The sequence below is a fragment of the Cyprinus carpio genome, chromosome A3 (assembly GCF_018340385.1).
Source record: "Cyprinus carpio isolate SPL01 chromosome A3, ASM1834038v1, whole genome shotgun sequence".
NCBI classification, from domain to species: Eukaryota; Metazoa; Chordata; class Actinopteri; order Cypriniformes; family Cyprinidae; genus Cyprinus; species Cyprinus carpio.
In genome coordinates, this window is record NC_056574.1 from 29664267 (window position 1) to 29786162 (window position 121896).

Sequence of the window (121896 nt, forward strand, 5' to 3'; positions counted from 1 at the left end):
CTTCACGAGAGAGAGCGGGAGGTTGCCGCTCGGTTTAGCCCAAGAAAAAATTGTGTGTGTGTGTTGGGGGGATGGGGGGGGGGGGCATTTGTATTGTAAATGGTAATTTTGTAACAAAAAATAAATAAAACTCATGCTATTAATGTGTATATTCATTAAAATCCATAGAAATAAGAAGCCTAAGCCTACAATGACAATAAGCAACAGTATAACATGAATTAAGTTTAATCGAAGTGATTGTGAAAATCGTTTCATCTTAAACTGACTTAAGAAGTTGTCTGTTGCCATGACTTTTTCTTTTTGATCATATTATTACCTGTAACATGTCTGTGACGTACCCAAATCAAGAATTAATAACCATTTCTACAGCCATTGCAGAGATACAGCAGAGAAAGTTTGAGAGCGTCTATTTACCTCTGCAGTGATTATTTTGATCTTTAACGTCAGATCTTTCCTATTCTTGGAAAAAAAAATAATGCTTAAGGTTGATTCAGTATTACTCCTAATGAAAAAATAAGTTAAGAAATAAATCCCACACACAACATCAGCAATGGGCTACTACAATGACAAAGTTCCCTATCTGTCGGTCACTACGAGTAATGTTGAACAACATACGGGGTCTCACTTGGGAGACCAATCATCTCTGAGTTTAAGAGAAAACACCAATGAAAATTGGCTAGTGGATTTTGCAAACCTTAGCCACTCCCCTTGCATACGGGTATAAATAGGCGACAGGTGCATCCACTCTTCAGATTTTTGCTTCGGAGCTGAGTGGTTGTATGAAAAGCTGTTATACTCCACAAAGCCATACATCTGCTGTGTTGCAGGGAAGCTGTTCTGGTTAACGGTATGGTGCGAACAGTGGTGTTCCTTTCAGCAATTCCCCTGGGCGCTGAAAAGAGCAAACCACGGATTATTAGTGTCTTTTTAAAGAGGCCGTTTCGCTGTGTCCTTCTGGATGCGGTCGTTTCCTGTCCTCTGACAATGGCCATGACCATTGTCTTCCGTGTCTGGGCATTCAGCGCGCTGAAAACTTGTTCATGGATGGTTCATACCTGCCCTGCGTGCGTGACCATGGCAATGCTGTGATCACATCTCTCCTTTCTTAAACGGAAAGGAGCAGACCTCTCTGTCACTACCCGTCTCCGTTTCTCTGCCTTGTGCAGAGGACTGCCGGCTAGTGCTCTGGGAGATTTGAGGGTGACAGTTTCTCTGCCAGGCCACGCCCTACGGACCCCTCACCCATTCCGCAGTGCTTGTCCTGTGTGGCTGCCGGGTGATTCTGTTGGGCTGTCTTACGGCGGTTCCAGCATGTCATTCGGTGTGCCGCCGGGGGATCAGATGTCGATTGCAGCCCTGAGTGCTCACGGCTGGATGATTGGTTTCTCGATGTAGAGCACAGCTCACAACCATGTTTTGCTCTGGTTCCTTTCTTCCCGGAGGTGCATGAGGAAGTGATGTAGTCGTGAACAGCCCCTTTTACAGCCAGAAGCCACACGTCTCCTTCCTCTGTCCTCACTACCCTCGATGGTTGGGTGGCTAGAGGGTGCATTGACATTCCCCAGGAAGAGAGAGTGATTGCAGTGCACCAGTGCCCGCAAAACGCCGCCACTTGGAGGAATACACAGAGCGACACACTGCTTCCTCACTCTCTCCAACGATGCCCTCTATTGTCAGTGGCAGAGAGGTCACGGTTTGGAGACGCAACGCCTCTCCACGTGCCTCTGACCAGTCCCTTAAGGGACACTGGGAGTTTTGCTGTGATGACTCAGAACGCAATGCCTTCTGGGCCACCCAGCAAAACTCCCAATCGCTGCACCACTGCGGGTACGTCGGCTGACCTTTGGTGCTACTCGTACGGAGCTTGGGGGTGTGGCTTGTGCTTCCCAACCCGTCCCATTGGCTCATTCGGACAGTTCGAATCATACGCGATTCAGTTTGCCAGGCGACCTCCCAAGTTCAGTGGTGTTCTCGAGACTTCGGTGGCAGTCCAGGACACCTCTTTCTTTTGCGAGGAGATTGTTGTCCTGTTGGCAAAGGATGTAATCGAGCCGGTCCCTCCAGCCAAGATGAGGAAGGGGATTTACAGCCCTTACTTCATTGTACCCAAGAAAAGTGGTGGCCTTCGGCCTATGTTGGATCTACGAGTCTTGAATCCAGGTCCTTCACAAGCTTCCGTTCAAGATGTTGATGCAGAAATGTATTATCAAATGCGCTCAAGCCCAGGATTGGTTTGGAGCGATAGACCTGAAGGATGCGTACTTTCATGTCTCAATCCTTCCTCGTTACAGACCGTTCCTACAGTTTGCATTCGAGGGTCGGGCATGGCAGTACAAGGTCCTCCCCTTCAGGCTCTCCCTGTCCCCCCGTGTCTTCACAATGCTCATAGATGGAGCGCCCTTCCCCCACTATGGGAAGTGGGCATCAGCATCCTCAACTATCTCCACGACTGGCTCATTATAGACCGGTCACGAGAGGAGTTGTGTGATCACAGGGACTATGTGCTTCGGCACCTCAGTCAGTTGGGGCTTCAGGGTAAACCGAGATAAAGGCAAGCTCTCCCCTGTGCAGAGAATCTAGTATCTCGGTATGGAGTTAGAGTGAGTATGACGGCGCATCTCACCAACAAACGTGCCCAGTCGGTGCTGAACTGCCTGAGTTCCTTCAGTTCAATTTTCAGAGGCTCCTGGGGCATATGGCATCCGCAGCTTCAGTCACGCCACTCAGATTGCTTCATATGAGACCACTTCACCACTGGTTACACTCCCGAGTCCCGAGATGGGCATGGCACCATGATACACATGCCCTTAGAACAAGTGTCCTGGAGGATGCCTCCAACAAGCACATGCACAAGCACATGTTGGTCCGCTCTGACAACACTACGGCTGTTTCGTACATCAACTGACAGGGCGGTCTGTGATCACATCGCATGTCTCAACTCGCCCCGCCATCTCCTCCTTTGGAGTCAGGCGTGGATCAAGTCGCTGCATCCGTCCACATTCTGGGGGAGCTCAATTGTGCAGCCGACATGCTCTCACGACAGCTCACTTTCCCCGGAGAATGGTGACTCCATTCCCAGATGGTCAGGCTGTTCTGGAGGCAATTCGGGGAAGCTCAGGTGGACCTGTTTGCTTCCCATGAGTCCTCCTACTGCCAGATGTACTATCCCCTGACCGACCCCCCTTGGCACTCTGCACGGATGCACTGACACAAAGCAGACCTCGGGCTCTACATAAGTATGCATTTCCCCCAGTGAGCCTGCTCGCACAGACACTGTGCGAGGTCAGGGAGGATGTGGAACAGGTTCTGTTAGTTGCGCCTTACTGGCCCACCTGGACCTAGTTAAGTCTTAATACTGTGTGTCATTTCCTGGATGATCCATGACTGTTTTTATGTTTTGTGTTAGTTGTTCATGCACATTTTTTGGTTTTCCAGCATCTTCTGAACCCTTTCCAGCAGTGACTGTGTGACTTTGAGATCCATGTTTTACAAGTGGGGGCTCGTCCGCTCGTCTTTTAATTGGATATTGGTAAGTACTCTTTTCTCTCAAATTGTTTGACTGTTTTCGACTGTAGGTGGGGAGGACAGTGTTGAAGGCATAGGCATTATGGAGTTTGACTTTACTTAGTTTACTCTTTGTCCTACAACTGAGGCCTTTAATCGTTGTAAGAAAAAATATCTTATTTTGGTGGCAGAGTTATTCCATATCGACCTTCGAAAAGATGTTACAAAACAAGTGCTTAAGGATGACCTGTTTGGGAAATTGGTAGATGCGGGTATTTTACCAGAAGAGTCTGAGGGTGGTGTTGAGGTTCAGTCTGAAGCAGTAGTGGAAACTGCAGCTGAAAATTTGAATCTCAGCTCTGGCTCTGTGGTGTCTCATGATCCTAGGATTGCCTTAAAGTTAAAGGAAATGGAGCTTTTGATTAAAAAACAAGAATGTGAGGCGGAAATGATTAGGCTTCGTGTAGTAGAGACGCAGGCTGACCGAGATATCCAAATTCATAAATTGGATCTCGAAGCAAAGCGACTGGCTCAAAAGCCAGTCCCATCCCAGCGTACTAGACCTCCATCAGTCTCATCGCCCTTAAAATCTTCTGGCAGTACAGACACGCAGGATTTTTCTCATTCGCCCTCCAGTGATACTTTTGATGTTAGTAGGTATATAAGACTTGTGCCTCCGTTCAGAGAGACTGAAGTCGATTCCTACTTTGTTGCATTTTAACGTGTCGCTGGCAAGTTAAGATGGCCAAAAGATATGTGGGCTCTGTTACTCCAGTGTAGCCTATCAGGGAAATACAGGAAGTTTGCTCTGCCCTTTCTATAGAAAGCTCTCTTGACTATGACATTGTTAAGTCTGCAGTTTTGCGAGCATACGAACTTGTCCCTGAGGCCTATAGACAGAAATTCCGCACTCATTTCGAAAACAGTCAACCAAACTTATGTTGAATTTGTAAGAGAGAAAAGGGTTCTTTTTGAAAAGTGTTGCCTGGCTAGCAAGGTTACTTCCCTGGAGGACTTGCAGGAACTAATCTTGTTAGAGGACTTCAAAAATTGTGTTCCTACAAAGATTGTTGTACACTTAATTGAGCAAAAAGTGTCAATGCTAGCTAGTGCTGCAGTTTTGGCAGATGAGTTTGTGCTGAAACGCAGAAATGTCTTCTCAGCGCACACATCTGCCAAACTTCCATTGATGCATGCGGAAAACTTGGTTGCCGGTCAGCTTAGCTGTGCGTCCACAGTTACCTGTTGAGGGGGTAGATCTGATTCTGGGGAATGACCTAGCGGGTGGCACAGTCTTTCCTAGGCCAGTTGTATCCTATAAACCTGGTACCACAAACAATCCTGATTTGGCAGTGAATTTCCCCTCTGCATTTCCCGCTTGTGCCATTACACGTGCCCAGTCAAAGAAATTTGAGGAGGTGGTGGATCTCTCAGATTCCTTTCTAGTTAATGATCCTAACTCTGTGGAGTGTATCCTGTCTATAATTCCTGACCCTGACCTTGCTGTAGCCCCTGAGGAATTAAACTCTGAAGCCCCACTGAAGGCAGATAGAGAACACTTAGCTGCAGCACAGAAACCAGACCCTTCCCTAGCCAAGTGTATTTTGACTGCAGGCAGCACTACCCATACATCTGATTCAGGGGTGGCTTACTTCTGGAAAAGTGTATTGTTAATGCGTAAGTGGAAGCCCCAGCAAGAGGATTTAGGCTGGCAAGAAGTGATTGTCTTACCTGTTGGTTATCGGCAACAAGTCTTGAAACTTGCCCATGAAAACACATTGGCTGGTCATGTGGGTATAACAAAAACCTACCAGCGCATTACTAGGTACTTTTTCTGGCCTGGTCTTAAGTCAGCAGTGTCCATATTTTGTAAGTCATGTCAGGTAAACCCAATCAGAAAATTCCACCAGCACCCCTGTGCCCTATTCCAGTTGTGGGTGATCCATTCGAACGCTTAATTGTTGACTGTGTTGGACTGTTGCCCAAAGCCAAATCAGGACATCAATATATATTGACCATCATGTGTGCTGCAACCCATTTTCCTGAGGCTGTTCCAATACGTACACTGAAATCCAAGGTTGTCGTAAAAGAGTTGCTCAAATTCTGTACCACTTTTGGATTGCCAAAAGTAATTCAGAGTGACCAAGGGTCAAATTTTACTTCTAGGGTTTTTAAATGGGCATAAGTCACCAAATTTCTACTGCATATCATCCTGAGTCCCAAGGGGCACTCGAAAGATTTCATCAAACCCTGAAAAACCTGCTGCATAATTATTGTGTGGAAACTGGGAGAGATTGGGTTGAGGGTCTTCCTTTTCTGATATTTGCAATAAGAGAGTCAGTGCAAGAATCTCTTGGCTTTAGCCCCTCAGAACTTGTGTTTGGTCATACAGTTTGCGGCCCTCTGAAGTTAAGCGAACAATTGTTGGATCAAAGTTCTAAACCCATTCCTGTGGACGATTATGTCACTTCTATCTGTGAGAGGTTGCTCAAATCCCAGAGTTTTGCCAAACTTCATCTTTCCGCTGCCCAAGCTAAGATAAAGGCGCGTTTTGACAAAAGAGCTGTGAAAAGAGACTTTCGCCCTGGTGATTCCGTGTTGGTTCAACTTCCAACCCCTGGTTCCATTTCCCATGCAAAATTCTCTGGTCCATACCTGGTTGAAAGGAAGTTAAATGAGACAAACTTTCTTGTAGCTACTCCTGATAGGAAATGCAAGAGCCATGTGTGTCATGTAAACAGACTTAAAATCTATGTAGACAGAACTCACTCTGAAGTGACTGCAGATCAGACTAAGTGTTCTCCGCTGCCTGACTCTATTGCCACTGTGGGTGTAGTGGCAAATTACTCCTTGGAGGAGGATGGCTTAATGAGCTATGACGTTCCGGTTTCCTCTACTCGTCTGAAGAATTCTTCTATTATGCAAAATCTTTCACATTTCCTTTGCCATCTGTCTGGTGAACAGTCTGAAGATTTAATCAAATTACTGTATGCTTTTCCCACCCTATTTAGTGATGTGCCAGGCAGAACAACCGTGTGTGTGCACGACATTGATGTTGGTGATGTAGCACCTATAAAACAACATCCTTACAGGGTAAATCCACAGAAACGGGCGATCATGCAGACAAAAGTTGAGTATATGCTGCATCATGGAATTACTACGCCCAGCCATAGTCCTTGGAGTTCCCCCTGCTTGCTTGTTCCAAAGCCTGATAATAGCTTTCGGTTTTGCACTGATTATCGGAAGATCAGCAGAGTAACTCCAATCCTATTATTGTGTACACTGACCATAACCCTTTGGTGTTCCTTTCCCGGATGTCAGGTTCCAACCAACGATTACTATGGTGGTCTCTCGCTGTCCAAGGATATAATCTGGACATCTGTCATAAGAAGGGTGCTGAAGATGTTATGGCTGATGCTCTCTCCAAAGTAATAAATTTTTCCCTCACAAACAACTTCATCCCTACAAGTCCAAACTCAATAGACAAAACTATAACTACAAACCAAGGATTGTATTCTTGGTGGTGGGGGTGTTACATCCCTAGGATGTATGTTTTTAAATTGTTAATTGTTGGGGTATGTTTTCCCCACCCTTTGGGGTGTGGTTATGTATCCCGTGTGTATGTGCTCTCTTTTTTTTATTTTTCTCACTCTCTGATTGACTGGCAGCTTCAAATCACCCACAGGTGGTGCTCATCAGAGTGTGTGTGCTGCAGACGGAGCTGCTACAAAAGAGCAGAGTGGACACCGCTTGGAGAGGCTCACTTCTCCCCTGCCCCAGACCTGTGTTGTGTTTCTTGTTGATGGTGCAAGGTTATTTGTCAAGTGATAATACCTGAAAGTGAGTTGCATTCCTGTGCACAAGTGGTGTGTTGAAACCACAGAGTGTATCACACTTATTTCTATTTTATTTTGTTAAGGTATTAAGAGGTATTGTAACTTTTGATTTATGGTTAGTTTTGGAAGCTGTAGGGAGAGGGTGCCATTTTATTCTGTACTCCTGTTTATCCCTGTTTTTGGTTAGTGAGGGAGTTGAGGAGCGCTTGTGTTGTTGATTTTCTTTTATTTTACTTGGATAGATTATTTAGTACTCCTCCTGTTAGTCAGCTGCTGTTTTGTTCGTTGTTTTGGCCAGGCCCTCTCCTGAAGACATTTGCTTCCCTTTCTAAATAAATTCTTTAAATGGTCAAACTAAGTGGTGGTTGCATTTTCTGGAGCAGAGGACTGAGGTGAATCCTCCACGTTTTTTTTATTTATTCCCTTATAAGTTTTAGTTAACCTGTTACTCCCACTCCCAACCCTAGACTTGGAAAAGGGAAACATGTATGTATTTATGTAGCACACATACATACACACACATACATACATATATGACATGTTTATTTAAAGGAAACAAGCTAGAGCAGAAGTAAAATGCAGAAAAGAAAATGGTTCATGTATATATAACCATTTTCTTTTCTGCATTTCACTTCTGCTCTAACTTGTTTCCTTTAAATAAACCTGATACTGCATTCTAAATATTGTTGGTTCTGTTACAAATTGCATGTTATGTTTCAAGATTCTTCTATGCTGATGGCCGTGCAGCAGAGTTGGAGTAAACCTTTTGTTAGACAATATCTCTAAGGTGCTATAAACCATATGACTAGCAAGTAAAACCTTAAACATACACTACTGTTCAAAAGCTTGAGGTTGATCATTTTTTTTTATGTTTTTGAAAGAAGTCTCTTCTGCTTACCGCTACTGCTTTTATTCGATAAAAAATAAATTGAAAACAGTAAAATTGTAAAATATTATTTATATTAATATTATTTACAATTTAAAATACCTGTTTTCTATGTGGATGTTTTAAAATGTAATTTATTCCTGTGATGCAAAGCTGAATTTTTAGCTTCATTACTCCAGTCTTCAGTGTCATATGATCCTTCAGAAATCATTCTAATAGGCTGATTTCCAGCTCAAGAAACATTTCTGATTATTTTCATTGTTGAAAACAGTTTTTGCTGCTTACCATTTTTCGGAAACAGTGATCCAATTCAAACATTTGTGGAAAGACAAAAAAAAAAGAGAGAAATTAATTTTATCATCAAGGGTGTTGTCACAGTGTGACAAGGACTAGGATAGATGCAGGATACGTAAACTTAAAATTAATTAAATAAATACAAACTCATAACAACGGCGGTATCTCCATGAAAGCAACTGAGATGAATGTTGCAGAGTGTGCATTGAAACAGTCTTATCTGAAGCACAGTTTTCAGTCCACAGTCTAATGACCACATGAAGATCTTGGGGGTAGGCAGAGCACAGGCAAGTAACAGAAAAACACTGAAGGACACCAGCCGATGAGCCAGAGTGGTGAGTGTGCTCTAAAAGTGCCTTGATAACTAGGTGCAGGTGCTGAGTACAGTCTGGTGATTGAGGGCGTGGCTGAGTGATTGGATCTGTGGATGGTGTACGAAAGCATGTGTTGAGCTAGAGGAGCACCTCATCCCAGAAAGCAGCCAAGGCTAGTTCTCCTGACACAGGAGAGTACAACCAAGACTCCTGAGCTGACAGCCCCTGAATTCAGCTTCAAGCCCAAGCCATACTGTCCCCATTGTGATAACAGGGAACACTATCTCAACTCTTGCGAGACTTTCAAGAAGTTGACTACCTCCCAGATTGTAGCCTGGATTAAAGATGGCAAACACTGCTGGAGATGCGGATGGTTCCATGCTGTAGGGTCTTGCAACCTCAAGCCACTACTTCTCATTGGTTCTGACATGCCGCCCCTCTTAATGCCAATACAGGTAAGGTACATTAAGGTAAAACCAGAGATCAGTGAGTTGAGGAAAACTGCATTCATTGGCACTGTTACAGTCTCCAGTCATTCACTTTTGGACCCCAATCAATTCCACACATGGCTAGAGCTTGTTCAGGCCACTGTCAGCAGTGTTGGGAGTAACGGCGTTTAAGTATAACGGCGTTACTAACGGAGTTAATTTTTCAGTGACGGAGTAATCTATTTAATTACTTTTCCCATCGTTGCAATGCCATTATCTTTACTGAGAATGTAGAGTGTCGCATTACTACAATTTGGTTGAATAAAGCGCGAGGTGTCACGCTTTGGCTACACATCAGCTGTCTGCCGTGGAGAGAGCAGGGGTGGGGATGATGACACCGTTGCAAATGCGATGATGATTGGCTGGGTGGGCGATGCTCTGCTCACGCTGTCTCACTGCACGCTCTGACTACCACCTGACTAACACAAGACAGCGAGCCGGGGAAATTCAAAGGTAGCGTTCTCGAACTATTTCTCGTTACAGTTTTTCTCAATCGCTTTGGTGCATTTCTCAAATCAGAAATTAAATTCTCAAACCTACTTGTACAACCTCCACATCATCTAGTCATTTATACACGTCATAAAACCAGTTTATCATTCTTTTGTACAAGTTATGATTGCTTTTGTGCAAGCTGACTACTATGTAGAAGCAGAAAAACTTATCTTGGCTCAAGCTCAACTGGATTCATTCCCACTAGAAGTCCAAGCTCTGAAGACTGGACAGCCGATTCCAGCTAACAGCCGTTTGGCATCCCTTGCACCAGAGTATGATAGGGACACAGGTCTCATCAGAGTATGGGGGCGATTACGTCAAGCGAATGACCTTGACCTGAATGCCATCCACCCGATTGTGTTGGATCCTGGTCATTCTACAACTAAAATGTAAATCAAAGAGACAGACTGCAGACTTCTGCAATCTGGTTCTGAAAGGGTGCTAGCAGAATTGCGTCATCAGTTTTGGATACTTCAGGGCAGAGAAGCTATCCATAAGCATCAGCGCAAATGTCAAGATTGTCAGTTCTGGCGAGCTAAGCCTGAAGTCCCCCAAATGGCTGATCTCCCATCCTGCAATCTGTAACTCCACCGTACCGCTTCTCTCCGAAAACAGTCAAGCTCCTGGAGGCGTGCCATGGGTGGAGCTAAAGAGTCACGAGCATATGCAGCATCGACATAAAAAAACAGGAACCAAAATTTTATTGACTTAAATCCTGTACAGCGCTGCTGACGACTTCCATAACCTGAATGAAGCATGTTGATGGGCTGCTCTTGCTCTCGCTCTGGTTGATGAGTGCGCATGCTTTTTTCTGGAGAAGTGCCCATACAAGGAATTCTGCCTTTTATGGCGCCATACAGGGCCATACTCTAAAAAAACTTTCCGAAACTTATATGAACCATGAAGGAGTGTCTTTGGCACAGAAATACTCCTTCATATGTCCAAGTCGTTTCTTTGAGACTTTGGCCATGTTTCCATGACCAAAGGGGAAGTCATGGCCTAGTGGTAAGAGAGTTTGACTCCTAACCCTAACGTTGTGAGTTCGAGTCTCTGGCCGGCAAAACCACGACTGAGGTGCCCTTGAGCAAGGAACCGAACCCCCAACTGCTCCCCAGGAGCCGCAGCATTAATGGCTGCCCACTGCTCCAGGAGTCTGTTCACTGCTGTGTGTGTGCACTTCGGATGGGTTAAATGCAGAGCACGAATTCTGAGTATGGGTCACCATACTTGGCTGTAAGTCACGTCACTTAGAATCCAACTGTGTAAAAAAGTCAGAATGCTTGAAATAGCTTCAGACCTCCTTTTTAAAGCCCTCCTGTAGTCATATACAGCACTTACAAGAAATTCCAGAGCCATATTTTTGAGCAATTAATTCTGAAAGGACGTCTAACAGGGTCTAATGTTGCATTGCAGTGTGTCCTTTCCTGTTCTTCAGAAGCTTAAGCCACAGTCTGTGATTTTGCACTGAGAGCGGTAATGTGTGTGTTCCAGAGGGAATTACACAGACTTTGTCCTTCATGCTAGAGCTGCACAACTGACACTTCAGCAGGCTGGAATGGACTACAATTCCCATTGGATGTCCAAAGGTTACTGCTTTGATGTTCATCCAAGTGAGCTTGTTGAAGACATTGAATTTTAATGCAGTGATTTTATAATGCACAGAAACATGATCACTAGCCCTGAATCTGTTTTGTATAAAATCAAATTAAAAAATAAACAGGCAGTTATAGAACATGTGTGTTTTTTGCAGGTGTAAAACTCACCGCCATGATGCTGTGTGGTTTCTGAGGTGTTATGAATTTGGTTTCCTGTCTGTCTGTTCGTTGCTAGTCTACTTCTTCTTTAGACCTGAACCTCCGGTTGAACCTGGGACTCCAGTTCACTCTACAGTGTGTAAAACTTGCATGCTTCAGGGATGAACTGTTTAATGGGCTGGAGATTAAAAAGAAGACAAGTACCATGGACTTGCCTAAAAACCTGGTTGTTGGCCTTTTTTTAATACTGGTCCAAGTCATAAAAGATGACCCCAGGAGTTAAGCACACTGGCGTTTAATTCTTAAGTTTGGGGCTTTTTTCATTAAATATTGACTTAATATTCTCACACATTAACAGATCAGTGCATTTGTGCCATGCTTTGTAGGTACAAGGTTTTCTGAGGACAGCTAGACTCTATCCATTTAATTATTTATCTTTATATCACTGGGAATATTTCAACTGTGCTTAAAACTTTAAAACTAAAATGAGGCAAGATTGTTGCAGGATTTCTCTACTTTATTACCTGATAATTGTTCCCTGAAAGTCAGTTTTCCTGCAGTTGATTTCAAGCTGCAGTAAATGTGTTGAAGGCTTTGAACTGCCCCTAGTGGTGGTTTGTTGGAGATGCTTGTGAAGTCTGGATAAGAGATGAGCTCATTGTGATTTGCTTTTATTCCATGTCTAAATGGATTTAGGGATCAGCTTAATGCACATTAAATGAACAAATTCCCTTCTGGGTCCCAAAGCAAACTGAGTAAAGGCGAAAGCGAGCTTTACTAGTTTATTCTGGTAAATCTATCAGCTTTTTCCTGCATCATTCGTGAAGAAAGGCCTGCACAAATCTCTCACACCAAATCTCTACATTTGAAACTCTTTACACTACAGGTCCTTCTCAAAAATTAGCATATTGTGAAAAAGTTCATTATTTTCCATAATGTAATGATAAAAATTAAACTTTCATATATTTTAGATTCATTGCACACCAACTGAAATATTTCAGGTCTTTTATTGTTTTAATACTGATGATTTTGGCATACAGCTCATGAAAACCCTAAATTCCTATCTCAAAAAATTAGCATATTTTCATCCGACCAATAAAAGAAAAGTGTTTTTAACACAAAAAAAGTCAACCTTCAAATAATTATGTTCAGTTATGCACCTCAAAACTTGGTCGGGAATCCTTTTGCAGAAATGACTGCTTCAATGCGACGTGGCATGGAGGCAATCAGCCCTGTGGCACTGCTGAGGTGTTATGGAGGCCCAAGATGCTTCGATAGCGGCCTTAAGCTCATCCAGAGTGTTGGGTCTTGCGTCTCTCAACTTTCTCTTCACAATATCCCACAGATTCTCTATGGGGTTCAGGTCAGGAGAGTTGGCAGGCCAATTGAGCACAGTAATACCATGGTCAGTAAACCATTTACCAGTGGTTTTGGCACTGTGAGCAGGTGCCAGGTCGTGCTGAAAAAACGAAATCTTCATCTCCATAAAGCTTTTCAGCAGATGGAAGCATGAAGTGCTCCAAAATCTCCTGATAGCTAGCTGCATTGACCCATGCCCTTGATAAAACACAGTGGACCAACACCAGCAGCTAACATGGCACCCCAGACCATTACTGACTGTGGGTACTTGACACTGGACTTCAGGCATTTTGGCATTTCCTTCTCCACAGTCTTCCTCCAGACTCTGGCACCTTGATTTCCGAATGACATGCAAAATTTGCTTTCATCCGAAAAAAAAGTACTTTGGACCACTGAGCAACAGTCCAGTGCTGCTTCTCTGTAGCCCAGGTCAGGCGCTTCTGCCGCTGTTTCTGGTTCAAAAGCACACGCCTGTGCACGGTGGCTCTGGATGTTTCTACTCCAGACTCAGTCCACTTCTTCCGCAGGTCCCCCAAGGTCTGGAATCGGTCCTTCTCCACAATCTTCCTCAGGGTCCGGTCACCTCTTCTCGTTGTGTAGCGTTTTTTGCCACACTTTTTCCTTCCCACAGACTTCCCACTGAGGTGCCTTGATACAGCACTCTGGGAACAGCCTATTCGTTCAGAAATTTATTTCTGTGTCTTACCCTCTCGCTTGAGGGTGTCAATGATGGCCTTCTGGACAGCAGTCAGGTCGGCAGTCTTACCCCATGATTGCGGTTTTTGAGTAATGAACCAGGCTGGGAGTTTTTAAAAGCCTCAGGAATCTTTTGCAGGTGTTTAGAGTTTATTAGTTGATTCAGATGATTAGGTTAATAGCTCGTTTAGAGAACCTTTTCATGATATGCTAATTTTTTTGAGATAGGAAAATAATGAACTAAAGGAGCTGTATGCCAAAATCATCAGTATTAAAACAATAAAAGACCTGAAATATTTCAGTTGGTGTGCAATGAATCTAAAATATATGAAAGTTTAATTTTTATCATTACATTATGGAAAATAATGAACTTTTTTCACAATATGCTAATTTTTTGAGAAGGACCTGTAGATCAAGTTTTCAGAAGAGTTGGTAACTTGTCATTTACTACCAGCTGAGTAATATCCCTTACCAAAAAGTATACTTCAAGTTTATTTTATTAAGTATACTTAGTAAAGTTCAAGTATATTTTTAAGTATACTTTATGTAGCAAGTATACAAATATCAGTGTTCTAGTAGTATACTTGTAAGTGTACTGTTTCAGTACTCCTTGGGACTAAATTGGCCCAATTTCTAGTATATAAAAGTATACTTTAAGTATAACAGTAGCTAACTTTGAGTACACATCTAGTTTACCTCTATGTCTGTAGTTTGTACTGCAACTATATTTAAAGTGAACTTATAGGTATACTGACAGTTTACTAATTAGATACTTTGTACACTTTGAAGTATAGTCTCAGTAAACTACTAGTTTAGTAGTTTTATACTGCAAGGATACTCATAAGTTTTCTTTAAGTGAACTTTACATCATACGTTAAGTATACCACTATGTCCCTATTTAGGTTTTAATTTGTATATATTTTGTTATATGAATATCTGAACATACAAAACATCCAAAGAAAGAACAGGGTATCTGCTTGTAAACAAAAACATTTTATTCTAGCTTCATGCATTTTTTTTTAAACACTTTAATGTGAGTAAGTTTCATTAAAAAATAAAGAAATAACATTTTGAACCAAAAGCTGAAAAAAGTCTATGAATTGGATTCAGAATGATAATCAAAACGTAGATGGAGTCGATCATCACCCCAAAGCTTGACTGTAATTATTGCCTCTTCATCGGTCGACATTTTATTCCATAACATTACAGTTCTGATGCTGTTTCATGTCAGATGATCGTGTTACATGTGTTATGCTGCATTTCAGGCAGGTTTTTGAGTCCGTAAGTCATGACTTCAAACCACGACTCACAACTTTGTAGCATTCCAGGCAAGTCACACCAAACTTCCTGAGCGCAAGGAATTGTAGCTAGATTATTCATTTTATTGCAACGTTATATTTTCCTAAAATCTATTTTTCAACGTGTACTGCTTGCATAAACACTGCATCCGTAGGCAATATTATCCATAGGGGCTGCCATTGTTGTTTCGTGGGTTACGTCAGAGCTCGGAACTGGGAGTACATCGATCTAGTACGAGTTCATGGGTGGGAAGTCACGGGTTTGACTGCTGTTCCAGTGCACTTTAACGGGTAGAAGGTTGGAAAAACATGGGTTACGGGTTGCCTGGAATGCGGCATAAGTATCTGCTGTTTCTTTTTCTTCTTCACTTGTGTTTTTTTGGAAATTCTGTACAAAAGATGTGTACTAGCGCCCTCTACCGTAAAACAAATAAAAAAAAAAAATCACGGATTCTAGGAGCACAAGTACACTTCATATATTTAGACTTTTTGTAAGTATAAGTCAAATATACTTAAATGAGATTTTAAGTATATTTCTGAGAAGTACATAAAAAGTAAACTAAAAGCATACGTTCCTATTTTTAGTTTAAAAGAAGTATACTAATAGCACACTTGAATAAACTTCTTTTTCTTAAGGGATATTATTGCGTACTATTAGCTAAAGTGGTATGTATAAATTGTGAGAATTGGTCCTTGTATTACCAAACAGCTGAGGTAAACTTTAACTCTGTTTTGTATAATTGTGTGAAGTGGCTCATGGCAAGTGTTTCCCTTGAAGGTTAATTGCAAAACACCATGTTGCTTGATGTGATATTGAACATCATTAGCGTTTAGCTGATCTGGGAGCTGTGTTGGCTGTCAGCCTAAAAGCTTTCACAAACACCAAAGAAACTCAGTAACCCAGCATAAATCATTCCACTCAAGAATGAATGCCCAAAAACACTGAAGAAAAGCAAATGTTGCTTGTGATTGGTTGAGGCTCTTGGCGATCAGAGCTGCTGATTATGTCAGACACTTCATGTACATGTTAAATGTTTCAGGGACCCTTGTACCAGATTGTACCAGAATATATGTTAGTGATGACAAATGGCAAACAGCATTTGTTTGTTGAGTTTTTATAACCTATTGCGACAGACTAAGTTGATGCAGAAGCACAAATTATATTAGTTGCATGGAACTGAAACTGACCATAAGTATTTTCTAAATGCATGTTATTGGTCTTATTGTGAATGATTCATCCATGCATATGTTTAATTTTTTTCTTTTTACAATTTTGTTTTGACCTCATAATTTTTAATAAAAAGATGTCTTGACTTTTCTCTGGTGACATATGCTGAACTTTTCCAATCATTTAGTCTGCTTAAAGAGAGATTTCACCCCAAAAAATGAAAGTTTGCTGAAAATTTACTCCCATACAAGTTGTAGCTGAGTCTGTTTCATCATTGGAACAGATTTGGAAAAATGTAGCATTACATCACTTGCTCACCATGGATCCTCTGCAGTGAATGGGTGCCGTCAGAATGAGAGTCCAAACAGCTAATTAAAAAAATCATAATAATCTACAAATTATCCACATGACTCATGCACAGAGAAATGTGCACAGATGAGCACTGTTTACAAGCAAAAACAGTCCAAAACAGGCAGAGGACAACAGGGGATGGACTTTTTGCACATATGCAAACATTATTATTGATTATGGTATATGGACTGGTATTCCATAATCAGTTTAAAGTTAAAAAGCTGTAATGATAGGTTACAAACACATATGCTAATTGAAGTCATGTGGATTACTTGTGGATTATTGTAATGTTTTTATCAGCTGTTTGAACTCTCATTCAAGTCCAACAGCTCATCATATAAATGTATCTTATGGTTTCAGAAGACAGGGAATATAGTGCACGAGTCATATGGACTATTTTTTTTTTTTTTACTTTTAAGATGCTTTTTGTTGTTGTTGTTGTTGTTGTTGTTTTTGAGCCTGACAAAATGAGGACACTGTATTCTTCATTGTTTGGAAAAGAGCGATCTACAACATTATTCAGAATTTCTTCTATTTTCTTATTTTTTACTTAAAAAAAGAAAGCTGTATAGGTTTGGAATGACATCGTGAATGATGACAGAATTTTCAATTTTGGGGGATAATTATTTCTTGAATGCAGACGCCACTATCACTATTGGAGCACATTTGCTGGACTGTGATGGGCAGCAACAGGCACAATATACATTTTTTTAAGACAAATTACATTTATTTCTGCCTGAAACTCTCTCACACATTTAGCATCTTGCTAATGCTCTATACAATGTAGAAATAATTGTGTATGTGCCTTCGTCCTTTTATGATTTGGGATCATTTGCTGCTCTCTGTACCCCTCCTAGGGATTTGTCCCGCTTTTTGCTAGTCATTCTTCAACACTCAGTGACTTTTTATTCTCTTTTTTTTTGTGCAAGTTCTGGTTTATTAATCCTCGTGTTTCATCATCACCTCAAAAATAATTTTCGTTGGGGTTTGCTCAGAGCCTTCTGGATTGCTCTTTCATATCCCAGGAGATTTAATTTTCAGTTGTTTCTCGTTTAAAAATCAACTCTTCCTCCTAAAATTCCCTGGGAGATATAAGGTTAGACACAAAAATAATGTTATAGGATGAATATGAATAGCATGTTCCTCAGATCATTTAATCTTGAAATAATTAGAGTTGAGTTTGAGTTTATATTGAAATCTTTGACTTTTGATTGCAGAATTTCGTACTTGATGAATGAGAGCAGTTTGATTTTTGAGATCTCTTCTGAAAAAAAGAAACAAATTCAAGCTTACAGTTGCATTTTAATCAGGAGAAAATGCAGGACACTTGATAGTTTATCCAAAAATCATAACTTGGACTTTTAAATAAATGTAAAAAAAAAGAAAAGTAATACAAGCTTTAAATGACATGAGAGTTAGTAAATAAATATTTAAAATTATTTAAATCATTTTTTGTGAACTATCACTTTATGGGAGTTTACATAAATTATGTTGTTTTTAGACGGAACTGATCATATTTTTCGTTAATTTAATTAATTAATTTAATTAATATATTTTATTTGTTCATTTATTTAGTCATTTATTTGTTTGTTCATTGATGTATTAATTAATTCATGTATTAATTAATACAGTTATTTATTAATTAATTCATTTGTTCTTTCTGTTCCTTATTCATTTTGTCAATTGTTCATTATTCATTATTATTGGATGATCAAAATCTCGTTTGGTCATTAATTTTTTTTTATTTTATTTTTTATTTATTCATTTAGTCATGCACTTGGTTGTTTGTTTATTATGTAACTTGATTGTTCATTCATTTGCTCATTAGGTCAATTTTTTATTTAGGTCTTTTATTAGTAGGCTTATTTCAGGGCTTAAAGTTATCCGGCACCGTGCATTCTGTATGTTGCTTTTATAAAATTATTCTAACTTGAAAAAACAAGCTACCGCAGCTCCGATTAGCTATACAACAAGCTATCGCAACAACTTTTGATCAGGCATTTAAAACAGCTGTTTTCCCCAAGAATCAGAGTGGCTTTCGTAAAGAACGAACAACTATGGATCCTATTATTTGCTTGGAGAATGAAATACGGAAAGCGCAAGTAAATGATGAGTTTGTTTTGGCAACATTTTTTGACATAGAAAAGACATACGATATGTTATGGAAGCATATGGGGCATTATGGTGAGGGGTATAAACATTAGTATACTGGGGTCAGGAATGCAGAAAGCAATAGATCAGGTTGGAAAATGGTCATTGGAGTAGAGCTTTCGTTTATCTGTGAAAAAGACGCAATATATATGTTTCACTAAAAAGCAGGTAAACCCTATACTAGATATCAAACTGTATGGACAGTCAATCAAGCAAGAAAGGATCATAAGGTATTTAGGGGTATGGTTCAACACTAAGCTTACTTTTAAAGTCCATATTCAAAAAATTATAGATTAGTGCAAGAGAGGTATAAATATACTAAAATGTATATAGATGGGGTGCATCAGATACATCTATGAAACGAATATATATATAGCCTTAATTCGCTATGTATGGCCGTACCAATATTAGTAGCTTTGGATGGAGGGGAGCAATAGAGGCAAAAGAAATGGGAATAGACACTATTGCTTGCTGAAAGACAATAAATATGACTGCCATCCCACCATGGTTTTTCTGTTTTCCTATAGTAAATATGGAAATAAATGACATTTTTAAAATCTGGCATATATCAAAATATTCAACAGTATATAGAAACCAGGTATGAAGAAACAATGTAGATATACACAGATGCATCTAAAGATCCAGTAACTGGCAAAACAGGTGCAGCTGTATTCATCCCAAAATACAATATTAACATCCAAAACAGAATTTCAGATCACCTATCAGTCTTTTCAGCTGAAATAATGGCCATTATTCTAGCACTATGGGTAGAGGAAGTTAAGCCGCATAAGATAGTCATATGCTCAGATTCCATGTCCTCCTTGACAAGTATCCAGAGTGGAAAATCTGTGTGTAGGCAAGATCTTTTAGATGAAATAAATTAAGTAATTTTTAGACTAACTCAACAAAATAGTTTCACACAGTTTACGTGGATTCCAGCGCATCTGGGTATTGAGGGGAATGAAAAGGTGGATAAATTGGCAAAATAAGCCCTGAAGACAGAAAATATAGATATAAAAATAAAATCAGAAATTAAAGTTATCATTAAATACAATATTAATAAAATGTGTCAGGATACATGGGATCAGGAGGAGAAAGGAAGACTTTTCTATAGCATTCAGAAAGAAGTGATTGTTAAAAAGTACAGTAATCTGAGGCAGCAGGAGGAAACTATTTTAACAAGGCTGAGAATAGGGCACACAAGGTTAAATAGTTAGGAAAACACTAGACAGGATTATGTATACATTGTGGTGAAGTGGAAAGTGTAAAACATGTACTCCTGATATGTAGGAAATATTCTGAAAAAAAGGAAAGAACTACAGAGGGCATTGGATAATGGATTGATCTTAAAAAACGTATTGAGTCTGCCTGGCTCACAATCTATAATTGAGGCTGTCATGACTTTTCTAAAAGAAACTCAACTTGTAAACAGGATGTAATAATGGAAGGAAGGTGGGTAAAAAAAAAAAAAAATTTTATTTTTTTTATTTTTTTATTTTTTGGTTATACACAGAGTAGACTGTAAAATTTTATATCCCAATGAGTTCACACTTCAGTCCTGCAGATGGCGGTAATGTACTTCGTTTGCAAACCGCCAAATAAAAACCACAGAAGAAGAAGAAGAAGCAGCTACTGTTTTGTGAGGGGGGGACTCGATTTCACATGACACCGGATCTCCGGCGTGCGGCGTTTGGATGCGGAAAAAAAAAGTCTTCATTTAAAAGCACTTGTTGATATCATGTTCGAGTTCATGAGTTCGCCTACCAATGTATGACAGGAACACAGCTTTCACTCTCAACCAAACTAACATTACTAGCCAATCAGAAGTTTTTGCTCTTATAAACACGAGAGGCGAATTAGCTGATGAATGGAAAAGAATCCTGATTCTCGAGCGCGACATACTGAAAAAGCTGCGAGGCGCAATGGTCAAAGATTTCCATCTAGCGTCATGTTTACATAGAAAAGCAGTAATCACGTCATCTCCAAAAGAATGATATGATTGGCAGAACGAATTTATCGGGATTTTTGAAAGGGTCAAGTTTACACATGATCTCTTAAACGGTTATTTACCAGTAAAGACTGTATGTGTGAAAGGGGCTAAACTCTTCCTCTGCATATGCGGTGAGTTTTGGTTGCTTAATTAACATTCATCTGGGAAAACTCACTTGATTTGTAACGTAAATCATTTAAACCTATGCCAGCACAGGAGAATACATCAACATATTTCTAAATATGCGATTTATTGTACGTTGCAATTTCATAAAAAAAAGTTTCTGACTTTGCATATGTCCAAATATTAAAATTAAATGGATTTAAACGTCGTTGGATCACATGAAACATCACCAGGCTTGTGGTGCCCTCTGCAGGTATTTGTTATAATATAAGCATATTACATTATCTATTTAACACTGTTGTTCAGTAAAACCATGTACTTGGTTTTGATACTTTATTTGAGGCCAATTATTATTGCTTCATCGTTACTTTATATTTAAATATAGCCATATTAATGCCTGTTTTTCCACTTTCCTTCTATTTGTATTACTAAAAATATCAGATTACTCACTTGTCAAAATAATCAGTAGATTACTTGATTGGCAAAATAATCACTAGTTAAGCACTAGATTAGTTAAAACATTTCAAAATACAACTGCATTGTTTTACTTTTTGTGATTAAAAGACGATTATTTTGTCATTTAAAAATTTCTTATTAAAACATTGTCTCGTTCTAGTGAACCAAGTATATGCATTTTGTCTCAACTTGAGAGCTAAGTGTATTGTCAACCCCTAGTGTCTATGAGCGTGATAAAGCTCATCATTTTCCAAGTGTATGACATAGCTTTCATTCTTCAGGTCAAATCATATATTCATGAAAAAAAATGAATAAGGAAAGCGATATCTTTGCCATAATATCCTTTCAAATGTTAAAGTTGCCCCAGTCATTGTGTTCTTTGCATGTGCTGGACTTAATTTTTACCATTTTGTTTTATTAGTTTATTTATTATAATTTGAAAGATAATCACAATATTGATTGATAAATAGGATCTTAGATTTTCGTCCTTGAAAACCAAAAAGTAGTACAAGTCCTTGAAAGTCCCGGAATTTTATTTTGCAGTATCTGTACAAACCCTGTTTAGTTACCAGTTCTTGGACCATTTTAATGTTTTTGTCTAATTGAACTGAACTGTAGTTTTCAGTAGTAAACTGTCTTTGTATATTTACTATTTTATATTCATTTCCTGGTATTTAATTTACCATTATTTTTTTTGAACAAAACAATTTCATAAATGTCATGTTTTAGATTGTAGATCATCTTGTACCCTGTCAAGGACAAAGCTAACCAGCAAAACTTGATATCAAAAGCATCCTAAATGTTACATGGGTTTGCAGCATATTGTAGTGAGTAACCTTTCTTGTTATTGCTGCTAGTCTGAGCCTGTCAGGGGCTCATGGCAATGGCAGATACGTTACTAGTTAGTTAATTTTTTTTTTTTGCTTTAACCCGTTTACCAAATAACCCTGTGTGTGTGTCCATCCCGGCAACCCCCAACTCCTGGAGAAAAAAAATAAAATAAAAGGATAATTCTCTTTTTCATTCATTCATTAGGTCATTTGTTCATTCATTCATTCATTCATTCATTCATTTGGTCATTTGTTTATTCAAGTCATTTATTAGGTCACTTGTTCATTCATTCATTAGGTAATTTGTTCATTCATTCATTCATTTGGTCATTTGTTTATTCAAGTCATTTATTAGGTCATTTGTTTATTCTCTTGTTCAATCATACATTAGGTAATTTGTTCATTCGTTCATTCATTCATTTAGTCATTTGTTTATTCAAGTCATTTATTAGGTCATTTGTTTATTCTCTTGTTCATTCATTCATTAGGTAATTTGTTCATTCATTCATTCATTTGGTCATTTGTTTATTCAAGTCATTAATTAGGTCATTTTATTTATTCTGTCATTAATTCATCGAGTTGGTCCTTCATTCATTCACTGATTCTTACTGCTTTTCTTATGGCATCATGCTGTCCCTCCTATCCGATTTAAGCCCCTCCTCTTCTCTCTGTCTGTCTTTCCCTCACTTTCTATCTCTCTGTCCGTTTATCTCCTCTCACACTCTCTCTCTCTCTCTCTCTCTCTCTCTCTCTCTCCTTCATCTCACCTCCAACTAGTCAGTGTTCATCTCTGTCCTGCTCCGTCTCTCTCTTTTTCCCTCTCTGTCTCTCTCTCTCTCGCCCTCTCTCTCTCTCTCTCTCTTTGGTGTGCTCAAGCTCCAGTTCGGTTTGCTGTCTGTCTGTGCATTGCCGGTCTTGTTCCTCTGCAGACCTGAACCTTCAGCTGTACTCGGGACTCCAGCTCACTCTACAGCGGGTAAGACTCCAGGCATGCTCTACTACTACACAGGGAAGAGTTATGTGACGATAAAAAAAGGAACTGTGTTGATGGGATGGAGACAGAAAGGAGAACAAGTGCTAAAGGAAGTAAGGAAGTGAGACAGAAAGTACAATGAAATCTGGGAGAAAAATTGGTCAATTATCAAGTATGAGGAAGATTTAGACAGTTAGAGGATGCAGAAAGACAGGGCGAGATGGTCGTCTCATATCGAAGTCAGAGTGGCTGCAAAATCATGTTCATGTAATATCCCATTCACAAACCACAGCTGAGCTCTGCCAGCCCTCCGCACTGTGCGTGTGATAGAGGGAATGAAAGAGCTTGTACAGCATTCCTAAAAATGTAATAGATCACATCTAGTGAAAATGGGACTGTAAAATGATAAAAGACTGGCAGACAGTTTTATGAAGACAGAGATTTTTACTTAATGAATCGCTTATTAAAAAGTGATTTGAACTTCAACAATGATGAAGGCAACGTGGCATAGAGCACTCTGTCTGTCTATCCATCTATCTATCTGTCTGTATACATACTGTATGTATAGTTCTGTCTTTGTTGTTCTGTCTATTTATCTGTCCATTTATTTCTTTGTCTGTGTATCTTTCTGTAATTCTGTCTGTCTGTCTATCTGTAATTCTGTCTGTCTGTCTCTGATGTTGGAGTGTTGTTTCTATTTAGTTTGTGTCTCTGAATGCATATATATTCATCATATTCATAAACTGACACTGATTATGCTATAAATGTACTGAGATGAATGATATTGTGCCAAATACTATTTCCGCAATAATTATGTTGCCTGCATCAGTTGATTTACCTTTATGTCACTTCTCTAATGGTGCATCTCTTTCATCTCTCAACATATGCATCGCCACAAGGACTTTTCATTGACTTCTGTTGTTTATTGAGCTAATTTAAGTAAGTCTAAAAGTAACCCTTATTTTATTTAGATGTTCATTATTATTTAATCCTTTTATTAAGGTGACTGTTGAAAGGTCCCTTAAAGTTTGATTTCAGGTTTTACCATCCTTGAGGGGACATGTGGTTGGACTGTAAGCAAAACCTCAACATTCAGCTTTCCTTATAGTCCAGATGTTGTAATTGCACAATAGATTGAACTAGCACAGAAAGAGAGGTAAAGACTCACATAAATGACGAGTGATGACGAAGGATGAGGAGGAGAGCTTGGCTGCATTAGTGCTGCTCCGGTCCTGGTGCAGGAGCATGTTTTTGGGTTCAAATACTCTCTGATGCATGCTGTCAGGGTGTGCAAGGACTGCTGGAATGAGGTTAGCATGTTCGTTAAAGGGATTCCATAGCAAAAAGATTACAGCCATTCTGCAGAAATGGAACAATGTGTGCATGTGAGTGAGTGAGTGAGTGAGTGAGTGAAAGATGCATTACTCCTGCAGGCTGCCTGCTCTGGTTAATGAACCAAATCAGTCACACATGCTCAGTCTCCTGCACAGTTGGATTTACTGTCCACCAGAGGTTACCAGTTTAAACTGTGTGGTTTCTTGAACTAGTCTTTTTTTCCTGCCTTTTCTCTGGTGTGTTTACTGCATGCTGTTGTCTTGATTTAAAGGAGAAATATTTAATTGCTGCGCTGCTAGAGGCACCAACTGGAACGGTTCTGTCCCAGAGGTGCAGTCCAGTTATGAGTCCACCATTTTTTGGTGGCTTAATGCCACACGGACTGATAAAGAACTGTTCTGGAGCCCACAAAAGTCCTTCTGAGCTCTCTTCCAAAACCTAAAATGACAAATAAAGCCCCTGACGTCTTTGTGGACTTACTGCAGCCATCGCTTGATTGCTGGTGCACATCAGTTGACATAACCAGTGGTTGATTTTAAACTGTTTTTGAAACAATCCCCTTTTCTGCATTAAGGAGACTTTAACATATGCCATTATAAGAGATTAAAAAAAAAAAAAAAAAAAAAAACATTTTCTGTACATTTTTTAGAATTTATGTGGTGTTTGTGTTTGAACTTAGTGTTTTTTTTTTTTTTTTTTTTTCTAGTTATGAGCCATACACAATGTCTATCTATTCATCCAAGATTGTGTGTGTGTGTGTGTGTTTCGGATGTGAAAGCAGTCAAGATTGGACAGCTGACACTAATTGACTATTGGCAGATAGAGAATGCATTGTTGGTGTGTGTATGTTTGAATTTCTCTCGTACGTGGGCAGCTTTTAGATGAAACTCAACAGCCACCTATTTCTCTCTCTCTCTCTCTCACACACACACACACACACACACACACACACACACATCTCTCATCAAGGCTTTCTGGAGATTAATTGATGAGCTTAATTGATGAGCTATTGTTACAGTGTTGAAATTATATATTAATTGATTCAAGACTTTGTGAGGTCTGCATTATTTCAGCCCTGCATTAGAGGCCTCACGTAAAACAATCAAAGCAATTATGGCCAATGACTTTTCAGAAGCACGTACACACATTATTTAAAGCTGAAGTGACTTTTGATTTGGAGGATATGGTAAAGGTATGCATCATTTACATTCATGTCATTCCAAACCCGCATGACTTTCTTTTCTCTGTAGAAAAAAAAAGGTGATAATTTGGCCATTTTTTTTATTTATAAGAAGTTTGTATGAATTCTATTTCAACGCTTTCCAGGATTCAGTTAACAGAGGTGAAAAGTATCATGAAATGAAAGAAGTGGACTGTTTTTTTTAGACATCTACTGTATAAAAGGGTTTAAAAAAACTTTCACCTTTGCATTCCAGAGAATAAAATATTCCTTTAATGTTAGTGACTGCACAAACGCATCAGTTTGAATGCACACACATACTGAAGCACATTTGCGGCCACATGTATTGAACAGCTGCACACAGAGAAGAATGTCACAGCTTTTGCTTCCAGTCACATTCACAAAGCAGGAGGCTGACTCTGAGTCATAACTCAATATTTGAGCTGTCAGAACCCCTAGATATCCCACAAATTCAGGTTTAAATTCCCCTTTAACCGTTCATGTCTGAGGTTTACGCCTGATCACATGCTCATTCAAGGTCAAATGGTCTGATAACTACAGCAGACCACTGCAGTACATACTAATGGATTTTATTTCAGTCTAGTTTTACTTGTGAATGTCTATATCAGACTCGTTTAATTTATGAAGTTCCAATTAAGGATGGATCATGATTAGGGTTGCACTGATTTTCTGATATATTATTAAGGTAATAAATATGTTTGTGTTATGATTGATAACCAATAGAAAATATTAATAAAAAATAATTCATATTATTGAGATTTATACAGTTTGTTTAAAAACTGTCTGAAAAAGTAATTATAAATGTTGCAAGTAAATGAAAAAACTACATTTCTGTAGAAGAAATTAATAATTTTACTCAGTAAGGATGCTTTAAATATATCATGAGTGACAGTAAAGACTTAAAATAGAGCTAAAATTCTATTTCAAATAAATGCTGTTCTTTTGAACTTGAACAAAGATTCCTGAAAAAGTGTGTGTGTATATATATATATATATATATATTATATATATATATATATATATATATATATATACACACACACACACGACACATCCCTAGTAACAATAGATTTTAGATATTAGATTTTTCTTATTATTTTTTCAGTTAGATTTTTTTAGCAGCGGTGCTTTTATTAGTATTGCTGTCCTTCTGATCTGTCCTTCTGTTTATGGTGGATCAATCAACATTATGAAGAAACAAATCTCGCTCTCTTGTTTGAGTCCTTGTCAGCGACACTGTGTGGGTGTCAGGAGTGTTTGAAATGAATATGTGTGTGTTGAATGCCAAGCCTTTCATATGTGTGTGTTTGTGTGTTTATCTGATTTGGATTTTATCCATAATGCTAAAACACCTGCTAATTATCCACTCAGAATTGAGCCGCGTACTAATGGACAGACACACAAGCAGGCAGACCCATTAGCTAGCACACTAATATCAGTGTGGGACAGATAAATAAGAGAGGTTTTTTGTTAATAAGCCATTATTTGGAATGGCAGTGTGTAAATATTCTTTGTACGAGTACAGCACTGATTTATACATCTGTGCAAAAAGCAGATGTCTGAACGTGGGAATGTATGCTGCATCTTTAGCCTTCCTCTTTTTGCCTTATTCTCTTAGGCTTTAACACATTAAATAATTTGTATAATAATGACTGTTTCTTATTGCATCATTTTCTTATGTATATTATAGCCTCAGAAGACTCACTTTTATGATATTTTATAGTGCTCTTGTTTACTGAAATCTCTTCTGATTGCAGAATTTGGTATCTTGGCAAAGCTGAGCCAAATGTGTGTGAATGATCAATTCTCTTTGTAGCATTTTAAGGTGAGTATTTTTTTGCTTCGGCTTTTGGCTGGGTGAGGGAAAAGTCTAAATTTAGACTGACGTTGAGGTTACTGTGTCGCACCAGGAGTCACACCTTCAATTAACCAATCCCTGACCTCCTAAATGAGGTCGGCACTGTGGCAGAGGTCCACTGGGACACCAGTCTAAAACAGACTCACTCAGTCTTATCCTGTTACTCACACTGTTCTTTCTTCAGCTTTCTGGATGTTCTTAAATACACTGTGATATGCCCTAAATTTGCAGTTAGTCCTTTAAAAGTAGCTAAGCTCTGGAGAAATTATACTTGAATATTACAATTCAAACTTTTTGTAATTTATTTGCTCAAAAATACAATAAAAACAGTAATATTGTGAATTATTATTACAATTGTAATTTTCTTCTTTTCATGCAGCACATGTAGACCTGTAGACATTCTCTTTCTGTCTCTATTGCAGAGGTCAGTCATTCATTCAGTCAGCAGAAAAGGAGAGGGAGAGCACATTCCTTTGCTTTTTACTGAATAGCAGTTTTCAGTTACAGTATCTCTGCTTTGTCATCTCAGAAATCTGCCTGATCTCAAGGGATGCTTGCACCTAAAGGGCAAAATAATAGAAGTGACAACAGCTGATATGAACCCACAACTTCAATCTGGCGACTCAAGTTTTTTGTGTCTGATAGAGTTCCAGAGGTTAAGGATACTTCCTCAGAGTCAATACTAACTGTGTTTCGGTCTCCCGCTGATGTGAGTTATCCTACGAGATATAATTAGCCTTATTATCCTATAGTCTGACCCCCACTCTCACAGAACCAATGGCAATGATACACATGCACCAAGGGACAAAATGAAATCGGTTCCTTTTTAGCTCGAAATTATGTCATCATTTGCTCACTCTCATGTAATTACAAACCTTTATGACTTACTTTCTTCTGTGGAACACTTGGTGTGTTTGGTCCATACAATGATTGTTTTTATCTCACAATTCTGTCATCTTTTTTTTCAGAATTCTCTGAGAAACTCTGAGGAAAAGTCAGAATTGCTCAGTTGCTGAGTAATTAATATTGGTAACCTCTAATCTGAATATTTGGAACACATGCATTTACACGCTCAGGAATGTTCCATCACATACAAGCAAATAACAACAACAATGTTCTCAATGTTCTCTAGAAACCAAGAACCAATCAGAATCCTCGTCATTTGTGCCAGACCACTCAAACTCACCAATCCTGAGGGTGCACCGCGATTCTGAAGGTCATTTTGCTCCTTGTAAAAACAGACAAGGCATAAACATGTATTGTACTGCTCGAAGCCAGTGAATTCTGGGATAGCCAGAAGATAGACATGGTCAGTGGTGTGGAATGAAGTTACTTAATTAGGCCGAACAGTGCTTTAATACCCACACGGCTCTGGGCAGTTACAGTAAGAGGCCATTATTACAGTATTACTCTGTGTGTGTGTGTGTGTGTGTGTGTGTGTGTGTGTGTGTGTGTGTGTGGGACTGCTTATATAGCTCATCACTTTCATTTACGTCCTGTATGACCATGAGATGTAAGACCTTTCTCTCTACCTTTCATTCTGCGGTTCTCTATGAGGCACTCGGTGCACTGTTTTTGCCTCAGGCTCAGGCTGTTCACTAGAGTGTAAAGTAACTGTGTGTATGAGTGTGTGTGTTTGTGTAGATTTATGTTGCAGTATGTGAATAGTGCTCCACTGCCCTTGATACTGATACAGGACCTCTCTGTCTGTCTGTCTGTCTCTCTCTCTGACTTAAATCGTTATGGGTAAAAGCATGCACACTGTGTATATGCAAGTGTTTATCTTGAGAAAACCGTTGTGCCGGTGTCTATATACTAAATAGACCTGACAGACACTTTGCAGAAAGCTCTTGGAGCACCTGCCATTAATAAAATACTATGATTTATTAAATAGTTTATTGAAAGTATCCTAAAAGTGACGTGTAAAAGTCTTCTGAGGTTGTTTGACAGATTTGTGTGAGAAACAAATTACATTTAAATTATTATTCACTGAAAAGAATTTGGATATTCTACTCTTTTAAATTCTTTTTCTTTGCCTACTATATAGTAGGGAAGTATGCGATTTTGGATGCAGCCACAGCAATGTCCAGTTTGTAAATAATTCATTCTTTTAAGTCAAGTCTTTGGTTTTGGTTGATTCACAAAACATGTCTGAATGATTTTTTTCCAAATAGGACTAAATCGGTTATCAATTTCAAATTACTCTGTGATCCAGTCAGATCGATGTCCAATTAATGAATGAGTAATTTTTTGTGTTGATTGAAAACTTTTCAATTAACCATTCAAAATAACAAAACGTGTATGAATGATTGTTCACAAATCAGACCAAATTAGTTCTCAAGTTTTAACTCACTATCTTAATGATCCAGTGACAGCAATGTCTGGATTGTAAATTAATCATTCTCTTGAATGAGTTTTTTTTTTTTTCTTTTTCTTTTTTTTCAGTTCATAATACCTGTCTGAATGATTTTTTTACAAATCAGACTGAATCTGTTCTCAATTTCATTTCACTGAATTAATGATCCAGTCACAGCAGTGTCTGATTTTTGAATGAATCATTCATTTGAGTTAAACTTTTTCAGACTGAACAAATTAGACTGAATCGATTCTCAGTTTCTATTCACTGACTCAGTGATTCATTCACAGTGGGTAGCGGCTCACTGGCAGAAAGGCTATCAGTGTATAACAAAATAAATTTTGCTCTGTTCATCACACAAAGCTCTTGTATGACTAGAAGTTGTTGGAATATAGCGCACAAGTTGTATGGATGAATTTTATGATCTATTTGCATGCTTTTTAAAACTTGAACGCTTCAGTCCACATTTATTGCATTGGCATGAAAAAGAGCAACCAGCACTTTAGAATTTCTCCTTTTGTGTTCAGGTTTGGAATGACATAAGTGCGTCTTAATGATCACAGCATTGACATTTTTGGACGCACCATTCCATTCCAAAAGTTTTCTCTCGAAATCAGCACAAAATGGCAAAACATCAACAGATCCCATCTGGGGCTACTAATTGCACTTCTTTTTAACTAATTTTAGCATTGTGGTAATTACAGCTGAACTGTTTCGTTTTTGTGTTGATGCGTGCTGTCTTACAATGAAGATTTGCTGACTGCAGAGGAACTCCTCAAATAACTCTGTTTTCAAGGATTCTTAAACAGTGAACAACAATCCCCTCTAGCACACACACACACACAAGTTGGTATGGGTGCATTTTTTTTTTTTTTAACGCCATTTAGTATGTTTTTTTTTTTTTTTTTTACATAGGACACAGGAAGTGCCCTAATAAACCACCTTCACATTGTAATACCTATGTCCATGTCATTATACAAATTTGTGTCCTCATAAACCACCCAAACCAGTGCACACTCTTACACACACACTTTGCACCAGACACAAAGAGAATACTAATTTCATGTTGGTCCTCTTTTTTCACGCTATAAGCTGTGGACATGACAAGAATGGAAATAGTGAGGAAAAGAGAGAGCAAGCAAGCTGCCTGCTGGGTTGCGGAGAAACAAAGAGGTAGAGGAAGAAAAGAGGACAGGAGAAAAGGAATGAATGCACAAGAATGAAGGTGAGGAGTGTGTGAATTAAAGAAATCAATAGGTTGAGATTGCACAAAGAGAAAGATATATTAGCAAAGCATTGAAAATTGCTACAAGCCCTATCTGGTTCTGAAGTGTGTTTCAGTGATAACTCAAAACCAGTTCAGTCCGGTCCAGTTCTGGATTAGTTGGTTCTGAGGTTTATTGCGGTGAAGTAGTAAGTGTTTTTGAACCTCAACGTTCTTCTGTTTGTTACAAATAAATGAGGAAAAAAACAGCTAAATAGTATTAGCATACAAACATTTGTTTTAAGTTTTATTCATGAAAAGTTTACTTTCAACCCTGATTCTGACAGTCATTGGTGGTTGGCAGCAATTGTGTGGCACATTCAAGAGCAACACGTTCATTACATTTACATTTACATTTAATCATTTAGCAGACGCTTTTATCCAAAGCGACTTACAAATGAGAACAGTAGAAACAATCAGATCAACGAGAAAACAACAACGGTATACAAGTGCTATGACAAGTCTCAGTTAGTCTAGTACAGAACATGTAGCCAGGGTTTTTTTTTTTTTTTTTTTTTTTTTGGCATATGATAGAAGAGAAAAAGAAAAAAAAGGTAAGTACTAATATTAGTTAGTTAAGTGCAGGCGAAAAAGATGAGTCTTTAGATGTTTTTTGGAAAATGAGTAAAGACTCAGCTGTTCGAATTGAGATCGGAAGGTCATTCCACCAGCTGGGAGCAGTCCAGGAAAAAGTCCGTGAGAGTGATTTTGAACCTCTTTGGGATGGCAACACAAGGCGTCGTTCACTTGCAGAGCGCAAACTTCTGGAGGGTGCATAAGATTGAACTAGTGAGTTTAGGTAAGTTGGCGCCGTGCCAGTGGTCGTTTTGTAGGCAAGCATCAGTACCTTGAATTTGATGCGAGCGGCTACTGGTAGCCAGTGTAACCTGATGAGGAGAGGAGTAACATGGGCTGTTTTCGGCTCATTGAAGACAACCCTCGCTGCTGCATTCTGGATCAGTTGCAGAGGCTTGATAGTACATGCAGGAAGGCCCGCCAGGAGAGCATTGCAATAGTCCAGTCTGGAGAGAACAAGAGCTTGGACAAGAAGTTGGGTGGATTGCTCTGACAGGAAGGGTCTAATCTTCCTAATGTTGAATAAGGCAAATCTACAGGACCGGGTCGTTGTAGCAATATGGTCTGTGAAGCTTAACTGATGATCCATCACAACTCCTAGGTTTCTGGCTGTCCTGGAAGGAGTTATGGTTGACGAACCCAGCTGTATAGAGAAGTTTTGATGAAAACGATGGGTTAGCTGGAACCACCAGCAGTTCAGTCTTAGTAAGGTTGAGCTGAAGGTGATGGTCATTCATCCAGCTAGAAATGTCACTCAGACAGGCTGAAATGCGAGCAACTACCGTCGGGTCATCTGGTTGGAATGAGAAGTAGATTTGAGTGTCATCAGCATAGCAGTGATAGGAAAAAAAGCCATGCTTCTGAATGACAGATCCTAATGACGTCATGTAGATGGAGAAGAGAAGCGGTCCAAAGTACTGAGCCTTGAGGAACCCCAGTAGCAAGTTGTTGTGACTTAGAAACTTCACCCCTCCAAGACACCATGAAGGATCTATCAGACAGGTAGGAGTTAAGCCACTGGAGTGCAGTTCCAGAGATGCCCATCTTTCTGAGGGTGGATAGGAGAATCTGGTGATTAACAGTGTCAAAAGCAGCAGACAGGTCCAGCAAAATGAGCACTGAGGATTTTGAAGCTGCTCTTGCCAGTCGCAGGGCTTCAGTAACCGAGAGCAGGGCAGTCTCAGTTGAGTGGCCACTTTTGAAGCCAGATTGGTTGCGGTCCAGGAGGTTGTTCTGTACAAGAAACATAGAGAGCTGGTGTGAACACAGCTCGTTCGAGTGTCTTTGCAATGAATGGAAGAAGGGATACCGGTCTGTAGTTTTCTAGAAGTGCTGGATTTAGAGATGGTTTCTTCAGCAGTGGGCTTACCCGAGCCTGCTTAAATGCTGAGGGAAATGTTCAAGAGTGAAGAGAGGAGTTGATAATGTGAGTAAGTGAAGGTATGACTGAAGAGGAAATCGCTTGAAGGAGGTGAGTGGGGATCGGATCCAGTGGGCAAGTAGTAGGATGACTGCAGAGGATAAGTTTGGAAACGTCCGTCTCTGAGAGTGGAGAGAAGGAGGAGAACGAGTGAGCATTAGTCGTTGTGAAGTTATCCTCAGTCTGCAGTGTGGAGAATTGGTCACTGATGTTTCTTGTCTTATTTGTGAAGAAAACTGCAAAGTCATCAGCTGTAAGAGTCGATTGAGGAGGAGGTGGAGGCGGATTAAGAAGAGAAGAGAAGGTTTTGAAGAGTGTCCGAGCGTCACAACAGTTGTTAATCTTGTCGTGGTAGTATGATGTTTTAGCAGTGAAGACGTTTGCAGAGAAGGAAGAGAGGAGAGACTGATACACACTGAGGTCGGTAGAGTTTCTTGATTTAAGCCATTTCCTCTCTGCAGCCCTGAGTTTAGAGCGATGTTCACGGAGTACATCGGACAGCCAAGGGGCAGATGGGGTGGTGCGTGCTGGTCTAGACGACAGTGGGCAAAAGTTGTCCACGCAAGAGGTCAGAGTGGAACAAAAAGTGTCCGTAGCACTGTTCGTGTCCAGAGCTGAAAAATGTGAGAGTGAAGGAAGTGAGGATGCAACCACAGAGGATAGGCGAGATGGAGAGAGTGAGCGTAGGTTCCGTCGAAAGGTGACCCGCGTTGGAGCGTGTGCCGCTTCAGGAGTAAGTGCTAGATTAGCAGTAATGAGGAAGTGGTCTGAGGTGTGCAGTGGAGTAACTAAAGTGTTGTCCACTGAGCAACAGCGCGTGTAGATGAGGTCCAGTCATTATGCTTATAATAATGAGAGTTATGTGTACATGCATTCATCTCAAGTGCCAACAGACACATAAATTCCCCTCTTAATGAGCAGAAAGCTTTGGTAATGTCTTCTGTGTCCTAGAGATGTTTGTAATTGCAAATTATTTACTGTTATTGCTGTAATTAAAAGGAGTGAGTGTGTTTGCTAGCACAGATAAGCAAGTAATCTCATCAGTGGCTCCTGTTTTCAATAAAATACTAAAGCATAAAAGTCAATAGATACAAATGGACGAATAAACATGTTATGTAAAAATGTAAATTAATCTGATGTTTCAAAAAGCACCATTCCTCGGAGATCCAAAACTCTGAAGGATCCACTAATGACTTTGGCAGCAAACCCAGAAGCTGTTTTGCAAAGAATCGCCTTTTTTTTTTTTTTTTTTTTTTTTTTTTGCATACTATCCGCCAAACAACAAGAGCCTGTTTTCCGAGAGTCACTCGGAAGATGATTTTCTCCACCGTTTAATCGCACAAAATCTTAGGACTGATATTACGGCAGCATAAAAATGATTAGCTCGCATTCAGGTGGCCACAGCAGCTGGTACAAACACATTAGCAACAAATTTATGTTTGCATGCTCCTCTTGACTTCCTTTTAGTTTGTAATTAGTTTCTAATTAAATAAGTTAATTTCTTTGTTTATTGCTTTCTTGATTTTTTTACAATGTGATTATGTTGTAACTCTTCAAAAATTTACAACGATAACCAGTTTCTACATTATTCCAAGAGTTTTGGTTACTAAAAATATTATATTATGTATTCATATCATCTTATGTATTCATATCATCTATTAATTTTTGTATTTTTTTTAATTATGTATTATACCATTTTAATTAAATGTTTTCATTTTTATATTATTTTTTAAAATAACAACTATTTACTATATCTTCATTCATTAATAGTTGTAATAATAATATTAGTTACATAATAATATTTTAAAATACATTATAATTAAACGTATTTAATTAATATAGTATACTTTTTAAGCTTAATTATTTTTAATTTCTTATTAGTAACAGTGACTGTAGTTGTATTGCTCTATGTTTATCTTTTATTTCTCAGGAGATTCAGTTAAGCATCAAATTGTCTTATCTCTCTCCTTTTTTTGGAGAAACATCTAAGACAAATGCTGACAAACATCTGAGCATAGAATGAGACTTTACTGCAATCTCTTCTGAAATTCCAGAGAATACTTTTTCTCAGTAAAGTCTTAAGCTTCTCAGTATGAAACTTAAGCTAAATTCTCAATTTGATCTCCCTTTAATCTCACTGAGACTTCATTAAATATCAGATTGTCTCATCTTTGTCTACTAAGAATGTTTTTGAAGAAACACCTAAGACCAATATTTGACAAATTAATGTGAATACGAAAATGGCAATCATATAGCCTTGGAAGAATTTCATGAGAAATGTCTGAGACCCCTGACCTTGTGACCAGACTTTGGTTTCATGGCTGATCTGAGCATGGATGAGACTTAAATTGAAAGGCTAAATTATCTTTTTTTATCTCGATTTAATATCACTGATGTCTTTGAGAAATAAAAGAGATATTAATGAGATCCCTTCTGTGATTTTGTTCTTCCTGTGAGCTCTGTAGTGATTTCTATTGCTTCATAATTTCATTGTTACACTCTCAGAAAAAAAAGGTACAAAAGTTGTCACTGGGGTAGTACCTTTTCAAAAGGCACAACTTCATACCTAAAGAGTCCATTTTGGTACCTTAAAGGTACATATTAGTACCTAAAGTGAACATCAGGGGTCGGCAACCTTTTTGGCATGATGTGCCATTTTTTTTATTTTTCTGGTTAACCACTGTGCAACCTCTCTTTAATGTTAAACTGATGCTTCACGCTCTTCCGTGAACAGTAAACCCTGCCTACTTTGATTTGATTGGCCATCTCAATCATTTTGGCATTGACGAGCGCTGTAAGATTTGATCTGAAGCGCCTAGTATGTGGTCGCGTGTGCATCCGTAGTCTAGCACAAGTTAATTCTCAGACTTTAATAGTATTTAAAGCTCCTAACAGGTTGTGTGACTATGAGAAGTTATTACCTCAAAATGTACTTCAGTATGCGATATTGCAATATCCTCATCTACTACCCCAATCCATCACACCGTTTCCACCAATTACAAAAGTTACCTAACCCTCTCTTACAAATTAGTACCTGAAAGGTACAAAAGTGTACCTTTTGAAAAGGTACTGCCCCAGTGACAGTTTTTGTACCTTTTTTTCTGAGAGTGTAGATGTGACAGAGAAGGAGCGCTTCTCAGAGAACTGAACCTAGTGACAGTACACTAAAATCTCCCTGCATGCTCTTTTGCAGCTAGCCACAAGCTGACATGGGGAAGTCGTGGCCTAGTGGTTAGAGAGTTTGACTCCTAACCCTAAGGTTGTGGGTTCGAGTCTCGGGCCGGCAATACCATGACTGAGGTGCCCTTGAGCAAGGCACCGAACCTCCAACTGCTCCCCGGGTGCCGCAGCATAAATGGCTGCCCACTGCTCCGGGGGTGTGTGTTCACTACTGTGTGTGTGCACTTTGGATGGGTTAAATGCAGAGCACGAATTCTGAGTATGGGAGATCTGTTTAATTTATCCTTCTGCTCACCTTAACACCAAGCAGAGGAATTTTTACTCCCTTACATTCTTCCACACATCAATGCCTTTCTTCATCAATCCGTCCATCTTTTCTTTTGAGATTTCATCTGCTCTTGTTCTTTTCCTACTGCTTTTCTCCACTTCTCTACTTTTCTCAAGGCTGCCTATATTCATTACTTCCCCTTCCTCTGTTTTTCTCTAGTTAAAGGAATAGTGTGACCGTGATTGTCAGTGTGTGTTGTGTGACTGAACACAGTGTTTGTGTTTTAATAGGTGTATTTAAGTTGACTTCTTTTTAGCAGAAAGTATGTCTATCTCTTACTTTCAATATCTGTATCTTAATTCACTTTGGAACTTCACTCTTAGTGCTCTAAAATCACTGACACACCAGTTGGTTAAAAATAATTAAAAAAAAATAGCTCAGAAAATATTAACTTGGCAGTATTTTTTTTCAGATTATATTTTGTTATCTAATGCAATGATATTCAAACAGGAATGTATGGTACAAGGTCAATTATAGGTCAATATTTAGTTTTTTTTAGTGGTATCATCCAGTATTAGATATTTGTATACGTGTATGTATATGTATGTTTATACAAATAAAGTGAATCTTTAAAAAATCATTGATTTAATTGTACTGTTAAATGTTTTCTTTAGCATATCTCAAAATGAATATCCATTTCTCACATTATGATGTTTTGATGCTTAAATTCACTTTTTAGGTTTTAGTTTGGAATAGAATAGGAATGTACTATCAGTTATTCACCAGTATTGGATAGTTGTATTTAGTGGTATTGGCCAGAATTGGATATTTAATAGTGCATAATCACTTTCTGTAATAGCACTAATAATTTACACATATGTACACATAAACACTAATAATTTAATAACACTGTGTAAAGGTAACATTATGTTCATCAAATCTTAAATTGAATATCCATCTTTCATACTTTACATTATAATGATGTGATGCTTAAATTCACTTTTAAAAAATTTATAATTTTAGTGAATTTAGACAAAATTCGTGTTTTATTTTTAGGTATTTCTCCTAGGCTTGAATTGTTTTTGACACACCTAAATTCACCTGTAATACCAGCAAAGGTCAAATTATTGATCTTCTGACTCAAACACATACACACACACACATAAGATGGTGGTCAGGTATTACAAACACGTTTTTGAAGCGCAGTCTTCAATGCACCAGGTTCTAGTTTTGAACTTCTGAATACAGCAACAGAAGACAAGTGGAACTCAAAGGTCAGTTTCACAGATGAGTGTGCATGGGTGATTTATTTGAGTGTGAGTTTGATTTGTCCCTCAGTTTGTAGAAATGAACAGGAGATGCATTTAGAGTTGTGTTTTGGGCTGCAGAAAAATGTGCATTTTATGGTAAACTGCTTATATGACTTTGTTATTTGAGCTTTAAAGTCGTCAAAATCGCTCATTTGAGGTGGAACTATAGTGGTCGAGTTGTGATTTTTGTGTGTGTGTCAACACGGAAAGCAAAAAGGAATTCTAAATGTGAAGCATGAATAGACATACTACATACAACAGCATGAATGGACAGATGAAAAGGGAAATAGAGTGTGTGTGGATGGCAGAGCTAGTTGGAGGAGCATTTTGTCCTGAGGCAGTGATGCATTGTGGGAGTCCTGCAGCATGCAGTGAGACTCACGCAAGACTGAGCTTGTGAAAGAGGAACCTGGCAAAGCCACCAATCCTGTTGACGCATTAGGCACATGAATCTTTACAAGTAACTTTTATTTAACCAAAGCTATTTCCTCTTTGTCTTCTGTTTCTTGAAGTCTATTGCCTGTTTCTCTCAAGGGGTCAAGTTTCGGTTGGTTGGCCTGGTCCAGTTAGCCCCTGCTGGTAGATGTCATAACTACACTATCTTAATGCAAAAACAGTGATTCAGAGTATTTTTATTTCACAAACAACACATTAAGTTTTTTAAAAGTGTGAAATGGACTCATATATTTCCCTGCTGCCATCAAGGTTTAGGATAGTCGCTAGTGAAAGTTTGGGAGTGTGAAGTCAGAGGTGTGTTTCCCAAAAGCATTGTTAGCCAGCTTTGGTTGCAAGTTCCATTGTTACTAACAAAGTTCCATAATTCGGTGTTTGTTGAAACCATAGTTCCAATGAACATTCTGAACAGCATCCCAAACTTATGTGGTTGAAACCACAACTCTCGACCTGTGGTTAAAAGGATAGTTTCTTATTAGTATAAAGTGAACATAGATCATGCTCTTAGGCAGAGTAAGCAAGCTAATATATCTACATGTTCTGTATCTTTCATTCCGTTTTTATGTGCAAATATGTTTGGAACACTGGAGATTGACGTAAGAGGGAACCAGCAATTAATCAAACATCAAATAAAAACAAAAATATTCACATTGTCATCAGGTGCCATGTTCTTACCAGCAGCATTTCAGAATAATTACGCTATGGAGAAAACTGAACCGCATAGCCTACGGGGGTACACCAGTTACATGCTGAATAAGGTAATTAAAACAATGAACAGCTTTCTGTTGTTTCATGTAAATGAACTAATAATCTGACATTAACTGCATTCTTGAATTGATTTATTAGCAGAAGTTATTACTCAACCACTTGCACATGGCATCTTTAATGACATTACATTAACAACATTAACCAACTTGGTTCAAACGATGGAGGTGAAGCCATATCATTACTTTTTCGGGAAGAAGTAGCAAATAATTTGTTATTTTCTCCAATGATGCATTATAGGAAGAGTATTTTCACCATGGGATAAAAAATGTACAAAGATAATTGTGATTTTTATCTCACAATTCTGGAGAGGAAGGTTTGTTTTCCTGCCCTTATCTCTAAACACACATACACACATTGAGGGAAATGCTCTGTCCTACTCAAAAAACGTTCTGTAATTGCTCACCCAAAATTATTGATGAATTTCTAAATTTGACCACCTCTTTGTCCCCCAATCATTTACTGTTTTTGGATGTACTCCCGGTCCATGGACCTCCCACTCCGGGTTGTTTCATTATGTGCATGAAATACAGGGCTTTCTTTTGAATTCATTTTATTGTGTCCTTATTTTTACCGTCCCAAGAAAACCCTTGTTCCATGGCACCTCTCCTCCTCCCTCCATCCATAATTGATGAGAAAATATTCCTCTATTTCTCAAACTTGTGCTTTGCAGTAGCAGCAATATGGATAAGTGACTCACTGATTCAATATATATATATATAAATTAAAACAATGCATGGCCCTTTAAACATATATATATATATATATGCACAGTGTGACCCTTTAAACATTTAGGATAGCAAGATGAAGGATTTGTTCATATATAATATAATCTTGATTATATACAGCATTTTATTCCCCCACAAATTGTGAAAATATATTGTTTTCTAGCTGTTCAAAGTATTTTCTGAATTATGAAGTGACAAAAAGAGATACCCAGAATTCCCTCTGTAAAAACATTTGACTCTAATATGTCAAAAAAAAAAAAAAAAAAAAAAGAATTTTGAAACTGACTTCATCCAGTGTCGAGATTTTTGTACTAGAAATTTATGCAAATTAGCACATATTTCATTAAATAATGCCCCATTTGCATATTTAAACATAACATTTTAGAAAACTTGTAATACAAAAAATGTTTGCAATTATCAATGTAATCAATCAACTTGGTAAGTAAGGAGATAACTATTGGTTAATTTTTTTACCCTATTCACCTGCAGTGTGGTGCCAAAGTGTAAACAATGCATTTTCATCAAAAACATTGCACTTTCATAAAGGTCCTTGAGTCTTAATACACATTCTTGAAGATTTTTTTCTATGAATGCTGTGCATTGACCTTTTCTTTCTCTGTATTTATTTATTTATTTATTTATTTATTTATTTATTTATTTTTTCCAATTTATTTAGAGCTTATGCATTAAAGAAACATGGAAATATAAGCTTTTCAGTGTTTAGGGCGGACATCTCAGATGTTTTTGCCTAATATATTTGTTTGTTTTTTCATGCAAGCAATCCAACAGTTTTAGAATTATCCATTTTTCCATTTCCGTCCAAGTCTTTTTGGACTGATTAGGAAGTTTTCAGGACTGAAAAGTACAGTATGTTTATAAAGCACATCAAATGTCTTCAAAAGATCAAGAAAAAAATCTATTTGTGATGTAACCCCTGAAATGACTTCAGTGTTAGACTTTAGCACAAATATCATATACAAAAGTGTAACACCAGGTGGTCCATTTTTTCACACACACCAGCTAACCAGCAGTTGAATGTGTTTTGGGTTGGCTTGTCCTGGTTTAGCAGAAGGCATTCCAAACCTCTAAGGTCCTGTAAGAGATCCACAATCTGTCTGACAAGGATAGAACACCGTCTGTGCACGGACACACCTGAATCAAGCTGTGCTTTCTATTTCTGAGTGGATAAATCGGAGCAGTTCAAAAGATTGTGGTACGGATCAATGAACTTGTCTCTAATGTTAATGCAACGTCAGTGCAACACTCGGTACAGGAGTCCTAAAAGGTAATTGGACACACAAAAAACAGGTAGTCCACCCAAAAATGAGAATGTCATCACCATTTACTCACCCTCATGACAAAAGAAAATATTTTAGAAAAAAGCCCCAGTGTTGGACCCCAATGTTTATCAAAATATCTATTGTGTTCAACAGAAGAAAAAGTCATACAAGTTTGGAACAACATGAGGGTGTGTAAATGATGATGGAATATGTTTTCACTTTCACATTCAATTTTGCATAGTAGATTATTTATTTTATTATCTGAAGCCATTGAATTTTTTCAATGAGATGTTGTGCTTGAGCAACCCTTTAAAATAATGCCATTTATGCATTTTAATAGCCCCTTTGAAATCAGAAAGAGATTTTTGTGGCTTTTAGTCCATGTCTATTCATTTTGAAGCCATTTATATGCTAGAACACTTAAAAGTTGACAAAATTCACTTTTAACTGATATGCAGTTAGAAGTTATTAAGTAGTTTTGCTTCTGGGAAAACGGGCAGAAAATGTTGATGACTCATCCTACAAATTCCCTCCCTAACTTCCTGGATTAATAGGAAACACAACTGTGCCTATCTGCCATTTCATGGATTTTAAGGGGCTTTTCACTCTGTAATAACTCTACATACTAAAAATAAAGGTTGTTTTATTGGCATCCATGGTTCCATGAAGAACCTTTATCATCTTTGGAACCTTTCTATTCACCAAAAGGTTCTTTAGATTGTTAAAATGTACTTCACACTAAGAAAAAGAATTATTTTTTAAGAGTGTAGTTTGATGCTGTTTTAAACCCTGGTTAAAGGTCCATTGTAAGCAACATTTCACTTTTATAATTTCAAAATGGGGATAGCAAGTCACTATGTTTGAGGGAAACCATTGAAATTGTCATTGTATGTTTCTAGACATTAGGAAAGTAGAGAAATCTTCATGGTGAATTGCCTTAGGTTATCAGTTTCAAGTGTGAAAATGCCAAAAGTGTGGCTTAGTACTTTTTGGGCCCATATACAGTATTACAGGGAAGACAGGAGGGGGAATATAAAGAGACATTTTCTGACTTTCTCCTGTATTGATCCAATAAAGCCAATGATAGAGACAGAGTGAGACAGAGGACAAGCACTAAAGAGTTTAAAAATCAAAAGGCTCCTTCCCCCGGGTCTAGTGCGGTTTCGATAATTATACATCATTAACACTGAAGGGTGTTAACCAGTCTTAACCGCAGGACTACAGACACACACACACTGAGTTCTCCATGAGCACCCGTGCCCCGTAGCCCATGTAATTGACTGTAATGACGATCTAACATTCCCAGCTCGTGGGATCTCTCACCTTGAGCAGAAATGGACTCCCAACCGCAATGCGGTTTCTCTGAACAGCATGAGTTTAACGACCCGACGCACAACTGAGGTTTAAAAGTGAGTTTTGTTTAAACACCTGGTGGAAGGGAGCTGTCCAGGCTGCTCACACAGACTCTGAGATGAAATCTAGATTAGATTATCTAAGTCTAAAGTCTAAATCTTTTCTTACAGAGGATTCATAGTTTGGAGATTCGGCTGACTGCATGAAAACACAGTGAAAGAAAAATACATAATATATGTGGTTCATATGACTGTATCCTAAATTCCAAGTCTTCTGAAGCCAAATGATAGTTTTGTGACAGACTAAAGTTTTAATAGTTTTAATTAGCGCCTGAGAATCAGCACCTCCAAGTCCGAGGCCATGGTTCTCAGCAGGGCTTGACTTTAACTTTTTTGCTCACTAGCCAATGTGGGTAGTGGTTTTCCAAAGTTACTAGCCACACAGCATTTTTACTAGCCACATTTTTGTTGTTGTGAAATTACCTGATAAAAGTTGACAATGGCATGCTAAAATTTACTTGAACTAGATTTCAAACCCTTTTAAATGTAAAACCACTGTACACACCCAAATCAAGACTACATAAATGTATAACAATACAGGTCATTATCATTAGCTCTGATAAGGTTGTGTGTGAAGCTCCATTTTTAAATTTTAAAGTTGCAATGGAAAGTATGTCAGTCTTGAAACCTCACGAAAAATGCATGCCATGGTTCAGACAAAGTTGCTTTTATCTTCATTAAAATTTGAGGGGAACATTCCTCTCATCATAAAGAACACATTTCAGTCTGTGTCATTTTTGTGCTCAGGCCCTAATAATGACTACTGATTACAGCATCCCCATCTTCTCAAACTCGGCCGACTTCATGAGGACCAGAGATTTCACCGCCACACTGTCTTGTAGCGAACCAGCTGCCTTCACCTGTTTAGTCGAAATGCTTCCGATATGACCAATGGACACTTCATGGTCCTTTACTGTTTCAACTTTAAAATTGCTTGTCCCAACCACAAAAGATGCCCCCTTTACCTTTTCACCACCGTACGCCCTACAGTCATAGCAATACATGATTTTGTTGACTGGATCATATACCAGCCATTCTCGACCTGACTTCCACTTTTCATCGAAAAGTCTTTTGTTTTTCTTTGTCTCTTCTTCCTTTTTGGTTTCATCGTCAGGTTTTCTCTTGTGTGTTGTCTGCTCACCGGGTTTTGTTACACCTTTTATATGTCGCCACCGAGCGGCAACCTCCCGCTCTCTCTCGTGAAGCCAACAAGGAAGTGACTAAAACTGCAATTCATCGACTGCCCGCTTGAGGCTGGCTGCAAAAGGGAGTCAGTCCCATAGACTCCCCATGTTAAAATGCCCAACTTTACAGCAGAAAAAAACATGTTTACAGCCTGGTGCAAAAAATTATTTTAGTCTACACTTTTTCCTTCCCACAGACTTCCCACTGAGGTGCCTTGATACAGCACTCTGGGAACAGCCTATTCATTCAGAAATTTCTTTCTGTGTCTTACCCTCTCGCTTGAGGGTGTGTCAATGATGGCCTTCTGGACAGCAGTCAGGTCGGCAGTCTTACCCATGATTGCGGTTTTGAGTAATGAACCAGGCTGGGAGTTTTTAAAAGCCTCAGGAATCTTTTGCAGGTGTTTAGAGTTAATTAGTTGATTCAGATGATTAGGTTAATAGCTCGTTTAGAGAACCTTTTTCATGATATGCTAATTTTTTGAGATAGGAATTTTGGGTTTTCATGAGCTGTATGCCAAAATCATCAGTATTAAAACAATAAAAGACCTGAAATATTTCAGTTGGTGTGCAATGAATCTAAAATATATGAAAGTTTAATTTTTATCATTACATTATGGAAAATAATGAACTTTTTCACAATATGCTAATTTTTGAGAAGGACCTTTATATAGCAAATTTTGCCCTTCATGACAACTGTGAGGGGGGTGAATTTTTTTATAACTCATCCGTTTAAATGATATTAAGCCTTAAAGTTCTGCATAATTAAGAGCGTGGCCACTTGAGTAAAAAAGGTGGATTGCACTGTTGAGAATGCCGTTGCGCTAGGTGGGCGTGGCTTCAGCAAACAGCTCCCGCCTTTTTGCCCATTTTCGATTATCCGGGAGAGTCGCGCGGTGGCGCGCTGCCAAGATGGCGACGGCCCGCTCTGCACACTTTGAGCTTCAAAACCGCTCTTCAGCAGTCTATGGGTGACGTCACGGACACTACGTCCGTATTTTTTTACAGTCTATGGTCGCCACATAGCTCCAACGGCATCCAACGGCATAACTCCAGCAGGGCAGCTAGCTATCTCTTCGTTTCTGTCACTAGCCCGCAAGTGCAAGGCAACACTGTGTGCATGTAATACTCATGGGAGTTGTAGTGTCGTAGTGTCACACTGCAATATGGCTTATTTCAGATGCCTTTTAAAAACACTACAATTATTCAACCCGCCAAAGTGGCTAGTTGGAGTCACTGTGTTACCCGCCATGAGCAAAATCCACCTGCATTTGAGGGGGTTGGCGGGTGTTAAAGTCAAGCCCTGGTTCTCAGCCAGAAAAGGGTGGCTTGTCCCCTTCAGGTTGGTGGAGAGCTCCTACCTCAGGTGGAGGAGTTCAAGTATCTTGGGGTCTTGTTCACGAGTGAGGGAAGGATGGAGCGGGAGATTGACAGGCAGATAGGTGCAGCTTCTGCAGTGATGCGGTCGATGTACCTGTCTGTCATGGTAAAGAAGGAGCTGAGCTGCAAGGTGAAGCTCTCGATTTACTGTTCGATGTAAGTTCCTACTCTCACCTATGGTCATGAGCTGTGGGTCATGACCGAAAGGACAAGATCCCGGATACAGGTGGCCGAAATTACCTTTCTCAGTAGGGTGGCTGGGCGCTCTTTTAGAGATAGCTCCCTTAGACTGCTGCCCCTGCGACCCGGCCCTGGATAAGCAGAAGAAGATGGATGGATGGATAGTTTTAATTGTAAATGTTCATGTACATACAAATATGCATCATGTCATGTTTGATGTCACTGATCAGTCATGAAAGTGAGGAATTTTTCCTTTTAACACTTTTATTAAGAGCAGTGGTTCTCAACCTTTTTGTCCCCCATAGTCCAAAACATTATTCAAAGGCCCAATATAAGACCTAATAAAAAGTAAGATATTTCCATCTTTTTGATTACTTTTAGTTTATTTTTAACCTAAAATGTGTTCCATTCTTTGTTATTAACATCATGAAGTGTATTAAACATTACACATTATGCCAGGGTTTTCCCAAACTGGGGTTTTGTGAATGAAAGTTTGTGAGTTGATGAAAAGCTGGAAGACTTTCCAAATATATAAAAGCTGCAGAATTTCAGAAAGGAAAATTTAAGAGAGAAAAAAATAATTAGATTAAATCAAATTATGATTAAGTTACTTCCTTTGTTTGAATAATATGTAATCATATAATATATAAAAAAGTAACTGTAATCTGATTATGAGTATTTTAAAATGTAATATAATCTAATTACAAGAGCAAATTTTTTGGAATCCAAACCGCGTATTCCAGATTATAATCAGTTACAAAGATATATGTATATATTCCACAATTCATTTTGTGATTCCAAATAAATAAGTATATAAATACATATTTCATATGTTTTTAGCATTTCATTAAATATTAATAATTTTTTTATTAATAATAATATTATGGTAATTTGAATAATTTAAATCATCATGCGGCATAATTGGACGTTTGCCTAGTGGCACAGGACACCTGATGGAGAACCAATAATTTAGTGGATACCAGAAGCCCCAAAACAAATGCTTTTTGCTGCTTGTTTAATTTACTAAAATGAGCTACTGCAAAACAATTCTTGAACATTTTGTCATTATATAATTTCATTATGTTAAGTCCATTTAATTTTATAAAATGGAAGTTAACTTAATCCATTTTTGGGGGGAATCATGTTTGTTGCTGAAACAGCATGCCTTGTGTGGGATTGGATTACTGGATTGTTTATTTTTATTATTTTTTTTTTATTTTTTTTTTTGAAGATCAGAAAATGAGCTTTTTTTTTTTTTTTTTTTTACATTACATATAGAAAAAAAATGCCATTTATCATGCTGATGTCTGCTTAGTAGTCACTACGCCACAGCTCTGTGCTCACATTGTGGGAGGGAAAGGGAAGTATTTGGGATTCATTGCACACTACAGGCCATGATAGATTGTGCTGATGAACCTGATTCACTCTGTCGACTTCACTTATTTGTCCTCTTCTTTGCTAGTGAGAGGAGCAAAAGGTGACAAAACCCAACAGCTTTATGAATTGAAACCTCCTGAGGTCTGCTGTTCCTCTGGACGATCATTCTATCATCTTTCTCAGACTGCTTTGACGGCCTTTTCTGATGGCTATCAGAATGTGTCTGATATGAAGAGAAATGAGTTCTGGACAGCCTCTCTTTTTCTGTCATGAGTTTTGTTTCCACTCTCTGAATGCGGACTTCTAAATCAATCAGGTTTTTTGGCTTTCTTCCAACAGTTCTCCTCTGAAGAGCAAATGATTAACTAAACTATTAGAGGTTTTCAATATTTCATTATAACTGTTTGTGGTAGAGTTTGTGTGTGTGTTTTATCTATCTGGGAACCAGTAATTAATTTTTATACACTGTAGAGCACATTTGTTTTTAGTGAATTTCTCTGAAAGCACACACACCACAGTTCATTATCTGAATTGGTGCATCTTTAAAGAGGTAATTCTGAGCTCTTCAGAAATACAAGTTTTGTGGTTTGGCAGTGAAAACTTCTCATCTTTAAAAATTGCTGACATCATGATACATATTTGTATGTGTGTGTGTATCAACACTGATAATAATAAATGTTTCTTGAGCAGCAATTCAGTATATTAAAATGATTTCTGGAGGATCATGTGACTGAAGACTGGAGTAATGATGCTGAAGATTCAACTTTGCATCACAGGAATAAATTACATTTTAAAATACATTAAAATAGAAAAAGTTATTTTAAACAATATTCACAATATTACTGTTTGTACTGTATTTTCTACAGTACAAATGCCCTAATTTGCCCTAATCCCTTCAAAGGGTGTACCCTCCAGAGTGAGAGCTTCGAAGGGATGAATGTATATTGTGTCTATGTATTTGAAACATTTGAACGGACTGATAAAGGTAGCTGTAAAGTATTTTTGTTAAAGTAGAATGTCGTTTGACCATAATAATGTGCCAAATCTAACAGAAAAATACTTTGCATACATTTTTCGGTGAAGTTGAACTCTGTGATGCCAAACAACTTCCCTTTGCAAAGGATCATGGGGGATCAAGTGCCCATCAGTTGTATTTATATTTGTATTTGTATTTGTATTTGTATTCATTTCGAAGGGCACTTTGAAGTGACCAGTTTTGAGCACTTCGGATTGGAACGACCCTTCAATATGGTGGCCATGATTGTTTTCACTCTGAAGTGCCCTTCGGAGGGCGATATATCCCATTTGGAATGCACCAAAAGTGTGTGTATATGAGTGCAGCTTAAATATGCTGCATCCCAATGTGCCTTCTTATACTATGTCCTCAAAGTATGTACTTTTTTGGTGAAGAGAAAGTACGCACTTTTGAGTGTGTAGTAGAAGAGTAGGCAAGCTTTGGGACATACTATAACGTCATACAGTTGCGTCTTTAACGGATGCTCTTTCGCATAGTTACACACATACTGTCACTGTAAATTGACCTGTCAATCATCTTGTCACAGTTAACATCCTTCACATTTCATTTAACTTCCTACCATATCGGAGAGAAAAGAAGTAGCACGTTGATTTGCATGCCGCGGGTCTTCATGAAGAGAACTCCGCTCATATTTCCTGCATAATGATGCATTTAAAAGTGAACAAATGGATGTTTATAAAAGTTCACATTGCTGTTGCAGATGAAATATAACACAGATAACATTAAATAAATATGTTTTTACCATGTTAAATTTTGATTATTAGTAACTCAAACCCCTTTATGTAGTGAAGTGAAGTGAGAGTGACCCATACTGGAATTTGTGCTTTGCATTTAACCCATCCAAGTGCACACACACACAGAGCAGTGGGCAGCCAATGCTGAGGCATTTGGGGGTTTGGTGCCTTGCTCAAGGGTCTCACCTCAGTCATGGTATTGAAGGTGGCGAGAGAGCATCCCCCTACCAACAATTCCTGCCGGACCTGAGACTTGAACACGCAACCTTCGGGTTACAAGTCCAATGCTCTATCCATTAGGCCACAACTGCTCCATCCACCATGTTTGTAGTTTTTTAATGCTTTTTATTCGTGTTTGTAGTTCTCAACCAAATCATTCATCAAAGTGCAATGGATTGTGGGTAATATTAGCCATTAGAGTGTGCACGGATTCTGGGAAATGGAGTTCGGGGTGAGAAGGTGCTAGAGACCTCTGGTGGTGAGTAGGAGGAATAGCAGGTACCAGATTTATGACAAGCATAAGAGACTTCTCTCAAAAACATTTAAAAAATATTTTACCGACCCCAAAAATTTGAACAATAGTGTGTTAATATATAATATGAATATTTAAATAAATATTTTAAAGCAAAGATTATTTTCTTTTCACAAAATATATATATTTTTTTCATGTAAATGGTTTTAATTTAAAAAAAAAGGGTTGAAATATGAGAAAAACCTATTAAATGCAGGCAAGGATTATTTGTATAATTTTTATTTATTTATTAACTCCTTTAGTTTTATCATGTGTTTCTTATGCTCTAAACACTGAAAGACATTTCGCTGAGACCCAGAAGGTTAAACTAATTGTATTGCTACAAATATATTGTGTTTCCATCTCTTCATTCAGAGTGTTAATAGACTCACACTGCTGTTGTCTCTAACGGATTGCTGTGCCCTTTGTATTTGCTTACATGCGGCTGTGTTTTAGTAAGTTGATGGATCACTGAGCTTGCCGTAATGTAAAACTCTCCTTCTGGGCTCAGCAGAAGATGTGTCATTCCTAATTTCTCATTCATGGTCTTCGTCTTGTGCGTGCAAGGCTTTAGACTGAGAGAACAGTATTGTTAGATGGAACATGTTCGTTTTTCTTCAACACGAGAGCCTGGAAAGTAGCATTGCATCTTTCTCTTCACTTGTGACCTACAATGTTTGACTCATTCCCAAATCTTCTTAATTGTCATGCTTTTTTTATTTAAGCAATATCACACAAAGAAAAAATACTTTTGTACTGATTTGCTTGCAGCCATAACAGTCATGTGATTAGTTTTATTAATAAAGCACAACTGAGAGTGTGATATTGATTTTTATATTGTTTCCGTGAACAATACATTAATATTGAGTTACATCTAGGAATCAGAATGTTATAGAGACCTGTTTGACTTGATTCAGTAAGAAACACCCCTGAACACCTCAGCAACCACATAGCAGTAGCCTAGCAACCACCCTGAACGCCTTAAGAAACACCCAGGTTAACTTAGCAACCTCCAATGGCCTAGAAACCACCCAGGACACCTTAGCAACCCAATAGTAAAGGCTTAGCAACCCCATAGAAAACACTCTAGCAACCTCAAAATGTGTAGTACCCACCCAGAACACCTTAACAACCCCCTTGCAGCGGCCTAGCAACCACATACAGTAGGAATGGCTTTACCAATCCCCTTAGCAACCCCATAACAATGGCCTAGAAACCCCCAAAAATATCTTAGCAACCCAGTAGCAATGGCTTAGCAACCACCCTGAACGCCCTAGAAATCACATAAAAATGGCCTAGCAACCACCGAAAACATCTTAAAGGTAGGATAGGCAATTTTTGACAGGCTAGCAATAGCAAGCTAGCTTTGAATGCATAAGATCTCACCCTCCCTGCAAATCACTCTCCAAAGCCACACCTCCTCCAAAACACATGAACCCGCACAGGCAGAAGAGGCTAACCAGTGACACGATGAGAGACAGGGTTGGTGGAGGATTGAATGCAACGCTGTCATATTATCTCATGTCTCATTCACCGGTGAGAAAACTTTACAGTACAAAGCGCGTAATATTCCAATAATAACACCTTTCATTCTCGCTCGGTCTGCAATGGCGTAGTGGAACATGCTGATGACATATCATTTCTGTGCGAACAGGGTGTGCTGAGGTATGCAAATACATACATTAACAGTCAGGTAGGACAGCCTATCGTGGCTCTCAGAGGGATAGGATTGGTCGAACATTTTATGGTCCTATGTCCAGAGGTAGACAGTAACAAAGTACATTTACTTGAGTACTGTACTTAAGTACACTTTTTAAGAATCTTTACTTTACTTGAGTATTATATTTTTATGGAAACATATGACTTTAACCTCACTACATTTGAAATACAAATATCATACTTTTCACTTCACTACTTTTCTTTCCAGGTCCTCGAAGTAGGAAGTCATGTCTATGTAGCAGACAGCCAGTACCAGTAATCACTCTTGTAGGTTATGTGAAGTCATTTCCCACCATTTTTATGAACACTGACCAGTTGTAAATGTGATATTTATTTTCAACAATTTAATAAGAATAAATTAATATTGTGGTATACATTAGACAAATATTGTAAATCATGTAAATGAAAATATTACCTATTACCTATAAAGCATCTTAGCAAACATCTAACAACTACCCAGAGCACCTTAGCAATCACCAAGATCCCCCTAGCAACTCCCAATGGCCCAGAACACCTCAGAAACCCCCTAGCAATGATTTAGCAACCACCCAGAACACCTAAGTAACTCTTTGCCACTGGCCTAGCAACCACCTAGCAATAGCACCTTAGCATCATGCAATCTAGCAAACCCTAGCAATCACTCATTTATTTTCTTTTAAAATGTCAAAAATCTAGTTAGGTTGTGAAGGTTCTTGCAGATTGATGTAGTGTGTCCTCCAGTCTGCTGAGACCATGACACAGCGTCTGTCGCCTCAGATGCTGCTGCACCTCTCTGCAAAACATTTTTTGAGGTGTTTCTGGCACAGATGTTGAAATAAAGCAACACAGGTGCGTTTAGAGCAGATGCTGCAGTCACTGTTATGCTGCATTTCATGTACGGGCTCTCTTGAATTTAAACAACATTAGATACTATAAAAGTTAATGGTTGATCAGTAAGTCTACAACTAACCATTAATTTGAGTTGTCACTCAAGAGTCTTCCCAGAATTCTAAAATTATTTAAATTTAATTGGTTAAATATTATTTGATGAAACAGCTGTACTTATAAGTTTCGATAATGTTGCATACAATTGTAGTGTTTTAAATGAGTGATTTGTGTTACAGTCCCATTTGTCTGCCACTGTAATTGTGTTTTGTGTTTTAGCCGTCTAATCTCATACTGTTCCAAAAACCTTGACTCTCCCAAAGTAGATGCATAAAAAATTCATAAGGCATCGTGATATATGTACTCCAGCTTACTTTAAAAAAACAGCAGCCGATCAATTTTAAAAGAAAGCCAGAGAGAAACGCCTCTGAGAGAAAGAGAGAGAAGAGTCTGGCACTGCTGTTGACCTTTGTGCTTTTTCACAGCAGAAGTCGTACTTGTTTGTAAAGGTCTTCAGACTTGACCTTGCTTAACTTGTTTATGAAATGTGTGTTTTTACCTCCAGCGACATTTTCACTGCTATTTGTTGTTGAAGTTTGTGCTTCCTTCTCTCCCGTGTGTTCATCATTGATGAAAGCGGAGTAGAATTTTTCTTTTGTGAATTTTCTTTTGTTTCTTTTCCTCTCTTGATCTCTGAGACAGTATGAATAAAAAGCGTGTGCGGCTGTGTTTCTGTCACTGAATACTGTATTCCCATTACAAAGCTGCCAGAGGCATCCGGTTATGAACCATTCACTCCACGTCATGTTTTTTTCCTGCACTGCGTGTGAAAGAGAATACAGAACATTCCAGTAGTTTGTTGTATTTTAGCTTCTGTTTTCTTCAGTGAGCCTGATTACAGCATAATCACATGATCACCTCATCTACTGGTCTGTAAAATACTTTTATACATTAAATTGATCAAAAATGACAGTAAAAACATCTATTTGAAATAAATGCTGTTCTATTGAACTTTTTAAATGTAAAAAAAAAAAAAAATCCAACATAATTTCAAAAAAACTTTTAGGCATTTCAACTGTTTTAAACGTTAATTATAATAAAAATAAAAATAAAATAAAAATTTGAGCAGCAAATTGGCATATTAGAATGATTTCTGAAGGATCATGTGACACTGAAGACTGGAGTAATGATGCTGAAAATTCAGCTTTGCTTCACAGGAATAAATTACACTTTAAAATATATTCTAATAGAAAACAATTATTTTAGATTGTAATAGAATTTCACAGTATTACTGTTTTTAGTATTTTTGATCAAATTAATGCAGCCTTGGTGAGCATAAGAGACTTTTTTCAAAAACATGAAAAATATCTTACAAGCCCCTCTTTTGAATGTAGTGTAAGCCATTTTACAATTTTTTTATGTTACATAAAATATTTAGTATTATATACTATACTATACTATTTTTTTTTTTTTTTTTTTTTTTTTTTTTTTTTATATGTCTTGGTACATTATGCAGTTCTTTCTGTGACCAATCAGATGGTCTTGTTTTTGATAGTCAGATCAAGTCTGGTTTTTGCCAGTCCTGGTTGGTCTTTCTGAAATGTTTGTAGTCAAAACCAAGTTACATGTCATGGTTGTTGATACCACAGCAAATCCAATATACTATTAAATGCCTCATTTATTTAATTAATAAGTTATATAAATATAACCTAATTAAATTCAAATTATGGCATGTAGCCTTCGATTATTTTTCAATTAAATAAACATAGCTCCAAGTGTTTGCAAATAATTATTGAAGTAAACAGTAATAAAGAAATAAATGAAGCGCAGTCAGTGGTTTTCTCATTTTCTTGTCAGTATTGTTGACTGAATGATATTAATGGCATTATATACTGCAGCACGCTCCGTAAAAATACCAGATCAAATCCAGTATTTTAAAACAAAGCTTGTCCTTTGTGTTTATGTAATTATTAAGACAAAAAAAGTGCATTTGACCTTACAGTATACAAATACTGTAGAAAGACTAGTATTGTTACACTTTTTGCAGCTGCTTGGAATCAGTGCATGTATTTTTGACACCTTCAGTCTTAGCTATTCAGTAGGCCGGTTTGTGCTCAGATGAGCAGGTCTTATCTGATCTGATCTGGTTTGGTCTGGTCTGCTCTGTTGGCGTCTTAGTGTGCAGCTCATCAGAGACTGTCAGAGTGAGATCAGGGCTCTGCAAAGCAGCAGCTTAGCTGTTTGAAAAGCATCTCACTCCTCTACACGCTCTGCTCCTCTCCAGCGCCGGACTCTCTTTCTCACTTTCTCACGCACTCAGTGCCTTTGAAGTCTCTCCAACCCCCCCTCCTTGTGTTCAAGACATGCACTTCTCCTCCCTTTGTTGTGTCTTCAGTGAGGCTTATGGGTGTGTTTCAATCTGCTGCCCAGTTCAGTAGTCAACGCATGCCCAGGGAGTAACCATTTCCCATTTCATAGTCTCACCCAGTGTAAAAATTGTTTTTGTGCACTGAAACAATCATTTTCTAGAGATTACCACAGTGCACTGTAAAAAAAAATAATAATAAAATACATAAAAAATACATTTAATAAGATAATATTTTTAGTTTTAGATAAAAATAACAACACAGGCAGGCATATAAATAATGAATTCCTTAGTATAACTAAATTGTTATTACACCTGAAGATGGCGTTTGTTTGTTTGTTTATTTATTTATTTTTAACCAACACAACTCAATTTTTCAGTATCATGACAGTAACTGTGTAACTCAGCTGTTTTGGGTGTAGCTTTCCTCCTAACAAGCGAATTTTTCCAACCATTAGCATTGTAGGAGGATTTGTTTATTTCACATGTATTCATTTGTTTTCATCCAAAGCATCTTGCAGTGCTTTCAAATACATTTTTATTATAGTTGTACTGTATGTTACCCAATAATTGCTAGTGTTGCTAGCACCAGTTGAGCCTTAATTGAGATCAGTGATGTTTTTGTGCCAGATATATTTACTCTAATTGTAAATCATATCTCTTGTAGATAATATTTAATAATTATTATTAAAACGAAAGTATTAGGATTTTGAAATTTAATGTTCAAAGAGATATTTAATAAGAAAACTGAATGGTTGAAAATGAACATTTACTCACCTTCAAGTTGTTTCAAAACAGAATTTATTTTGGAGAACATTTAGGTCTAAACAACATTGGACCCATTTGAGTGTTCTGTAGAAAAAAGAAATCATACAGGTTTGGAATGACAAATTTGGATACTGACAAATGGAGTTGATCTGCTTGAGTGTACGAGTGGCTGGTAGATTGAGAGCTGCAGTTTCAAAGTAACTGCCCCAACACATGCTCTTATGATACGTGACACTTCACTAAATACTCTGCAGTAGTTGCCCTGCAAACGTACTATATGTTTGTAAGTGCTAGTGAGTTAAAAGCAACCGTTTGGAGGTTTTGACTGAGACTAGAGGTCAAATGTATTTGAGATCAGGGCATTAAGGGCAGCTCTCCACAAGGCAGCCGTAGCAGCGGTTGTCATTGCCGATTCCTCTCTCTCCGGCTCTCTTTCATCTCCATCTCCGGCAGTCTCGATATTCCCTGGTCCTGCTGCCAGCGGGGCTCATGAGGGCTGACAGTTACGCATAGTGATGCTGCAGGATTAGAGATGATTCTCCAGGGCCCCGGGGTTTCGCTGAGCCGCGAAAAAAGAGATAAAATTAGCCCTGAGGAAGGGGAATTGGAGACTTTGAGGTGGGAGGAAAGGGGAAGCCTTACAAGAAGAACAGTGCCTTCTGGGAAACAAACAGCGTGAGACATGAAAGACACAAAGAAGAAAAAGTCTTCTAGAGGGCGTGTAGCACCATCCCTCGGAGCTAGCAAATGCAGTATCACATAGTTTTTATATGATTTGTATTTCTGTTTGAATGGAAATTGAAGTGTCCTGATGTTTTATTTTTTCCTGGGTAAAAATAAATTTAATGAATGAACTTTATTTAATGAATTTTGTTACACGGCTGGGACCATTAGGAAAATGCCGTTAAAATCTTATATTTAATATAGTTATTAGTAGTAGTATTAGTAGTAGTAGTTGTAGTACTGGCCATGAAACTGTATTTTTGCTTTTTTTTATTATTTAGAATTTTTTTAATAAATTTTACATTTTATTATTTTTTTAATTATCTTTATTACCTTATGATAATTGGAATAATTAACAGTTTTTTCCTTGTATATTTGTGACAGTGATATTTTTGTCTTTGTATACTATATTTTTATTAATATTTTGAATATTATTATTTTGTATTTGTTTTCAGTTTTCACTTTATTTTTCAATTTGTAGCAAATTTATTTATTTGATTCCAATTTTAGTTCAGTTTTAAGTTTTTATTAATTTCTAATTAGTCATTTTAGTGCTTTCAACTTCAATTTAGTTCATTGCCAAAGCAACATTTCTAATTTTTTGAAAAGTTCATATATGTATAAATATGTATGTATGCAGGGTGCGATTTGTGAAAAAAAAACAGAGGGGGGGTGCTTTTGAAAGTTTTTATGAAATGTTTTTAATACGACGGAAACTGTAGTGCGATCTCAGTTTAATAAAAGGATTGTAGGCCTACGTTAGGCCTATTAATTGTAATGATTTAATGTCCAGCTGTGAACTGAAGATGAGTCCAGGCAAACGATTAGGAAATGGAGTCTGGGGTGAATGGCAAAGGTACAGGATGGAGTGCCCTTATATATTTTCCACAGACCCCTTTGTGGGTTGGTATTGAAATATATTCTTTGCATTTGCATGTTAGAGTTACTATCTAGTCATTGTCTTCAAATGTAAAATTAAAACTTTTAGACCCATACAGGGCAAAAATGATTCTCTAAGGTTTTTTTTTTTTTTCAGAAGAGTGACTTCATTTGTTAAGAAGAGGGTGAAGAGGTGTGGAGGAGGAGGGAAACAGAGAGAATGGGATCATTAAAGAGAGATGCTTATCAAGAGACTGATGGGAGAGTGAAGAGAGATATCAAAGAGGGCCGATGATATCGAGAGGGGTGTGAAAATTGGAAAATAAAATCAGATATAAGAGAGGAAGTGGTTATTCGAGAGAAGAGAGTTTAACAAAACAAACAGCGTGGTTTGAGTAGGTGTAAAGGCACACTTTAATCCAGGCCTGGAGCAGGACACTATTTCATTTTTTAATACAGATGTGGCGAAGCCCTGTAAGAACAAAAAGGGGGGAACTGGGATATTTTTCAAGTAGCCTAAGTAACCTCAAGTAAGCATTAAAAACGGTGACAGATCAGCTGAGGTCCATGTTCACAGGTACAGCATTATGTCTGTCAGCAAAACCTTTGTGTGATCCCCCACATTAAATTATGGTCACAAGAATATAATATTATTTGCCTATACTGTATATAATTTATTATTTACGTGTGTGTATTAAAATGTACATGTATTATATACGTTTTTAATTTAATATTACTTTTATAACCTGCATATCACTGCTGGTTATAAAGTGTAGTAGACTGAAGGGAATTAAGCTGCATTTTTTAAATTCAGAATGACAGTTGAGAGTTTGAGAGTTGCCATGACAACTGTAGCGCATCTTCAGACAACACAGTGGACTTATTGAGTAAAACCCAACTCTTCTGTCTCGTTTGCTAACAAAGGTTGGTAAAAATTATCACATTTCGGAGGGAAATCGTTCTTAATTTAGGCTACTTAATTTGATATAAGCGTCTGACTATTTATATATTTATTTCAACTTATTTCTGAATACTGTTCTTTAAACTGCCTAATGGCAGTTCTCACAGACAGTCTCTGTCAGGCTTATAAGAGTGAGGAAAGCGTTTTTTGTAGGAGAAAAGAATGGGTTTAACATTCTGCTCAGATTGCAGAAAGTAATTTAATCTGCTGGGTTTTATGCACATGGAGCCGATTCAGTCCGTTCTTGCAACAGAGTATGAAAAACATTCAAGCTTTGCGGTGTGTGACGTTTCGGATAACGGTACTCAGTAAAATAACACCTTGTCTTGTCTACACTGGACACGAGCGGCGCGGTGCGGCGCGACAAAATACTATAGAACTCATTATAGTCAGTGACGCTGGCTACACTGGATGCGGCGCAACGCGACAAATCCCCGACAGAAGACTGCTGCTGCGTTCTATTTATGACGCGCTGACACAAATTTTAAATGATTTTCAACGGTCGCTTTGTCCATCCAGGCCGCCTTTTGCCTCTTAAGCCTTAAGGATGTTTGGAGGTTCTTTTAGGCTTTATTGAGATTTACCTACGGATGAATATAGATTGATAGACAGAACGTACAGATAGATAGACGGATGGACAGAGATTAGATAGATAGATAGATAGATAGATAGATAGATAGATAGATAGATAGATAGATAGATAGATAGATAGATAGATAGATAGATAGATAGATAGACAGATATATAGATAGATAGATAGATCCTGTGGAAAAGGAACTAATTCTGAATGTTGTTCCGCCCTATAGAGATTGTTAGTGAGCCATCAGTCTGCTTGTGTCTTTCTGTTCTTCCTTAAGTATTCTCAGAACAGTACGTCTTATTATTAGATTCTTATTTCAGTAGACACGCTGTCTGGTATCAGTGAAGGAGAGTTAAGGGGAAGTGGAGCCTATTGACTAAATATCTTGGAGGATAACTGAAAGGTTGTGGTTCAGACCCTGAGAAAGTGATCAATAAAGTGTCAGCATTGTAGGGAACAAGTTATTTTATATCCTGGTTGCGTCAGAGAGACTGTCCTGGTAATATGTGGAGGGTAAGTAGCTTTGTATAAAAGTGTCATCTAAATGACACATGTAATCTTCCTATTCATCTGGATCTCAGGTTCTGGAATGGTCCAAGCGGAGCTAGAGTAGATTCATACACACCACAAAAAGCCCACCAGTGTTATGTAATCAAACCCTCTCAGAGCACAAAGTGGAGGCGCTATGCACACATAGACTTTTGGGATCAGTTTTTGAAAGAAGTTTCTTACGTTCAACAAGGCTGCATTTGTTTTGCCCCAAAATACAGAAAAAAACAGTATTGTGAAATATTATTAAACAATTTAAAATAACTGTTTTTATTTATGTTTTTAAATGTAATTTATTTCTGTGATGCAAAGCTGAATTTTCAGCATCATTACTCCAGTCTTCAGTGTCACATGATCCTTCAGAAATCATTCTGATATGCTGATTTGCTGCTCAAGAAACATTTCTTATTATCACAATGCTGAAAACAGTTGTGCTGCTCGTTTGGCTTTGCCAGCTCAGCTGGCGTCCACATTAAACCTTCACATTCATTGAGCAGATCTTGCAGTACCGAACGTCATTGAGGAAAGTCAGCAGCTGCGCTGCAATGCAGTCAGCAGAGCTGAAGCTCGTTTTTGCCCAGCTGACCTCCACCTGATCCAGATCAATGAAATGAGGAGCCAGCTGAAAGAAAAAAAATACAATCTGTACCTTCTCTGTGCACCTGCACATTACCCATACTGCAGGGTATGGGGAAAAGGACAATGATGAGTTTTGAACTGTGGGCAGATCAGTTGAGGTAAACCAGTAGAAGGAAGCAGAGAAGAATGAATTTTATTAAGAAGAATGATTACACCACTCTGACCGTGACTTGTGTGGAAATTATCATCTGTCTTAAAGGGATAGTTCTGTCATCATTTACTCAGCCTCATGTCTCTCCAAACCACTTATAGCTTTTTTCTGTAGACCACAAAAGAGGGTTATTATTGTTATTTTAAAACTATAAGTAAACCCCATATAGTAAACCCCATATATAAAAAAAACATTTTGTTAGTTGAAATAAAACTAAATTTAAATATTTAAATTAAATTAAATAAATAAATTTATATGTGTGTGTGTGTGTGTGTGTGTGTGTGTGTGTGTGTGTAAACTTAAGGTTAATTTATTAGTTGCAATGACATTGTTTAATTTAAGAAATAAAATAACTAAGACTAAATAAATAAAACATAATAAATAGTATATAATCTTTTTTATGACAAAACCCAAACAAAATTACTTCAACTACAATTAAAGTGAAGAAAATATTGAATGTAATTCATAAAATGTTCAATAAAACTGGAATAGTATATCAGTGATAATAAAACAGCACTAGCAGGAGGTTCACAATGTTCTTTTCCATACAGTACAATGAAAGTTAAAGGTGACCAAGGGTACTCAATCTTGACAAAAACACCTAAAAAGAATCTTAACAGTACCAAATATGACTTGAATGATTCAATCAAATCTTATTTGTGTGATTTAAATTTTTACACATTTACAGTTGGTTATGAGATTACAGAATGATCATTTTTGGATGAATTGTCCATTTTAAGAGCCTTGAAAAACTGCAGTACAGTCTATTAGCTTACTGTCAAAGTCTAAACCTGTGAGTCATTTGCTGAGGATGCATTCAGTGAATGTGAGCTGATTAAAAACATATTTCCAGCACATTTCCAGCTAAAGTTATCTTTGATCCTGATCTCTGACTCTGGGCTCTCTGAGTGTGTCTGAATGTCTGGATGACCGTTTAAAATCATACGCCTGATAGTCGTAATATCTCTGGCAGTCGGATGCTAATTTCACTCGTGAAGTCACTGAAGGATTGTAGACACTGGAGCCTCTGTTTTGCAGGATGTGATGGCAGATAAAGAAGCCTTCAAGATGTTTTCCTCTCTGATCTAGAGTTGGACCTGAGTAAAAGAATCCCATACACATGCACGTCAGGTGTTTTGCGTTTCCTCACCCCTCGACACTATAGTTCATTATTTATGACTTCTTGAAGGCCTTTTTTCAGTTCCTTCTCTTATGATCTTGTGCTGGTCAGCTGCATAGTTTCACATTGCATTGCTTTTTTACAATACAGTATATCGATGCTGATTTTTCCTTCTCTTTCTCTGTCTGTGTCTCTTTTTGCAGTTGTAGAAATGGCGATGAACAGCATCCTCAACCCTGATGACATTAAGAAAGCCCTGGATGTATTTAAAGGTGATCGTGACATGCCATCCTGAGTACTCTTACTCTAAAATATGGTTTGAAAAACTGAAAAACAAATATGCAGAAAGAATAATCACAATCTTTATAACTGATGTAAATATAAGTGTCAATTTTTGTAAAACTGACTCTTTTTTTAGAGGCTGTTCACACAGAGAGCATTTTTCATTTAGCTGCACTGTTTTTTTACCCTTTTGACTGTGTCCTAGATGGATGTCTTTGACCATTGCAATTATATTCAACGTCTTTTGCAGCGTCTTAAACTATATATATATATATATATATATATATATATATATATATATATATATATATATATATATATATATATATATATATATATATATATATATATAAACAATGCAACGGAAAAAGTAATTAAAAAAGAAATGTAAAAAAAGAAAAGAAAAAGAAAATTTACAAATTATGAAAATGTATTTAAATAACCTGCTGAAAAGTACACCACTTTAGCTGGATTTGTTTTATCTTTATTATCTGGCTTTTACAGTTGTTGGAAGCCAAAAATGTAGTTTAATATCCTGGTTCTTTTTATTATAATGAAAGTTGTGGGGACTGGGGCTATTAAACTCAAAAATGACAAAGAAGCACCATAAAAGTAGTTCAGATGACTCATGCACTTCAAGCTATTTTACTGAAATCTTCCACTCATACCCGGCTAATGCAACATATTTGTTGCAGGCTTGACAGTCCCAAGCTCTATTTACTTTCATTATATCAAGAAAAAAAATTCCTTTTGTGTTCAACAAAAGAAAGGCATACAGGTTTGGAATGACATGAGGGTGAGGAAATGACAGAATTCCCTTTTTCATGTAAACGCTTCCTAGTTTCCGGACAAAACGTCATTCATTTTCTCTTTTTGTGACCTTCTTGTAGCTGTCGACTCATTCGACCACAAGAGGTTTTTTGAGATGGTTGGACTGAAGGTGAAGTCAGCTGATGATGTGAAGAAGGCTTTCCACATCCTGGATGCAGACAATAGCGGCTTTATAGAGGAAGAGGAACTTAAGTAAGATTACACCATTTCTACACTACAAGCAAACAAGCTTGTTACCAGTTAGATTTGTAACTGAAACTCTCAAAGTTAAGGGTGAGCACACAATACATTTGAAAGGTGTTAGACTCGTTTTGTTTCCTCTGTACAGGTGTGTTTTGAAGCATTTTGCTACAGACGGGAGAGACCTGACTGATAAGGAGACCAAAGCATTCCTGCAGGCTGCGGACAAAGATGGAGATGGAAAGATTGGAGCAGAAGGTAAAATGAAAATAATATACCATAACACCAGGAGCGTCATGCATCTATTTTACATCTACTTTGATAAGTGATAAGATATGAAAACACTTTCTTTTTAAAATAAAAAAAGTACTAGTATAAATCTTTTAGAATGACTCATTAAAAAGAACTTTTTAATTCAAGTCATTTGAATCAGACACCATGACTCTTATTCTCTGATATCTCACAAAACTGTATATGGATGCACACAAAGTTTTCAAAACTGATTACATTTTAAATTACTGTTGCATTTATTTATTTATTTATTTATTCCACTTTACAACATTTTAGTTGCAGTCTGGAGCCCTTATGAATATTATGCTTCTACTAACCCATATTATGCACTTTTTTCATTAAAAAATATGCTAACAATCTCTTTCTCTTCCTGTTTCAGAGTTTGCTGCTCTGGTTCGTGAATAAGTGACTCAAATTCTTGGCCTGTTCATACCTCATGACCCTTTGACCTCGACCTAAGCGTAACGCTCCTGAAGCACAGACACACACACACACACACTTACACACACCCTCACACGCTTGCACGCCCCATCCTGAACACCTCCCTACACACAGACACACAAACTGACCTTCATGCTATTTATTTTTCTTTTTATACAAAAGTGAGTGTTTCTGCTAGTGTATGGATCAAGAGACCTCATGCGGGCAATATGTAGATATATTAGAAAAGAAAACAATGCATTCTCCATCGTCCACTATTCTTCGTCTGTCTTTATCTTCCTTGAAACCCTCCCATTGATCTTTCGTTCCTCTCCTCCACTCCAAACTCTCTCCATTTCTCCGGTAACAATCCGTGAAACACACCAAAAGAAGAAATAGGTCAAGTTGTGAAAGAAAACAAAATAAAGAGACAATGCCTCAAGAGTTCCAGTGTGTAATCAATCTGTTTGTGTTCTCTCTTTTAAATATATATATATAATTAGGTGGAAGTACAGTATGTCCTGACAGGGATGCAAAATTTTGAATTACATAACTTTTTCTTTTAATTCATGGGTACATATTTAAATGGAATTGGCCACACCCCACAGGAAGTTGAATTTGTAGGATTAAGAGGAATTTAGTCAATTGTAATTCAGTGAAATCAATCTATCTCTCTATCAATCTATAATGAGAGTTATATGACTTTCTTTAAATTTCAGTTCATTTTGATTTGACTCCTATTCTGAAAGTAAAATGGGGTGTGAAAATGTTAGTGGCATTGTTACTAGTTAGTTACTCCCTAACAACAGATCACTCAAACACTTAATAAATGACCCCTTCAGAGACACTAAATCAACTTTACATTTTATTTGTTAAACAGATCAAGATGTAAAGAATTAGTTCAAGATATTTACAGGAGAGACTTTATCTTTTCCTGTAATCACTGGTTTACAGACGCCAATTACTGCTGTGATATAGGCACATATTTCCGTTTTGATTATTCAGCGTCAATTAAACAAGAAAAAACAAGAAAAATAAAAAAACCTTCCTGATGAAATACAAAACATCCCTACAAATGGTTTTGTACTAATGGGCTTGACACCTCAGGAGAAGGTCACACCAATTACTGTCAAGGTTAAAATGAACATTCACTTAATAAGCACTTAAACAGACAGAACAGCCGATTTAAGGGCAGCTTATAATTGGACACGTCAGATGAATTAACTGAGCCGAGAGACAAAGTTCAAGCACAGAGTGGGAGAGAGACCGATAGTCGCTTATCACAGATGCTAGGGGTCCCAGAGGTCAGACCACACAGAACTAGTAGTTAAACCAGCCCCAATGGCAGCAAATATGACAGTATACATTTATAAAATGCATTTAGAGGACCATGGACCTTTAAGAAGTGTTTTGCTTTCATAATGCAAATTATATACAATTATTTAAAAAATGTAAAGATAAAAAAAAGACACACTTATCTCAGCACTTAAAAGCACTTGAGCTGACCTGCATTTTCTTTTCCTGGTTGGACAACACTCCAGCATACAAAACCTGATGCTCTTTATAGTGGACCGGAAGACACAGGACAAGAAAGCCAGGAAGTGTTGTCATGTTTTAAAATACACAGAATATACCAAATATTTCGACATGTAAGCCACATTTAAAAATGTCATTCCATTATATGACAAAATATCAAACCAAAGTGGAAATTTGACACATTTCAAGACATTTTACAAAATAAGTTTGTTAGGTTTCATAAGATGTCAGTTCATCTTCATAGTTAATGTGATGAACTACACCTGTGTTTAATATAACACATGAGTGAACTTGAGAGGAACACATCTAAAAACACAGTGTTTGTTTGAGTATGCCACATCATGAAATTCATACATTTTAAGTGTGACTTATGTGCCCAGATATTTATGAGGCCATTATATATAAAAGAGTGTTATAAATTGTTTAGTGCCGCAGACCCTCCAACGGCCTGAAGGTAAAGGTAAATTATCTTAACTACCTTCTTTAATGGACTTTTAAAGACTAGTGTTGATCATTCTTGAGTTGCATTGTCTTGTGATGCTTCATACTGATTACACTGGAAAATTAATGTTTTTGAAAATGGCTGAACAATGTAATGTGCAGCACTGATTAGCTGAAAAAATATTATTCATATGCGTGGAGCTGATCTGTCGTTGGTTTTGGTGGGTTTCAGCTTCACAGTGGCAAATGGATTTGTGCCTCTGTAAAAAGAGAATAGAAAATGATCATGTTAAACACAGATATCTGCCATATAGATATTATTTTAGTGCCTGAGAAAACAAAAAAGCAACACAATTAGGGGGTTAATGGATATGAAACATGTTTTTACCAACCTTGGAAAAAGTTGTGGTCGAGAATCATAGTTATCTTGAATCTGTAAAAAAAAAAACAATTTTTTTTTTCAGAACCGTTTCAAACTGTTTCAAAACCAATGTGATGTTTTCTCCTGGAGACTAATACTGAATCTACAGAACTATACTGACGCTAACTGCTTAATTGCTCCCACACACTTAAAAATAAAGCTTCTTTACTGGCATTGTTGCTTCCATGATTGACCTTTAACATCCATGGAATCTTTCCACTGCACATAAGGTTTTTTAAAGTGTAAAAGGGTTCTTTAGAGCGTTAAAATCATCATAAATTCTTAGAAAGAACCCAAAATTGTTCTTCTCCAAGCATACTGTATATATACTATATGTACAGCCACGGCACACCACAACAAATGCAAAAGCAAGCAATAGGCTCATATATAATTGTAGCCCTATTGTGGTATATCAGAGGATCACATCAAAGCATGCACATGCACACACACACACAAACCGTCAGCAGAAAGAGCTGCCCCCTTGCAGCCACCAAAATGAAGAAAGAGGTGTGGTGGAGAACAGCCCTTCACCACAGTGCCCCTGCTGGCCACAGTAAGAACTGACACTTCAAATTCAACGTCAGCCTGTTCTCATCTCATCTACACATTTACATTAGCTTACAGTCAGGAATCTCTCCAGGGATTTAAAATATTCTGAGCATCAGCAAATGCAAATCTTCCAAAACTAAAAAAAAAAAAAAAATGTGTGTGTGAGTGAAATAGCAGTGAACGTTCGGACTAGGACAGTGGTTTTCAACCTTTTGTATTCCAAGGCCCCCCTCCTCTCCGAACCAATACTGCAAGGCCCCCAAACCATATTCACAAAAACCTTTGTATTATAGTGTTATTACCTTTCAATTCCATGCAATTATTTTAAAACTACTTTGCAAAAATGTCACTGCAGAGATTTGTTTACATCTTAAAACTACTTAAAAGTACATAAGGCTCAATTATACAGCAAGTTTAACAAATAAGCACAAGCCAACCTGCCACAGGGAGATTCCACAGGACTGCATATAAACTACTATACGGCTCCATTCAGAATCACTAAACACCAAAATACAACTGAAAAATTAAAACACTCTGAATGTGTGGAAACTCAGCGATCTGAACAGTGAACAGTTCCTCTGTCAGAAGCAGTGTTCATGTTTGTGTTTGGAGCGTGTGATGCCCATATGTACATAAACACCACTGATCCTCACAAATTTCTCCAAAACACGCTTCTTCAGAGAGGATACGTTATAAAACACTCTCTATACATTTATACATGGTTTGTCTGCGCATCAGTAATAAACACAGATACACGCGAGCCTAGTGTATGACTTCTGTATATCACTGTAATCGTCTTTACCTTGATTACAATCGTTATCCCTCAAACCTTGACTAGCGCAACACTGGCTTGCTTTATCCAGCCGAGAGCTGTAGTTTGTGTATCATATGCTCATGCAGTGGTCAGGTGTTTTGTGCCGCTGTTTAGTCTGTATTTTACACAGAGCGATGAGAAATGGCTTGAGCTGCTCCGAAATATCAATATCACAGAATGTGTGCAAGAGAGGTGGTGCTAATTTTAAAAAAATAATAATATTTAACAAATCATAAAAATAGTGAATTTAAAAATACTTTAATAGTTTAATTAGTTATTTTGCATCACAAGATCAGGGCTATAGCTGCTTGCAGTTGCACTGCTGCTGGCAGCACGATTGTCAAACATTTGTAGCGTCGGTCTCTACACTTTTTTTTTTTTTTTACTCTCTCATTTTTTTTTCTTGTGTTAAGCACAAAGAAAGATATTTTGAAAAATGATTTGAACAGGTCTTACTCTGTTTTCAGAAGGGGTGGGAGTGACCGGCCGGGAATTGCTGGATCTGGTTGATGGAGCTGGCGGTGGTGGCGGAGGTACAGGCGGAGCTGTTTGTTGGCTTCTGCTCATGGGTTGGTCGAGGAGGTTACTCATACTGCTGCTGCATCTGAAAGAGCTGCTACTGAACAGACAAAGAGGTCAAAGGTCATGAGACTGATGCGCAGGTTTTGGGAAATGTGCAGTATCGGCTTACCTTGAATCAGGTGGTCCAGGTGGTTCATCCATGGGGCCTACGTAAGCAGCTGGGAACCAGCCTTGCCTGAACAATGTAGATTGAATGAACAGGAAACAAAATCAGGTGGTCCATCTGAGTGTTGTATGTGTATTTTAATGCCAGAGGTGGAAAGTAACGAATTACATTTACTCGCGTTACTGTAATTGAGTAGCTTTTTTGTGTACTTCTACTTGTTAAAGTAATTTTTAAAATCTGTAATTTTACTTTTACGTAAGTATATTTTGTTTGAAGTATTGTACTTCGCTACATTTTTAAACACATTAATTACTGAGTAAAAAAAAAAAAATTCGCTTCCTGGAAATACGGCAGTAAATAATGGGCGGGAGGGCAAACTGGCGCTAAAATCACAAGAATGATGCAGACGGACAAAACAGGCGTTAGTGGTGCAGACACCGCTGAAAACGAAACCCCGTCATATTCTGAAGTTTAACTCGAAGGAAATGAAGTGAACCCCTGGCCATATTTATGCTCTGTTGTGCAGTGTAAGCTGTGCTTACCTAGGAAGACCAAACTAGCAGCTTATAAAATCTCGACAAGACATCAACCCTTCGAAAGCATGTAGAGGTAAGCTAAATAATTGCATCGTTGCATTGGTGGTTAAAATGAAGCTTTGACATTTTAGCAAGAGGTTTTTGCACAAATTAGCCAAAAAGACAGTGGTGCGGAGTGTGCAATATAAATTGTCTGCGATAAAATCATAATTGTTGTTTTAATGATGTGCGCGCGCATTTATAGGGCGTTCTTTCACTGTGTGATTCAGTCTTGTAAAGTGCATTTAGAATGATGACAAAATTGAAGATATAGGGGCAGAAAATTTACATATTTATATCATTTCATATAGTAAATCAAAATCACACAAAGAATGCCGTCTTTTCCTCCAAAAATATCATGATTACATATGCACACATTATATATATATATATATATATATATATATATATATATATACATACACTGTATATATATATATATATTAACAACAGGTCAGTAAACAAGTTAATTAAGAGACTTGCGTTTTAGACACCATATTGCCTGTCTTTGCTCTATTTCTACAACAAAAAATAATTCTAAACACAGCCACCAAAGCACAGTTTTGCATCTCTGAGCAACATGACAGTGTTTCATTCCTGAATGAATCAACCGTTTAAATGATTTGGTTCAATTACAATGACTCACTTATTAACAGTGACTTGCTGACACATACTGGCCATTTTAATTTCACATTTAAAGTATCTTTATATTTATTTTTTTAATAATTAATTTCTTATAATTTCAAATGAGTATTCAACATTTTATGTCTTGTATATCAAAATATTATTCATGCATTTGTAACTGCAGGTTAAATGCATTCATGTCCTGCACTAAACAGTGTGTAAATACATCTAAATGCCACGTCTGATGAAGCTTCTGCATTTCCTCTGAATTGAAAAGATGAGTTTGTTGATACTGATTTGCCTGGTAACAGCCCAAATGTCTTATTATTCTAAATAACTGATTTCTTTAATTAAAAACAACTATAGTTTGAGATTAATAGACCTATCCCAGGGGTGTCAAACTCAGGTCCTGGAGGGCTAGCCCTGCAGACTTTAGTTCTAACCCTGCTCCAGCACACATACCATGTAGGTTTCAAATAAGCCTAAATGATTAGATTAGCTAGATCAGGTGTGTTTAATTAAGGTTATATCTAAACTGTGCAGGACTGTGGCCCTCCAGGAACTGAGTTCGACACCCTTGGCCTGTCCCATTTTTGACTCCCTCCCACTGTTAAAATGTAACTAAGTAATTTTTACTCTGAGTAAATTTTAAATGAGCTACTTTTTACTTTTACTTGAGTAGATTTTTAGACTGGTACTTTTACTTGTACTTAAGTAAAATTTCATTAATGTAATGGTACTTTTACTTGAGTAGAATATTTTTGTACTCTTTCCACCTCTGTTTAATGCATTACTGAAGAGATCTCTCCATTTCATGAATGGACACTGGAGTTTGAATTTAGGACTTAATGATTAAAAGCCTTGTCTAAGGATACTTCTACACTAATACAGATACATTTGAAAATGCATATTTTCCTCAATGTTTTTGCCTTCCATCTACACTGCGACAGCATTTTTGTGCTGTGAAAACTGAGCTTTTAGATGATGCTTTCCTGTGTGGATAAAATTAAAAAATGCCATTTTCATGTTGCAGTTGTAGGCTGTAAAAACAGAATCATTTTAAAATGATAAAATGCATGTTTAGTCATGTGATGCATACATGTTACTAAAGATCAATGTTACTTTTTTCAATCTTCCTATTATATATGATAAGATTACAGAGTATTTACTCACAATTGCTGTCCTGTGGCAAAATATGAGGGCAACTTTGATCACTTGGTGAGATATGCACAGAGGAATTTATTTATTTTTTGACATTTCAGTGTTGACGAGAAACTTTTGGAAAAGCTTGAAAAATGCTAATGTATTGTGGACAGAACATTTTGATAACGCTGTATTCATATGTATCCGGATAAAAGTAGACATAGTGTGGATTAAGGTGTGAATCTTCTCTCACCGTCCAGAGCTGTCAGAGCGGCCAAACAGCCAGCCGTTCCTCGGCTCTTTAACGAGTAGTGTGATGGTTTCTTCTCGGGAGAACGGCAGGAGGGTGGAGTTTGCAGAGGGAGGGTGGGGCACCAGTGCTCGCATCACTCTGCCTTCGGCCAATCCTGAGACGGAGTTGGAACGACTGGGCTGGGGGGAGGGGCCTGAGATGAAAGGGTGGAAGTTTGTCAAATTAAACAAAAAAATAGTATATAATGTTCATGGATGTTTTTTTCTAATCTCAAAATAAGGTCTCCACACCTCTAGAGGGAACCGTGCCCAGTGGTTGCTCTGCCCAGCGGTTAACATCAAGCTGAGAGAACGACACGGAAACATAAGTTTCATACACATCTATGAACAGCATCATCATGTAGAAAAGAGAACAGCAAACCAGGGCCTCTGGGCCAAAGTTGGCCCTTGATGACCTTTGATTTGGCCCGACATACCATATCAAAAAAAGAAGGAAAAAAATTGTAAACCATGCCATTGATGCATATCTTCATTTAGGCATAATGCAACATTTACTTTTCAATTCTTATTAAAAAGTTTGGGTACCTCTGATTTAGGGCCACTAAAGTGTTATTAAATATACAGGTGCATCTCAGTAAATTAGAATGTTGTGGAAAAGTTCATATATATCAGTAATTCATCTCAAATTGTGAAACTTGTGTATTAAATAAATTCAATGCACACACACTGAAGTAGTTTAAGTCTTTTGTTCTTTTAACTGTGATGATTTTGGCATCTCAACAAATTAGAATACTTCATAAGACCAATTGTTGGCCTTCTGGAAAGTATGTTCATTTACTGTACATGTACTCAATACTTGGTAGGGGCTCCTTTTGCTTTAATTACTGCCTCAATTCGGCGTGGCATGGAGGTGATCAGTTTGTGTCACTGCTGGTGGTATGGAAGCCCAGGTTTCTTTGACAGTGGCCTTCAGCTCATCTGCATTGTTTTGGTCTCTTGTTTCTCATTTTCCTCTTGACAATAGACAATATCAGGTTCAGGTCTGGTGAGTTTGCTGGCCAGTCAAGCACACCAACACCATGGTCTTTTAACCAACTTTTGGTGCTTTTGGCAGTGTGGGCAGGTGCCAAATCCTGCTGGAAAATGAAATCAGCATCTTCAAAAAGCTGGTCAGCAGAAGGAAGCATGAAGCGCTCCAAATTTCTTAGTAAACGGGTGCAGTGACTTCAAAAAACACAATGGACCAACACCAGCAGATGACATTGCACCCCAAATCATCACAGACTGTGGAAACATAACACTGGACTTCAAGCTACTTGGGCTTTCCAAATGAAATACAAAACTTGCTCTCATCTGAAAAGAGGACTTTGGACCACTGGGCAACAGGTGAGATGCCTCAGACACGTCTGTGTGTGGTGGCTCTTGATGCCTTGACCCCAGCCTCAGTCCATTCCTTGTGAAGTTCACTCAAATTCTTGAATCGATTTTGCATGACAATCCTCATAAGGCTGCTGTTCTCTCAGTTGGTTGTGCATCTTTTTCATCCTCACTTTTTCCTTCCGCTCAACTTTCTGTTAACATGCTTGGATACAGCACTCTGTGAACAGCTTCTTTGTCAATGAATGTTTGTGGCTTACCCTCCTTGTGAAGGGTGTCAATGATTGTCTTCTGGACAACTGTCAGATCAGCAGTCTTCCTCATGATTGTGTAGACTAGTGAACCAAACTGTGAGACCATTTTGAAGGCTCAGGAAACCATTGCAGGTGTTTTGAGTTGATTAGTTGATTGGCATTAGTGATGGGATTTATGGCTCTTTGAGGGGATCCGGATCTTCGCGATCCTTTCCTTTCAAAGATCCGTTCAAAAGAACGGCTCTTTTGGCTCTTTTTAAATATTTAGTCAGTTTTAAGAAGCCAGCTTGGGGGCATCTCAGTTTATCCTGGAAATAATCACTGGGAGGAATGATGCGGTGAGATTTGTAGTCATATAATTAAAACTCAGATATCACACACCAATAACATTTTGATAGAAAACAAAAAATATTTAAAGTAGATAAATTTAGACAGAGCCACGCAGGGTTTTTTTTCCACTGGAGTACTCACGTGAAGGATGCGTGCACAACTGGGTGCGCCCCTCCCACTATAACTGTTCTGTCTCGCGGAGGAGCTCATTTGTGTGCATCTGTGTGAAACACGCATAGGAAAAAAGAACGACAGAAAGAACGGCTCCCCTCCAGCCGATACTCGGCTCCCATCGTTCATGTTTATGAGCCGTTCAAAAGAATCGGTTCGTTCGCGAACGTCACAACTCTAATTGGCATATCACCATATTCTAATTTGTTGAGATAGTGAATTAGTGGGTTTTTGTTAAATGTGAGCCAAAATCATCACAATTAAAAGAACCAAAGACTTAAACTACTGCATTCTGTGTGCACTGAATTCATTTAATACATGAGTTTCACAATTTGAGTTGAATTACTGAAATAAATGAACTTTTCCACGACATTCCAATTTATTGAGATGCACCTGTATTATCATATGATTCTTTTTTTAATTATGATTATTGTGTCATTAAATCTCACAATGTTGTCCTCCAGTCGTGAAGGAGTGCGTGGATGGGATTCTCTTGTGTGATTCACCAGATCTTTCCACCCCTCTGCTCTGTTATTCAGGCCACCCCCTGTCTGTGGGAGGAATAAAACAGTCATTTAAACACACATTAATCAAACTGAGCACTTCCATACAATTTTTAATAGGCAGAAAAAAATCTTATTCTAGAAAATTATTTTATGTAGCATAAAGCTGCCCATGTCTTTCAAAGATTTTTTTCCCCTTTCCAAAAATGTAAATAATTAGTCAGAAAATTTAAATTACACTTTCAGCTTATACGATAACACTTTCAGTACATTTTGACACAAATTCTCCCTATTAATATCTACTAGGGCTGGGTATCTCAATATTAATCTATTCTCATTTTTATGTTACAATATCGATTCTTAAATCCCAAGAATCAATAAGTGTAGCCTGTTTTCAGTTAATGGACGGAATATTGAAGGGCATTTCCCATCCAATATATCACAATAGGCATTGTGCTTTGGTACTTTTAATACTAAACAAAGTTTTAGATTTCAAATTCTCTCTATTATATTGCAGTATTCAAACAATAAATGCCATAATGGCGCGGTTTAATGTGGAGTGACAGATCGCTAAATCGCCTCAGCTCAACAGAAAGTAAACTTCCGAAGGTAAGTTAAAAGAAAGAGTACAACTTTACAATCCATTTCCTGTCTCTTGTAATCGCTCAATCAGTGACGCAAAGACCTCAAAATAATGTCTTGTAAATGATGTCACGTAATGTCACATTTAGGGTTAACGTTACCTCAGAAAAAAAATATTCGGTGACCATAAACATATTAGTCAGATAGAAAAATAAACTGTAGAGAGTGCATTTTGCTAAATATATGCACCAAATAATAACATATTCATTATAAATGTTACTTTTTTTCAATGTTTAATTTATGTTTGAATAAATATATCAAGTTTTAATGACAGCCACCATTGTGTGTATATTTATTTAAAAAAAACGACCTGAAGTAGAAATATTATTAAGTAGCTGTAACTTTATTATTTTATAAACTTTATTAAGTGTAATTTTAACAAAGTCAATTTTAACCTTCAACATTATAGTAATGTAGTAGGCTACCAACAGACTTTTTTTTCCTTGAGAAAATTTGTTATGTACTGTACCTTATTCAAAAGAATCGATATTGAATTGAATCGAATCGAATTGGTAATCGAATCGCAAGCTTGTGAATGAGAATCGAATCTAATCGTGAAAACCCAGCCCTAATATCTACATATCACTTTGGTTACACCCCAAAGCTCTCTGACACTCATTAAGCAGCTAGTTAATTACGGAAATTAATTAAAAGTAATGATATTAACCTTGTTCATTAGATATGCAATAGACTGGGTGAATCCGCTGTGTTTCTCTGCCAGGAATCGATATCTTCTTTCTTCCTCCTTTAACGCCTCTTTCTGACACTCTCTGAGAAAGTGCACATATTCACTGCCATCCTACACACAAACAGCATTATTACCATAAACATCATTATCATTATTTTTTCATATTTTGTACCATCATGAATGATAACAATGCCCTACAGCATCAGTTTGGCTTCAGCTCTCTTAAAAATAGTTGTTTTGTTGGAGACACTTCTGTAAGTGGTAAGTGTTAAGCCCTTAAGCACACACAACCATTCAAAAGTTTTTTTAAATGTCATAAAACTGTTGTTTTTACTGTACTTTAGATCAAATGAATGTAGCCTCTGTGAGCGTAGGAGAATTCTTTCAAAAATATTAAAACATCTAACAGTCCCCAAACTTTTGTTCACAGAGTAATGACTGATTTCAGATTTTCCTGTCTCTAAACATCAAACAGAATTGTGGTGGTTCATTTTAAATTACAATCTGCCTTCTGAATCTTAACATGACATATGAGACCGTCTACAGTCTTCCATGTCAAACATGCGGACAGAAATATCCACATCTAGTGTGCCATGAGGCAAGGGTCATACACTGCTCTCACCTGTGGAACCCCTCGCCTCATCTGTCTCTCCAGTGCCGTTGCCTGGCTTCTCACTTCCATCTCATAGCTCCTCCTGCTGCTCTGGAGGAGAAAGTGACCCGACAACATCAACATCTTCCGTTATAGTTTCAATATTTAGATTCATTTCAATCAGGTAATGTTCCTTGTTATGAGTTTGCTGAAGGATAAAGAATCTTTTATTAGGTAATCTGCTCTAAAATCTAATTGTATATTAAGAACAAAGGGTGTTTATGCATGTTCTTACAATATTACTTTTTTAGTTTGCATTAGCAGTATAAAGGCCTACCAAACAACTCACCAATATGTATTCTTTATCAAGTCTGACATTGTTGTCCATCTCTCGAAGGACCTCGGAGTGGAACCAGCGGAACTGAATCAATCACACAGACTCATTAAACATGTGATCAGCCGTACAGACAATCAAACGTGCATTATGTCAACAACGTTATAGGAGCAGAAGATATCGAAAGATGGGTCAATAGAGGAGGATCGGTAACGCACCACTCCCTCCAGCTCATTGGTGAGTCTCCTCTGACTGTCTGAGATCTGGATCAACACATCACCTGCAACACAAAAACACACATATAGCCTTATAACAGCCATTGTATCTTCTGGTTGAGTGTCCATGTGTTAAAGTGCAAATTTTAGCCTTGAAATGTTGCACTGCCAAGCTGATGTTGTGTCATCATTTATGATTTAACATCACAGAGGAGGTGAAGTTATCTGATATTGACTACAAACTCACCCTCACACACACTCTCTCATACCATCATACTGTGGTCATAAAATATGATTCATAGCAACAAAAGCACCATTGAAATTTAATGAAAATTTTCTATTAAACCACAACAGGGTGATAGATGTCAGCTATAAACACACACACACACACACACACACACACACACTCATGTGTGTATGAGAGTTCCGAGGAGGAACATGGTAAATTTACAAGAGCAAAGTACAATATGAGTGTGTGAAGGACACTGGCTCCCACCCAATATATCACCCCCAATAAACGCACAAAACTCTCTTTCTTTCCCGCTCTGTCCCTGCGATGGAAAGTACATATTTATCAGAAAAGAGAAAATGAACTGTGTATCGTAAATCTCTGAGTTTGACAGAAACATGCCCTGCTGTAATTTAAAAGTGTGAAAGGAAATGAAATGATAAGAGGAAATGAAAGCTTACCCAGCAAACGCGATGACATACTCTGCATGGCCTGTTCACCCATCTTAGACAGAGCACTGAAATAAGCCTCACTGGTGACGGCAAGAGCTACAGACACACATACAGTTGATTCATTTACCACTGCAAGTATGATTTCACGTCTTGTTTTCACAGTAATAATAACAACAACACATCTTTAAAACATGATTAATTTACTTGAGATAAAATATTAAACATTTAAATTAAATTAAATTAAATTAAATTAAATTAAATTAAATTAAATTAAATTAGAGTTCGCTACATTTACACATATGGCCGACACATTTATCAAAGGTGACTTTGATTTCATTAATACATTTTATGTTGTCATTATAATTATATAAATAGTTTAATTAAATTAATAATTTTCATTGGGACAGACACCAAAAAGACAACTACTTTCATTTCCATCATTATCCACTAAGTATATACCCCGCATTTACAGTTTAACAAAATGTAAAATATTAACATTATGATATGTAAAGATTTTCAAATGTACATATAATAAAATAAAAAGTAATACTATTAAATAAATGCTAAGTATACTAATATATTGATTAACTTATATTGTAATAACCGTAATAATATCTGAATATCCTTAAAACAAGATTCATTTACCTGAGATAAATGTATTATATATATATATATATATATATATATATATATATATAATATATATATATATATATATATATATATATATATATATATTATTTTCAGTTAAATTTGCCACTTTTTTTGATGGTGTACATGACATACAAACACCAGTGACAGATGGTTTAATGACAACAAACCTGATATAACAAACCTGCATGATATATTTGAAAATTCAAATTTATTTTTTAGAAAATGTAAAATTTTCAACTGTAAATGAGATTTGAGAGCGACAGTGAAGAAGGTTTCTCCTTTTGTGTTCCGCAGAAGAAAGAAAGTGTTACAGGGCTTGAATGACATGAGGAGGTAAATGATGACAAAATTTTGTTGTTGAGCCAACTCTTTAAGATTTGTTAGACAGACAATATATCATTTATATATGTGCATTTTGACTTTGTTTAATCTGCAGATTTGTTGTCTTGTTTTAATCACATTATTTTATTTCCTGTTTTGGTCATTTTGTCTCTCTCTCTCTTTCTTTTTTTTTTCTTTGAGCTTAAGTGTTTAGTTAGTCAATATATATATATATATATATATATATATATATATATATATATTATATATATATATATATATAAAGTCAAATATTCATTGTCCAATCAGCAAACCACTATTAAAAAAAAAAAGAGATAATTTTATTGGTTCTTTAATCTGTTGAAAGATGACTTTCGAACACATGGCAAGTTGTTTGATAGTCATCTTTCAAAAGATTAAAGTCTTTCACAGGAACAGGACATCCCTGAGTGAAACTCAAGAATCATAAAACAGACAGTCACTAAACAATGTTGTTGAATCAGCCAAAGATGCTGCAACAATGCTGACTTATCATCAATGCCAACCGGCAGGCCAAAGTTCAACCCTGTGCATTCCTTCTTTCTCCTTTCATCTTTTACATTTCACCATCTACTGCATTCATTCTTTCTCGTGTTGACTTGCCTTGGAAAGCCTGAACGTAGCTGTTTCCCAGTGCCACCAGTCTCTGCAGGCTGGGGTTGAACTGCTCCATTATGCTCTGTCAGATTGACAAACAGTGTAAGAATGAGAGTCCGACTCCGATAACAGATCAAATGTCAACACATGTTGTCACTACATATTACTGCACAACAATCTGTCTCCTTGGTTGCAGATTGCTGTTTGTCACAACAAAATGTTCTATCTAAAATCACTTCTGAAATATAGCCATTTCCATATATATATATATATATATATATATATATATATATATATATATATATATATATATATATATATATATATATATATATGATCTACCTATATAAAAAAACATAAAATGTACAATAACTTTAAATTATATTTATTTATTATTTTATAGACAGCATTTATATAAAATATACAATAATTTATAATATTTTAAATTATATTATAAGTATTTATAGATTTATTCTTTTTCAATTATTATTAATAATTTCAATTGATTTATTATTTATAATTATATTATTATTAATTTATTATCATTATTAATTATATTTTTAAAAACATATAGGCACATACTTCTGCACAATATAAATATTTATACCAATATAAATCCATGTGCTTGTATTTTATTTTGTTCTACTCAGTTCATATACATGTGATTGTGTATAATTTACACTCAGGATTGAGAGGGTTCATGCTTACCGTATAAATGGCCAGAGTGGTGCGGTGCAGCTGATCACTGTTTTGTCCTGACATCCTGATCTGAAACAAATAAACAACATCCACTGACTAAACAACAAACAACCAGACTGACAGATGACAAATGTCTCCCCCACGTCTCCTGTGTCCTCTCCTTTCTCGTCCTGCTTGTGAGTGTGTGTGTGTGTGTGTGAGAGAGAGAGAGAGAGAGAGAGAGAGAGAGCTATTGTCACCCGTGTGGCCTGTGATTTACTGAACAGTGCAGAGTAATAAAAATGTGACTGAGGTTATACCTGCCATAAACACTGCCCACCTGTGATAGGAGACAGGATAGATAAGCAACCAATAAGCATCATCACACAACATATTTTAATTTTACTGAAATATTAACATTATAATATATAATGATTTTGAAGTATAAAATATAATAAAATAATAAACCATGATATTAATATTTATAGGATATATATATATATCTATATATATATATATATATATATATATATATATATAGATAGATAGATAGATAGATAGTATATAAGTATAATTATTCATATAATAATAATATTGTTGTTGTTGATAAAGATTATGATAAATAATTTACTAAAATAAATAAATTATACATATAATACTAATATTTATGTAGTACAGAGATATTAAATATTAAAAATGATATATGATTTATACATATTAAGTACAGTAGTATTTATGTAGGATAGATAGAAAAAAACTGTTCTTCTTCCTCTTACGTCTATTATCCGAGATTCAGTGCATTGTTGATGCATGGGCCGCTGGTCTCAAGGCGCGCGCGCACGCACACGCTTGTGTTTGTGGTTAGTTCACTCCTCCACGGCGCAGTCTCCCTCCATTGCTTCCGCGGAAGAACACGTCTCTGCTGTCCCAATAAAGATGGAGCTGTCTGCGGCAGGGGACCGAGTGTTTGCTGCTGAGGCCATCCTGAAGCGCCGCGTCCGTAAGGTCAGTCCGTTTATTATTAAAACTCGTTTTATTTCCTTTCACTGCGGCCTACAAACGCACTAAACTTCAGCCCTGCGGACCGAGCGCAGTGCGCTGAACTACAGCAGAGCACCATGCTTTCCTATCCAATCATAAAATGAGTGTGCATTCATTTTTAGGGCACTAATATGACAGAGTTCCTCATTTTTGAGCTCCGTGTGTTGTGTAAGTTCGTTGAGGTTCGAGTAGCGCCAGCTGCAGCTGTTAGCTAGTTAACGTTAGCTTTTTAATGTCTGCCTGGAGTGCAAATTTTTGACAAAGGCTGGTTAGTCTGACACCCCGCGACACGACGCTACCCAGCTAGAACACTAAGACGGTTGCTTAAACAATAAAGCCGTTTACTGTGCGTTAAAATAAACCAAACCGTGCACATTTCGCGCGTTTGCAGGATGACCGTTTCGTCAATATATAACGGAATGTTTACTTTCTATATCGGTGGCGTCTCGTCGCGTAGCAACCACTCGTTTTTACGTTCAACTCGCTGTTTGTTTTTGTTTTCAGGACGACCGGCGATTTTTTTGAGGGTTTGTACGTAACAAAATGTTGATTGTCAAATCAAAACCGGCATCCCCTGACACTTAAACACATGAAAGAACTTTTTGTGTATTGTGTTACACTACGCATGCGCACGCATTTGATTTGGGTTCATTACTGAATTGATATATTTAAATATGATAGGATTATTCAGTAGGAGTAGTTTACCCTAATTTGGGCGTTTTGTCAACATTTTACTCTCTCATCCTCTTTCCACGACTTACTTTCTTCTGTGGAACACAGGTTTTGAAGAATATTTTTTTTTTTCTGTACAATGGATGTGAATGGGAACTGGAGCTGTCAAGTGCCAAAAAAGGACAAAAATAATTGGTCCACTTTTTGTAGTGGTCCATATGACTATATCGCAAGTCCTCTGAAGTCTTAAATCAGCTTTGTCAAATTGACTGCGTCAGGACCCTAAATAAGACAAGCAGTTTGGAGTATGATTGTATATGGACTACTTCTATGATATATTTATACTGCTTTTTTAAACTCTGAAGAGTCATCTGTAGAGAACAAGCTGAGTAAAGATTCTTAAAGAATATCTATTCACGTGTTTCATAAAAAAATAATAATAATAACAGCATAAGGTTTAATTAAAGCAGCATAGAGAGTAAATAATGACACAGTGATCCTTTCGGATGAACTCTTCCATCAATGAAAGATATCTTCCAGAAATGTTGGGAACTGAATCCCATCTGTCTTTTCCATAGGGACGGATGGAGTACCTGGTGAAATGGAAAGGATGGGCAATAAAGTAAGTGAACAGAAATCTGATTTATATGTTAAGTTTTGTATATCTAATAAGTCATGGATGTTGAATGATCTGTATATTTTGCAGGTACAGCACATGGGAACCTGAGGAGAACATCCTAGATGAACGACTCGTTGCAGCATTTGAACAAAAGTGAGTTTTGTGTTTTATTGTTGTAAAATCAATATTTTTTTCTCATTAACATATTTAAAGGAGATGGACTTCTAAAAATAGCAACTCAGTGTTGTTTAACATTAAATGTTCGGAAAGGTGCCTGTACTGTATGTATTTTAAAACCAAAAAGAAAGAGGAAGTCCGACCAGATATATTAGTCAGTGGTAAAAAATTACAAATTGTGCTGGATTTTAAATATCTTGGAGTTATTTTAGGCTCTCATTTAACATTTGAAAAACATGTTCAAAAAAACAGTTTGTGCACTGACACTTCAACTTAGAAATTTTAAATTTATACAGAGTCAACTTTCAATAGAAGCTGCAAATGTTTTTATGCATTCTTTGATCTTCTCTCAGTTTACCTATTGTATTACTTCATGGTCACAAGCAGAAAAATCTACTATTAGACCTTGATATACCTTATATAAAGTATTTGACAAGAAACCATACATACTTAAGTCAGAGTCTGAAGTAAAACTTTTTAGTCATGCTTTTGCTCAGAGGAAGTTTGTTGTATATAAAGCTGAAACTGTGCAAACAATGACATAATCCAAACCCTTTTGAACAACTATTTTTACTCAGAGAGCGGGAGCAGGAGATGTATGGACCTAAAAAGAGAGGCCCGAAACCTAAAACGTTGCTTCTAAAGGTACGTCAGCAATACCAACTGACTGGAAATAAATGTATTTTGTGGTCTGCAAAGTCATCTAGATATGCTTTGGAAAAATGCTTTTAAAATATAAAAAATAATCCCAAAAATGAAAATTCTGTCATCATTCCCATTATTCCCATTCTGTCCTTCCCAACCCATAAGACTTTTTGTTCATCTTCTAAATCGATATTGTTTTTTTGACAGCTGATGCCAATATCTATAGAGCAGGGTGGCTGATATGAAGCCTATATATTGGGTATCAAACTCCGTTCCTGGAGGGCCACAGCCCTGCAGAGTTTAGTTCCAACCCTGCTCAAACACACATATCATGTAGTTTTCAAATAACTTTGAAGGACTTGATAAGTTGGATCAAGTGTGTTTATTTAGGGTTTAATCTAAACTCTGCAGGCCTTTTGCTCTCCAGTCCCTGCTCTAAATATGTGTGTGTGTGTGTGTGTGTGTGTGTGTGTGTGTGTGTGTGTGTGTGTGTGTGTGTGTGTGTGTGTGTGTGTGTGTGTGTGTGTGTGTGTGTGTGTGTGTGTGTCAAAATAATTAGAAAATGAATTAAGAAATATGTAAAATAAACATATTTATATTTAGATTACAACTTCTTGTCACTGCAATCCTACAGTATTTTTCACAAATAAAGAAATATAAAAAATATATATAATATATAAATAAAAGGAAGTAAACACTGTAACCAACAGGACACTCAGCCATCTGGGAAGTTTGTGTTCATTGGGAATCATATTTTTTCAAATAAAGCCAAGGTAACACTGAATTTAACATACAGCACACAATGAAAATGACATGAATGTGACACATGACACTTCTAACTTCACCTTGTCACGGCAGGCAAAAGCAAGGTTCTTTCCATTGCTGTCACACATTGAGTCCCTTGAGTCATTTATTTCTCCCGCTTCCCACGCATACATCAGTATCAGAAATTCAAACTTGTAGTGGTCCATATGACTACATCGCAAGTCCTCTGAAGTCTTAAATCAGCTTTGTCAAATTGACTGCGTCAGGACCCTAAATAAGACAAAGCAGTTTTTGGAGTATGATTGTATATGGACTACTTCTATGATATATTTATACTGCTTTTTTAAAACTCTGAAGAGTCCATCTGTAGAGAACAAGCTGAGTAAAGATTCTTAAAGAATATCTATTCACGTGTTTCATAAAAAAATAATAATAATAACAGCATAAGGTTTAATTAAAGCAGTCATAGAGAGTAAATAATGACACAGTGATCCTTTCGGATGAACTCTTCCATCAATGAAAGATATCTTCCAGAAATGTTTGGGAACTGAATCCCATCTGTCTTTTCCATAGGACGGATGGAGGTAGTACCTGGGTGAAATGGAAAGGATGGGCAATAAAGTAAGTGAACAGAAATCTGATTTATATGTTAAGTTTTGTATATCTAATAGTCATGGATGTTGAATGATCTGTATATTTTGCAGGTACAGCACATGGGAACCTGAGGAGAACATCCTAGATGAACGACTCGTTGCAGCATTTGAACAAAAGTGAGTTTTGTGTTTTATTGTTGTAAAATCAATATTTTTTTCTCATTAACATATTTAAAGGAGATGGACTTCTAAAAAATAGCAACTCAGTGTTGTTTAACATTAAATGTTCGGAAAGGTGCCTGTACTGTATGTATTTTAAAACCAAAAAGAAAGAGGAAGTCCCGACCAGATATATTAGTCAGTGGTAAAAAATTACAAATTGTGCTGGATTTTAAATATCTTGGAGTTATTTTAGGCTCTCATTTAACATTTGAAAAACATGTTCAAAAAAACAGTTTGTGCACTGACACTTCAACTTAGAAATTTTAAATTTATACAGAGTCAACTTTCAATAGAAGCTGCAAATGTTTTTATGCATTCTTTGATCTTCTCTCAGTTTAACTATTGTATTACTTCATGGTCAAAAGCAGAAAAATCTACTATTAGACCTTGATATAGCCTTATATAAAGTATTTGACAAGAAACCATACATACTTAAGTCAGAGTCTGAAGTAAAACTTTTTAGTCATGCTTTTGCTCAGAGGAAGTTTGTTGTATATAAAGCTGAAACTGTGCAAACAATGACATAATCCAAAACCTTTTTGAACAACTATTTTTACTCAGAGAGCGGGAGCAGGAGATGTATGGACCTAAAAAGAGAGGCCCGAAACCTAAAACGTTGCTTCTAAAGGTACGTCAGCAATACCAACTGACTGGAAATAAATGTTATTTTGTGGTCTGCAAGTCATCTAGATATGCTTTGAAAAAATGCTTTTAAAATATAAAAAATAATCCCAAAAATGAAAATTCTGTCATCATTTCCCATTATTCCCATTCTGTCCCTTCCCAACCCATAAGACTTTTTGTTCATCTTCTAAATCGATATTGTTTTTTTGACAGCTGATGCCAATATCTATAGAGCAGGGTGGCTGATATGAAGCCTATATATTGGGTATCAAACTCCGTTCCTGGAGAGCCCACAGCCCTGCAGAGTTTAGTTCCAACCCTGCTCAAACACACATACCATGCAGTTTTCAAATAACTTTGAAGGACTTGATAAGTTGGATCAAGTGTGTTTATTTAGGGTTTAATCTAAACTCTGCAGGCCTGTGGCTCTCCAGGCCCTGCTCTAAATATGTGTGTGTGTGTGTGTGTGTGTGTGTGTGGTGTGTGTTGTGTGTGTGTGTGTGTGTGTGTTGTGTGTGTGTGTGTGTGTGTGTGTGTGTGTGTGTGTGTGTGTGTGTGTGTCAAAATAATTAGAAAATGAAATTAAGAAATATGTAAAATAAACATATTTATATTTAGATTACAACTTCTTGTCACTGCAATCCTACAGTATTTTTCACAAATAAAGAAATATAAAAATATAATATATAAATAAAAAGGAAGTAAACACTGTAACCAACAGGACACTCAGCCATCTGGGAAGTTTGTGTTCATTGGGAATCATATTTTTTCAAATAAAGCCAAGGTAACACTGATTTAACATACAGCACACAATGAAAATGACATGAATGTGACACATGACACTTCTAACTTCACCTTGTCACGGCAGGCAAAAGCAAGGTTCTTTCCATTGCTGTCACACATTGAGTCCCTTGAGTCATTTATTTCTCCCGCTTCCCACGCATACATCAGTATCAGAAATTCAAACTTGTTCTACGCCACACTTAGTTCTTTTGGGTGCCGTAGGAATGCAGACCTCTAGTCAATGCAACATAAACTTTGACGTTCATAAAGAGATTGCAAAGAAATTCATAGCAGTTGAGCAGTTTAATGCAAATCTTATGAAGATCATATTGAACAGATTTAATTCACTTTTATTTACATATAAACACTGATCAAAGCACATACACGGAGCACATCAAATTTAGCAAACAGAAGCTTGAACATTCTTGCTTTACACGCAAGTATCAACCTCATTGGTTCTTGTGAAAGCTCAAAAATACTTGCATAACTTGCCAAAACAAACCTCATTGGTTCTTGTACATCAAGTGTGCATGTTTTTGGATGAATGGACTTTAAATAGAAGGACACAAATATTTTAATTTGTGTTACAAAGATGAATGAAATTCTTATGAGTTTGGAACGACATGAAAGTAATTAACAGATGACTAAATTTTCATTTATTTGATAAACTAAACCTTTAATAAGTAAATCATTTTTTTACTTTTCCCAATTATTTAGTCAAGAGCGCAGGTTGCAGAAACTTCCTCACGAGTCCCAGAGTTCAAGCACACTCGTCCTCAGCAGCATTCCAAGCTTCCTCCGCCCTCAGCTGCACCGTCCTACACCCCAACCGCCCCTTCCAATGCTAAACTGCAGTCGGGCACTGCTCAGCCCAAACTGAAGAAAGACATTCACCGCTGCCATCGCATGGCACGTCGCCCCTTGCCCCGCCCAGACACCCTGGTGGGGAGGGTCCTTTCTCAGAAGTCCCTCTGGTCCTTTTCATCCCGTCCAACAGTCAGTCCTTTCTCAGAAACGGTCCGCATTCTCAATCGTAAAGTCAAACCCAGGGAAGTGAAGAAAGGACGGGTCATTCTGAACCTCAAAGTGGTTGACAAGGCTGCGAACGGCACATATTATAATAACACAAGTACACATGTACCCTCCGCCCAACAGTCCCATTTTGGGCGGCAGAAGATTCCATCCCGGAACAGGGTGATTGGGAAAAACAGGCGGTTTGGAGAGTTGTCCTACCGAGGAATCCAGACCCCCATCAGAAGTTCTGGGTTTCCTGTTTTTGGAAAGCTCTTCGATTCTCACTCTCTGAACAATGCCGAGAACCAGACTCAAAGTGGAGAGAGTCGCAATAACATGACAAACACTCTTTCTTCCTCCCAATGTTCAAAGTTGGATGCCTCCAAAGGTCAGACTCTTGATGAACTGCCTCCATCAAACTCGAGCTCTGAAGTTTCAGACGGCGAGCCACACTCCCCGCCACAAACCCAATCCCAGCATTCCTCGTTGCAGCCCAAGTCCTCCGCAACCAAGGCCCCAGATCCTACACTTCACAAACTTAGCGGTCAAACTGTGCCGTCCAAAAACAGCTTGGCTCCTTCTGCTCTTCCATCCTCTCCTATGTTTTCCTCATCGTCCTCTGCGTCGTCCTCCTCAGAAGACAACGAACGCATCCTGGACCTTTCTGTACCTCATGAAATGGACAGGCGATTGCGGCATCGTCATCCCTTCTCTGGCCGTCATCCGCTCAAAGTCCCTGAGGTGCCCGTGTCAGAAGAACCGTCCGAGGAAGAGGAAGATTTGGACTGGCATCCTGACATGACATCCCAATGTGCCAATGTGGTCGTCACGGACATCACAGCTAACCTCCTCACCGTAACGATCAAGGAGTTCTGTCATCCACCCTCCGCTACCCCTCCTCCCTGCTACCCCAAAAATATATCAACTCAAAATGACACAAAACAGCCAAAGCAACACCCCAACAAAACATGAGTGCAGACACCACAGATACGCCCTCCTCCAGCCTTCAGAAGGGATATTAGAAGGTTTGTTAGTAGTTTGTTTACAGTTTCAGCTGCCTGGTGCTCATGTGAGTCTTTGTTAAGAGATGTGGCCAAGCTGTCCACACTACAACACTGTGCCATGACTTTTATAATCGTGACTTCTCTAAGGATGGATTTACTCACCAATGGCTTCTTTAAAGATGTGCCAAGCAACTTCCTGTATGGTATTTATTCCTTATAATGTATATCATATAAATTCTGATTGGTTTGAATATATACACTGTCATTCAAAAGTTTGGTAAGATTTTTTTTTCTAGACAAGTACAAACAGTATTGTCAAATATTGTTAGAATTAAGAATGGTTTTCTATTTTAGCATTTTAAAAAATAATTGATTTCTATGATGGCAAAGTTGACTTTTCAGCAGCCATTACTGCAGCCATCAATGTCACATGATCCTTCAGAAATCATCCTAATTTGGTGCTCAAGAAGCATTTCTTGTTCATATCAATGTTAAAAACAGTTGTGTTGAGAAATATTTTTGTGGAAACATCGATACATTTTTTACAGGATTCTTTGATGAATATGAAAAGTTAAAAATAACAGCACTTATTTGAAATATTTTTTTTCTTCTACAGTGTAGAAGTCTTTAGGTACTAATCTTTTTCTTTTTTTTTTTTAAGTCATACTGATTCCAAGCTTTTGAACAGCAGTATATAATATAAACCAAGTATTATCTGCATAAACTCACTTCCATGCTGGATTCTATTTACTCAGTTCAATTATTTCTGTGAGTGAATGTATTATGTATAGCATCAGTAACATTGGATTGTGCTGTTTACCACATCTGGGGGCTCATTTTTAAGACCTTTTTAGTTCTATATTATATTAAAAGTATATTTTAGTCCAAATGTATAAATTAATAGTAATATTTGGCTGGTAATGTATTGATCACCAGGGCTTTTTTTGGCGCAATTACCTGCAGTAATTGTTCTGAATTTTCAAGAGTAAAAAACAACTATATATTGTGATTAGAACAGCAGAATGAAGTTTCTTTGCTTGTAAGAAATATCTATGGCTATAAAACTTTCTCAGTTCATCCGTCAGTTAATTTTGGGCCCTGGTTATTTTTGTTTTAAGTTAAGCTTCGGCATGTGGCAGGTTCCTGACACAAATATCTCCACCTTTTAGCATCCACACAGCCAGTACCTTCATAATGAAGCAGAATAACAGCCATCTGTGGTCAACAACTCAACCATCTGTGTCAAATGTGTATGTTTTATCTCAGTCGCAACTATCTGGTGTTTATAGTGCTGTCTTACCCACTGTCCCTTTTGGTTTATAGTTATACAGTAAGAAATACTCAGGTGAGAGAATGAAGAACAGGAGGTTTTGTTGTTGCTAAGCTGAAATGCAGATGTAATGCCAAATGTTCAGGAATCTAAGCCAGTAAGCAATGAGTTCCTTCTGTGCTTTTCCTAGATTTTCCCCTTTAATTTAGCTGGAAAACTGATATTTAATGACTAGCGTATTCATGTTAATGTTGTTTTAGTTTTAGTTTTGCCTTTTCAAAGACAGATTTGTTCAGATAAAGCTCTTTTGTCTCTTACTGAAGTGCTCTTTTATAGAAGAGACTAAATTCTTGTGCTGCAAAAATCTTTGAGCTCAAGTTAAGTCAATAAGATCATCTAGCACTCTATCTCTCACTTTTAGTTTGAACACGAATATCACTTAGCCATCCCAGGAATTGTTTTAATATCATCCTGCTCTCTCTTTATCGGCAGGGATATATAGATCTCAGCAGAGAGAGTGTGGGGTCTGCGACTTTGAATCCAGAGAAAGGGTATTTGCTTAGACTTTGGCAAAGAGCCTTTTGGGAAAAGTGAGCTTTTGATCTAGTCCTGATGTGGTTGGAACAGTCTCTACCCTCCAGTTAGGCTTTAAAGAGAGCTGATTTTTAAACCCCATGGGCTTGGGTCTTGATGCAAGCCAGTGTCAGAGTTTAAATACGAAAAGGCACAAGCAAAGCACACTAGCATGATGAAGTGGATGGTGATGTCATTGATATGGAAACTTTTGCTGTGGCCAAACACAATGTTTAGGGCTTTGCTTAGGGTCACAAAATGAGCTCATAGTGCAGTTTCCCTTACGTTCCTGGCGTGCCTTGTTCTCAATGTCCAACAAGCCTTTTATATACCTTATTTAAACCTTATTTTAAAGTCAGGACTTGATTGATTAATTAACTCAAAAATGAATTGCCACTCTAGATTACATTAATTAACCTTAAATTGTGTGATGTTGCTATTTAAAATTAAAGCTCTTCAGTGTGTACTGTCATTAATGTGTTAATTGCCAATTGGATTTTTGGTCAGTTTTAGAGTAGTTTCTATGCTTGAAACTTCTTTTTTTTTTTTTTTTTTTTTTTTTTTTTTTTTTTTTTTTTTTTTTTTTTTTTGCTTATGAAGATGTCATCAGCAATCGAGCTCTCAGTCCTGCTTTCTGCAGCTTTATGGTTTGCACCTTGTTGGTCCTAAATCCCTGATATTTTCAGCAAACACTGACTCTTCTGATCCTTGTGGCCTCCCCTGTAATCCCACTTAACCAGCACTCCAAGACGTGTGCATGGAGAGGGATTGAGAATCAAGATTTCCTCTCAAAATCGCTTTCAGGAGATTAGTTTTAAGTTCTGGCCATCATTCTGTTTATCCCGCTGAATCCTGACTCTTATTATTTTTCCACATCTGCTGACAGTTTAGCTCAAACCTCCATGATGAGGATGATTTAAGGACATACTCTCCTATTGACCTGTATTAAACTGATTTTTATTGTAATGGAGATTGTTCAGCCATATTGTTTGTTTAGCCATGTTATGTTTTTTGTTGTTGTTGTTGTTTAAATGGCTTATTTGAAGAATTGCAAATTCCTCAGCACTTAGAATGCATGTTTTCATGTTTGAGTTATTTAAAAAGATTAAATGTCAATGCACTCGTGCCTTTGTGCAAAGGAAGAGTTTTTAAATATGTAAATACTTTCAAACCGATCATACATAGCTCTGATTTTGGTGTGATTCATTTGAGTGAAGTTTGAGTATGTGGAATTCATTCTTTAGAAAGAGCCTGCAGCTCCGGTTTTATGTAAGTCAGAATGGACATAGCTTTCCCATGACTTTTATAAACACAAGACATTGTGCCTAAGTTGTTTTATTATGTTCCCTTGACAAAGCCAATGTACTGTACTATTATACTGTACTACATCTGGCAGACCCATCACAGTTTTTCAAACTGTTCTCACTTATTTTCTAACTGGACTTGATTTCCCAAGACAAATACCCTACAGATTTCATTTATAAAGTTTCTAACTGCATTTCCTGAGCTTTGTCAACCAAACCTTTTAATCAGCTAGTATATTGGACTACCTACATAAGACTTTAACCTCTAGTGAACATTCAAACTTTCAGGCACAACTATCAGGCCAGCATTCAACCAGATCTGCAGCGTCAGCTTGAGAGTGTTAAGCACACAGAACATGCACAGATCATTAATGCCCCAAATGTTTGAGAATAAGCTCTACGTTCACTGTGTAACTTCTGATCTATTCTGTGTAGTTCTGACATTGATAGGGCTTCAACAGTGATTGTGTGTTTGAGAGAAAAAGGGAATACATTCTTCTTTATTATAGAGTTTTAAACTTCATATCATGCCAATTGTTTTAAATGTAAATAATTTTTACATCCATGTGTAAACTTTTTTTTTTTTTTTTTTTCTTAATTTTCGGTGTTAAACCGCTTGTTAGCAAGTGATGGTTATGTGAATGATTTATGCATACAGTGTCCTTTTGATTTAGTCGTTTTTGTTGTAAATATTAATTTTTATATAATAACTTCATGCTTGATTTTTATTCTGTACTGGCCATAGCAAAACGAGAATTATTTTTCATTGCTTTATGTATTGTGTACAGATTTGTAATTGACAAAGTGTTGGAAATCATGGCAATTTTTGTACCGTCATTGAAGTAGAAGTGTAGCTAAGCTCACTGGCCCTGTTTTAATAAAGGAATTGCATTTGTGATTTTGCAAATTATGCAGTGTTCATTTGTATACCTACTGATCATGTCAATACAAACCAACACCGTTAACAAGAGTAAATCAGAATAGATGTACAGTATGGAAGATAAAATATTATCAGTGTGTTCTGCAGTTCTGCAGACCAGACATTGGTTCACTTTATTCAAGGTCTTCATTCAAGATGGTGTAATTTAAATTTTATGTAATCAACATAGTTGCAACATTCCACATGTAATTTCACTTTCACATGTAAAGATGGGTAAAAATATTAATAACAGCTCTGTGATGTTTCAGTGTTTTTATTACTTAACTTGTTTGTGTTCACAGTGATCCAGAAGCAAAGAGGCGTTTCTGAATGTTAAAGCGTCAGTGTTTTCAAGATTGCTTGAAGCAGGTTTCTCTCACTAGTGAGGAAATGTGAAATGGAGTGGAGCTGGAGTAATTATAGAACACTGGTAAGTCTCCATCCATTTCAGTCCTGCTTTCTTTTTTAATAAACGTGAGTTATTAAAGGGATAGTTCACCCAAAAATTAAAGTTCTGTCATAGTTTCTTTCTTCTGCTGAACACAAAAGAAGATATTTCGAAGAATGTTGGTTACCAAACAGTTGACGGTAGCCATTGACTTCCATAGTATGAAAAAAATACTGTAGAAGTCAAAGGCTACTGTCAACTGTTCATATGTTTTTGAGGGAACTATCTCTTTAACTTCTTGTTTACAGAACTGTTGTATAAAAGCAATATCACACAGTCATGCTGTTGGTCTGAATATGAGCATGGATTTGATACATGTGGCATTCCTTCCTACAGACAGATCACGTCACAGACCAGCATCATGGTTGCCCCTGTGATAGTTCTCAAATATATAAAATAAAATACTTTTTTTCTATTGATATTGTTTTTTTCATATATGGGCTGCACATTTATTCATTAACTGACAGGTGAGATGATCAGTGGGTCAGAGTTTTTACCATCCTTGTTTAATGCTGGGCAAAAATATGGATAGAGTTTCCCATTAAAGGTCTGGCCAGTGAAAGAGTAGATATGAGACCTTGACTCCACGTCATAAAAGGAGACCAGACCTTCCTCATAATCCACAAACACCCCCACCTTCTGGGGCTTCACTTTCAGAGAGAGTAAAACTGGAGAATCTTCAAGAGCCTTGTATTCATTCCCATTCCTCAGCAATATAACCCAGTATCCATTCTGAGGTTTCAGTATGATTCTCCCTTTCCTTGTGACAGATTCTCTGGCCACTCCTAAATACCATTCAGTCTTCTTCATCACCTGCACCTCAAAATAAAATCTCCCAGAGAGGAATCCCTCCTTTCCCAGTACAATGACACATTTATCAAATCTCTCCGGGTTGTCTGGGACGTCACGCTTAATGTCTCCGTGCCTCACCTGTTTTCCATCATCAGACAGGATGAGATTTGGATGAGCTGTATCAGGATCCAGAGTTACATCCACTGTGAGAGAGAGAATATCAGATTTTGATGTATTTAAAGTTTTGTGAGTTTATGAAATTTAACTACTATTGTTTGTGATCTGTGCACATCACACAGTGTACCTGCATATAAGTGCATCCTCTTAAGCTCTGTGGAGACAAATGATGATAAAAGATCAGTTCTATATGTAGTAATATATTTATAGTTATATATGTGTATGTTTTCTCTCTCTTTTTCTTACTACAGATACGATTCTTCCATTCTCATGAACTCCTTTTATCTTCATGATGTAATTTTGTAATTTGTGCATCGTTTGTGTTTTTTTTTTTTTTTTTTTACTATTTTGTAAAAACAAGAATACTCTCAGATTTTATTATCTAATTATACTTTATCATTTAGCAGCTGGGATTTGTGACTTTGTTGACTTTGATTTCTCCCTTTAGAAATTCAGAAATTTATTGTCAAAAGAAAAAACAAAGTCAAGTCATGAATTCACTTCCGAGGTAACGCAAGAACTGATAAAATGGCAAATGTATAAATAGACGTTTGATACTTAGTTACCGGTTTCACTGAGTTTCTCCTCTAGAGTCTGCTGCAGCTCAGTCAGAGCGGCTCTGATGGTGCTCAGACTCACAGGAGTGTTAACACTGATATCAGTCCGCTGCTTAGTGTCAAACGGTCTGCACATGGACGGGTAACTCTACAGGAGGAAAAAGCAGAAATGTTTTTAACATTAGGAGCAGAGTTGTCCTGTGATTTTCAACATTTCCAGTGAGTATAAAGACAGAGGACTCAGACCTGTATGAGTTGGAGGTGATCTTCAGTGTTTGAGAGCTGCTCCAGCTCAGTGTCCCTCCTCTTAAGCTCAGTGATCTCCTTCTTCAGCTCTTCAATGAGCTCTTCTTCTTGTTCCTCTGCCACTTCCTGCTTCTCCTCCATCTTCTCCAGCAGCTCAGCCTGACATTTCTCAATGGAGTGCATCAGAGCAGTGAAGAGCTCATTGCTGTCCGCTTTCTCTTTCTCCATGCTTTGCTAATAAAAATCAATGAACATATTCCAGTTTTTTGCAATTTAGCATCTTGATTTATAAAGCAAATTGAACCATTCTGATAAATAAAAATATCAATATATTTTTAAACTCACTTTTCTGAGGTCTGCTGAGTGTTTAACGTCTTGAATCTTCTTAATTCTGTCCTGGATCATCTGCTGCACGTCTGTTTGTATCTTCATCACTTGAGTCTATAAACATAGATGGACACACATTTGATCACTTACAGATTTTCCACCTTTTGAAAACAGCAAAAAGGTTTATTGTTAAATTCATATTTGTTGTAACTCATGCCTTCTTCTCCTCACTCTCCTCCTCCAGAGGAACAGTGTCGTGGTTCTTATGGCCTGTCATAGTGCAGATGGGACACACAAATGTCTGATCATCTCTACAGAACAGCTCCAGAGGTCTCTCGTGTTGCTCGCATATATAGTCCTCCAGATTTTCAACAGCATTTATCAATTTGTGTTTTTTTAATCGTGGGACTCTGTGATGCGGCTCCAGGTGAGTCTCACAGTAAGAGCTCTGACACATCAGGCAGGACTTCAGGGCTTTCTGCTTTCTATCATCACAGATGTCACAGAGCACTTCAGACTTTGTCACACCAGACTTTTCTTTAAAGTGCTGCACGACCTGCCTGAGTGCTGTGTTGATCTTGAGGTCTGGTCTTCTACTGAATGTTTCTTTACAGAATGGACAGGAGCAATCCTCACTTTTGTCCCAGCACTGGTTCAGGCAGCTCTTACAGAAGTTATGTCCACATGGAGTGGTGACCGGATTGGTGAACACATCCAGACACACAGAACACTGAAGTTCCTCATTTAGAGGATCACTTGAGGATGCCAAGTCTGAAAAGGAGACAATGATGAAAAGATTGCATACATTTGTGAACACTTGTAAAAATATACAAAAATGAACAAATCATTCTTTCCCTTATATGTTTTGTTATTGACTTACATGGAGGTAACATGGACTCGCTTTGTTTCAGTAGTTTTGGTAGAGATTCTGCCATTGCTCTTTAGGCCTTTTCAGGAAAAAGTCAAAAAACAGCATAACACATTTGACAGTATAAACCATGACCATAACAGCTGATTTTTGAACCATTTCTACTCTGCCAAAATCAAAACAGACCTATATTATTGCCATATCAAAATTCACATTAAGTAGTTTCATATAATATCATTTTGTTTCTCTGTTTTGCCACGGGATGTAACTAGGATTTACACAAGCTCCAGTCTGGATCCAGAACACCTGAGAAGAGATGATGCCAACCCCTCAGAGGACCTCAGATGATGCTAACCCAGAGAAAACACAGAACTACCACATTTTGCTCTAAGTTTGATTGCATAATTGCTGTTAATAGTGTTAATCGTCTGTTTGTTTACGTCTTTTATTGATTTTTCGGAACATTTCTGCCGTATACACATAAACTGACAGTCATCACTGATAAGCTACTACTAAATATTGTAGAAACTTAATTTTCTGTAAAGTTGCTTTGCAATGATTTGTATCGTAAAAAGCGCTATACAAATAAACTTGAATTGAATTGAATTGAATATAAGCATTGACAGTAAGAGAAAATAATGCAATACTATTTTGGATTGTGAAATTGGCCTTGTTTAACATTTTTTATGAAACACAAAGCTACAGGCAAATGCATACACACAGCTCTATAGAAAGTCAAATTCTAGGCAGAAGGCAAAAGTTAATCATGACTGACACCTGCACTTCTAACTGATTTTCACAGTTTTTTCTTTATTATGTTAAGATAAACAAAAGCAAAACACAGATGTCCAACAAACAGTGCATAATTACAAACCACTGCTGTTTTTATAGTATGTCTGCAGTTCATATACTTCCTGTTTCTGAACATATGCAAATGTCTCAGGTTCCTCACATAACCATGGTTCCCTGAGCGGAGGGAACGAGACATTGCGGCATATTTTACACTATGGGAAATGGTCCTTTCTCCAAATTGCTAAAGCCTAAATGAATAATGCTATTGCGCCCACACTGAGCGATATATCCTTTGGAATCTTTGGACTAATTTGTCTCATTCCCTCCTCTTAGGGAACCATGGTTGAATGAGCGACCCGAGACATTACCTATTGAGGTCATTCACTCGACATTGCATCATATTTGACAATATGGGGAACGTATAAAATCCCCGCCATGTAAAAATAACACTAACCCAAGTCCAAGAAGAGTTACACAGTAGTGAAGCACAACATATCTCAACAATGAGTGCAAACAGCGCTAACGGGCATACCCTCTCTCATAGAGAATTCTAATACTAGCTAGCATACCAGAATATAAGACCTAGTCAAAACCACTCGCTGGGAAAGGGCCTGGTTTCGAGATGCTCAGCCATCCAATGGCAGTTTGCTAGTCTTTTCGCACAGGCAGAACATGTGGTGCAAAAGAAGGAATTTCAAGGTTATAAAATCTAGCAAACGTGTTTTGCGAAGACTATCCTGCTGCTAAACAAATGTTCATACCTTTCAACCAAATAGACATACATTTCAACCAAGCCCAAGAGGTAGACAAACTCCTAGTAGAGTGGGCCCTATAGAGTCTCATTTTCAGAAAAGCATAAGCTAGGTGGATGACTTCTGCTATCCAGTACAAAAGCCTCTGCTTTGACACTGGATAGCCCTTTTAAAGCCCCCATAGCAGACAAATAATTGTTCCGATGAGCGAAAATAACTTATTCTATCCCCATAAGCATGCAGCGCAGCACAGGGCACACACAGTACATGGCAAGCTGGGTTTCCCTGACTAAGTCACAGCTGGGTCAGGGAAATCAAAAGCCTGGAAGGCAATTAGCTTAACTCTGAAGGGGATTAGGAGCACTTTCGTCTTATAACCTCATTTAGGCATAAGTCTGACCACACAGTTGTGTGGTCTCTCCTCAGTGGAATGAGCCATGGGGGGCTAAGAGCAGGTCCACTAGCTCCAGGAACCATGGCTGATTGGGCCACCTTGGCAAAATCTTGACTGGAGGGAAAGCATTTTTTTTCTTCCTCCAATGGAGCACTCAAGAGAGAAAAGAACAGAGGGCAGTGTGAATATTTTTGTGTGGCAAAGATGTCCACCTCTGCTTCATCAAAGAGACTCCAAATCAGCTCTATCATTTGGGGATGCAGTCTCTACTCCCCATGAACTACACCATCCCTGGACAGCGTGTCTACTCCACAGTTCAACCTGCCCAGCATGTGAACTGCTCAAATGGAAATTAGGTCTGGTCTGCCAATGCAAAGGGTTCCCCAGCCGCGCAGCGATGCATCTATAGGGAAAACCTTCCTTCTGACCACTCTGCCCTGTAATGATCGTATAAGATTGCTGAAATTTCACAGTCTGCAGAAGGCTTCAGACCAAGCACCCGGGTCTGAGGCATTAGGTTCAGTCTATTCTTGATTCAGAGATCTTAACAGAAACCAATCTGATCTCTCCTTTGCCGCCTCGACATGGGCGCTTGAATACCATTTGTAATGAATAGCCAATATCTGTCCCACAGATTTCCTGACATTACCTCAGCTAGGCCATGATGAACCGGTCTACTAACAATAGAAACCTTAAGGGAACATTACTGTTATCTCATTACAATAAAAATATTTTATGTTTTCATCACATACCTGCGAGTAAATTTCTTAACATCTGTGTTGTAAAGATTGTTGTCCAGCATGTAGTTTCACTTTCAATGAAAGCCCTCACTCAAGCTCCTCCAACATTCCTTATCAGCTACATCTAAACTGAGTCAGTTCAAAAAATTATAATAATAATAATAAAAAAACAAAACCTTCAGTAGGTATATAGTTTATAATGTACATTATAGAGTCAATTGTGACAATGTGGTTGAATAGATGGTATAGTCATGGCCGTAAGTGTTTAAAAATGATGAGGTCTGCATGGTTCGGGGTGTTAAGAATTGTGCTATAATAACTACTACAAAAGCAACTCATTATATAGGCCTACATATCAACTTTAAAAGAAACAGACACGTAGATGTTTGTGAAAGATGTTTTCTCTGTCATTGTCAGTGGCATGCATATTTGCCATATTTCATTCTGTAACCTACTTAATCTACAGATCTCTGTACTGGTGTTATGCTCCTGTTTTTAAAAGCGTTGATACCGTTTCTAGATATTATAATGATGATAACTGCGTTTTTCTTACCTAGTGTGGTATCCTTTCAGTTACGTAAGTTTTGTCAGTTTGTGTTGCTGATGCAGTGTTGCCAGGTATTGTTACGAAAACATACAAAAAAAATAATAATACAAGCCTCCCAAAAATAAAATAAACCGAAATAAGTTTAAATCTTTTGTTATGGAAATATGATAAAGATATCGTTAACTGTAAACTGCAACTTTCCAGTTTATTAACCTCCTAAAGCGTCATTAAGTGGGAAAAAGAGGACCACAGACGCTTATAAAAAGAATCTGGCAACAGGGCGTAGGCTGCACCCAAGCCCTCAGTGCCTCGCTCTTTCTCCTGCCCCGTTCACGTGAATCGGTCATCTCCATCATCTTAAAGCATCCGCTGAACAATTGTCTGTTACAATTTACAAACCATAACTAGCAACAAGACGAACGCTACAACGATTTTAAAGTAATATCAGTCCTCTGAGGTCATTTTCACTACAATCGATTTTATCCAATTATGCATACAAATATTAGACAAATTACCATTTAGATTAGAGCATTCCAGAGTAACGTTTAATACTGGCCACTGAGGATTTTTTTCTTATATCTTTCAGATTAGTCCAATCTCGGATTGTGTTGTGCTAGTTTTGATTTTGCTTAATTGAAAAATACATTTTAGTAAGAATAAACTTTAATATGTGTGGGAACCAAATAAGGATCATCTTTTTGAGTGTGCTGCTGTGATTCCCAGAGAGCATACAGTTACTGCCCACAAGAGGGCAGCACTAAAACACGTTGAAAAGAACAACAACAATCTGCTTCTTGGAGAGGAGCAATAAGTATAGTGTTTGTATAGTCAAGACATTACTTCTTGTTTCTATATTAGGCCATCTTAGAAAGCAATTTTCAAGGTTATGTTGCATAACCTGCCATGCTACTGAATGTTGTTGTAATACTGTGAAATCCAGTGGTTCACAGGTAGGGTTTATAGCCAGGCAGTGGCCTTCTTACACAGCGCAGTCAGTCTTCTGTTTTAGAGTGACACACTCCATTCTTAGACTGCTGTCCCACTTTAGTTTTTAATGAAATCAGGAATAGAATACCCTCTCCTCTCCCTCTCTTACCTCTGCTGCACATTTGTCCAAAACAGCAGCTGGCAACCACAAGCTCCACTGAACACAATGTATCAAATTCAGGCCCATTAGGCTGTGCTTCTGGCCAATAAATCTCAACAATAGAAGTTTAATCACTCAATTTAGTAGGAATTCACAAAGAAAGTTTATGGACAATCATGGTTGATGTTTTAAGTGACAGAACAGGGAACGTGTTAGAAATGTTGATTTTCTAGATGAGAATTATGGTGGCAGTGAGAAGAGAGGGTGACTAGATCATCTTTTCTGATTATATAACGGCAATAATAGGATGAATTCATACACTTTGAGACATTTCCTGTTTGCTTTGATCCAATCAAACATCTCAGAACTCATTGGATGTGGCTTCATTATGCAATAACACAACACATTGCTATTTTAATCAAGGAGATTTTGAAATAAAAAAACAGCCTTTTTCTTTAAATCAGACAGTCTGTCTTCCATCACTGAATCCAAACCATCTCTAATTCAGAGTGTTTGGGAACTAGGCAAAAACAGCTAAATTGGAGTCACAGTCCACCGTTTCTTACTTGAAGTTTAAAATAACGTAAAGCCTTCAGAAAGGCAGAAATCCCCACATAAAACATGACCGTTAGGGACTATTTGATATAAATCTGTGTTAATCTTCTGCCTTTGGCCTGGGTCTCTATGCACGATTTTCTCATCCTCCTCACGCGTGGTGTATGAGTGTGTGTGTGTGGAGGTGGATTACACATAAAAGGATGACCCCATAGACTTGCTGTGAAATGATGAGGTCATGCTTATCCAGGACACTCTCCACCTGTGCTCGGGAGTTTTCACACTTCACCAGGCACAGTGTGGGATCAAGGGGGATTCCAAGGTTCGGCACTTACCTGTCTGGGATACTCATTAATGAGGACAGAAAAGTGTACAAATGTGTTGGCACAACTTGTTTTTATTATTAAAATCATTTGTAACACTAACAAATAACATTTTGTAACATTTTTAAACACTATATCTTTTATCTCAAAATTCTGACTTTTTTCACGGAATTGCAAAAAAATAAGATTTTTTTTTTATTATTTATTTATTTATTTTACTTTTCTGAGCTTGTATCTCACTGTTTAGAATTTTTTCTTTGAATTCTGAGTTTACATTTTGCATCTGTTTTTTGTTGTTTTTTTTTGCCACAGAATAAAAAATAAAACGTAATAAAATGTAATTGTGACTTATCTCATAATTAAAATAAAAGAAAGATGAGGCAGTGTAAACTTAACTATTATCTTAAAGATAATATAGATGGTGCCAAGTGATCATGAAAAACAAAATTATGAGCGTTTTGTTTGCAAGAATCCCTTACTAATACTTACCTTACTTAACATCAGTGAGAAAAAATGTAATTATAAATAAAACAAATTGTAATCCAAAGTATATGACCCCATTAAGGGGATATTTTGTCGTCTTTACTTTCACTGATGTTGTTCCAAACATGTATATTTTTTTTTTCTTCTGCAGAACACAAAATAAGATATTAAGAATGTTAAAGAATGTATATATGATGAAAATCACTGGGGTCCAAAACAACATGGCAGTGATTTTCCATGACATTCTTGAAAATAATTTATTTCACAGATCAAAAGAAAGTCATACAAGTTTGAAACAACATGAAGGTGAGAAAATGATGACAGAACTTTTATTTTTATTTGAATATTCCCTTTATTCATTCTTGCTGCTGTTACTGTGGAACCTGCATGGACACCAACAGTTCCACAGAATAACCCCATAAACAAATGTTTAGAAGAAATCATAACCAAGAGAAGGGGTTGAAAAAAGGGGTTCATTGTTTGTGCCACCAGACTCTGTCTGTGACACTTACCCCAACTGACCTTGGCCTCTTTTGATACAAATCTTGCCCAGATAGATCCTCCATCTGCAAAATACATGAAACATTCTCACAGGATAATAGAAAAGTAAGTATTGAAGTGTCAATACTTTATTTTAGCAAACCCACCTCTACAATAGTTGCCATATTTTAATGGTCTCCTAGTAAAATGATCTGTTTTCTTACTTTGCTGAACCTGCAACACATTTCATTTATTTCTTCAACATTAATCAAAGGTGATCTTTCTTTTTTCTTGAATTTGTTTTAAGCACATCCTCTGCCAGTCTTTTCTCTCAAGAACTGGTATTTGGTAACAAGGGCTGAAGACACCTTGTTGTGTGCACCTGCTTCATACCTGAAAATAGAGAAAAAAAAATTTTTTTACCCTCATCATTCTCTAAAATTATAAATTTACTGCATTGTGGAAATTAACAGGCATATGTGCACATCTAATCAAACAGACCTTGAATTATTTTTGATCTTGTTTGCTTTGTCCTGTCAAAGAAAAAATCTCTGGTCTTAAGTATTTTTTTTTTTTTTTTTATAGCTACAAATGTCTTGAGATTGATCCAGGTGAAATATCAACAGGAAGTCCTACAAAAAAGTTTGCAGAAAGGTGCATGCTAGTATGGTAAAAACAGCTCAATGATTTGCAAAGATACCAATATATTTCGGCTAAACATATGTGGACCTGAACCGCACCTGACCATCAGACCTAATTGAGCATCCCATTAAAAATGGGAGTGCAATTAAAGTTGCTATATAATAACAACCAAATGCATAGGAGAACATGTTTAAGTTCTTCCGTACATCCCATTAAATAATTATAACAGTAAATAATAATTAGTAAAGGTGTCCACATATTTTTAAACACGTAGAGTAGTAACTTACTCGTGGTGTGTTTGGTCTTGCTGGCATCTCAGTCTTTAGGTTTTCTTGTAATCTTATGAATTTGACTTAATCCTTCATTTTTGGGAATATTTAAGCTTTCATAGTCTCAGTTAGGTTCATTAAAGTGTCTCCATCAATTTCAGTCTCTGTTAATACAACAGGAGTCATAAAATTAAAGGTATAAAGTTAAAGTTATAAAAGCAGTTATAAAGTGCAAACAGTATTATTTGAGTTCAACACACTACCTTGATAGGGACAACGGTGTCTCTTTTGAGAATTGATGATAATAGCGTCCTGCTGTTGTCCTGGTTCAGTTCTTCATGAAGCAGCGGCACATGACCAAGCAATCAATGTAGCTCGAAGCGCTCTCTGTTGGTGAAAATAATCAATACACGAGTGCTCTGGTAACCAGCAGGAATCTTTAAAAATATCTTGATAAAAAAAAAAATCTGAGAAAAGGTCTTGGGTTTTTATAGAAGTAGTGTTCATTACTGAAGTAGTTAACTAATGTTAACTAATGAACCTTACTGTAAAGTGTTACCCATAATTCTTTCCTTTTTTTTTTTTTTTTTTTTTTAAGTGCAAGTTTAGGCCTATCTTGCAATCCTGAGTTTATATCTTACAAATATGACTTTTTCTCACAAATGAGAGAAAGAAGTGTCATCTATTTTTTGTTTTTATAAATTTTTGTAAACAATATATTTTCAGAAATGTTACAATGAGGTTTGAAAATCTGATATTGATGTACATTGTGAGAGTATTCGCTATTCAAAATCATCAATTGCACTAGAGTAAAATTTTGCATAGGCCTACTGAATTGATACTCCTTTTTTTGCATTTGTATTCTTAATTTAAAAATTATATATATAATTTTAATAGATCATGTACAGATAATAATATTTAATAAATAGGCTTTTTTTTGTGATGTTGGTTTTTTTTTTGTGTGTGTGTTTACATATTTCATATACAAAAGAAGACATTTTAAAGCATGTGGGTAACCGAACAGCTGATGGTAGACATTTACATCGTACAGAAAAAAAATAATAAAAAAAAAATACTATGGAAGTCAATGACTACCATCAACTGTTTGATTACGGACATTCTTCAAAATATCTTTTGTGTATGATGGCAGAATTTTAGTATAAAACTTAAAAAAAAATATCTGTTTTAAATCATATATATATATATAGCCTATATAAAAAAAATTGTCTCACTATATGGATGAGAGAGGCAGACCCCTATCTTGAATCCTGCATACTTGCTTTCCTAAGCACTCCAGGTATTTCTTCAGACTACAGGCTAAATGAAGTCTAGCTCGCGTTGGTCTGACATGAGGCGGGTGCTGTCTCCACCTCCCTCGCAAGTGCAGCCCACCCCTGCTGTGTGAGCTAAACCCCCACCTCTTGTCCCCGCGTAAGTACGGAGATGGAGATATATAGAGAGACGCGTCCTGCGGGTGGACGAGCACATTACAGAGGAAAGCTGCTGAGTTCGAGGGCTGAGGAATTTATTGATGAACTTAATTGATTCTTAAGGTTCTTATCTCCCCTTTATCTTGTGTTTCTTATCATTACTAATTATTTGTAACCGCCACCCTGAAGTTCATCGTTGTAATACTGGCCGCCGGGATGGTGGCGTTTATCGGAGCGGTTATATGCATCATCGCCGCGGTTCACGGCGGATCTCCACCGGCATCCGCAGCCGCGGCGCAGCCCCTGGCTGACAACCATTCACTCTCACCGGGCACAACCGGGAAGGCGTTTTCCACCGGGTCCGTGGCCCGAGCAGGACCGCTGGACGCTCTTCACGGTACTGATGCGACCAGGGAACGAGGAGGACCGGAGGCGCCAACCTTCTACGGTTTAACGGGACTAGGGACAGGAGGCAGCGCGCAGCAGGTCACTTACAGCAGACTCATCTGCACCCCTGTCCCCGCCGGTGAGTGCAACCCGAAAAACTTTCAGCAACAAGCGGACGACCAATCGTTATACGCGGGAGAGGACTGGGGGTACCTGCGCACCACCGCCGAGGAGCTCCGGCAGACCGTCCTGCAGCAGAAGGATGAGATCCTCACGGATCAGAGAACCATACGGGAGCTAACGGGAAAGCTCTCGGAATGCGAGAGCGGCTTAAAGGGACGGAAGGTCCCGGAACGGAGCGCGGGACTTGGGGATGCGCGAAAAGAGAATAAGGAGCAAATCATGATGCGGGACGACGCGGGGTCCTCGACGCGGACGCCTCATGCGATGGAGGAGCTGGTGCATGTCGTAACTCAGATGAAAGACCGCATTGAGAAACTGGAGGTAAGGAAGGCATTATAAACGAGGGAGGCTCTTTAACGAGGTGTTCGAGAAGATGTGAGAGATTCAGCAGTTTTATGGGTTGATATAACAAGATATGATAAAATTGGGAAATCTATTAAAAATGTTTGCAATCATGTCAGTTTCACATTTTTAAAAAACATTTAGCCTTTTTCTAAAAAATAAATAGTTTAGGCTAAATAATAAAAAAATTTTTTTAGATAAAATATTTGTGAAATGTTATATTAATAATGTATTTTTTAAAATCATTAATAAGATTTTCCTACTGTTGCTCTATTTGTCCCTAATCGTGTTTTTAAATGTCAAAATATGTAAATTTGTTTTATAAAATTATAGTCACATGACAACAAAATGGCTCCCTGCATGGTAGGCTTACGTCACACGTTTTTTTAATATAAAAAAGTTTTTATGTATAGATAATATTTTTTAACAAAATGTCTTTTTTACAATTTATTTTTTAAAGAACAAAACATTTTCTTTTAATGAGACATTGTTTCTCAATCGCCGCACAGTTGTTTTAAGCACCTCAAAAATATCAACATTAAATACATACATTTAAAAAATGTTTATTTAAAAACACTTTGAATAATTTAAATGAGCATGCGTCATTGACCAGTTTATAAACCTGGTGCTGAATGTTGCTGTCTGGCTTGTTGATAAACGCGATTAGTATGAGAGGAGCCATATATGAGCTGTTTTGGAGATGTAGGTCTATATGTGCTGCAGTGTGCTCGTAAACTTCATCTCTTCTGTGAGAAGTTCCTTTGCGTTTCAGCTCACGTACGATCGCGCGCCTGTGCCCTGATTTATCTGTGTGCGCTAGATGCGCGTCCCTGATTGGGTTTCCATGGAAATTTAAGCTGCGTGCGCAGTTTTTATGGTCTATGAGCCGATAGGAGCAACAAATTACATCTCCATCAGGGCCACCTCTAGCGCATCTGATTAACCTCGATCTATATCAGTCTCATATAAATCTAGACATAATACTTGAATGTAAATAGAGCATAAGTAAATTACATATTTTACATAAGAAGAAAATTAATTGGGAAATAGTAGGTATATTGCATGGTGTAAACCACAAATATCCTACTTTTATTGTTCTCCAATCAGTGACTACAGCATGTGAGACAGCAGGGGAGAGATGAGAAACATGACACACTCCACTGAAAGCATATTATGGGCTCCTGCAGCTGTGCATGACAGCTCTGCAAGCTAGCTAGCACAGATCATTTTGAGGTTATCCCACAATAGAATAGAATAGAATAGAACAGAATAGAATTTGTTATTGCATGCAACTGGGGAAGTACTGTGTTGTGATTCTTTGTAATTGGTCTCCTTAAAGGGTTAGTTCACCCAAAAATGCAAATTCTATCATCATTTACTCACCCTCAATTTGTTCTTAACATGTATGGGTTTTTTTCTTCGTCTAAACACAAAAGAAGATATTTTGACACCAAACATTTGCTGGTTCCCATTGACTTCCATAGTATGGCGGGGGGGGGGGTTGGGGGGTTGGAACCATACTATGGAAGTCAATGGGAACCAGCAAATGTTTGGTTTGGAACCCACTGAGTAAATGATGATAGAATTTGCATTTTGGGTGAATTATCTCTTTCGACATCCAGCCTGATATGATGCATCATGAAATCTTAAATTTGAGCAGGGTTTGGTTTATTGCAGGATATTGCATGATGCATAACAGCTTACACCTGAAAATAGGTTCATAATTGTATTTTGAGAAATAAAAGCTTGTATTTATGTGTATATGTTTATGTTTATGTGGTTCTTATGTCACTATGCACATGACAGGAACATCAAGAAGTCAAAATATTGCTTTTACATGCTATTAAAGTTAAATGTCATGTGATAACTGTCTTGTTTACAGTCTGAAATGGCAGCACCAGGATTCAATCACACAGACGCAAGCTCACAGAAAGCAGCAGGTGCTGCTCGTATGCCAAAGGCAGCTGCTCAGAGAAGAGTGGAAGATCTGGAAGGAGAACTGAAGAGAAAGATAAAACTGCTGGAGGAGGAGAGGAAAGCTCTGCGGAAAGAGACACAGAAGCATCAAGAGCATATTGACTACGGACTGGACACTGTACACCAGCGGATAAGCAGCCTGGAGAAAGGTGAGGCGGAGGTCAGATTTACTGCTGGAAGAAATATTGATTAAAAAGACTGATTTTACCTAGAGCTTCTTAAAGGGATAGTTCAACCAAAAATGACAACTGTGTCAGTGTTTACTGTTCCAAAACTGTATGACTGTCTTTTTTTCTCCTGTGGAATATAAAAGACAATATTTGGAGTGTTGAGTGCCGCAGTGTTTTTTGTTTGTATTTATTTATTTATTGGTCAATACAATGGCAGTCAGTGGGCTCCATTGTGGTTTGGTTCCCAGCATTCTCTAAAATGTCTACTTTACAGTTTTGAAGCAACATGACAAGTAAATAATGATATAAATAAGTAAATAATGAGATAATTTGATTTTGTGGGTGGACAAAGGAATGTATAATATCAATGAATTATAATAATTAATTAAAGGAATGTTCTGACTTCAAAACAAGTTAAGCTTATATTGTTCGTTGTTTCTCTTGTTTCTCTCACATTTTTCTCACAGGTCTCTCTGAGAACAAGTTTCCAGAGGGTTACAGGCTCTCATTCCCTGTACGCAGCTCTTCCATGTATGCCATTGTAAAGCAGGAAATCCCAGCCCTCTCCGCTCTGACTGCCTGCATGTGGATCAAGCCTGCGAAGAGCATCTTGGGAACAGCCGTTTCTTATGCTGTTTCTGACCAGAGCCACGAATTTGTGCTTCAGCAGTTGGTTCATGGGCCCATTGAGCTCATCATTAATAATGAGGTAGAGCATCACAGAATCAAATCTGACAGACAGGAACAGGAACTGTGAAGAATTTAATGATTCTGATTCTTCTTAACAATTCTCTTAATACTTGTAATGAATAAATATTTGGAATAAAGACATTAATTTTAATTGCTAAATGATGCGATTATTCATTTATGCAGACTTTTTAATATCTTTTTACAAAAGGTGCTGTAATTGCAGCTTATTTAATAAACACACAAAAATATATGTCATATTTCACACGGTTAATTAATTGAATTAATTGGAACTGTTTGTTCAGGAATCACTTCAGTGGTGTGCTGTATGTGTTTGATTCAAAAGAACAGGCTTATGAGATTCATTCGTTCTGGAGTCAGATATTGTCAATGATTGTGCGGCTGTTTTAGATACAGTACAAAAAACTGGAACATAAGAGACGATTCGTTTGAGGGTTGGACTACAGTGTTTGTGCTGTTTGTTTGTTTTTGACACACTAAAAAGAACCAGCTCCTAAGATTTATTTGTTCAAGAGTCGGACTACATTGGTTGCACTGGTTGTTGCTGACTCTCTGAAATGAATGGCTTATTGGAGTCATTTAGAAGTGTCAGTGTTGTGGCTCTGTTGAATCTATAGTGCTGGAAACTCTGTATTTTGTTATGGTGTACCATTGGCATTTGGCAAAAGAATTCACAAAGCTTCATTTGCAGGATCAACTACATAGAAAAACAATGGAAAAGCAGCGCACTGGAAATAAACCCATGATATTAAGCTTAAAGGCCCAAGAACAACAACTTTATTAGCATCCACACCAGCGGACGATAGTGTTAACATTAACTGTTTAACGCTGCAGATATGCTGCTTAAAATATGAGCACTGTAATATTGGGTGTATTCTGAGTGGCTGTCAATGTTTTTATCATTCATTAGCTGAAACAAAATCATCTTCTGTCATTATAGTTATGGTGTGAACTATTTTCATATAATTCGAATGATTAATAAAACTGTATGGATATCATTATAGTTATACTCCTTGGTGTGAACTGCCCTAAATAGGAAAAGGAATCTTAAGTATACATTCTTTTAGGATTTTAAAGAGATGTTTTTAGTAAAAGATGAACAGATGCTTAGTTTGACCTCTGACTGCTCCTACTGTTTGCTGAAGCAATTTAATTGTTTTGTGTGCATTCGTGTCCGCGTTTTTCAGAGCAGTAAGATAATCTGCCAGGCTTTCTTTCCAAAGTGCAGGCTGGTCTGACTTATCCAAGCACATGCATCTCAGGATCAATGTTGGGATTTTAATTTGAATATTTTTTGATCCCCCATCCTGTAGGTGGCGCCGTTATCTCTGAACTTAACAATGGGCAGATGGCAGCATATGTGTGTGAGTTGGAACCGGAGAGCTGGATCGTGGCATGCCTACTTAGGGGGCAAACTAAAGATTGAAGGAAGTGACCTGGCAACCCGTCACAGCATCCGACCGGGAGGAACCCTCATACTTGGCCAAGAACAGGTATGTCATATTCTGGCCACAGAAACTTGTAGCCAAATATTAGCAGCACAAGATAATCACAAACAATTTAAAATCAACCATCAACACAAACTAAACATCAACAAAAAACAAAAACGAAACATGCCTTTTTGTTTATCCTTTCCTTTACCTTTCCCTGCCCTCTTCATCCCTCTCTCGTTAAACTCCAGTGCACTTATCCTTTCATTAGACCTAGTAGAGCTTAAAGTCGCCCCCTGTTTCATGTTGTTTTATGTGGTCTGAGGTTGTACTTTTAAGCTATGGACTGACTATGACAAGCAAAATTATAAGGAAAACCATGTTTCCAGAGCTGTCTCATTTTATAATTGAATTTTCTGGGAATTCTCTGAGCTGGTACATACTGCATTCCTGTATCAAAGGCTGTTTGAGCTTTTCTAATACATCTGTGGATGTTTCTGGGACCATTTTTTTTAAATGAATATTGGAATATAAGACACTTAGAATGACACATTTAAATGTTGCATCACATTTTTAAGAAGCTGTAATGTTTTAATATCACTGGAGCTGAAACGAAAAAGATTCCACTATTTCAGAAACAGTCATATGTGCTTTTGTGGCACAATATATGCCATTTATATTTCAAAATATTTCAAACAAACACTGACATATACAATATATACATATATTTATTTATTTTGTCATTGTCTCATTAGGTGTTTTTTTTTTTATTAGTTTGTTTAGAAAGTAATGGTGCAATGAGTGCTTAAAGTTAACTGTCTTAAAGTTATGATTCCAATAAAGTCAATATCTGGATGTAATGAAATTCCAACTACAAAGTCATCAATTTTTGTTTGTTTCTTTAAAATAGTATTTAAATAGATTTCATAATAAAAAATAAATAAAAATAAAATTGAGTTTTACAAAAATATTATGATCTAAGCCACCCATTGATTTCAATGAATAACGAGATTTTTTTAATATGATTTTTGTACATTACAAAAATTTTTATATGATTTATATAACTTGCTGCACAGTCTGAATACATTATTGAAAAGAATTTGTAATTTTCACAGAAACTGCAAATTAAATTTCACAAACAATTCCAAAGAAATTGCAAAGTAACAACTGTTTATTTAAGTAAGACACTGAATTAAACGTGAAATTTTGAAGTAGAAAAACAGAAATAGTGTGTTCTTGTAAAACGTGCTCCAGTAATTTTTATTTTATTTACAATTTAATGTATATATATATTTTACAGTGTATTTCCTGTCTCCTGCAGAGTTCAATGGGCGGTCTTCGTTTCGAAGCATCAAGGGCTATGGTGGGAGAGCTGTCTGATTTTAACATGTGGGACCGGCCGCTTTCACACACAGAGCTCTCTGCTCTTGCCCACTGCAGCACGAGGATGCTGGGTAATGTAGTACCGTGGACCAGTCGTGAAGTGGAGGTTTTCGGAGGCGTCACCAAGCAACTGGCCGAACATTGCGAGCATCGCACCAGCGCCAGACAGTGATGTGCTCCTGAGGCTCATTTAAGGGTCAGAAAGTCAAAGACAGGGTGTTCAGAGATGGCAAAGATTCATCAGAGAGCAAAACACCTTGCCATGGTCATGGTCTTTTCTTAAGGCAAAGTTTTTTGTTAGCGGTGTTTGCTGAAACATGCCTATCATTACGGTTCAGGGTTAGTGATTTGAACAAACCCTAAGTATTACATAACAGCGCATAAGTCATCCCACGCTACAAACAAGAATGATACCTCAAATCAAGCAGCTTGTTGAGGAGAAGTGTGCTCTTTTTTTTTTCTAAGCAATCAAACCTGTGATTTTCACTTGGCAGATGATAAAATGGGTGCAAATATTCTAGACTTAAAGGTATAGTTCAGCCAAAAATTAAAATACTATCATCATTTACTCACCTTAAAGTTGTTCCAAACCTGTATGAATTTAGTTTTTTCTGTTGAGCACAAAAGATGATATTTTGAAAAATGCTGGTAACCAAACAGTTGCTGCAAGCCATTGACTTCCATAGTATATTCTTTTTCCATACTATGAATACCAGCAACTGTACCAGCAACTATTCTTCAAAATATCTTCTTTTGTGCTCAAAGGAAGAAAGAAACATGTACAGGTTTAAAACAACACGAGGGTGAGTAAATGATGACAGAATTTTGACTTTTGACTGAACTGCCCCTTTAAGTTGCAGTCACATTTTCCATTGTTTGGTGATTTTTATTCATTAAGATTCACCGATTTCGCAACGGGTTCAAATTGGTCATGTGGATTTGCTTGACCAAAAGACAATTGGTTTGAAATTGACTTCTGTGTGAGATGTTCTTCATACATCACTACACTATTGACAATTGACCCTTTGCTGGGCATTTGATTGACAGGCAATCTGACTAATCATAATGCAGAATCTGCCATTTTTGACTGACAAATAAACCCGATAGGAGAGTAATTTAACGTCGGTGAAAAATGGTGTGCATTGAAGTCTTTCTGTTGTTGAAACAAGATACCTTCTGATGTTCATTCATGTTAAATTCATGCTATAACTAGTAAAGAGGAAGAGATGATAAGTTCATGTGCTTCTTGAACTGAGGCACTACAGTGGTCTGTCACGACACATTAAACAGCCACAAAACGCCATTTACTGTTTGAATTTTTTCATACATTTTTTTATACCTAAAATAACCTGCTCTGACTTGTCTGTCGGCGTGTTGACTGTTTCCTCTTTGCTCCGTGATGTATTTTTCACTGATGTTGCCTTAGAGCGCATGGCTTGTCATTCATAGCAACAGTAACGAAGGGGGCGGGTCTTTGCGAAGGGTCAGTTGATAATGGATCTTTTTTGCCAGTGAAATTTCGCCAAAATTTTATTTTAAATTAATGTGACTACACCTTTACATAGACAAGCCATATCTAGGGACCAGAATATTACCAGTATCATAGACTCTTTTTCAACTAGCAATGTCCAAATAGCAATATACTATATACTATAGACATTCAGAACGGCTCAGCAATCACATTTCAATGCCCTGACAACAACCCACAACACTTCTACATCATACGGGCGAGTTTTGCATGGGAAAGCATCTCTCTTTTTAAATTATTTACATCTTATTTATTACTAGTTATACCTTTTTGAACATCTGAGTGGCAAACATCAGTGTAAACATTTGATGTGGGATCTTCAGGCTCAGTGTTTGATGAAAGGATTTATTTTTTTCCCACATTTCAAAGCAAATATTTGCATACTCATTCAGATGTGTTGTTATTTATACAGTGTATTTGATTGAAATTAGCTTAGAAAAGACACACTCACACAGCTGGGAATATGTTTGCTTTTAGTCTGCCGTTTTCTATACTAGTTTTTTTTTTTTTTTGTATGTTTGATCTCTTCGAGTTTTTTTTTTTTAAAGATGTTTTTGAATCAAACTGTTACTATGGTGATCACTCCAGCAGACTGAATCCTATTGGTCAGACCAGTCCTGGATGAATTCTCCTCCATTAAAATCCCTTTAACACCATCAGAATCACATCGAATTAGAACGAACAGACTGAAAAGGGAGCAGTTGAAAAAGGCATCTGGCTAGATGAATACAGCAATATTTCATAGCATAACTACATTAACCTTAAAAGCCATGGTTTTGAAACCCTTTACAATGTGGCATCTACAATAACATGCTTTCTGAGAACAGTTTTCAGTGTTAAACATAATCTGCAAATATCTACATACAAACAAATATCTTCTCATGCTGAGAAATTAGCATGTATAGCCAATATAGATTTATACAAAAATCTACTCAACAAAATTGTATTTGTAAAAAAAGCAACAAACATTCTGAATAATGAATGTAAAATACTTACACAATTATATGTACATTCCACAGTCTATCTATCTCTGTTCATAACTGTGACTGAATAAGCATCTCAGAGTTTATGTAAATTACGCTTTACATGTTTTATGTGGATTATACTCAATGTATTATTCATATGTAAAATGCAGCAGGCTTGAAAATGCCTGTTTTGTGGCCTTGTCAAACACAAGAATGTTGTCCCAAATGCGCAATCATAAGATATATATACACTGATGGACAGAACTGAGATTATTATGGATGTGGTTTCATTTTGGTGCAAACAGTTGTTTTATAAGCATGTGGCTATTTGATTGAATAGCACAAGATCATCATAATGGTTGGGAATTGTGTTTTTGCAGGTGTTTTAGCATTAAATATATTTTCTTTTGGATGTACAGTGTATTCGCCGTTGTTAGTGCAGTGCCTGTTTGTTTGCATTCAGTGGTAATTTTGTGATGTTCTATTCTCTTATTGTACATGAACAAGCTTTAAATTGTATTCAGAAAGAGTGGGTTACAAATGATTGTTACCATTTCTGGAATATATTTGTTTTTGAATGAAGAAATACCTTGGAAGTTGGATATAAAGTTCTCTTATTTTGCTTGAATGTTTTTCTACACTCTGAGGATTTACTCATTTACATTTTTTTATGATCTTCTCTCCTGTAATGTTCGGTTCTTGCATTCTGTCTGTGTCTTTGTCTGTGTTGAAATGGAGATCAAATGTGTTCAAATCTAAAATGAAAATAAGAATTAAAAAGTATAGCACAACAAATAGAAGTGCACTCTTTCATTTCTCTCTGTCTCTGTTTGTTCCATTTGTGTTTTACTAAAGCAGGAGATGTACAGAAATCCAAGATGTAAGAAAATGTTAAATGTTTCCCAAGAGGCTGTGCACTATTTCTGTTTATTAGCTCCGCTCATCCTTGTACACATCATCTGATTGTTAAGAATTTATCTTCCAGAATCAGACTTTTCAAGATAGGAGATGGACTAAAATTAACTCCCAAAACTTACTGTCAGATTCTGAAAGATAATTCTTGAAAAAGTGGTACAAGAGGATGTGATGCTGGTCCTTCAAGAGTCACTCTCAACTTACCTGTCCATAAAGCCTATAAAAAATCAGTCCTGACACATGCACTTCTGGAGACTTCAGGTAGGTTGTAGTTTTGGAAAATTGTGGCACTGGAGACTAAATGGTTCCTGATGGTTTCACACCCAATTCTACACCTTAATTCTTTTGTCACGAATACGTCTCTTTTCTTCTCCACTTGTTTTTTTCTGACCCTGCTGACCCAATGAGCATTTCGCTGTCCAATGGTCATGCCTTAACTTTGCAAATTCTAATACTGCATTAGTATTGCATCCTTCTTCTGGGCATTTAATAATATTTATATATATATATATATATATATATATATATATATATATATATATATATATATATATATATATATATATATATATAATAAAATTTTTTTTTTTTTTACTTTTAGTCTGAGTTAAATCTCTTTTTTGGTTAATTTTATCTGTAAAAGAAAACCTGCCTAATAATTATGCACACATGAATTTAAGGATTTTTTCACTTCCAGGCTTCATGGACAATTATATATCACTTATAAATGATCAATTACAAAAATTATAGCATTTATTAAGATTGATGTGGTTTGGAATTGGTAAAATGTGCTTGGAAAAAAAAATGCTCAGAATATCAACATGCCTAATAATTATGCATGCATTGTGTGTTCTAATTTAGTATCGCCCACATGTGTTTGTGATATTTAACCATTTCTAATTCTCTCTGTCTTTATTGGTATGTTTTGTCTCTTGCAGTGTATCCACTGTATAAGTGGATGAGACAGAGAATAGTAGTAGATCTTACATCATCTGTGCCCCCAGCCAACAAACTCAACTGACCCAGCTCTCTGAGTATGTGTGCATCTGTCTCTGTCTGCTTTTTTATTTTCGCTGTCTAAGAGAATAAAAAGAATCCCAGCATGCTTTAACTAAATCCACCTCTGTACCTGAGAAGCACGGAACAATAAGCCTGGATGTGTTTTTAAAAGGAGGTCTAGAGGTTCTCCAAAGCTTCTGTAATGTGGAGCATTTAATTGCTCCTCAAGCGGTTTTTATTTTTTGTCCTTTTTCCGTTTCTGGATTTTTTCCACCTTTGTTCTTCTAATGCAGGATAAACAAAAATAAAATGAGGTAAAGGGATAGTTCACCAAAAAATAAAAATCTGTGATCATTTACTCACCCTAAAGTTGTTGTTCCAAACCAGTATAAATTTCTTTTTTTTGCTGAATACATATGTATATTTTGAAGTCTGTCAGAGTTGAAGGTCCAGATTGACTTCCATAGTAATGTTTTTCCATACTATGGAAGTCAGTGGAGTCCATCAACTTTTTGGTTACCCATATTCTTCAAAATATCTTTTTATATTCAACAGAAGAAGGAAAAGTGAGAAAGTAATGACAGAATTTCAATTTTTGGTCAAACTATCCCCTTTAACATATTTAGAGATCAGTTAAGATGCCTTTTCTTTATCTGAAAATTCAGATGAGAAAGCAAAGTAAAGCATATTCATGCAGCTGAGTATCATCCTGCTATGTTAAAGCTGAGAAACTCCAACTTTGTTTGCTACTCTGAGGTTTATACAGCTTTAAAAGTGCCAAAAATTATTTGAAGGTGCAGAAAAAACACCAAAAACTCCCAAACAACAGACATACTGTATACCAACATCCCCAGTGGAGATGTGAATGATGCTTGGGAAATGTGTAGGAGGTCTTTAACCTCTAGTCTCTGTTATGAAACACTGTTATCAGTGTTGGCGGCGTGGGGTGCTGATGGCAGCCCGCTCAATAACAACTGCACGTGGACCATAAAAAAATTAATTAATAAACGGTATATATAAATCAAACACGTGTGAGCCATTTTCAACAATCCTGAACAGAACTTTGGAGCATACGTATACTATATAATACAAATGTTGTATTATTTGACCAGTTTTAAAGTTTAACTACATTTTGTTCCTGAAATCCACACTTTTGGAATCAAAAGGTAATCAAAACAAGCACGAGCTAATAAAAAACATTAGCATTATACATTATAACAACATGTATAAAAACGATTTATACATCTTGAATGGCCTGTTCTGCAATGGGTATAAACAATCTGGTCCCATTGATTTGCATGTTTCTTCTCCCAACATTTAGATTGATTTCATTGAGTTTGTTCGTGGTGTATAAATCTCTCTTTGCCTTTAGATGTTCATATAGGAATTTATAACAGGTTTTGGATCCATAAGAGATATTACTTACCACAGAAATCCTATAACACGTGCTTGCTTGCGATCAGTAGGCCTATACCTAAACACATTTAATCATTTAGCAGACGGAAGTAAACACGTGTCACGTGTGTCGGAGTTTGCCAAGGCCGGTGTTCTGAAATATTCGGTGTCTGAGATTTTCGGTGACGCTGGGCGGAGCTTACATGAATATTCATGAGTTTCCTGTTTCGCGTTAAAGCGTCTCTGATAATATTAGTACGTTTTCACCGGATCACAAAAAAACCTGTTCAACAAGGTAGGTTAATTACGTTTCAGCTTCTAACGAAGATAAGCAAATGTTGAATATAATTGTTCGTTTGTGCACAAAATGTTATTGTTTGCTGTTTTAAATGTTTACTCAACGATTACAGCCACTGATTTGCCAGAAGCAGCCTATCGTTAGAATACGCTACAAGTAAATGGGCCAGTAGCTGTTAAATATTTTTCTCATATTCCTCTGTTTTGCTATGAAAAGTATGTCATTTGAAGTTGTGTAGCATATGGTGGCACAAACTTGCTCACTGTATTGTAAGACTGTAAGGTGAGAAATGAAGAACGATATAAAGACTCTTATGTAGTAACAACTATTTAACTTTTTTTTCTCCTTAAAAAAGGTGTCACATGGAAGTGCATGACAGCCTACAGTTCATGTGGAGAAGCTGTTTGTTTGTAATTAATATATCTGTTACAAATCAGCAGAGTTTGATACTTGCACTTCTGCCTGTTATTTTTTTCCTATAGCTTACAAGCTCTTCTAATGGGGGAGACTTATATTTTTGTCAAGTTATATATGAGGCCACTATTGCACACATAGATGAAGACATGCGTAAACGTTCTCAGAATTAACTTTTGCTTTTTTATCTGATGCAGGGGATGGTGGATGTGTACTTTATCAGTGTAATAGTTAAAAACAAATCATATGCAAAATAAAAAACTTGGATAGCCTACTATTTGATACAAATGTTGTATTATTTAACCAGTTTTAAAGTTTTACTACATTTTGTTCCTGAAATCCACACTTTTGGAATCAAGATAATCAAAGGTAATCAAACCAAGCACAACCTAATAAAACATGTTTCATGGATAAAGGGTTTTGTAAAAAAGTTCATGTTGGTGGATATTCCACTAATATTAAAAACATGTGGGTCATTCTTGAATGGCTTATTCTGCAGTGGTATAAACAATATGATCCCATTGATTTGGAAGCATGTTTCTTCTCCCAACATTTAGACTGATTTCATTGAGTTTGTTCATGGTGCATAAATTTCTGTTTGCCATTTCTTGTTCATATAGGAATTTACTTTAATAATGTATTTAATAATTTAGTTAAAACAGAAGTCATATAACATGTGCTTGCTTATGTTGATCAGTAGGCCCTATCCCTGAACACATATACAAGTTGTTACATCCTTGTGTAGCTTTCACCTGTTTTTTTTTTTTTTTTTTCAAAACATGACCATGTATTTTATATTTATACAGGTGTGTAGTAAATGTCATTTATGTAATGTCTTCACCACATCGGTTAATAAAACTTTTAACACCGAATCAGTTGAAGTCTTTATTCAGCAAAAGCAATCTACTTTTATCTTTGAAATGAAAATATACAAATTACTGTATGTTTTGATATAGCCACTTTCTATTAAACTACAAAACATTTTAATTGTTATAAGTTTGTAGAAAATAAGCAAAAAATTGTTAAAGTACTGCAAGGTTGTGGACTTCAAAACTTGACCAATACACATTTGAGTCAAAATGATTGTCAAGTGCACCACAATGTGTATATGATTAAATACAATAATAAAGTGTATAAAGACATTTGTACACTTTTGTTTAACTATATAGTGCATTTTATCTACTAAATGTATATTTTTTAGACAAATAAAGAAATAAATACAGAGATTAAGAATGTTTATATTCCAGTTCATGTGTGCATTAAAAAAAATTCATCTTTTGCTTTGTTATTAAAAACATTTTTTTGAATGATTGAGCAAACGATTAGGAATGACAGAATAATCATCATACATTTTATTATGGCACAACAGATACATTTTGGAACAGTTATTAAACGACACATTTTAAGGACTCTTAATATTATAAAAATGCTTAATTGTTGTAGGCTCATTTGGAGCGTAGCCTACATCAGGTAAATCATTACGACAATCACAATCTTTAAATTATTTTGCATATTAACAATAGTAATTAAAAACAACAATACACTAAGCATAATGTCATTCTAGGCTAAAACATACCTTTTTGAAAATCGTTTATGTTTCAGTGACAACGTACTAATATTATCAGAGACGCTTTAACGCGAAACAGGAAACTCATGAATATTCATGTAAGCTCCGCCCAGCGTCACAGAAAATCCCATACACCCAATACTCCAAATGGAAATTGGTGTGTCTCCATGACAACACCAGTGGAGGAGCGTGTCTGTGTTCAGCGCTACAGAGCGGTAGGCAATTCAGCTATACTGATGTAAATAAAATATTACCGAGCTTTTAAATGATTTACATGTTTACATTTCTCCGTTTCTTTCAGCTGTTTGTCAGTCATGTCGTTTAAAGTCCAGGCGCGATGGAGTCGAGCTAGCAAGCTAACATTAGCCCAGAGATGCTAAAAACAAGCGCGTACGCGACACGTTTGTTTATCTTCATACTTTTTTATCAGTTTATCTGTTCCTGTCTGATAATGACGTGCTGGGGACGGAAAGATGTATTTCTGCATTTTACTTTTGTATTTTCCTTATTTGTTTATTTGTTTTAATAGGGAGTATTTTTATTAAGTGATTAGAATTCTGGTTCGGTTCTGTTGCACTGTGCACAATTTATTTAGTGTTTATTGTGTATAAATCCGGTCGTTTTTAATTGAACAGTTGTTGAGTGTTGTGAAATTATTTTACAGTAATTGACAAAATGTAATGACATGTGCTTAAATGAAATGTTTTTGGAAAGAAGTCTCTTCTGCTCACCAGGGCTGCATTTATTCAATCAAAAATACAGTAATATTATTAAAATTTAAAGTAACTCTTTACTATATCAGTATATTTTAAAATGTAATTTATTCCCTTGATGGAGGCTGAATTTTCAGCATCATTATTCCAGTCTTCAGTGTCACATGATCCTTCAGAAATCATTTAATATAGTTTTTAAACTCTCCCCCTTTCCTAACACAGCTATAAAGCTCTAAAAATGCCTTATTTACTCCTTTGTGGGGTCACAATTTTAAAGAACCAAGAATCACCAAGAAGTATAATGTGTAAATTCATGACAAGACTATAGTCTTTTCCTCTGTGTTCATTTTGGTACATTTTCATATCTGACGAGGACAGTAACACACATTTACCTTTATTTATGGGCAATAACAATGCTAAATATGGGTGAGAATTATGAACTAATGTCCTGATTTTCCTTTTCATCAGTCAGGACTAATCCTTCTGTCTCTCTCTTTAGTAAAGAAAAGGATGGCAGAAACCGGTGATGGTAAAAAAGAGGACGCAGACTACAAAAGACTGCAAAGCTTTCCGCTCATCAGGGTGGGTGCAGCTCGACTGCTGCTGTGACCTAGATAGAAATAACCAGTTCTGGATGTGTCTGTATTAGATCACTCAAACTGCTCCCTTTTCCATCCTTTTCAAAACATGAGATTTTAAACATCTAGCCCCTTTTACCCCCTTTTTTTCCGTCAAGCATAATATTTACACTGCTTCTTTATCTGGCATGGTTGACAGTCTTAATATTTTGTTCTGCCTTGGTCAACTTAACGTAGTTTCTTTTAATATGATTAATACATACATCTTTACATTATTGTAATTCGTAATAATTTATAATAACTTTTTTTCTATACACTGCTGCTCAAAAGTTTGGGATCGGTACAAAACAAAAAGGCTCTCATGCTCACCACTTCTTTTCTTTTTGAATATATTATAAAATGTAGTTTACTCCTGTGAAGGCAAAGCTTAATTTTCAGCATCATTACTCCAGTCTTCAGTGTCACGTGATCCTTCAGAAATCATTCTGATATGCTGATTTGCTGCTCAAGAAATATTTCTTATTATCACAATGCTGAAAACAGTTGTGCTGCTTAATAATTTTGTGGAAAATGTGATACATCTATTTTAACATTCTTACTCCTGAAAGTAAAAAAAAAAAAAAAAAAAAAAAAAAAAAAAAAAAAAAACGTAAATAAAATGAGGTCAAAATATATATTCATCCATCACTTGTTTTATTTATTCCATCTTTTTATTAGTTTGTTCCGTTGTTTTAGTTAAATTGTGGCCACAAATTAAGAATTTGTTCCCATGACTTATAAATTTGTTCCCTCATTTTAATAAATCGTGGCCACATTGTCCTTACTCGTTCCCTTATTTTCATTTAATTTAAACGAGGGAACAAATTAGTACAACTTGGCCACAGTTTACTAAAATAAGGTAACAAATTCTGACATAAAACAGCCTTTATTTGATATTAGATTTATGTTAAAGTCTTTGTAATATTTGATCAATTTAATAGATAGAAAGATAGAATAGATAGAATTTTCTTGTTATGAGTTTGACCACAGTATGTTCTGTTGGTTTTGATTGCAGCACACAGATATGCCAGAGGAGATGCGCGTGGAGACTATGGAGCTTTGTGTCACAGCCTGTGAGAAATTTGCCTCCAACAATGAGGTCAGTCAGGTTTGCGTGTGTATGTGAGCTTGTGCTATTGTTATGAAGCACAGGCTTTCAGATAAATGCGTTCCCCTGGTCACACAGGTGGGGTTGGGCTCTGTGTTTCCGTCTAGTACTGAGTCAGGACGCTTCACACACACACAGTCTGGCCATCTGGACTGCTCCAGTAGCCTACATGCTTTCATCTCGCTCTCTTTCTCGCTGGTTCACTCTGTTTTCAGAGTGCCGCCAAGATGATCAAGGAGTCCATGGATAAGAAGTTTGGCAGTTCGTGGCATGTGGTGATCGGTGAGGGGTTTGGATTCGAGGTGAGCCATGAAGTCAGGAACCTGCTCTACATGTTCTTTGGGGGAAGTCTGGCCGTGTGTGTTTGGAAATGCTCCTGATGTCGCTTCCTGCCCACACAGACGCCACTGTGAGATATTTACACTCATGGATCTGTCCTAACTATGCAGCCCTATTTGACTTGAGACATTTGTGTGTGTATGCAAATGTGTGAAATTGGAGGGGGAAAAATGATACAGATTCTTGTGCACTTCTCCAGATCACTCTTCCTATCTTATGTTTTAATGTATAGGCTTCAATTTTAAGCCAAAAACACAGATTTTAAGGAGTTTGATTAACTTTTTTACATTTTTTTTTATTCAACCTATGGAGTTTATTGCAACTGACTACAGAACCTATTTAAGAAAATGTTTCAGCTTTGTCCTCTTCCTGTGCTATTTACTTTATTAAAACATGTTGGTCTTATTGTGTGCAATCCATTATAGCACGTTATTCCAAAGAAAACTTTTGCCTTTGTAATCTTTCATCAAAATGTATTAACTTGCCCCTACTCTCAAATGACTTTAATTTTTAGTCCATCATATTTTCAATTCTCTCCCATTCAAACATCTGTCACCATTCTTCATAAATAAACAATGAATGAATGAATTCTGGTATGCAACACCCACTTTAATGGCCAATCAGTTCCAAGTGGATAAAAGTGTTAGTCCTACCCTTTTTTTTAGCTGAATGTTATTTTTCATTCAGAAATGAATCGTATTACAGAGGTAAAATTGGTTGAGAAGCCTGTTTCACGTTAAAGTTTACATGGTTTACATTATTAAAAAAAAAAAATCTTTTTTAATCCATGATCTTGCTCTTCATTGGAGACAGCTTTCCCTTTCTGTTAACATCACTGGCTATGTGTGATATTGAATAATGTTTACTAATAGCCAAATAGCTATTTAGTCATAGTTTTAGCAATATTGCTTTTGGCTTGGCACGCTCATCCATCCATCCCCCTACAGTTAAAGGGATACTCCACCCCAAAATGAAAATTTTGTCATTAATCACTTACCCCCATGTCGTTCCAAACCCGTAAATCTTTGTTCGTCTTCAGAACATAATTTAAGATATTTTGGATAAAAACCGGGAGGCTTGTGACTGTCCCATAGACTGCCAAATAAATAACAGTGTCAAGGTCCAGGAAAGTATGAAAGACATCGTCAGAATACTCCATCTGCCATCAGTGATTCAACCATAATGTTATGAAGCGACGATAATACTTTTTGTATGCAAATAAAACAAAAATAATGACTTTATTCAACAATTTGTCTTCTCTGTGTCACTTCACATAAGCGTATGTCCTTTATCACTTCCGGTAAGTGATAAATGACAAAATTTTCATTTTGGGTTGGAGTATCCCTTTAAGTCTTGCTCTTGATGATGAATATCCTGTTTCATTCGGAAATACACTACTGTTAAAAAGTTTGAGGTCGGTAAGATTTCATAAGTTCACTAAGGTTGTGGTTATTTGATTAAAAATAGTCAAAAACACTAATATTCTCAAATATTATAACCATTTTAGAATAACAGTTTTCCAATTTAATATAATGTATTCCTGTGATGTTAAAGCTGGATTTTCAGTATTATCAATGTAGTGCTGCTTAATATTTTTGAGGAATCTGCAATACATATTTTTTCAGGATTCTTGAATAGAAAGAAGTGATCATTTTAAATTGAAATCTTGTATAACAGTCGTGGGCGGTCGTGGCCTAATGGTTAGAGAGTTGGACTTGTAACACGAAGGTCACAGGTTCGAGTCTCAGGTCCGGCAGGAATTGTCGGTGTGGGGAGTGAATAACCAACACTCTCTTCCACCTTCGATACCAAAACTGAGGTGAGACGCTTGAGCAATTCACTGAACCCCCAACTGTTCCCCGGGCACCGCAGCAATATGCCCCCCACTGCTCCGTGTGTGTGTTTACTACTGTGTGTGCACTTGGATGGGTTAAACCAGAGCACAAATTCCGAGTGTGGGTGGCCACACTTTAGTTTTTCTTTTTCACTTTCATAATAAATATATTTAATGTGTCCTTGAAAATTAAAAGTATCAATTTCTTAAAAAAAAAAAATGTAACCTCTTACCTCAAGCCTTTGAACAGTAGTGTGTGTCACATTACAGAGGCAAAATGGATCATGAGTGGAAATAAAAACAGTTTAGTGTAGTTTTGAAAGACATATTTATGTCTATTTCAATCCATTTGTGAGTGGACATACAGTAATGTGCTCTGTTATAACTCAAGTGTCAGTCTGATTTCGGTCTCTGAGGCTCAGAATACTTGGTTGTATTTGTCTGGCAGGTTGTCATAGGAGTGTGTTTGCTGTGTGAGGCTGTTCAGGACAGAATGTGTGTCGTTGCACTCCATTTCATGTGTCATTTTAAAAATGCATTCCCTTTCTCTCTCTCTCTCTCTCTCTTTCTCTCTGTCTGTCTCTTTCATTCTGTTTCTTGTCCAGCTGTGTTTTTCTCAGTGGGCTGCTCTGCCACCTGTTTCAGAATCCTCTTTCTCTTTCATTGTTCACTCTTTTTTTTTCTATCCTTTCATTGTCACCCCAGGAATCTTGTGCCCTGTACCTTTCCCCTCTTTACATAACCAGCATTTGTAGAGTGTGAATACTTGAACCTGATATTATTTTTCAGGACTTGATTTCTAAAGGTTTCTGTAGTCATGCAATAATACAATTAGTACTCTTTCTTTTTTTTTTTTTGGTACCACTTCACAGCCCTGAATTTAATAAATGCTGAAACCTGTCATTCACTATCATAATTTGCAACTCTTTACAACCTAAAACCTGTTCTAATAGTCTTTAGTCCTAGTTTGATTGTACATTTAAATGGTTATGTAATTACAGAAATTACAGTCGCTTGTTTGTCGTTTAATTATGGGAGTAATTTCTGTGCCAGAAGTGTTATTAAATGAAACTGCATAAATAGTGGATGAAAAATGTAATCTGCCAATGGTTGGCCAACTTGATAGTTCCGCCACCAAACATACAACATTGTTTGAGCAAATGTCATTGTGTCCAGCCGAGTCAGGCCACTGATTGCAATTCTGATTCATGCAGCTATGGTGCACATGCTATAGTGAACACTTTACCTTGAATTCTTTGAGTTCACATGGGTGAACAG

General features: G+C 37.1%; 6 protein-coding genes across 14 annotated transcripts; 4 read left to right on the forward strand and 2 right to left on the reverse strand.

Annotated features, from left to right (window-relative positions):
- The first annotated feature begins 22737 nt into the window (after window positions 1-22737).
- LOC109095329 (parvalbumin-7) lies at window positions 22738-62537 on the forward strand. 4 transcript variants are annotated; one of them, XM_019109050.2, is made up of 5 exons: window positions 22738-22966; window positions 60293-60361; window positions 61262-61394; window positions 61531-61640; window positions 62053-62537. In XM_019109050.2, the coding sequence occupies exons 2-5, from the start codon at window positions 60301-60303 to the stop codon at window positions 62076-62078; spliced, it is 330 nt and encodes a 109-aa protein (XP_018964595.1). In that variant the 5' UTR covers window positions 22738-22966; window positions 60293-60300; the 3' UTR covers window positions 62079-62537. The 4 variants fall into 4 exon arrangements, with proteins under 4 accessions (XP_018964595.1, XP_018964579.1, XP_018964587.1 ...); XM_019109034.2 differs by lacking the exon at window positions 22738-22966 and adding an exon at window positions 30908-30938; XM_019109042.2 differs by lacking the exon at window positions 22738-22966 and adding an exon at window positions 56904-57013.
- A 408-nt stretch (window positions 62538-62945) lies between these two features.
- On the reverse strand, window positions 62946-78127 carry LOC109091016 (brain-specific angiogenesis inhibitor 1-associated protein 2-like protein 2). Of its 3 annotated transcripts, none has more exons than XM_042728762.1 (15): window positions 77989-78127; window positions 77243-77302; window positions 76541-76616; window positions 74933-75019; window positions 74246-74307; window positions 74043-74114; window positions 73724-73804; window positions 73081-73212; window positions 71718-71819; window positions 69428-69479; window positions 69138-69330; window positions 66546-66611; window positions 66311-66473; window positions 64463-64503; window positions 62946-64330 (listed from the first exon to the last, which is right to left on the reverse strand). In XM_042728762.1, the coding sequence occupies exons 1-15, from the start codon at window positions 78022-78024 to the stop codon at window positions 64258-64260; spliced, it is 1296 nt and encodes a 431-aa protein (XP_042584696.1). In that variant the 5' UTR covers window positions 78025-78127; the 3' UTR covers window positions 62946-64257. The 3 variants fall into 3 exon arrangements, with proteins under 3 accessions (XP_042584696.1, XP_042584688.1, XP_042584679.1); XM_042728754.1 differs by lacking the exon at window positions 77989-78127 and adding an exon at window positions 77533-77624 and having other exon boundaries at window positions 66311-66470; XM_042728745.1 differs by lacking the exon at window positions 77989-78127 and adding an exon at window positions 77533-77624.
- Window positions 78086-90009, forward strand: LOC109095357 (chromobox protein homolog 6-like). Of its 2 annotated transcripts, XR_006155281.1 has the most exons (6): window positions 78086-78217; window positions 79504-79547; window positions 79632-79697; window positions 82508-82574; window positions 84071-85392; window positions 89740-90009. XR_006155281.1 is itself a non-coding variant. In XM_042728729.1 (5 exons), the coding sequence occupies exons 1-5, from the start codon at window positions 78149-78151 to the stop codon at window positions 85337-85339; spliced, it is 1515 nt and encodes a 504-aa protein (XP_042584663.1). In that variant the 5' UTR covers window positions 78086-78148; the 3' UTR covers window positions 85340-85832. The 2 variants fall into 2 exon arrangements, 1 of the variants encoding a protein (XP_042584663.1); XM_042728729.1 differs by lacking the exon at window positions 89740-90009 and having other exon boundaries at window positions 84071-85832.
- Window positions 90010-90330: 321 nt separating this feature from the next.
- Window positions 90331-92919, reverse strand: LOC109093154 (E3 ubiquitin-protein ligase TRIM39-like). The gene is made up of 7 exons (XM_042733139.1): window positions 92865-92919; window positions 92202-92755; window positions 92003-92098; window positions 91658-91891; window positions 91421-91559; window positions 90982-91008; window positions 90331-90880 (listed from the first exon to the last, which is right to left on the reverse strand). The coding sequence occupies exons 1-7, from the start codon at window positions 92917-92919 to the stop codon at window positions 90342-90344; spliced, it is 1644 nt and encodes a 547-aa protein (XP_042589073.1). The 3' UTR covers window positions 90331-90341.
- An 8412-nt stretch (window positions 92920-101331) lies between these two features.
- Window positions 101332-111214, forward strand: LOC109093155 (neuronal pentraxin-2-like). The gene is made up of 5 exons (XM_019106877.2): window positions 101332-102237; window positions 104141-104384; window positions 104873-105114; window positions 106427-106606; window positions 107865-111214. Exons 1-5 carry the CDS (start codon window positions 101563-101565, stop codon window positions 108096-108098), a joined length of 1575 nt encoding a protein of 524 aa, XP_018962422.1. The 5' UTR covers window positions 101332-101562; the 3' UTR covers window positions 108099-111214.
- Window positions 111215-113793: 2579 nt separating this feature from the next.
- LOC109093554 (dynein axonemal light chain 4-like) lies at window positions 113794-119761 on the forward strand. Of its 3 annotated transcripts, none has more exons than XM_042728815.1 (5): window positions 113794-113878; window positions 116163-116222; window positions 117220-117302; window positions 118353-118436; window positions 118661-119761. In XM_042728815.1, exons 3-5 carry the CDS (start codon window positions 117231-117233, stop codon window positions 118823-118825), a joined length of 321 nt encoding a protein of 106 aa, XP_042584749.1. In that variant the 5' UTR covers window positions 113794-113878; window positions 116163-116222; window positions 117220-117230; the 3' UTR covers window positions 118826-119761. The 3 variants fall into 3 exon arrangements, with proteins under 3 accessions (XP_042584749.1, XP_018962833.1, XP_018962835.1); XM_019107288.2 differs by lacking the exon at window positions 113794-113878 and adding an exon at window positions 116309-116397; XM_019107290.2 differs by lacking the exon at window positions 113794-113878 and having other exon boundaries at window positions 116182-116245.
- The last annotated feature ends 2135 nt before the right edge of the window (window positions 119762-121896 follow it).

Excerpts from the sequence above, each read along its gene's own strand:
- LOC109095329 (XM_019109034.2), top strand. Across the intron at positions 60,362-61,261 it reads AGCCCTGGATGTATTTAAAG|CTGTCGACTCATTCGACCAC; the intron begins GTGATCGTGACA and ends ACCTTCTTGTAG. Across the intron at positions 61,641-62,052 it reads TGGAAAGATTGGAGCAGAAG|AGTTTGCTGCTCTGGTTCGT; the intron begins GTAAAATGAAAA and ends TTCCTGTTTCAG.
- LOC109091016 (XM_042728745.1), bottom strand. The coding sequence starts at position 77,595 with ATGATGCTTATTGGTTGCTTATCTATCCTGTCTCCTATCACAGGTGGG. Across the intron at positions 73,213-73,723 it reads TGAGGCGAGGGGTTCCACAG|GATGGCAGTGAATATGTGCA; the intron begins GTGAGAGCAGTG and ends GTTTGTGTGTAG. Across the intron at positions 66,612-69,137 it reads CGCTCTGACAGCTCTGGACG|GCAAGGCTGGTTCCCAGCTG; the intron begins GTGAGAGAAGAT and ends TACATTGTTCAG.
- LOC109093155 (XM_019106877.2), top strand. The coding sequence starts at position 101,563 with ATGGTGGCGTTTATCGGAGCGGTTATATGCATCATCGCCGCGGTTCAC. Across the intron at positions 105,115-106,426 it reads AGCTCATCATTAATAATGAG|GTGGCGCCGTTATCTCTGAA; the intron begins GTAGAGCATCAC and ends CCCATCCTGTAG. Across the intron at positions 106,607-107,864 it reads TCATACTTGGCCAAGAACAG|AGTTCAATGGGCGGTCTTCG; the intron begins GTATGTCATATT and ends TGTCTCCTGCAG.
- LOC109093554 (XM_042728815.1), top strand. The coding sequence starts at position 117,231 with ATGGCAGAAACCGGTGATGGTAAAAAAGAGGACGCAGACTACAAAAGA. Across the intron at positions 117,303-118,352 it reads AAAGCTTTCCGCTCATCAGG|CACACAGATATGCCAGAGGA; the intron begins GTGGGTGCAGCT and ends TTTTGATTGCAG. Across the intron at positions 118,437-118,660 it reads AATTTGCCTCCAACAATGAG|AGTGCCGCCAAGATGATCAA; the intron begins GTCAGTCAGGTT and ends CTCTGTTTTCAG.
- LOC109093154 (XM_042733139.1), bottom strand. The coding sequence starts at position 92,919 with ATGGCAGAATCTCTACCAAAACTACTGAAACAAAGCGAGTCCATGTTA. Across the intron at positions 92,099-92,201 it reads AGGAGAGTGAGGAGAAGAAG|ACTCAAGTGATGAAGATACA; the intron begins GCATGAGTTACA and ends CTATGTTTATAG. Across the intron at positions 91,009-91,420 it reads GGAGAAACTCAGTGAAACCG|AGCTTAAGAGGATGCACTTA; the intron begins GTAACTAAGTAT and ends TTGTCTCCACAG.
- LOC109095357 (XM_042728729.1), top strand. The coding sequence starts at position 78,149 with ATGGAGCTGTCTGCGGCAGGGGACCGAGTGTTTGCTGCTGAGGCCATC. Across the intron at positions 79,698-82,507 it reads GTTGCAGCATTTGAACAAAA|AGAGCGGGAGCAGGAGATGT; the intron begins GTGAGTTTTGTG and ends ATTTTTACTCAG. Across the intron at positions 82,575-84,070 it reads CTAAAACGTTGCTTCTAAAG|TCAAGAGCGCAGGTTGCAGA; the intron begins GTACGTCAGCAA and ends CCAATTATTTAG.